This window comes from Colias eurytheme, chromosome 30, assembly GCF_061535395.1.
Source record: "Colias eurytheme isolate Ceu_HAF_F1 chromosome 30, ilColEury1 Martin Lab GWU primary, whole genome shotgun sequence".
Lineage (NCBI taxonomy): Eukaryota > Metazoa > Arthropoda > Insecta > Lepidoptera > Pieridae > Colias > Colias eurytheme.
In genome coordinates, this window is record NC_143009.1 from 4,295,273 (window position 1) to 4,410,927 (window position 115,655).

A 115,655-nucleotide genomic window follows, 5' to 3' on the forward strand; every position below is an offset into this window, starting at 1 on the left:
TAATGCGCAGTCGTTATCTGATCCCAACACTAGAGCACTTAAAAAAAAGTACAACTCCGCCTCCAGGGCCTACAAAAAAGAAATTGCCATGGCGAAGGCTAGTTATATAAATAGACTTGGGCAGAAACTTGCCAAACTTCCATCGGGAACCCGGGCTTTTTGGTCGCTTGCTAAAGCTATTCAAAACAACTTTAGTCGATCCTCATATCCACCTTTGCGCAGAGAAGATGACACTTTGGCTCACTCTGCTAAAGACAAGGCTGACCTCTTGGGCTCTATCTTTGCAGCGAATTCTAACTTGGACGACAAAGACGCCTCACCGCCTTCCATCCCAAAGTGCAATTTCTCGATGCCGGAAATCCGGTTCACACAAAGAGCTGTACGAAAAGCGCTCCTCTCTTTGGACACTTCTAAATCGAGTGGGCTTGATGGCATTTCACCATCTGTACTGAAAACGTGCGCTCCCGAACTTACACCGATTCTGACGCGCCTGTTTCGGCTCTCATACTCAACGCGTATCTTTCCGAATTCGTGGAAGACTGCCTTGGTGCACCCGATCCCAAAAAAAGGCGATAGCACTGATCCAGTAAACTATAGACCTATCGCCATAACCTCCATACTCTCCAAAATAATGGAAAGCATTATTAACTGCCAGCTCCTGGGTTACTTAGAAGAAAACCAGCTACTAAACGATCGCCAGTATGGCTTTCGTCACGGTCGTTCTGCTGGAGACCTTCTCATCTATTTAACCCACAAATGGGCGGAAGCAGTTGAGAGTAAGGGGGAAGCGTTGGCTATAAGTTTGGACATCGCCAAGGCCTTCGATCGGGTTTGGCACAAGGCACTTATCTCCAAACTTCCATCTTACGGACTACCTGGGGGATTGTGCGATTGGGTCGCTAGCTTTCTCAATGGCAGGAGCATCAAGGTCGCTGTCGACGGTTCATGCTCCGCACTTCTGCCGATAAATGCTGGTGTGCCCCAAGGCTGCGTGCTATCTCCAACGCTGTTCCTCCTGCATATCAATGATATGTTGCAAACCAGCAACATACATTGCTATGCGGATGACAGCACTGGAGATGCCAGTTATTCCGGCCATGCAAAATCCTCTAAGGAGACTATAGATGAGTGTCGAACGAGCCTTGTCTCTTCTATTGAGACCTCCTTGGAACAAGTCTCAGAATGGGGTAGACTAAACCTCGTGGAATTCAACCCCAAGAAGACACAGGTCTGCGTGTTCTCGGCAAAAAAGTCTTCCTTTGGCAATGCACCCCGCTTTCAGGGCACTACCCTAAGCATTTCACCCTACATCGGAATCCTTGGCGTTGATATTTCGAGAGACGTCCAATTTCGCGGTCATTTGGAAGAAAAAGCTAAACTGGCTTCTAAAAAGTTGGGTGTGCTCAATAGATCGAGGCAATACTTCGAGCCAAATCACCTTCTGCTGCTATATAAAGCACAGGTGCGACCCCACTTGGAGTATTGCTCTCATCTATGGGCTGGAGCCCCGAACTACCAACTTCTTCCACTTGACCGCATCCAACGTCGAGCGGCTAGAATCATCAACGACCACAGATTGACCGTAAAGCTTGACCCTCTATCGTTAAGAAGGGACTTAGGGTGTCTTTCCATATTTTACCGATTGTATCACGGGGAGTGTTCTGAAGAGCTGTTTGAGCTTATTCCAGCAGCTCAATTCCATCATCGCACAGCCCGCCACAAAAGCCTATACCATCCTCACCACCTGGATGGTTGGCGCAGCACAACGGTGCGTTTCAACCGTAGCTTTCTTCCACGGACATGTAAGATCTGGAATAATCTGCCATCGACTGTCTTTCCGAGGAACTACAACTTGAGTTATTTCAAGAAAAAAGCATATGTGTTTCTTAAAGGCCAAAAGCACACCGCTACCTAATTCACGGTTAGCTCCACCTTTCTCCTTAAGACCGTTTTTATCCCATCCCATTCCCCTCTATGGTAGGCAACACCCATAACGTATGTTATGGACGTCTATGGGCGACGCACTTTGCCATCAACATCGGCCATTGCGTCTGCTCGTTTGCCTTCCAATGCTATAAAAAAAAAAAAAAAAAAAGGTACTTAAAAGTGAAAGTGACGAAGATCGTTTTCGAACGTTGCAACACATGTCAAAGTCATCTGTCAAAAGCTATTTGGCGCGCTTTTGTTAATTTTCGCGCGTTTTTTTACATCACAAAGGTAAGGAGGTTGTAGCTTATGCAATTTTTTGTGAATAATTTTAAAGTTAAATACTATAAATTTAAATTGGCACGTATTGAGATTTCAACACTTTTTTATCAGAAAACAGCATATTATTCAAATGTATTGAGACTTTGCATCATTGTAAAGTTTAAAAATACTTTACGAATACATTACCAACATCATAATGCATTCAACATGTTTTTTTTTTTTGCGAGTTGTGCCCGATTTGTGTCAGCCAGTCTAAATTGTAGGAATTCCAATTTTTTGTGATGCTATTTTACCACATAGTATTTTCTTGTTTGATTTTACGCGAGTATTAAACCCTAGCTGTGCCCCGCGGTTTCACCCGCCTTGCTCCGCTCCTGTTGGTCTTAGCGTGATGATATAAAGCCTATAGCCTTCCTCGATAAATGGATTCTAAGTTCTAACACCGAAATAATTTTACAAATCGGACCAGTAGTTGCTGAGATTAGCGCGTTCAAACAAACAAACTCTTCAGCTTTATAATATGTATTAGTAAGTATAGATAAGTAAATTAAAATAATATTATAAGTAAAAAGTCTCCCCGTAATACCATCACGCACGCTGCAAATCGGCGAAACATCGGGATTATAAAATAATGAATAAATAGCGTTAAAAATCCGTTAAAATCTTTAATTTCTAAATGTTTTACCACATGTTCAATATTTTTAATGTATATAGGTACCTACTCATTTTTATTTATAGATATATGTCCTTATAATACGAGTACCTAAGTATTGTGTATGAGTGCGATGATCAACAATCAAACAGGAATTGCAAAACCAATATTATTTTTGAAATTTTATAACTAACAAGATAGTTCGAATTCGAAAAAAAAGGTTCCTTCTCTACATGAAAAAACTACACACTTAATCACCTATGAAAACTAGATTATTACGATTTTTTTAGAACTTTAAAACGTAAAGAAAATTTTTCTTAAGTATAAATTTTTAAAACTTAGACCAAAATATGTTTATTTATAATTGTACCTACTTGTAGTTCGTTCTAGCAATTGCTTATTCAAGAAATTCTGAAAATTAAAGCTTCCTGAACTAGCAACACTCTGGGTAAACTTTTGTAGAGCCTTACAATTTTTTTTTTATTTTTAAAGCAGAATATCTCTACATTGTTTGTAAATTTTATACAAGTGTTTGCCATCGTTTATCAACTGACTTTAAAAATATTAAAGGCTCAATTCAACTGTATTTTTTTTGTCTTTTACCTCCAAACTTTCGACCAGGTGAACCGATTTTAATGATTCTTTTTTTATTTGAACGCTGGTGTAGCTTGTGTACTCCATTTAATGTCTATTTAGTTCTGACAATATGATAGCGGTTTAGTTTTATTTATTTTTTATTTAATAACTAGCTGTGACCCGTGGTTTCACCCGCACTCCGCTCCTGTTGGGCATAGCGAGATGATTACAGCCTTCAGTCTTCCTCGATAAATGGCCTATCAAACACCGAAAGAATTTTTCAAATCGGACCAATCGTTCCTGAGATTAGCGCGTTCAAACAAACAAACTCTTCAGCTTTATAATGTTAGTATAGATTACAACTTCGTTTTCTTACTTACCTGCCAAGGAAAAGCACCATAAGGAGCTTCACTACCCCCAACAATCTTGCCTCTTCGTAAATTAAAGTCCACAGTCCTAGTACCGCACTGCACTTTTTCCTTCCCAGGCCTCGACACATAATTATTGTTAAAATAACTAGTCGAAAAACTGTTAAAAGCTTTTGATGGTCGCGTCCTATTCCTATAATATTCTATATGATTTACGCGATTCATATAAACATCCGCGAGTGCCAATTCAATCATAAAAAAATATATTAATTGATACATTTTGTTGCACTATTTCAAAAAAATCACGATGTGCATTATTCAACAGTAGATCATTCCGAGCACGTGCTAGCGATGCGACTGCCAAAAGCGGAATGAGTCGTAATACGATTTGTTTTTTTTTTTAATCCCGACAGCGCAAAGGCTGTGATGATGCGTTATACATGTAAGTGGGTCATGCGACAGATCCGAAGATGCATCTATTGTTACGCATAATACTTTCTCGACGCGGTACCCAATTTTGTTTGGCGTTTTCCTTGTGTTGAAAAGAGACCTTTGAGAATCTTGGTACTTAAAAAATTGGTCCTTCGAGGTTTCTGACGGATGATTAAGGTATAATATTATGTTAGTGATGGCTGTAAGAGCTGTTTTGAATGTTTATAAATAAAGACAAAAAAAGAACTAATTATTAGGCGTATAATTTTCATAATAGAACAAATCCATACTAATATTATAAATACGAAAGTAACTCTGTCTGTCTGTCTGTTACTCTATCACGCCTAAACTACTGAACCAATTTTCATGAAATTTGGTATGGAGATATTTTGATACCCGAGAAAGGACAGAGGCTACTTTTTATCCCGGGAAAATGACGCAATCCCGGAAATCCCACGGAAACCTAGTAAATAATAAATTGACATTAAATGTAAAGATGGAAAAAACAAAGTATGGATTGTTCCTTTCAGGTCCATTTTTAGATTCCACTGAACGTAGTTTTGATAATTCTATTTTTCTATGTTCATTTATTTTTTGGAAATTTTTGATGAATAAATTTTATTTTTATTTTTTAACTGTGTTTTATTTCTTTGAGCATAAATCCCAAATACAAATACCGTTTAGATAATTGTATATAATATATCAATGTCAGACAGTATTATCTTTGAATTAAAACACATGCGCATGCGTTGGTATTGTAAATTATGGCATATACATGCAGAACTGAAATATTTTCTGTTAAGGCCAGGTTTAACAAACATATTACGGAGATATACCTATTACCACCGATAATTTAATAGTTACTACGAAAGTATGTACTTGAGAAAGTACAAATCTACTAATACTATAAAACTGGAGAGTTTGATTGTTTGAACGCGCTAATCTCAGGAACTACAGCCCCCCTAGACAAGTGGCTTTCTATTAGCGTAAAGTTCAATAGAATAGATTATGAATGTATGAGATTGACGTTTGATCACGACGACGACGACGATTGATTACGTCAATCTCATACATTCATAATCTATTCTATTGAACTTTACGCTAATAGAAAGCCACTAGTCTAGGGGGGCTGGTCCAATTTGAAAAATTCTTTCGGTGTTAAATAGCCCATTTATCGAGGATGGCTATAGGATATATACCATCACGCTAAGACCAACAGGAGCGGAGCACTACGGGTAAAACCGTGGAACACAGCTAGTAATTAAATAGTTACTACGTAAGTATGTATTTACTTTTAAGAAAGTATAAATTAAAAATGAAACGTACGAAAGCTCTTCTTGTTTTATATACTTGATTTTTTAGGAAAGCTTTACAGGACCTTTTTTTTATAAATAACCGCTTGTCCATAAAAGTGAAGTCCCATGTCCCCAAGTGGGGTAAGGGGCAGATGCATTATACATCTGTTTCGCTGATCGATTTTCTTTAGGGACAAGTAGGTGATCAGCCTTCTGTGTCCTACCCACAGGTCCTACCAGACCGAGACATTTTTTTTTTCTTCGTCTCCACCGGGAATCGAACCCAGGACCCCTCGGTGCTACGCACACGCGTCAACCACTGTACCAAGGAGGCGGTCAACCGCTTGTCCATAATCCACTCTAATCAATAGATAGAGAGATAATCCCTATAAACAATGTTTGCCTAGTTACTTTAGGCAACGTATGACCTGTCTTAAATTTAAGAAAAATGAACAACAGTTTTCCTTATTTATGTAGCTAATCCATACTAATATTATAAATGCGAAAGTAACTCTGTCTGTCTGTCTGTTACTCAATCACGCCTAAACTACTAAACAAATTTTCATAAAATTTGGTATGGAGATATTTTGATAACCGAGAAAGGACATAAGCTACTTTTTATCCCGAGAAAATGACGCTATCCCGGAAATCCCACGGGAACGGGAACTATGCGGGTTTTTCTTTGACTGCGCGGGCGAAGCCGCGGGCGGAAACCTAGTAAGTAATAATTTATTATACATTTAATAAATAAATTTAGTTAAAAAAATCTATCCTATTTTACCCTACATATTTCCCTCTTCTAGTAGGCAACACCTGTAACATCAGTTGCGGTAGTCTATGGGCGGCGCACTTAGCTTACCACCAGGCAAGGCGTCTGTTCGTTTGCCTTCTTATGTTATAAAAAAAAACCCTATACTTTCATATTTATTTATTTATCCATAAAGTTTCACACACCCACCCCCTTAATTAACGCCAACAGTAAACCGCTTGAAACCGGCGCAAACCGCCTCACACCGCCTTAACGTGCGATCCAATTTTTCGCTACATTTGCATATTATCGATAGGTGTAACTTTGACCCATAATATTGTTAAATGTGCAAAGGCCGACGCGTTGTATTACAGTAGTTTAGTAGGAGCGTCAGCAAAAAAATAGATTGTAAAATTACAATTTTAACTGAAACAATCATCACTATGTGATATATCTACTATTATTGCCTTTTCTATTCTAACTGAATCCATACTAATATTATAAATACGAAAGTAACTCTGTCTGTCTGTCTGTTACTCAATCACGCCTTAACTACTGAACCAATTTGCATGAAATTTGGTATGGAGATATTTTGATACCCGAGAAAGGCCATAGGCTACCTTTTATTGCGAAATATGTACCACGGGCGAACCCGGGGCGGACCTCTAGTATCTATTATAAATGTGAAAGTCTGTCTCTTCTTCAAACTTCAACTACTGATAACTGAACCGATTTTAATGAAATTTGATACAAAGATAGCTTGAGACACGAGAAAGGACATGGAATAGTTTAAGATAAAAGACGGGTTGCACTCCGGGAGTGCCGGCAGAAGTGAAAACTTGATTATTAACGTTTTACGCTTTTTCGATCAGGCCACGTGTCCTGAAGCGAGTTTAAGATTTTATACCCAACGCCGCTAAAGAAGTTTTCACTTCAAAGAAAGAAAGAAAGAAAGAAAACAACGTTTGGGGGGCAACGTTACTCGCGTCCGTAGGCTTTAACTCTAGATACCCTACACGTGCTCCCCGGGTAGTGCCAAATGAGTAACCGAATTATACTGGTGGAAGACAATTTGTCCCGGCTAGTCACCACCCATCTGTCAAAGCCATGCCGCCAAACGCTCGTCGTGTTCCGGGATGATGGCAGATGAAGCCCATGTAAAGAAGGGTAAAATAGGTATGAACAGTTGCTCTGCATTGGAGAACCGAATCTGTTGTCCATGTGTTGTTGTCCTGAATATCCTAGTCTTGGAGGGTAGCGGGATCCGAAGAAACGGTTTACCGCTGGCCGACCGCAGGTTGTAGGGGGCCCAAGTATCGAATTAGCCACTCGAGAAAGGCTGCCCCGCCGCCTGTGCATAATCCTGGATTGGCTCCAACGTGCCGACTGGCGATCGGATGAGAGGACCCGTTGGCGATATTCAGGGGGTTTCGGGCGTCCCCGCAGTCTCCAGGCTAGGTTTATTTATGGGCGATTGAATGTGGACATTAGGTGGTTCCATATGCATTGCCTCGTTCAACTTCTATTTTACTCCCCGCCTAATCACTCTCAAAATAAATATGAAAAAGTTACATAAAGGAATACAGAATTCACAGCGGCTGCACTTCCTCTCTCTTCAGGTGCACCTCTCAAATATTCGAGGCTTGCACTCTAATCTCACACCGGTCCACCACCATCTTGAGACTGAAAAGCCGCACCTTCTATTCCTGACAGAGACGCAAATCCGATGTCCAGATGACACGACATATCTCGGGTACCCCGGTTACATACTTGAACATAACTTTCATCCAAAAGCTGGTACCTGTGTATATGTTCGTGAAGACATTTGCACTCTGCGTCTCCGTGACCTCGAGGAACCCAGTTTTTCTGTGCTTTGGATTATGGCAGATACGGGCATGAACAAGATAGTTTATGCTTGTGTATACCGTTCGCACAAAGGAGATCAGGAGACCACACGGCTATTTAATTATCTGAGTGAAGTAGCAGATGTAGTACAACTAAGATATCCGAGCGCTGAACTTGTCTTTCTGGGGGATTTTAATGCCTGCCATGCAGATTGGTTATTCCCGTTCCAGAAGACGGACCATGCTGGGAAAGAGGCCTTTAATTTCGCAACATCCTTCAACCTTTCTCAGCTAGTAGCTGACGCAACTCGTGTACCAGACATCGACGGCCATACTGCCAACTGTCTCGACCTTTTCCTGACGACAGAACCAGACCGTCATGTGGTCGTTGTTTCCGCTCCACTGGGGACATCTGATCACTGTCTGGTAAAGTCCATGTCTTCATACTCCCCTGCAGATCCATCGTTAAAGGGAACAAGGAGAGTATGGCGTTATAACTCAGCGGACTGGGATGAGATGCGGCATTTTTTTGCATCCTATCCTTGGCGACAAGTGTGCTTTTCTACGGCTGACCCATCCAGCTGTGCGGATAATGTTGTTGGTGTGATTCATCAGGCGATGGAATATTTTATACCATTTTCTGATATTCGCATCAACAACAATGCTAGACCGTGGTTCAACGCCCAATGTAAAGCTGCATTGGCTAAAAAGCAAGCAGCTTTCCAAGCCTGGGTCGATGCTCGAATCCGTAAAGCTCACGATATTCGGGAAAAAAAGAAAGCCTTTAACAAAGCTTCGAAAACCTGCAAAAAAATGCAAAAGAAGGCTCGCTTTGCTCATGTGCGGCATATTGGAAGTAAGCTAGTTTCTTACCCCGCAGGAAGTAAAGCCTTCTGGTCCTTGGCCAAAGCTGTCGAGTCAAACTTCTGCCGTCCCACTCTACCTCCGTTGATGAGACCCGATGGTTCTCTGGCTCATAAGGCAAGGGATAAGGCAGATGTTTTTGCCTCATTATTTGCCAACAACTCTCGTCTAAATCCACCTAGTATTGTTCCACCCTCACTACAACATTGTGGCGTTCATATGCCTGACATCCACATCACGAACAAGGAAGTTTTAAGAACATTGCGTCATCTCGATGAGAATAAAGCCAGTGGACCTGACGGGATACCAGCTGTCGTTTTAAAAACTTGTGCTCCAGAATTATCTCCTGTTCTTACACGTCTGTTTCGCCTTTCGTTAACGACTGGAGTTGTTCCTAAAAACTGGAAGCTTGCTAATGTGCAGCCTGTCCCAAAGAAAGGCAGTCGGTCAGACCCCACCAACTACCGACCGATTTCAATAACCTCCATACTCTGTAAGACTATGGAGCGTATATTGAATAATCGGCTCCTCATGCACCTCGAAACCAATGATCTGTTGAATGATCATCAGTATGGTTTCCGCCATAATAGATCTACTGGCGATCTTTTAGTGCACGTGACGCATCTTTTAGGAGAAGCTGTTGAGAAGTACGGGGAGGCACTTGCGGTCTCCTTGGACATTTCTAAAGCGTTCGATAGAGTCTGGCACGATAGCCTTCTAGGCAAGCTCCCTTCTTACGGCATTCCAAGCAACCTTACTACATGGATTGCTGACTTTCTGCGGGACCGGTCGATTCGTGTTGTTGTAGATGGTTCCTCGTCAGAACCAATGTCCATCAATGCCGGCGTTCCGCAGGGGTCCGTTCTCTCGGCAACACTGTTTCTTCTTCATATAAATGACATGATTGCTTCGAATATATTCAGTTATGCAGATGACAGCACTATTGTCGAGAGTTACAAATCCAGTGCCCGCACATCAAAGGCCGAAACTGAATTACTACGGGAGGACATGTTAGAGCGTTTGAACCGAACTCTTCGGGCTGTCTCCGATTGGGGCGATGCCAATCTAGTCGGTTTTAATGCTTCAAAAACCCAGGCGTGCTTATTTTCTTCCAAACGGAGCACCTTCACAAATACTCCGACTTTCCGCGGTGTATCTCTACCAATAACCGACTGCCTGGAGTTGCTTGGTGTTACATTAACGTCCTCACTCAACTTCGGGCAGTTTATCGAATCCAAGGCCCATCTAGCTGCTAAAAAGCTCGGAATCCTTAACAAGGTTAGACAATATTTCACACCAAGGCAGCTTCTTAATCTCTACCAAGCTCAAGTCCGATCCTGTGTTGAATATTGTAGTCACTTGTGGGCAGGCGCAGCTAGATGCCACCTTGGAGCTTTGGATTCGATCGAAAGACGTGCCAAACGTATAATAAACAACCCCTCATTAGTCGAGTCTCGTCTCTTGAGCCTTGAGCATCGTCGTGAGGTGGCATGTCTTTCGGTGTTTTACAGGTTACATTTCGGTGAGTGTGCGTACGGGTTGCACAACCTTATCCCTTCATCTCCATTCCTCAACCGCAATTCGAGACGTGGCGAGGGATTCCATCCTTATGTTGTAGATATCCCTCCTATTAGAACACGTCGCTTCGAGTCATCTTTCTTAATGAAAACGGCTAAGGAATGGAACTCTCTCCCTAGCTCCATATTTCCCGCACAATACAATCTGGACCTTTTCAAATCGAGGGTGAACAGGCTTCTTCTAGGCAGACGTGCATCCAAGTAGACCACATCGCCGCTTCCCATCAGGTGGGATCGTGGTCAAACGTCTGCCTATTCATTATTAGTAAAAAAAAAAAAAAAAAAAAAACATTTATTCCAACACACACAACACACATATAAAATAGCATTGTAAATTTTAAATAATATGTAATAGAAGACATAAATATATGTGTGGTTGCATGCGCTAAAATTAAAATGTAAATAAAAAAATACTCTTGAATTACGAAGTACATAGTTATTTACATCCAATGCGCGAATGCTCATTCCTACCGTTATAATATCGTTCAAAAAGATTTTATGCAATGTTCTAATACCGAACAACACGGATAACGAGTTTGCGTTTACACTAAAAGATCATGAAAGAATGCTCTTGCTCTAGCTCTATGTTCATTTGATCTCAATGCACCGTAAATATTTAAGCTTCATGATTATTATTGTATTGTCACCGATTTTTCATAAGTACACAAAGTTTGAATTAAATCCGCTTGTTTAAATTGGGTCAAAATCGAGTCTATAGTAGCCATTTACATAGAAACAAACATTACATACATGCTTAAGAAAGTGCGTATTAAAAAGAGCAAAGCTGAAACTTTTTTTGCTATCCGTACAATTTTTCAGTCTACGCACTAACATATTTGCAATCATTATCTATCTTGCATCAGATAAATGGTTTTTTAATTGACTAAACCGAAATCTACTAATGATTTTTTTCTAGTAGGTACTCATATTACATAACTACATTATCAACCACAGTCTGTTATCAACCGACATTATGAATTTTTTACAAATTTTCAAAATCGAACGAAATTTAAATGTGACGTTTAGTGTCGCCAGTAATAACTTCCATTTTAAAAGGAAAAATGTATGGGTAATTTCCGAACTTTAACAACATAGAAATTTTATTTTTCCGGTGAAATGATTATGAAAATAACTTTTCAGTATTGGATTTAAAGCCGTATGCCCTATATTTCAATGTCAGTCTTTGATAATTGTTACTAGTAATCAATTATTATTTTGACCTTAACATGATTTTCTATAAAAAAAAACAAGGTTGGCAATACATGTGACTAATTAATTATGAATACTAGAGCGGATTGTCTCGTGATGAAAGATAGCATAAGACTAAGCGTGATATAATGTAACTAGCTGCGCCCCGCGGTTTCACCCGCGTGGCTCCGCTCCTGTGGATCTTATTGTGAGATAATTTTAACAATAGATACAACTAGCTGTGCCCCGCGGTTTCACTGGCATTGCTCCTTTTGGTCTTAGCGTGATAGGTATATCACCTAATATAGCCTATAGCTATCTAACACTGAAAGAATTTTTCAAATTGGACCAGTAGTTCCTGAGAATAGCGCGTATAAACAAACAAACAAACAAACTCTACAGCTGTATAGATAGTTTCGATAATAGAATAACAAGTAACGAAAGGGAATACTAAATTACTTAATCTATTAGCTCAGAATATCTTACATCCATTATAAAATATAAACTTTATTGATCAGCAAGCCAATTTCGTCAGTAAACTTTTCCGGACTAAAAATTTGTACATCGACATTGTGACTACAGATACGTTGGTGGGTTGAAGAAGAATCCGTAAGAGCCTCCGGCTTGTAAATTTGTTAGATTACAATTTAAACCTAATTCTGGAAGAATATAAGAAGTCAGTTTGTTGTAGCAGACGTGCGGTCCAACCAGCTATGTATTTAATATCTTCAAGATACGTGACAAGTAAAGAATCCAATTAAAGGGTTCAAGATTAGTACTTAATAGGTAATTTATAAATTGTGCTTATAGTCTGGCAAATTTTAAAGCAGCAGGAAGTGATATATTTGTACACATAGTGGGTAGAGTGTATTAGCGCTATAACATTGTAATAATAACACGTATATTTGTAACGTAACTACATTCTCGTAAATAAATGTAATTTGAATTTGATAGAAAAGCCTTTTTTACGTTCTTTTACTGTTGGCGCCATAAATTGGACATTTATAATCTGTGGTACTTACAGCGCCACCTGGCAACACTGTTATTCGGGAACTGGGAAGACATCTTTGATTTACATCCATACTATTATAATATTATAAATGCGAAAGTAACTCTGTCTGTCTGTCTGTTACTCAATCACGCCTAAACTACTTAACCAATTTTCATGAAATTTGGTTGGAGATATTTTGATACCCGAGAAAGGACATAGGCTACTTTCTATCCCGGTAAAATGACGAAATCCCGGAAATCCCACGGGAACGGGAACTATGCGGGTTTTTCTTTGACTGCGCGGGCAAAGCCGCGGGCGGAAAGCTAGTATAAATATAATTGAAGAGAAACAACAAGAAGAGTTGAAAAATGAATGATTTAGGACTTTAGTTATTAGCTGAAACATCGATTAAATATTATATTTGTCTTCAGTGATACATGAGTTCAGTTTATCAGAACCATGCTTTGAATAAAAAACGGTATCCTTAAAAAAATCACCTAGGTACATTCTGATCAATAAATTATTAAAATGAATACAAAATCGATCTATTATGAACATAACATTGAATAGCGGTGCTCAAATAATTATAACATTTATGTAGGGTTACGAAAATATTACGAATCGATTTAACTGGAACTGTTATTGTATAAAAGTCAGCGGTGTAACACCTTTGGTTCATTTTTCATATTTTTTTTCTTAAACTGGGACTTTTATATTTTTGATCATCTTAAGTTACTTTTTACAACTGACGCAAAATTAGGAGAAGCTTGACGTCTATACGTCTCTTCGTCCCATCGGAGCTCTCAAACGCACTCAAACCGATTTTGATACAGTTTTTTTTACAATTGATAAATTCCTTGAGGTAGGTCCGTACTTATGTAGTTTATCGCTGTTTGATGAAAAGGGGTTAAAGATGTTATGGTTTTGTGTTTTTCAGGATTTCAACATGTTTTATTTTACGCAATATTCAAATTCTAACATATCTTATTATTACTATAAATGCGAAATTTTTTGATAGCACTTGTCAGTGATGTAGCTTATGTATCAGAATAACACATGAGCTATAGACATTTGTACTCGCTTTTACACGCGGGTTCGTTCACGGATGAAACTGCGCGGCAAAGCTAGTTATATATTTTAAATAACACATATTTTTATAACCACAAAGGTTGGTCACACCTTACCCCATATTGCAAATCAGATAGTAAGTACAGTTAAACATAATGTCAAAGTGTGATTCATGGTATTATAATATTGTAATCATAAGTGTGTCGCATATAAATGACTTGCGGTGAGATGAGTATCAATGATGTTTGAACAATACTGTTGTATGAGGAAAGACTGCAGTGATCTGACAACCATGAAACGAAGTCATGAATTGATCGGTAATAAATATGAATCACTATTCTTTTTGGCCGTCACCGCTTCATATTATTTGACTGACTTCGCCCGCGTTTTCAAAAAGCCCGCATAATTCCCGTTCCCGTGGGATTCCAAGTCGTTCAATCCAATCTTATGAGTGAATCCAAGTTACCCGCATAAGTAGTATTTGCGTGAAAGAGTAACTTACATACATACATATACATACATCCATCCTCTCAAACTTTCGCATTTATAATACATAAGTACTAGCTTTCCGCCCGCGTTTTCAAAGAAAAACCCGCATAATTCCCGTTCCCGTGGGATTTCTGGGATAAAACCTATCCTATATTATGTTAATCCAAGTTATCTTCTATATATTGTGTGCTAAATTTCATTGTAATCGATTCAGTAGTATTTGCGTGAGAGTATCAAACATTGGAGGAGATTTATATATATTAAGATTAAGAAGATATAAATAAGTAACAATAGTTTCTAGAAAAATTCGAAAGACTTGAGATATACAGTCAGATAGTAATTTTCTAAAGAAGAGACAGGTATTTTGTAAAGAGATTAAGATGTGTATTAATAAAAAATATCGACACGTTTTGCGGATTATCGATACGTATCGATATCGATAATAATACAACATAATCACATACATCCATCCTCACAAACTTTCGCATTTATAATATTAGTAGGATAGGATAGGATTTAACACGATCTAAACTAAGCTAGTTAGCCAAAATACGGTACAGTATGTCACAAATGTCAGTGGGTCAGTGATGCGTATTGTTCACACTTGTGTGGGCGTAGTGTCGAGTTTTAATTGTATTAATGAAAAATAGTTTATAATACTAGGCCGTGTTTTGCTTGTTGCTTTGAAGGTATTTGGAGTATCGTTTTTCATAGAAATACCGTCACGTCATGGAGTATGGCGACGGTTTTGTTCTTTGATAAGAAGTTTCACTTCTGACACGTGTGCTCGGCACACACGCTCTTTTTTTGTAGGTAGACGTATAGAAGCAGGATGAGTCCGTTTTGGAGATTGATATTGTCATGACGGGAATTGCTTGGATATTTTACAATAATAAAATAGGTATCTATATGAAATATTAAAATATCCGCTTTTATAAATGCAGTTGTATACACGGTATATAAACCAAAATAGCATTTTTTACCATTTATGTCTGTCTGTATGTTCCAGCTAATCTCTAGAACGACTGGACCAATTTTGACGGGACTTACACTGATAGATAGCCGATGTAATAAGGCTTAACTTAGGCTACTTTTCATTCTGATAAAGGAATACTGAACATTATGATTAAACGTAAAAAAAACTCGTTTAAGCGTGGGAAACCGCGGGACGCAGCTAGTTTTAACTAAGAAAGATGGACACTAATACGACCACTCTCATCTTCTTTTCTTATATATAAAAATGAATCGCAAAATGTGTTGGTAAGCGCATAACTCGAGAACGGCTGAACCGATTTCGATAATTCTTTTTTTATTATATTCCTTGAAGTACGAGGATTGTTCTTATGTAGAGAAAACGTAAACATGTACCACGGGTGAAGCCGGGGCGGACCGCTAGTATACAATAAATAAAACTCAACCATACTTTGGTAAGCGGCATTTTAATTAAAAAAACATACAAAATTAAAATATCACTAGGATGTATCAAATTGTGATGCACTCAATAAGGTACTCTAATCTCATGGTAACATAGTTTATATTACATTAGAGATAAACTACGATAACATGGCGCGCCCCTCCAAATTACTGTTTCAATGTGTGTAGTGACATCCTTACGAAGGAGTTTGTATGTAGTTGTACGTATTCGTCTTTAGTACTTTACGTCCAGATTTGTTGGTCAACTAATCATAAGTTGCCGAGCGCCCAAGACAACGCACGTGTCGTTTATATAGAATACGTCAGTGCAGCGCCATTACTAATAATAATGAGCGATTAGAGCGTGACTAGTCGAGCAACAAATCCGTGGATTTGTTTTTGTTTGACGGCCGTCTCATTACGCACACATGCGTTGTGAATCTTGGTGGTGCATTGTAAATACTTTCACAAATACTTTCAAACGTTTTGAATTTTGGAGGGGCGCGCCATGTTATCGTAGTTTATCTCTACATTATTCCATCACAGCCTTGGTGGCGTTTAGGACATTTTACTTCTGAAGGTAGAATCATATTGGGTGTTAATTATCTATAGAAGAATTTATTTAAAATTATACATGTATGTTTATCAGCCATCTGGTTACCATAACACAAACGAAAGCTTAGTATGGGATCAGATCGTGCCGTGTGTGAAAATTGTCCAGGGGCCTTAGACAAAGTAACAATTAAAAAACGATAACGAAGTTAGAAAAGGCAAAAATGTATGGGATTGACATACGCCGCGTTAGATCACGTGGTCTATCTGGCCCCTGAAATATTTATTTATTTATATTGACTTACATGCAAACATTGATATAGTACAATTTAATATGATTCAAAATATTACATTGTATATTTATTTGATACCGAACTGCGTCAGGAGGGTAATATTTTGAAGTGAAACTTCTTGAATTGAAAAAAGAGCCTGTGTGCCGAGCACACGTGTCAGACGTGAAACTTCTTTCGCAAGATACTTGACGTAACGGTATTGCCATGACGCGATCTTGGAATTTTAATCAAAACGCGCCTTAAGACGTTTCACTTCAAAACTCAAAACATTCATTTTTTATTAAATTTGGACGGAAGTAAAGTGTAATAATCCCGCTTTTGATCAAATATATTGCATTTTTATTATATCCATTCCTGTCTGACTAACGGTCAACATTAAAACAATGCATTTTTAAGTATTTCATGCTTATTAATAATGCAATACGTCTTTCATTTTTATATTGCCTATCATTATGATTCTACCCTCAATTATTACAAATCGATTTTCATACAATTCCTTACAAATATTTCGAAAATTCATTGCTTTAGCAAAAACAGACAAACAAACTGTATATTATTTTATTGTCAAAATTAGTTTGAAACAGTAATACTGTTTTAAAACTACCCACATTCTTGCAATATTTAAAGTAATTAATACATCCAATGATATTATAAGTAAAAATATGTAGAAAGGTAATAAATAATAATATTAGCGGTCTGGGAATGGCACGTCGAAAGGTAGCCAATTAGCCACACTGTATTTCGGTTGTCTCTTTTTCGCTCACGATAGTTGAATCATGCCATCTCACTCTGACGTCTAATCGTGTGTGCGTTAGTGTGCCGTGTTTGACGATCAATATTGTGTTTGTAACATATCTACACCTTTTAGTTAAAATATCATTAAATACATAATTTATATGCAATCAATTAACATCTGTTTGAAGTTTTTAATACACATTGTCATTACTGAATCAATTATACCGTGATTTAAATTTAAATTTAAACCATAATAAACATCACAAATTTTAGTTCAACTATTTCTAGTCAAATCAAGACATAATTTGACTAAATTAAAAAAAATAAACTATTCAGTGTTGAATAAAAGTTTAAATTTTGTTATATATATGCATAGTTACCACTCTAAAGTTATTGTTTTTAATAGTCACATTTTTCGTAATATAATCTATCATTTAGCAATGGTTTAATAACACAGGTAGTATTGTATTAATTAATTATAATTAAATATTGTTTAATGATATCAAAAATTGTCAAATTCTGTATCAAAAAAGGCTTGTAAAACTCATAAACATATTATAATCAAATACTATAGTGCGTTTCACGAGAGAGTTCCCCTGCCGTTATGTTGGCATACCTGACTGTCAAAAACGAAAATATTTTTTTTTTATTCATAAATGACAGAGAAAATATTCCCTTTCTTCCTAGCCTTATCCCGTATCTTACGGGGTCGGCTGCCTAGAAAGGAGAATATTTTCTCTGTCATTTTTGATTAAAAAAAAATATTTTCGATTTTGACATTCAGGTAAGCCAACATAACGGCAGGGGAACTCTTTCGTGAAACGCACTCTACCTTCATGATTGACTCAGTATTTTATGACAATGTGTCAAAAATAATTATATATTATTAAAATCTCAATCACACAGATTATATATCGAACTAGAAGTCAATTAAAATCAAATTTAAAAGCAAAAAAAATAATTACGTCACCAGATTTACTTATATTTTGGCATCAAATGTAAAAATATTCTTGCATCTCAATCCTAAAACAGTAATAAAAAAAATTTATTCGAAGGGCGCGTTCCCACTTTGTCGTGACGACAGATAATCGCGAAGTTTTATATCGTGGCTCATTTAAATTTTATATAGAAACGACACGATCTACTGTCGTCTACGACATTTTTTACAGTGCGACAGATTGTCATGACAGTGGGAACAATAGTCGTGAAAATTGAAACAGTAAAATATTACGACTAAATCGTGACGACAGCTCTATCGTAGCCACGATAAAAATATCGTCTCGTCGTTATCACGTGTTGTGCCAAACGATTTTTTTTAAATAATATTTTTAAAGAAATTCCTGTAACCTTCCACTCAAGAAAAAACCTAGGTTTTCATACCTTTATTATGTCACGAATTTATTATGGTAAGCTAAGGTCTTGCTATATCTAGTTCAATATATAATCTGTTTCCTATTACATTTAATATTATGCAAACTAAAATTGTTCCCACACATACATACATGATCACTTTAAGTTATCACTTTATAAACAGCTTATGTAAAATTAAATGTTCAATTCATGTCAAAAAGTAAAAATTTTCTTTGGGCTTTTGATCGACTACACGCAAATTTACACTTTATTGGGTTAGAATAGAGTTCAAATTGAATCATGTCTAGTAATATTTAATATTTAGTTTTATAGAATTCCAATACTTTTTTATTACTTACTAGCGGTCCGCCCCGGCTTCGCCCGTGGTACATATTTACGTTTTCTCTACGTATAAACCATCCTCGTACTTCAAGGAATATAATAAAAAAAGAATTATCGAAATCGGTTCAGCCGTTCTCGAGTTATGCGCTTACCAACACATTTTGCGATTCATTTTTATATATAAGAAGATAAGAGAAATTTTAGAAAAAATTCAAACTCGAGACGGGATTCGAACCCGCGTTTATATATTAAATATTATGAATAAATCGCGTTTAAAATCCGTATTAAACTCTTAAATTTCTGGTTGAACCTTATTTTATTACCTACGACCTGATGTAGAGAAAAATCAAGTCGTAGATATCACTACATAGTATAAAACAAACTCAATTTCTGTGTCCCCTATGTATGCTTAAATCTTTAAAACTACATACACAACAGATTTTGATGAGGTTTTTTTTAATAGATAGTGATTCAAGAAGGCGGGACAAGGCGGGCGAAGCCGCGGGCGGCAAGCTAATATACCTATATATAATAATATAAGGTACTTGAGAACTTCATAAAATCTTCATTTGAGCTTATCTCTAAAAATGATAATTCGTACGAAAATAGACAAATCAGGATATTAAAGATAAATTAGATCAGTATAATATCATCATGGCACGACCAATTGACATTGGAATTCCATTTTCTATCTATAAACAACACAGATAACACAATATCTCTCTAAAAATATCCGTCTAGACGATCAAAAGCCCAAAAAAATGAAAAAAGCAAGCATATTTACAGATAAAGCTATGCTTGTACCGCCACTTCGTTCTTATCCACACAAACAACTTGAGAGTCCTTTTTAACACTCAAATTCTGTATCGTATCACATATTTCTTCGCTGCCTTCGGTCACTTCACTAAAATCACTTTTATTAACATCTGTATGTTTGAACTGTACGTGTTTCTCTAAACTCGACTTTTGCACACACTTATACGGACAATAGGGACACGTGACTGACTTCTGACGAGGCCTGTACGGTTTGTTCTGAGTTTTAAGATCGATTTTCTCTCCGTCTTTTTCATTGAGATGCCTCTGCTTGTGTTTTGTTAGGTTTGTCTTCTGCACACACCGGTAACTGCACATGTCACAACTGAACGGCTTTTGATCTGTATGTAGGTACATGTGTTTCACTAGATTAGGTTTTTGCACTGTCCTATAGTCGCAGAACGGGCACGCAAACGGTTTGTAACCTGTGTGCGTTCGCTCGTGAACAACTAGGTTGTTCTTTTGAGCACAACGATATTCACAGAATTGACAACGGAACGGTTTCTGTTTCATATGCACTAGGATGTGTTTCGCGACGTTATTCTTTTGACCCGACTTATAATCGCAAAACGTACACGCGTACGGCTTTTCACCCGAGTGCGTACGTTCATGTATTTTCAAAATGGCCGGCGATTGGCACCTGTACGCGCACTGTGAACAACTAAACTTGCCCAGTTTCTCCAAATCACTAACACTTATACCGTTTTCACATGACTTCGTGTGCTGTTTAAGTACCCGCTTCGAGGGAAATATCTCTTTACATTTGAAACAACTGTATTCCCCTTTTATATTCAATGCGGGATCTTCGCTAATTTTATTATTCACACTAGAATCGTTTTCGCTTTTCTCATAGAACTGGTAATTGAATATCTTGTTTTGATCGTTCGGTTTCAAATTCTCCTTTGGCTCTTCGTGTTTTGACATTTCAACTTTCCCGCCTTCTTGTATTTTTTTTAATTCCTCCGCGTACGGACTAGAGTTCTCGTATTGTCTATTCACGACTAGATTCTGCGGATTCTCTCTGACCACGTCGCTGGCTGCGTAATTTTGTATATAATTCGGTTGTCTATGGTACAACTCTAAAGAGTTTAAGGCTTGTATTGGTATGTGGTTATTGTATACTGAGTATAAATGCTCTGGATGGATATTTGTTGTGCTTTGAGACGGCTCCCCTTGAGGTAGTTCACCTGAAATTGCAGAAAAACACAATTATAATAACAAACAGGACAGCAGTAAGATGTTACAATATTATTGTAATATTTTTTAATTTTTGTAGCTTTAAATTATAGCACAACTTTCTTACGATTAAAACTAGATGGCGCTATGTGTTACAAAAATTTTTAGAAGCCCTATTTTTCTCCTTAAATTTCTAGAAGGATATTGAAAGCACGTGAATTTTATAGACATTATAAATTATTATAAATATGTACAGAATACAGAAAGTCAATCTACGGACTACGACATTTAAATATTGTAAATAAGGTTATAAATTACGTCATAAATAGTCATCTTCGAAAACATGATTGTACCTAGTCTAAATCCTCAAAATTTTGTTCATGTGTTCTTTGTCGACTTGTCGACGGTTATTCAAACTCAAACATTTATTTATTCAATTAGACTTCTTCCAGAAACACTTTTGAATCATCATTACATATTTTTAACATTTACCACCGATTCGGAAAGCAGTATCTATGGAGAAGAACCGGCAAGAAACTCCATAGTTGCTCTTATATAAAATTTAAAATTAACGTATTATTTTCCTTGTTATAGTAGAGCCATTTTAATAGGCAACATTTGACAGTTCAACAAAATTCAACAACGTAACCTAGTAACGACGACATAGAATAAAATGATATTTCGTTTTGTTAGAACTGCACATTTGCTTAACTTTTTTCAATTACGATTACATATTTATAATAATAATGACCGATACAAGTAATTTTAGGATTTGATTTTACTGATAAACCATTCTAAACATAATAAACAATTTCTGATTTAAAGAACTGACGTTGCTACAATTTTGTGTCAATAAACCTTTTTTCTTTTTAAATACCAGAGACGTTACTCTAAAAATCGAAATCTGACATCTAGAATCGAATGCATTGATTACTTGGGAATAAAAATCATAATAAATTATTGACATGTGTTTCAAGTTCGATTGACAAATGTTTCAAGTCCGTATCGATTAATTCACTTTAATCGATGTTTTTAAGCAGGTTACCACCCTACGAAGATAACATTGATAGACGTCAAATGTTGCCTATTAAATTGGCTCGACAATAATTAAGTATCAAGTTATTAAACGTTTTTCTATCAAATCCTTTCAAGTATTAATTTGATTCCATGACGTAACTTTAATCGGTCGTAAATTTTCATAGACATAAATTATTCTAAAAATATAGATATAATGTCAAATTAGAAAGGTCACCAGTATGTGCCAGTATACAGGTTTAGAAGATCACAACTTAATTATGAAAATTACATTGAGAATATCATTTTTGGCGCCAATTTTAGGGTTCTTTAAAAAAGTAATTTATTCGTGAACAAAATACGGTTAATTTAAATCCTACTATCTTATCATACTAATATTATAAATGCGAAAGTTTGTGAGGATGGATGTATGAGTATGTGTGTATGTTTGTTACTCTTCACGCAAATACTACTGAACCCATTACAATGAAATTAAGCACACATATAGAGGGTAACTTGGATTGACACATAGGATAGGTTTTATCCCGGAAATCTCACGGGAACTATGCGGGTTTTTCTATGAAAACGCGGGCGAAGCCGCGGGCGGAAAGCTAGTTACCTACGTCTATTTTGAAACAGCATTTGACAGAGTACATCGTGGATACCAAATGCTGATTAAATAGATATTTAACTTTATCTAGATGTTTCATATCTAATGTATAAAAATAACTTTAATAATAATTTGCAAAATTCTTTGTCCAAATATTTTTTATCAACAAAACCTGAAGGGCCCTCAAGCTATTGATATCCATACTAATATTATAAATGCGAAAGTAACTCTGTCTGTCTGCCTGTTACTCAATCACGCCTAAACTACAGAACCAATTTTCATGAAATTTGGTATGGAGATATTTTGATACCCGAGAAAGGACATAGGCTACTTTTTATCCCGGGAAAATGACGCAATCCAGGAAATCCCAGGGGAACGGGAACTATGCGGGTTTTTCTTTGGGCGAAGCCGCGGGCGGAAACCTAGTTTCTTATATTTTATTAGAAGAAAAATGCAACGAATTTGTAAAATTGTCGCAAATATATCAATTAATCGAAGAAAATATATCAATATTGTTGTAAAAACAGATAAAAAAACTTGAAATAGGCAAGAATATACATACAGGATGTGTTATAAAATTATAATATACGTATTTAGGTACCTACCTATATTTAAAAAAAATAGTCTAGCCGCATTTAAAAAATCAAAATAACAGCAAATTTATTTTCACACCAAATTTGTATACCGAGTGTTTATACGATAAAAAAAAAATTACACCTAAAATTATTACCGCTAAAATAAGGAGACTTCCGCTGTAGAAAGACGATTTAATAACAACTTTATAAGGTTACTTTTAAAATAATTAGGCTATAATTATAATGCAATATGGTCGCCCTGTAACTCTCCAATGTAGTTATAAAATGTGAGTTGTGACTCAAAACAATTCGATTGCTCCGTTGCGTAGTGAAAGCCGAACAAACAAACAAACCAACATAAATTTATATATTTTTTTTTACATAAATTATTATTATTTTGATTAAAATAAAGTAGTACTAACTGGCCATAGCTATAATACACACTCTTCTTCTTAAATCAGTCACTTCTATAATTTAACTAATCTATGACAATATTTTCCAACTTTAATCACATTTTTTGATAAAATTAAATAAAAACATGTAACTTCTTACAAAACCGCCCAACGTGTTTTGTCGTGACTGTCAAAGACTAAAAGAATTGGCATATTTTGGCGCATGCGTTCTAGCCCTTTTCAATCGATTTTTTGTTTGAACAAAGTTTTAGGCGGTAAATTCAATACTTTTTTTTCGTAATATATTTAGCATAGAGTTTTACTTATAATTGCGTTGTTCTATGAATTATATCACAATATATATTTTTGAAGTGAAACTTCTTTAGGCGCGTTGAGAGTAAAACTTCAATGTCGCGTCATGGCAATACCTTCACGTCATGGAGTAAGGCGACTTTGGTATCTTTGAATCTTGCCAAATAAGTTTCACTTCTGACACGTGTGCTCGGCGCACAAGCTTTTATCGTTTTATTGACTTTTACTAGCTGCTCCCTATGATTTGAGTCTACGTCACAGGTCACTCCAGATAATACAGGGTGGAATTTTTGTATATGCATACCACTTTAGGAGAAACTACTCTTATTACCGGAAAACTACTTTCATAGATTTCCTAAAATTTCACAAGTTCCTTGATGTTTGAAATATTTATATCTCAGGACATTTTTCACACACGGCACGATCTGATCCCATACTAAGCTTTCGCTTGTGTAATGGAAACCAGATGGCTGATAAACATACATGTATAATTTTAAATAAATACTTTTATAGATAACTAGCGGTCCGCCCCGGCTTCGCCCGTGGTACATATTTACGTTTTCTCTACATAAAAACCATCCTCGTACTTCAAGGAATATAATAAAAAAAGAATTATCGAAATCGGTTCAGCCGTTCTCGAGTTATGCGCTTACCAACACATTTTGCGATTCATTTTTATATATAAGAAGATTAACAGCCAGACATAGAGCAAAGTTTTAAAGATAAAAAAATAGTTTTTATATAAAAATCACCAAAAAGAAAATGGAAAAAATGCACCTGTATACAGGGTGTCCCGCTTTCGGTATACTAAGCGCGAAGGGACTTGTAGTTTTGCATACACTGATCACATAATAAATACTTAAATAACAAAATTACGCGAAAAATTTTTTGCTAAATTTTTCCTTAAAATCCATGTATTCGTCTCTAGCTTCGCGCAGCCGGCATATACCGCTTCGCTAATGTGAGTATTTTGTCTATGAAAACATAATCTTAAACGATAGCTCACATGCGGGTGGCAAAGTTGGGCGGTTTGCTTGTTGGGGGTGTACACATGGAATTTTAAGAATTCCTCTATTTTAAAAAAAAATGCGTCTGGAATTTTATAATTATTTTTTACGTACTCAGCGTATGCAAAACTACAAGTCCCTTTGCGCTTAGTATACCGAAAGTGGGACACCCTGTATATTATCTTTAAATGTCAAATCAATCCAATCAAGATATAAATATAATAAACGATTAATTTGCATAACATAGAAAACATCTAAAGACCACAATGCATATTAATGCATCATTGTTAATATCTTCAAAATATTGCATAAAATTAGATATTCACACATGCATGTAAAAACCCATAGATGTATTACTGTATCCATAAAATATAAGAATGATGTATCAAAAATCAAAATAGCACAAATTATATTATTATTCAAAAGCACTTTTGAATCCTAAAATAGTTATGTCTATGGTGGAAATAATTTATAGTCTAAATTAAAAAAATAAAATTTAAATTTAAATTGATAAAGTTTAAAAACAACATGCTTTAAATTTTAGAAATTATTGTATTGTCATTGATAAGTGTACAAATTATGAATTAAATCCGTCTATCTAAAGTAGGACAAAATCGACTCTAAAGATAGAAAGCAAGAAAGGAGTAATTGGTTGTGCATACAAGCATACAGACATATAGGGTAGGTGCCTAAGCGTTTAGTTAAAGGAATAAGTACAATAGCATAAACATATTCGTGTATGGAGATGTTCAATTAATTTTGTTTTAAAATGTATAAAAAATATACGAAAAATCTACTTGAATAAATAACTATAAAAAAATAAACACCCTGTGTGATGTAATATAGTTCAAAAATGTACATCCAGTGTCATTTACGATTAAAAATTATACAAAAAAAATGTAAATTAAACTTACCATTTATTGTATTTGCATTGACTCCTTGATTCATATTATCATAAAAAACATATGCATCATCATCTTGTTCAGGTTTTATGTAAAATGGCATTGGAAACATGTTATCAGCTTGTTCTGTCATTCTCTGCTCTACCATCGTCGAATTCACCAATCGTTGGTCCAACCTTTGGTCCAGCCGTTGGTCGAGCCGTTGGTCCAACCGTTGGCCCAAGCTTTGTTCAAATCGTTGGGCCAATATCTGATCAATCTTCTGATTGACTGTATAATCTAACCTATCTAACGCGTGCTGGTCCACCCTGGCCAAATTCTGTTCCAACCTTTGTGACAAATGCTGCTTCAGAACATGACTCTCGACATACTGTGTCGGACTCCTCCGTAACTCCTCTTGATTAATTAAAACTTCACTATCTAATTGTCTATTTAAATTCATGTCTATATCATTCAATCCGTGTACATCGTTCCTTAAATTATGACTTAAATCAGCTGTTAAATTTCTATTAATTTCATCGTGGACGTGTTGTAAATGTATATTCTGCACTTCTAAATCATTTAACGGACGGCCGAGATCGATATTCTTATTCAAGCTTTGATTCATTAGTTCTTCATGTCTCAACTGTTCGTTGATAAGATCCAATTCGTTAAGATTCTTGGGTAAATGTGCTGGTATCTCGTTGAAATTCAACGAACGGCTCAGGTGATTAGTTTTGAGCATTAATGTTGACATTTGTCGAGGTGATATTGGTAGTTGGAAGTTATGAACGATTGAGCCAGAGTTTAGGGAAGTTTGCATTGCCAATTGTAATTGTTCCATCGTTATTGCATTGTGGTGATAGTCCGTTGTGTCGATTTGGTGCGATTTTTGTAGCTGTAATAGTAATGTACAAATTAATAAAAGTAAGTAAGATATGGAAATGCAAGGCACTAAAATCAAATGTAGATGTTTAAATATTATGTAACAAGATTATTATAACTATCTATTTTATTAAAACTATTGGCTTTTTTATATGACCTAAACTACAAATTCAGTATAATAATTATCATAAAATATTATTTCTCGTTTTTCCGTAACAGATTTTAGAAAGAATTACGACTAGGACTATCCAAAAAGTAAATTTTATTTCTACTACTGAAATTCTATTTGTTTACTGGCTTTAATTAATTATATGTATAAACTAATACCATTAACCATACTCAAGAATCACTCTATCTATTAAAAATAACCACATCAAAATCTGTATCATAGTTTAAAGATTTAAGCATACATAGTGACGGACAGACAACAATAGTGGCTAGTGTTGCCGAACTATCGATAGTTTGACTATCGATAGTTGACCTTGAAAATAAGTCAGAATATCGATAGCACTATCGATAGTATCGATATTATCGATACTATCGATATTATCGATACTATCGATAGCGTTAATCATGGAATACTATTGATGAACTGCAATAGTATCGATAAAATCGATAGTATTGATTGCCAATAGTTGCTATACTATCGATACTGTCGATAGTATCGATACTATTGCTACTGAATATTGCAACTACAATTGATACTATCGACAGTACTGATACTATCGATAGTTTTGAGCTATCGATAGTAGTAAATTGCTATGTGTCGATAGTATTTACGCTTATAGGACTATCGATACTATCGATAGTATCGACACTATCGATAGTATCGATAGTGCTATCGATACTATTGCTTTTCCCCAACTATCGATAGTTAATCGATAGACTATCGATAGTGGACTATCGAGCGGCAACACTAATAGTGGCTTTGCTATTTAATATTATGTAGTGATTTAATGATAAACAAAGAAGGAGAAGGAAGCTAGAAACGCTAAACAATATTAATGTTGCCCTTAAATTATTTGAAGTAAAATTAATTTTAGATGAAATAATTATTTTGTAACTGTCATATTAAATTGCCTATTGCGCATTTATTTTTAATACTTTAAACAAATAATCTTTTGAACTAACATCTGTATAACTTGTCCGCAATATGGTTAATATAAATTTAACTATTGCTAGAATAACTTGCTTGCGTGCTTAAAATGAAATATTGTCGTATTATGTTTTCACACATTAAAATTAATGCATTAGAAATGCGTTAAGTTTAAATAAAAAATTAAAAGAACAAAAATTTACAATACGCTATTTTTAAGACAAAAAAATGTAAGTTCAAATGTACTTTAAAAGGAAATTTCTAACTAAATTAAGATAATTTTTTTCGCATGGTTACAGTAGTTGCTGAACAAATCAGACAAATTTCTTATCAAAGGCGATAACGGATGTCGGCTAAGTCTGTTACCATGGAAACTTTGCAATTTTTAAAACTATACAAAAAAATAACTTAACACAAAATATATATAAAAACACTTACGTTCTCCATATAAATTTTATAGTTTTCATCTTCTAATAAATTATTGTCTTCTCTTTTAACAAAATCCATTTCAACAAATTTTAAAAAGTTGCCGAAAATGTAAGTTTCTTCATAACGTACGAATTCTAACCTCTAGTTATTTACACTTTTTTAACATAAACCTTGCATACAAGACTAAAGGAAAAAACCAGGGAATTGTAAAAAATATATAATTACATGATTCATGTGTAAAGGTCAAGTTTAGTAAAACGAATAAAACAAAAAGATTTTTGTTCTTTGACGTTATTGAGTGAAAGAAAGGAAGCTGGTCAAAGACAAAACAGAATAACGTCAACGATCGTCGAACATCTGTTGGTGAACAAGGACAAAAGTCATTATTCAACGATAAAAATGTAAAGAGTATAGACCAAGGGCCAAGGCATAGACGCCGAAATGCCGTGGTCCTTTTATTGAAAAAGATTCACCGTTAAATAAATTTTGATCGCTGTGTATGTATAAGATTACTGAAGACGTGTAATTTAGGATGAAATAAGGATTACTCTTAATCTTATGATCTTCCCTCTGGCCCTCTGGAATCTGGATACTGAGAAATAATAATCTAGTCTTGCTTTGTAATTCAGGGTTGCTATAATTAAATTCATAAAAACACGTTTAAATAGAAAATATTTATTTAAAAATTACTAAACTTCTATGAACAATAATAAGTCATACATTATTCATAGTTCTTATTTAAATAACTTCATTTTGAAAAGATTTTGAATTCATATTTATAGTCGACCTACAATCGACATTGTCCAAAGAAAATTCTCGACATTCCGCAATTTTTTGATTTGTGATTTGTCAAAGCAAGTGTCAAAAATTAAAAAATCAAAATTAATGTTTATTTTTGCAGTGCGGCGAATAAGATATTTGAGTTCGAAATATTTATTAGAAATACCAGCAGTTACAAATTCATATCCATTGAATAAGCCTTTGCAAATCAGGTAAATAGTTTTGTCTTTTCATTAATCGCAACGGTTTTGCTTCCTTTAGATTTTTTTATTCTTGTCTGTATATTATCAACTCAGACCAATAATCATGAAAATGTGTTAATTGGGAATGAAAATAAGTTATTATGAAAGAGCAGTATCTTTATATTTAGTAATACTTACAAACGAAGTTATATGTGAAGATTAGGAGATAGGTCACTTCCCGGCCGGTAGAATCTGCTTTCGACTGTAACTAATTTTAAGTTTTACCCGTCCAAATACGTGAAGTAAATATATTGTTGATATTATAATAAGCACGTCTTGATCTGTAGTATCTTAAAATTTACTGTTTATATATCTTATCCAGTAATTATTGTAAATACAATTATACTTGACGAAAACTGTAAAATTTCTAGGAGCCTAACTTCATCAAAGATGTCGAAAACTGCTTTGGTCATTCTGGCTCAGGGTGCCGAAGAAATGGAAACTGTTATCACAGTTGATATGCTCAGGCGAGGGGGTGTAAGTAAATTATTATTTTTGACTTTTTATTAAGCTATTGCATAGCTTCTATCGCGGGCCTTGAGCGCGGCGACCGAATGTAAAAATTCCGTAACAAAATAACCTAACACCCCCACTCTGACCACCAAAGCGCTGATACTTTTTATGCTATGCAATAGCTTTACCGAGGCAGTCTCCGAGTGCCACACGTCTTTTTTTCTCCCACTCATTTAAACAGGAATAGTGTCTTTAAAAATAATTATGGTAGTACATATTTAGGTTTTGAACAGACGCTTATGAAAGCTAAAAACTATAATTATTATCTTGCAGACATTACTTCAGCATTCAATCAATTTATTATTATTTTATAGGATTTTAATGTACAACTTACAAGTGTTATTTGCAAGAGAGTAATATTTTTTTTTTTTAATATATCCCTTGCATTCATAAAACACCACTAGAAGATGAGAAAAGTAGTGGTTCAGTACTTATAATTTAGAGCTAATTACAGTAGGCGCTCAATAATCCGGCGCTCGCCAATCCGGCACGCTCAGTAGTCCGGCACTTCGGGACTCAGACAGCCCGCTCTATAATCCGGCATTTTACATAGCTGAACGCCGGATTACTGAACGAAAACGTCACAAATGATGAACCTAATATGTAATTTTAATACATAAGTAATTAATATTTTAATTAATTTATGTATTTTTTTTATACTTAATAAATTCAACTTACCATTTTAAATATGAAGTCTTATTTCCTATACTAATTCGATAATCCGGTATTTCCGACAATCCGGCATAGAGGAAAAATTGCACGGTGCCGGATTAGCAAGCGCCTACTGTATATATGTTATAGTCAAACCCCTAAACACAATCTCTTCACAGAAGGACTGGTTTATATTAGGTTTGGCAAGTCATCAGGCAATCCTCGAAATACATTTGAATTTCACCCTTTGTCTGAAGTCAGCTGACGTCTTGGGCATAGGCAAATGCAACATAGGCATCGCACGCAGACGCCTCTGCTAGACAACTACTGACGAAAATTATTTAGTAAAAGACTGAAATATTACATGTATTTGGGCTTTGACAAAGTCATTATGCCAGACCTGTGGTTTGACCAGTCCAACCTAAGAGTGCCCGAGCTTCCGGGTTTGACTATAATAGTCTCTTTTTAACTGGTAGTCAGATACGGTACATATTTACAAATATATTTATTGAAAGGGCTACAAACTGAAACAATCAATATTTATTCAATGTGAAGTGTATCATTGACATCACTTTTTTTCACACATCGAAAATATTACCAACATATACAAACTTTTTTCTATACTATGTATCTTTGTCATTCAAAATCTGTGGATGTGTCACCCGCTACTATCGATCCCCTCAATACCGTTAGGATACTCGTAAACACGCTTGCTTGTGTGCGTGAGCCATTCCGGGTTTGACTATAATATAAACATACGTATATTAAGTTATAATACACATTTTCCAGGTAACAGTAACGCTGGCTGGCTTAGACGGTGCCTCCCCAGTGCTCTGCTCTCGACAAGTCACATTGGTACCAGATAAATCGCTTGCCGATGCGTTGGCTGAATCACCGCAGTTTGATGCCGTAAGTTGTTATGTACTTCTATTTTGCCACTCAAACATTTAATAAACTCAAACTCAAACATTTATTTATTCAATTAGACTTCTTCTAGAAGCACTTTTGAAAGAAAGAAAATAAATTTATTGCAAAAAACACACCCAACAACATCACAAAATTTATCTTAAGATTAGCAAACGAATACAGCCTCAGGAAAATGCTGCACAAGAACAGCACTGATTTTCAGGCGGCACCGGCCGTTGAGGTCCACCTTAATATTAATGTCATTACATATTTTTAACATTTACCACCGATTCGGAAAGCAGTATCTTTGGAGAAGAACCGGCAAGAAACTCCAGTTGCTTTTTAAATCATGTCAGTAATAAAAGTAAACAAAGTCCAGTAAATGAAAAAGATTTATTGATTTGTGTACTAATAAAAAGTAGCATATGTGCTAATCCACACTATAAATTATCACATACATTTTTCATGAAAATCAGCTATTTTTGTATGAAAAAGCAACACACATCCATTCTTCCATACATTCTTACAAACTTTCACATGTATAATATACTAGCTTACGGCCCGCGGCTGCGCCCGCTTTGACAAAAACCGCATAAATTATAATATACTAAAACCTCTTGAATCACTTTATCAATTAAAAAAAAACGCATCAAAATCCCTTCCGAAGTAGTATAAGTAGTTTAGGCGTGATTGAGTAACAGACAGACAGACAGAGTTACTTTCGCATTTATAATATTAGTATGGATTTTCAGGTAATTCTGCCCGGCGGTCTGGAAGGGTCTGATCGACTCTCGAAGTCTGATGTTGTCGGCAGTCTGTTGAAGGAACACGAAAAGTCTGGCAAAATTGTTGCTGCTATTTGCGCTGGTTAGTTAATCTTTATGTTAATTTAACCTATCATCCATATATTTATATTGTATAAATATTATATTATTTAGATAATAATAAATAAAAAGAAAATTTAAAATGTACAAAGGAAAGTCTACCTTTTTCATTGATTTTCAGAAGCAGTAGAAGAAATCTTATCTTATTACAAGTCATGTTTTTTATTGTACCTCAAAATGTTTTACTTCAATTATTTTATACTAGCTGTGCTCCGCTCCTGTTAGTCTTAACGTAATGATATATAACCTATAGCCTTCCTCGATAAATGGGCTATCTAACACTGAAAGAATTTTTCAAATCGGACCAGTAGTTGCTGAGATTAGCGCGTTCAAACAAACAAACTCTTCGGCTTTACAATATTATCTTTAATAGAAATAATTATATTAATTTGGCGGGATTGAACCATCTTTTTTTTAATAATAAACATTTTTTTCAGCACCTACCGCATTCGTAGCTCACGGTATTGCCAAAGGAAAGAATATAACTTCATACCCAACAACAAAGGACAAAATTACAAGCGATTATACATATGTGGAGGGGGATAGGGTGGTTGTGGATGGCAACATTGTGACAAGTAGGGTGAGTGTTGCCAGTTTAATGGGGTTTTGCCTATTTTATTGGAGTTTTTTGATGGTAAAAAAAATAGTTTTGTAGCATAGACGCAATTGTTATTTTTGTAAACAGTAATGATTAATGATAATTTATTTATTGAAGCAACCAGGAGTTCTTGTTAGTAACAATAAATTCTAAAAAAAGCTTCGTTAGTATGTCTTAAAATTAATAATACAGTTAAGATAGTGGAATGAATTATAATGAATATTTTTTTAGTTACTGTAATATTCTTGTGAAAAAGATTACACTTTTATAATCACTTTTTTAACCGACTTCAAAAAAGGAGGTGGTTGTCAATTCGTATATATATTTTTTGGTTATGAAGTGTCATTAGTAATGGTCAAAACTGTAAAAATTCTTAACTAAGGGAGACTCATACATATATTTCAAATTCAAACTTTAAATGCAAAATAACTTTAAAATCACAGACAAAGTTATAAATATAATCTATTTTTTTTATTTCTAGGGTCCAGGTACTGCCTACTGGTTTGGTCTAACACTAATCGAACTGCTGACTGGAAAAGAAAAAGCGGCGCAAGTTGAAAAAGGCATGATTATCTCTGGATATTAATCGCATCAAAAACGATATAGTAATTTTTGCTGTAAGCAAAAGTGGGAAATAAAATTTCTTAACTGTTTTATGTTGTTTCATTTTGTATTAAATTATGTATTTGTATTATTATTTGGTTGTTTCAGTGTACTTAACGAGCTTTCCGCCAGCGGCTTTGCCCGCGTAGTCAAAGAAAAACCCGCATAGTTCCCGTTCCCATGAGATTTCCGGGATAAAACCTATCCTATGTCGTTCCTCAGGTCTCAAGCTATGACTGACCAATTTTGAGGTAAATCCATGCAGTACTTTTTGAGTTTAGCCCGGACATACATACAGAAAAAAAATCTCAAAACTATTATATTATTTGGCTTCGGTATTCTAATAGATCACGCCCCTATTCTTTTATAAAAATAATCAATGTACAGTTTTGACTTTCCTACGATTTTATTATATGTATAGATTACTTATTTTAACCGATAGATAAGCATTTTAAAGAAATTATCGTCTTTTTACAAATATGTAGGTACCTATAATAATACAATTTTAGTTTTTAGCAGAGATGTAACGGAGCTTCGATTCCGGTTCCGTTAAGTCGGAACTTCCGATTATTATTACACTTTCGGTTCCGACTTCGGTTCCGATACTTTTGTATCGGATGTTAATCGGAGGTCGAACGAAACAAAGCGGTCGGCGCGCGACGGCCTGTGCCGAACAGGTTCATACATGTCGCGCGGGGAATCCCCCGACCCCCACTACGTGCACTCTATCATCAATTATTTTTTCACTTGTTAGTTGTTATTATTTGTTACGCCCAAGACACGTTTATAGGTTATAGATAATTGTTTTGATTTTTGCGGCTTATTATCAATGAAAGTGATCTGTTTTTGTGTGGGATAATGAAACCTAAGTCCAGTTGTATTTGGAACTACTTCAATGAAGTTAATTCAGATTCGGCAAAGTGTAAACTGTGTATGAAGACGTATTCAAGAAAGGGAGGTACGACAACGTCCTTAAAAAGTCATTTGAAGTCTGTCCATGCCACTGAATATGAATAATTCATTAAGTCAGAAACTGAAATAAAAGATACTGTACAGCCTTCGACTTCGACGCCCCTTCAGAATGCTAAAAAACAAATGACTTTAAAAGAAACTTTGCTGAAGAATACAAAATGGTGCACTTCTCATGCTAAATCTAAGGAAATTGACAGATTCATTAATTTTATCTTTTGTTCATTTGGAATTATGCCGATTTTTTTTCACAGTTGTTTTTTATTTTATAATAAAAAATAAAAATGAAAAGAATTGACTATAAATCATGTTTTATTTGTCCTTAAACAAACTGACCCTGCCTCCGATTTCGATTCCGATTCCGATAAACCAAATTTGAAAACTCCGATTCCGATTTCGGTTCCGATAAAACTACCTCCGTTACATCCCTGGTTTTTAGTTCTGGCTCATCTACGAAACCGATTTTAATGCGGATTATAACAAACATTCTTTGAATTTATTCAGATTTTTCTTTTAACAAGAACTTGAAACTAACAAAATATTCTTGAATTACCAAATTTTACTATTATATCAAAGATTTATCTATATATAAAAAAATGAAACCCGTTTCGCATTGTCACGGCATCACGTGTGAACGGCTGAACCGATTACGATAATTCTTTTATTATATTCCTTGAAATACGAGGATGGTTCTTATGTTGAGAAAACTATATATGTACCACGGGCGAAACCGGGGCGGACCGCTAGTAAATTTATAAAGAATAGAAAAAAATCGATCACGAGATGGGACTCGAACCCGCATCCTTTATATGAACCACTATAAAGGATGCGGGCTCAACCAATTCCATATCAATGACTAGCTGCTCCGCGCGGTTTCACCCCCGTGGCTCCACCCCTGTTGGTCGTAGCGTGATGATAATATAACCTTCCTCGATAAATGGGCTATATAACACCGAAAGAAATTTTCAAATAGGACCAGTAGTTCCCGAGATTAGCGCGTTCAAACAAACAAACAAACTCTTCAGCTTTATAATATTAGTATAGATTTCCCATCTGACTGACTTCCTATATGAGAGGTAGTAAAACAAACAAAATAATTTATTAAATATCTTTATTAGGAAATAATAAATAAGCGTACAAGATAAATGCATACATGAGAGCAGATTACAGTAAAATATTCATTCACATAAAATTAACACTAAAATACAATAAAAAAGACGTGTGGCACTCGGGGACTGCCGCGGTAAAGCTATTGCATGCTATGCCTTCAAGCCACACCTCCGCGCCCGTCGGAGTAGGGAGCGTGAGGTTTTTCGTTACGGAATTTCTGGATTCGGTCCCCGCGCTCAAGGCCCGCGATAGAAGCTATGCAATAGCTTAATAATATAAGTAAAGAGATTCCGACTTATTGAACAACCTACTCCTTAAAAAGGTGTAGATATGTTACCAACACAACATTAGATCTTCAAACACGGCACACTAACGCACACACGATTAGACGTCAGTGTGAGATGGCATGATTCTACTAACGTGAGCGAAAGAGACAAACTAATTAAATGTGGCTAATTAGCCACATTTCAACGTGCCACTCCCGGAGCGGTAATAACCAAAATCTCTTTGCTTATATTGCTTAAATCCATAAGAATTAAATACTATAATAAAACATACTTTTCTTATTATTATACGGTCTTACTAATAAAATGTTGCCCATTCGCTTTGCAATGAATTAGGTATTGCAATAACCTATCTTGTTTTTATGATTGACGTTTCATGTGAGCAAGAGCAGGACAAAGCTATGGTAGAAAATGGTAGAAATTGATCCATTGTTTAACGTTTTATTAGTAAGGCCGCGCCGTTAGAATCTATAACTATATATTCAGGCGTTCTTTGGGTCTTCAATGCTTCTCTAAAATGTAAATTCTTTGACAATATATCTATCCATTCAATATCTTTACTAATAATATAAAGAGGAACAAAAGATTCCTAATTCTGAATGTTTGTAAAAACCCAATAAAAAATTCCAAAACATAATATTATTACTTACATAAAACATATGAATACTGAATAGCCTCCAGAGATAATACAAATTTTATCCAGAGACTTATAAACTAGACTTTGTGTGAGAAATATAGTTATCTCTTTTACACAAACGCATAATACACTTTCTATCTCAATTATAATTATCATGAATAATGAAGACTGAGATTCAAAAGTACAGTTGTCTCTTTCACACTCGTGCATCGAACATCTTCCGTCTCAATTATTACAAATTAAGACTATCTTTCAAAAGTATGCTTGTCTCTTTTACACTCATACATAATACTAATTATAAAAACCTGTGTTGTCTCCCTCTGTCGGTTAATATAGATAATTTCAAATGTGATAATATCTACGTGTTAAATATATTTATATTGCACTAAGCTAATATAAACATATTTCAAAATGTTATCAATATGAAATAAACATATCCAAAAGTGCTCATTTGGCGATTGTGCTATTATATTTTATACTATAATATCATCTCTATAGACAGAAAATGACTACTACGTAAGTTCTATTCAAGAATAACGTCATATTAGGCATAAATATAATTAAAGTTATTGTAATACCATAGTATAAAGAGAACAGAACAGAACAGAATCTACTATGGGGAGTGCTCTGAGGAATTGTTCCACCTACTACCAGCCGCACAGTTCCACCACCGGACCACACGCCGTAAAAATCTGTTCCATCCGCACCATCTGGATGGTTGGCGCTCCACCACTGTCCGCTTCACCCGCAACTTCCTTCCGCGTACGGTGAAACTGTGGAACGATTTGCCACCTGCGGTGTTTCCGAACAACTACGACATTGGGGCCTTCAAGAAAAGAGCTTATTTGTCCATAAAAGGCCGGCAAAGCACCTGCAAACTTCTAGTGTTGCAAGTGTTTATGGGCGGTGGTGACCACTTACCATCAGGTGGCCCACCTGCCCCTTTGCTTGCTCTGACATAAAAAAAAAAGAACAAGTAAGTAGGTTATTTTCGAACAAAGGTACATAACGCCGTTTGGCCCGTTTGTATGTACGTGGAGGGCTTCGTAATGCCCCCCGTTCATGTACTATCAGATATTATTGAATTCGTTATTGTGACAGATATTTTTGCTTATGTGCCAATAGTAATATATTTATGCTCGTGACTGTACGTACAGTGCCACAAACTTAACTGACCCGGTGGCAAAAACTGGAACTACGTGCCGCCTTTTTGAAATGTCACATTTTCACAGACTTTTCATACGGAATATTTTGTATAAATAAAAAGTTACTTATTAATGTTAATTTACACCATTGGCATACACATTATTTTTATCCTTGCATCCGGGGAAATACTATTTAGCGGCACTAAAATCGACATCAATGACCGTCACCGGGTCAGTTAAGTTTGTGGCACTGTACGCAAGCTTGACGCACGCACACAACGCCGCTCGGTTCCTTCTCAGAGACTGTTCTCGTGAGGGCCGCGCCATTGCTGTGAGCGGTCGGTGTTTGTTTATACAATTATTTAAAACTAACTGTGCCCCGCGGTTTCACCCGCATTGCTACGCTCTTGTTGGTCTTAGCGTGATGATATACATGATAGCCTTATTATATAACCTTCCCCGATAAATGGGTTATCTAACACATGTGAAAACCCTAAACGCCGGGATTCGGCCTACTTGTTCTCTTTATACTATGGTAATATTATATTTATGAGATTCTGATGATAATCATTGAAAGTGTTGTTACATACAAGTTACATTTCTTTAAAACAGCAATTATTACACACATTGGACTTATAAGCAGAGGATGTTTATGAAGGTAGATTAAAAAAAATTGGAGATAGGTAGGTGTTATTTTTACAGTAATTATCATGTCATAAAAGACAATTTTTTCGATTATAATCTATTGGCAAGAAGTTCGTATGATTCTTTAATAGATAAAAAAATAATCAACATATTACCCACATTCATAATTTTCGCGATTTTTGATGTTAAAAGTGCAACTATTTTATAGATGTTACTCATTTTATTATTATTCAAATGTATACAATTTGATAAATAAATAATTAGGTATATAATAATTCATTTAGACTATAAGAAACAGGACTCTGCAAATGTTCAATGGCCAGATATAATCAGTAAATAATCATTTTTAAGTATCTTTTTCAATAAATATTTACAATAAAAAAAATTGGTTGTTTGTAAAGTAGGTTTACGATCGAGATGTTTACGTGATAACGTCTTATTGGTGGCAGCGCTCGAGATGAGACGGGAGATCGGTCCGTCTATCTCTCGTTATACCTGCGATCGCGCTCGTGAGGTTTTGGTGTGACACAAGTTTCTGAACATGTCACCCGACTAAAACGATTTTAAAAACGTTATCACGTTAAAAAATCTAACACACACATTATCATAGATAACTAAAAACACTCAGATCTTGATAAAACTATAATGACACATGAAAAGCACCAGCTTTCAACAAAAAAAAAGTATTACAAAAAATTGTTCGAAATAATAAAAAGTGAGGTATACATAAAAACAACTTAAATTTAAAATCTCCTATTTTAAAGTAAAATATAAAAAGTCTCATTTCCTATCGTTTTTCGAGTGTTCGTTCAGATTCAAACTTATTTCATATCAAAAGTCTTATTTCATTAAATATTTATTTTTATATTCAAAATTCTAATAAATGAGAAAATTTTAAAGCAAGAACAAATTCTATTCCCGCCTTGTGATCGAACTTTTTTTTAATTCTCACCTTACTAGTTATTCATATCAAAACCACAGATAAAAAATACTAAGCTAAAAAAGAATATAAAAAACGTAGTCTCATTTCATCTTTGAGTTAGTTCAGATGCAAACTAAAAAAAACTTATATAATATTGAAGTCTTATAAGTTTTTAAAACATTGATAAAATTTACTTGAATAGCGTTAGTTTCTATTGTTTTTTACCAGTTATCCAAAAAGTCGTACCCTGTCTTTGGCAAAGCTGAATCTGTTAAGGTTTCCGTTGAATGAAAGTCCGTACCAGACGATGCCTGACTGGAGAGTAGGCCACGGTTTTCTTCTGATAGATCTGAAAATAATATTTATTTATATTAAAATTATGTACACTAAGTGGAAATACGTATTTTTGCTCATGGATGATAAACCGCAGCACAGTGAGTTTGACACAATAAAACTAAGGAGAGCAAAGAAATAATTTAATCTCAGCATTTAAGAGCTAAGTAAATTTCCATAAGTAATTTCTGTAGCTTATATGCTTTTCTGATGTATAGGCTAAATCACTGCCAAGTATCATCAAAATCCCATCAGTGCTAGAGTATATATAGAGTAACAAACATATATACATACTGGTGGTCCGCCCCGGCTTCGCCCGTGGTACCTACATGTTTAAACTATCCTATCTCTCAAGTTGGATCGAACTGCACATGGTGTGCGAATTTTATTATAATCGGTTTAGTGGTTTAGGAGTCCATTGAGGACAAACATTGTGACACGAGATTTATATATATTAAGATGTACATCCTCACAAACTTTACATTTATAATATGAGAAAGACTAGCAGGATAAGAAATCTTGTTTCAAACTGTCATCATGTAATAATGTTTATTCAAATAATATTATGTATCCTTTATCTAACACTGAGTAATGTTTAGACAATGACTGCATTCTAATTAGGAGTGATTCATAGAATAACAATAGGGACATCATGCTATAAGATTACACCAAGTGATATGGGATTTGTTATGCTAATATCTTACTTCTTACTAATATTAGTTTGTGAGGATGTGTGTGTGTTCGTTACTCTTTCACGCAAATACTACTGAACCGATTACAATGAAATTTAGCACACATATAGAGGGTAAATTGGTTTAACATAGGATAGGTTTCATCCCAGAAATCTCACGGGAACTATAACTATGCGGGTTTTTCTTTCAAATCGCGGACGAAGCCGCAGGCGGTTATAATAAATAAATAAATACAAATATTTTTTTCAGGACAATTTTCACACACGGCACGATCTGATCCTATACTAAGCTTTTGCTTGCGTTAAGGAAACCAGATGGCTGATAAACATACATATAATATAATTTTAAATAAATACTTATATATAGGAAACATCCCTCCACACAAACTTTTGCATGCAATATTATGATAGGATTTTATCAATTATGTAATGTATAATTTATATTAAATACCTTCTAATATTAAAATCAAGTACTTAATGTACCCAACTAATGATTTAATTTTAATTATATAATTTGTTTTATAAACTAATATGTATAAAGAGAAAACATTTATATTTTTGTATGTATGTTTGCAATGTTTTGACACAAATACTTATTATTTCGCCACTAGAAAGATACATCTTTACCGAGTAACATAGGCTATTTTTTCATCTATAGTTAGCAATGAAATCTGTGGTTTGTATAATTAACTAGCTGTGCCCCGTGGATTTACCCGCATCACTCCTATATATAGCTTATCCTATATATAACACCGAAAGATTTTTCAAATCGGACCAGTAGTTCCTGAGATTAGCACATTCAAACAAACTGTAAATGAAAACTTACCACTACTAGACTTAACAACGCTGCTCTGATAGTCCTTTTCGTATTTCACATTCTGCGGACTCTTATAATTCGTACGGAAGAAATTATCTGAGGATGCTACAATCTGTGCTGGTCCTGTAGACACCAAACACTCTAGTTCTTCATCTTTCTGTTTAAAATTACCCATAAACTTGCTGATAAAACTCGTAGGCGACACCACTTCTCTATTCGAGTCTTTATACGTGCTTTTTAAAACATCGTGAGACTTTAACGCGTTTTTAAGTTCGTTTACAACTTTCGAATGGGATAACGCCAGTTCTGACATGACCGGAGGGGGTGAAGAACATTGGACGTCTTTGTTCTTGCGGTTTTCGGCGAAAATACATAAGTTGAGTTGACTCTTCGTTTGGTATAGAAACGGCGCGGAGTATTCATCTCTATATGAACCGTTCTCATCCTGTATTATCTTCAAGCCTTGTTCACGGCAAAAGAAAGACATCAAGTCGTCTTTGTGAACTGGTGGATCGTTGATATCGAAATCTAATGTATCGAGCAATGCATATTTTAATGCAATATCCGGTTTGATAATGGATTCGTTTATTATTTCCGCCTGAAACGGTAATTATTAATGAATTCGTAGTACAACCAATACGCAACATATAGTTAGTTACGCATTATAAATTTTTTGTACATATTTTGCGGCGTTATATATTAATATGATTTACATTTTAATTCATGGATTATATAAAGTGAAACCGATGTTTAACTCTGTATTTACAATTGTAATATAACAAACATAGTTATTTTTAATTATACGCATACCAAAGGTACAAAAAAATACAGACCTTTTCCTTTTCGGAAAGCGAGTCCCAAATGATTTCATAGGAATTCCGTGTTTCAACTATATCCTCATGAATTTTAGCTGCAATAGGATTGAGTGTACTGAAATATTCTTCCGCTAATGCACTAAGCGCCATAGTTCTAATTATAACACCGAATCTTGTTGGAAATATCAGTCCATCACATTTAAACCATTTGCTAATTACATACAAATAATAAATGCTATGAAATATATTTCAATTTTAGGTATAAACACAACACACTACTATATTCAAGTTTATCACAAACACAATGTTTTAAAATAAAAAATTATTGACAGACCGCAAGAATGACGACTGAGTGCCGCCAATCGTCATTCCGCATTCGTCTGTCATAATACTCAACTCTGTGCTCAACTCTGTGATGTGAGTCTGTGGATGGTCTGTGGTCATTCTTTTCTCATGAATAATACGATGTGACTAAAATCGTAATTATTCATCATATTTCACGCTAGGTACTTACATAAATGCGGTTCTTTTATATAATATAATATATGTAAAAACATATTTCAACAATACCTCATATGTATTTTCTCAACCACAGAAATGCTACGAAATACAGAATTATAGTCGTAATCATTATAAATACACATAATATATAGACGCAATAATGATGATAATATTTAATGATGTTTGAACATTTAAAAGACTATTATTTATTTGATTAATTTAAGTATTTTAATTGCTTTCATTCGGATGCATGTTGCATGGAACTTTTGTTTATGAACGATCTGTCAAAACAGATGTTTTTTTCTGTGGAATCTGTCATCTGTGGTCAGGCTACAATTTTGTAGCAAAAGCTCTCGTTTTCTATTGAGATTTTGTGTTTTTGTGATTATGTCAAAATGTTATTTGTGTATTTCTGTTCAGTTATGTTTTCTAGTAGTGTGAGAGCTGGGAAATCGAAACAAAGCACGTAAACCGTGCGCCTTTAAACATGTTGCATAATAATCAATTCGGACCGAACGATGTTAGTGGTCAAACAAATTTGACATCCGAACAGATAAACTTACAAAATAATGTAAATAATCAAAACAAAGCAACACAGCAACTAACGCAATCAATAAACTCAGGTTTTAACATACCAGAATATTCGTACGGATTAAATATGAACGCGGGAATAAGTCACTATCCAAATTTCCAGACGATCGGTCTACCGCAAAACTTTTTGCCACAAAATCCGATGCATTGGCAGAACAACGTGATGCCGATGAATTTGAACGTACAGAACGGGCCCTATGGGATTCCATTTGAGAGAAAGTTTCATAAAGAAACAACGTTTCTTAACGTGCCGCAAGTGACACCAAAATATAAACATGCAGATACAAGCCATATCCACAACTATCAACAATTTAATCATAATTTCGTATTCAACAATCAAGACACACACACATTGGGAAGTTATAATGAGAATAGTGCAAGGAACATGAAAAATATAGACAATTTTAAGCACTATATGGATAATAATTTAGATCTGACGGTAAAATTAAGTCAAAAACGTGATATCGAAAGTAAACATGTAAATGAAACATCTCATTCAGACAATGATATTCTAAAGGACTATTTGCAGAAAAACAAAGATGTAGCTTTAAATCCAAGTAAAGACGCAGTATGTATCAAAACCAACAATATTCTGAACACAAATAAAGACAGTGACAAAATAGAATACAGCGATTTAACATTCAGTGAAGGTTTCTGTATGAAATCGTATAAGGACTCGGATTCTCGAAAACGTAGTTTGGAAAAGACCTTACGGATGCTAGAAATAAGCATAATAAACAGTACTAACTCTCGGCAGAACAGGCCAGAGGAATCAAGTTTGTCCAACCCTACAAATTTTTTAAATACAGATAATAAATGTATAGATAATCCAATAATTGAAAAGACAAATGAAACGGAACAGAGTGAAAACGGAAAAGTATTTGATACAAAAAAATGTGTAAAAAACGAACTGAAGCCTGAAACTATTGATGTTAAAAGAGAAACAATGCCAAATGTAGAAACGGACACAAATCCATTTCAAAGGGACTGTTTCGGTGTGAGAAGTGAAGATGTGTTTAATTGTAATATATTTGACTCGGAAATTGGGCAGAATATCGCTAGAGAGTTGATTAAGAATGGTATGTTGTTTATTTATGGTCTTACCACAAAACAATTTAAACACAGTCTAAGAGCGTATACGCACTATGCGGGTAACCGCTTTGCGGGTAGCCGTCCGGCTGACCGCAAGCACAATTATGTACGTAATATTCATTTCTATGCGCACTGCGATGCGGCTACCGCAGACCGCACAGTGCGCATAGAAATGAATATTACGTACATAATTGTGCTTGCGGTCAGCCGGACGGCTACCCGCAATGCGGCTACCCGCATAGTGCGTATACGCTCTAACTTTAAACCAGGGATCTGTCACTTTTAATAGTTGTCTGTGAAATACGACAAAATCAGATTAAAGAGAACCCGCGCTTAAAGTTAAACCCTGTCTAAAGTTTTTGTGGTAAGACAGTTATTGATTAATTAAAATTATTTTCATATAAAACAGTGATTCTTTGTGTTTGTTCTACAAAATATAAATAACTAATTGTTAATCGTAAAAATACGTATAAGAAATACTGGGAAAGTAAAATGTTTGTTGGTTAGCCTACCTATTTAATAATTTATCTATCTAAAGCTGAAGAGTTTGTTTGTTTGAACGCGCTAATCTCAGGAACTACTGGGCGGATTTGAAAAATTCTTTCAGTGTTAGATAGCCCATTTATCGAGGAAGGCTATAGGCTATATATTCAATCTCTCTCAATCATTACGCTAAGTCCAACAGGAGCGGAGCTACGCGGGTGAAACCGTGAAGCGCTGCTAGTAATAAATATAGCATAGATTAACTATGCATTGAAATAATCTACTAGTTTTGCCTTATATTCTTTCAGGAACAACAGACTCCTATTTCGAATGTCCCTATTGCAGTCTGTTCTTTAACAATCCAAAACGATTCTTGATACACACTAAGTGGCATTCGTTTGGTTTAACAAATGAGAAACGATTTGAGTTGCAACGGGAGAAGGAGGTGAAACGACAGATGAAGAAGGAAGCCAGGTCAATAATATGTTATAGAGAAAAGTTTGTTTGTTTGAATGTGTAAATCTCAGAAACTATGTTATGTAAAATGAAAATTTGGGGGTAGTTGGAAAATATTGCGATAAAAAAATTGAACATTGTATATTATTGATACAATATGTATTGACTGATGTGACTAATGTTTTTATGTTTTTCAATAATCATACCATTTTTTTATGGCATCCCTATCCATATAAAACATATTTTTCGAAAAAATAAGTAATTATATACTGTATAATAACTAAATAATTAACAATGTTGATTTCGATTTCAGAATATTAGAGAAAAAACAACAGACTGAAGTAAAGAAAGTTGAAGAACCGGAGGATTATAGCTGTAAGCTATGTCAGAAAACATTCAATACTTATGGTAGTTTGAAGAACCATAGACAGAAGTGAGTTTTATTTATTTACTAGCTTTACGCCCCCGGCTTCGCCCGCGTTTTCAAAGAAAAACCCGCATAGTTCCCGTTCCCGTGGGATTTCCGGGATAAAACCTATCCTATGTGTTAATCCAAGTTACCAAGTGTGCTAAATTTATTGTAATCGGTTCAGTAGTATTTGCGTGCATGAGTAACAAACATACATACATACACATACACCAGTTTTTCTTTGATAACTGCGTTAAAAACAACCGACTTCAAACTTGCACTTGCAACATTTACAAATACTTAATACAGACAAAAATGCTCATAAAATAAAAACTACTGGGCCTATCCGAATAAAATTTTTATGGGACCAATTCGACACCATCCCGCATCGAATAAAAAAAGAATCACGTAAATCGGTTCAGAAACCACGGAGTAATCGGTGTACATACATAAAAAAAAAAAAAAAAAAAACATACCGGCCGAATTGATAACCTCCTCCTTTTTTTTGAAGTCGGTTAAAAAAGCGGGTGAAGCGAAAGCTAATTATGTATCAGTTTATCTCAATTTAAATGTACCTATAAGTTGATGTGAATCTTAATTAAATACACGTTTTATTATATCTATATAATATTCCTTGTGTTTATGTTTTTGAGTCAAATAAACGTTTTTTTATGACAGACTATATTATATTTTTTAATTACAGAGTACACCCTACACGGTCGCGTAATTGTAAGGTCTGTGGCAAGAGCGTACTAGGGTGGGTGGCGATGAAGGCACATTTAGTTACACACGACGGGGCAGACAGCGGGTTTCATTGCCCCGAGTGCCCCAAGAGGTTTAAACACGCGCATTCGCTTGCAAAACACCGGGATACGCATAAGGTAATTAAAAAAATTGGGGGTAGTTGGAAAAATAGGAAAAATTTAGTTTCAGGTTTCAGATAATGTTGGAAAATAAAATGGAAAAAATTGGAAATTTGGTTGTCATAAGTACCTACTTATCATGTGTTTTAGACACATTAGTTTGAGGCACAAAAGAATGTGAGCAGTTGGGAAAAAGTTGGAAAAAATCGGGTTGTCATAAGTACTTATTTGTTTAAATATGTGGATAGTTTGAAATAAAAGAGTGTGTGTGCCGAGCACACGTGCCAGAAGTGAAACTTCTTTGGCAAGATACAATGATACCAAAAGCGTCGCCTTACTCCATGACGTGGCATTATTGCCATGACGCGACCATCAAATTTTACTTTAATATAGTACATCAATGACTAAGAATAGTAATTTTTCTACAATTTCAGGAGAAAACGCAAGCCTGCTCTCAATGCCCTAAAAAGTTCGGCTCCACAACACTACTAAACATACATATGAAGACGCACGAGCGCATGCTGCGAGGCGCTACGTTCCGTTGCACGTACTGCGGGAAGGGGTACTTCGAGTCGTTCAGTTTGGCGGTGAGTAGCAAAAAAAAAAAAAATCGCAAAAAAAATCTAAAAAAAGTTACAAAATATTGAAAAAAAAAATTTTTTTTGGTAAGCAACTTTTGGAGCGGTCAGTATATGGATGGGTTAGCATAGATATCTGTATAGTACAGCAAATAAAAAGAAACGCAAAAAAAACTTGGGTTAAGCAACTTTTGGCGCGGTCAGTATACGGATGGGTTCCCGGTTAGGAATCTCGAAGTTAAGTAACTTGCAACGTGGTCACAATGTGGATGGGTTCCCTGTAAAGTATCTCAAAGTTAAGCAACTTGCAGCATGGTCAGTATGTGGATGGGTCCGCGGAGAGATGATTTCAGTACAACCACAAATAAAATAATAAAGCAAAAAAAATATAAAATCTTAGGTTAAGCGACTTTTGACGCGTACAGTATATGGATGGGTGTGCGAATAGATCGATAAAGTATCGATGGGTTTAAGGTGTTCACGTTCTTGAGTTTAAGTAGCGAAGATGTAACTAACTCGACTTTTAATTAATTATAAAATAAATAAATATGTACATTGTACACGAAGTAATAAAAAATAAACATATAAAATATATTTTGCAGGCGCACGAGCGAACGCACAGAAACGAAAAGCCATTCCAATGTGATATTTGCAGTACGAGATTTGGGACCAACTCGAGTTTGAAGAGGCATTTGAAAGTGGTAAGTCAATCTCTTCTCTCTTATATTATATATTATACTAGCTGCGCTTCGCGGTTTTACCCGCATTGCTCCGCTCCTGTTGGTCTTAGCGTGATGATGTATAGCCTATAGCCTTCCTCGATTAATGGGCTATCTAACACCGAAAGAATTTTTCAAATCGGACCAGTAGTTCCCGAGATTAGCGTGTTCAAACAAACAAACAAACTCTTCAGCTTTATAATATTAGTATAGATTGACTTTTATGTTACAGTCACACAGCACGAACAAGCCATTCGTCTGTTCGACATGTCACAGATCGTTCATGTCTGAAGCTATAAGGGATAGACACGAACTCCGTTACCATGGCAACCCGGAGGATTTCAAATATCCCTGCAACATGTGTCCGTCTAAATACTTCGAGTTGAAAGATTTGAAGAAACATTTGTACAAAGTTCATCCGAAAGTTAAGAGAAAGAAGCATTCGGATAGTGATTATTCTGATGAATAAATGTAAATTGAGTTTTAATTGTGTACGGTTAAAGTGTAATTTAGTTTGATTGGTTTTGTCGAACTGACAGGAATTAGTGTCGAACTGACGGAAATTTGATTGTTGAACTGACAGAAAGTTCGTTAAAGTTTAAATCACAAGTCAGTTTACAAACTGACTTAAATTGTAGGGTCGTTGACCTTTTCCCAAATATTAATTGTATTGTCCAAAATGTAGAAATATTTTGAATTTTTTTTTAACTAAGCATAAGCTTCCATTTCCGTTATTACTTTGACACATGTGAATTAAACTTGTTTAAAATCAGCTTTAAAATTTTGTTAAAGTATACCTTTCAAATGTCACATCTAAACAGAAATATTATTGTAAATATGTATAGAAATTAAGGGAAATTTATTGTAAAAATTGTGTTAAAATCATGGACGTATAAAAAAAGACGGACGCCGTATTACGAACAAACAACGTGAAGCCACCATAGTAAGCTAGCGATCGTGTAAAGACAATAAACACGCACACACTCTCACCATAGTAAGCTAGTCGGCCGCCATTAGGTCGTGAACTACCGACTGATTAACTGCGTCACTGTTTCACAAAAAATATTTAAAATGCCGTCTTGCGTGGTTAAATGGTGTCGCAACAGTACAATTTTAAATAACAAAACACAAGGGATTACATTCCACAGGGAAGCAAGTTATTTCTTTTATGTTTTAATGACAAAATTATTACGGCAAAATTTATAGAAAAAAATACAGCCGCCATTGTCATCAGGACAGCTGTTGCCATGGCAACATGGCACACACACATGGATGTTTCGCCGCCATTACTAGGCTTCACTCAATGTTTAGGCGATATACCGTCCGTCTTTTTTTATACGTCCATGGTTAAAATGTATATTTTATAAACACAACTTTTTTATTTCTTAATTTATCCGTTGCCATGACAACCTTTGACTTTTAATTACAATGAAAAAAGGGTAAGTGAAAAAAGTAATAAATATCATATCTATTTATTTCACACTGTTTTGTTCAAATGATGTAAAAAAAAATATTTTAATTAACAATTAAAATTTTCTAAAAAATCTCTAAAAAATTTAGGAATCATAAAAAGAAAATTATTTATTTTGTTCCGTATTGACGTTTTAAAGGGCCGTAATTTTGACGCCAAAAACTAAAAATATATCGATTCGTATTGTAGATACAAAAAAAATAATTATGTATATACATATGAATTAAGAATTTATTGTAAATTTTATTTTGTTTATATAAAATTATTTTGTTTATAGATGTATAAAATGGACACAAAAATTCCCTATTGGACCTGTCTGCCTCACAAGTATTAAAATTATGATCCCTTAAAATACGTCACGTAATCATTTTTTAAGTGAAATTTCTTTAGGCGCGTTGAGAGTAAAATTTCAAGGGCGTAATGGCAATACCGTCACGTCTTGGAGTAAGGCGACAATTTTGGTATCTTGATTCTTATCAAAGAAGTTTCACTTCTGACACGTGTGCTCGGCACACACGCTCTTTTTTACTCAAAAATAATTTAACAAAAATTAATGGTAGAAAAACTACAGAATATAACGAAGTAGTCCATCTTGTACATTTATAGCATATAGATTTTTTTATTGTAATTATTTTGTCTGGAGCTAAAAGGGGCAAAATATTTATTATATTTTTGTAAATACATGAAAAGAAAATATTTTTTTTAACTAACATATTTGGCATAGTATTTTTATTAGCACGGCGTAGAATTAGTGTGACCATATAGAAAAATTGGAAAATTTAAAAAATCCTTTATTTTATGTAATCATAAAAATAAACTTTATTTAGCCCCTTTTAGCTTCACACTGAAAGGAAAGTGTTACCTAAGATTTGTATATTATTTGAATAATTATTAAAACGTTCTTTTTTTTCTTTGTTATATGTTAAAATCTTCCTTTATACCATTGTTATCGAAATTTAAATAAACAGATGTGAATTTAAAAATATAAGTATTTTTTTTTATTTAGAAAAAAAGGGCAGAATTTATTTTATTGAAATATTTACCTACTTTTCAATCTTGAAAATTATCTTTATCTTCATATCATTAAAGTTAAATATTATTATTATGTAACAATATAATTATTTTTCAACTATTTGCCAATTGCCATGCTAGATATTGCAATTATTGTCTTCTATAATATTTTGGCGCGAAAGTTTTCTTTCCAAATGTCAATGTCGAATGTCAATGTGTTCTTTTTTGAAGTGAAACTTCTTTATCGGGGTTGGAAAAAAATTTAGTGTAACATTTTTTCGTTACGCGTGACATTTTTCCGTTACGCGCCATCTTTTTCTTATCCCTACCACGCGTGATTCGACGTATTTCTGTAAAGTTGCATATAGTAAATTATATTTTGAAAAATAAGGTCATAAAGAAGTTTCACTTCTTACGTGTGTACACTAGTACACGCACACATTTTTTTACTCCAGCCTATATTATTATTGCACAATTCATACATTTTGTAAATAGGTTAAATATATAAATATAGCTGGATTCTAAATAGTTGAATACATAGATAATTCCAGAGTATTGTTATTATAAATAAGGTATTTAATGATTTTTACTATTTCTACGATATTATTAAATTAAGGGATCTATTACCAAATTGTTGTAAATATGTGGATGTCATAGAATTTTGTTCCAATAAATTTTATTGAATCTTTATATTGTGTTTATTTTTAATAGCCAACTTCGTCCTTCGCCGTGATGTTATATTTTTAAAACAAATACATAAAAATACTTTAAAACTGATTACCTACCTATAGTAATATCTATTAGGTTATTATTTTTTATTATAGACTAACTTTGCCGCCGATGGGCTTCCCTCATAAAATAATAATCATGGTCGAAGCTGCGCAAATACAATTCAACATGAATTCAACAGTCTAATATAATTAGTAATTTTTATGAATGTAACATTTTTAAGGTAGCGCCATCTATATTTTTAAAGCGTACCTATTATTTACTTCAATAGGAAAACGATATGTTAAAATATATTATGCATGTCATTTTAAAAATGTGGTTTAGTGTTCCTTAACTACTTTTGGATCAACTATGATTTTTTTGGAGTCATTTGCTTTAATAGGATAGCAAGATGTACAAGCTTTGATAATAGTTTTAAATAATAATTTGGAAAATCCAAAAGTGCACGCCTCATAATTTTTTTTTAATAAATATTTATTAATTATTATTTTTGTTTATTTAATAACAATTAAACCACATCGAATCAGACCCTGAAAAATGAAAGGGTTCTATTCCTGAGCATACTCAAGCGTAAGAGAAAAAAAAAGACTCGATTAGTAAAGTATTTCGGTCGCTATCGTGTTAACAAGAAAAAGGATCCGCACATACAGACACACGGACGTCCAAGACAGAAATTTTTTAAACTGTTTTTTAACTAGTTTAAATAACAAAAATGACATCAAAAATATCATGAACGTTAAAAATAGTGTTTTTTCTTAATATGTGTGTGTATGTATTATCTTACAAGTGCAATGTATGATACATAAAGACATTTTAAGTTTGAAAAATCAGATTCTTTGCGCGAAGTGACAGTAGTACCCACCTCAACGCTTCGCTTATGAGGCGTGCAAAAATGCGGTATTATATTCTGTTGATCATTTACTTTTTTTGCCTGTGATATTTTACTAAATCAGGTGATCAGTTATACATATGCCATCTATAATATTATAGTAGGAATAGAATAGGATAGGATTAGTAGGTAAATAAAACAAAACATAAAATTTAATAACTTTATTAATGTAATGTAAAACTTATTACTATAATCACAGATAATAACTTCACATTGAAGTTCTAAGAATAAAATCGTTTTTTACAACATTCTCTCCATATTGGAGATTTTTCACTGAACAAATATTACTATGTAAAAAAATCACAATAAATTACAATACAGTTAACAGTAAGTATAATGTCGTGGAAAAATTTGTGTTTTGAGAGGGCTAATTTAATTTTTCTTAACGAAAAATTAAAAAAAATATATGTACAAACATTGGTATAGGTAAACCAGAATCTGATGGCAAATAGGGAAATCAAAATTTTGAGTGTGCAACCCTAGGGAAAATGGACTGAACGATCTTGATACTGCTTACTTTTTATTTTGACCTCAATATCATTAGTCACATTACATAAGTGGATAATATTGTACTTAATAATGAGATATCCACGAAATATTATGTAGGCACTTATTACATATACATATTATTTTTATATTTATTTATTTATTTATTTATTTATTTAGACATACCAACAGAGTACACATAAAAATTATAACAATTAGATCTTAACAACTAACGAATATTAATGTGATGTATACACCAATTACAGGTATGCACAAGAAAACTTAAACATATAATTACGTTACTGTTATTTTAAGTGCTTAAATAAATTTAACTACAAAAATAAAATAAATAAATCGTTAAACATTTTTTTTTACTGAATTTTTGTACCAAACAAGAATTTAGTAATTTTTTTGCGAAAAACTATAGCTATAACTATTATTTATATAGGTAATACATATTATTATTTATTTATACATACCTATATTTGTATATATCATTATGCCATGTGAAAATATGGATTTTAATGATAATCATCTGGATTAAAACTCGATTGTTTATAAAATATATTATATGATACGATGTTTTATAAAATAAAACAAAAATAAAATTTAAAAATCATAAGTGAAACTTTTATTACATCGTCTCAAACTTTTTGGTCTGTGTAGCGCATGTCGCGTGTATCGCGGCTGCCGAGTAGGTATACCTACTCGGCAGCCGACCGACACGCGACATGCGCTACACAAAGCAGTGTTCGGAACCGTTCGAACAGTTTCACTTTTACCGTGGTTTCATAAAATCACACAACATTTTTTTCGTTTTTCGTATTAACACATTATAAAATTGACTTGGACTGCTTGGACTTGACAAATAGCCGTATTGTAAGCGCCTGTAATAAGTTTCCATAAAATTATATTTTAATCAACAAACAATAGTATAGTTAAGTACCTACTTATAATATTTTTTATTTAAAGTATCAAAACGGGTAAGTCCAATTTAGCAATAAAATCTTTCACGCGCTTTAAAACTGAAAATTGTGATGTGTTTGATCCTTCTTCATCGAATGTTTTTCTATAGACATTGTAAACAACACCTATTGCTTGTGATCGCAGTGGTTTTATCGATATTTCGAAGATTTTGAAGACAAAATCCTAAAAATTAATCATCAACACAAATAATTTGACAACCAATTTGATAGTTGTCAAATGAAGTTGCCACATGAAAATCTTTTATTTTTGAAATATAAATATGCCATCAGATTCTGGTAGACCTATACAGATAAAAATTGAAATTCTTATATATACAGGGTGTCCCAAAAAGTAGTGATGAACGGAAGCTGGGAGGTAGAGGACCTAAAGGGCTATCCGAATCACCCCCATGTATGTTATGCGATTTTTCGTATTTTCGGAGTTATGACGTTTTTTTCAATTTTTCACCTATCGCCGAGTACGGTGATATTTTCACTCATGGTGACGTCAATTATTGCGGAAGGTGCTTGATTTTTTTTGTGTGCTAAGCTGAAAGATAGGCCAATTCAGTATGGTAACATTTACTATCGTTAGATCTTTGAATGGAATAAAAAAAAGAATTAAAATGCCAAGAAAGATAAAATTACCCAGTATGTTCTCCACTTCAAGGGCCCGTAAAAAAATAAAATCACATAAAAAAAGTTTTCCATTTGGCTTTTAAAAACTTGCTCTATCTATCAGGTAGCTACCCTGAAAATTTCATTTTATTATTCAGAAGGCTTCAATCGAAAAATTGAAATCTAAATGAGGTAAGTGCAAAAATTGAATTAACATGATGATTAATAAAAACAAATTAAAACCAATAACAAGGTGTTTAATTACCAGAAATTTTTAAAATGACCCCGCTATTGCTCAGTGCAAGTGCGACATCACCGTAAAAAGTTGTCTTTTAAATGTCTGAATGCCCTTTTATCATTTTTAATGGTTTCTTCTGCTACTATGAATTTCCAGGTTATTTCTCTCTCGTCTTTGTAGTATCCCCACGGAAAAAAATCAATAGGGTTTATGTCCGGGGACCGTCGAGGCCAGGCTAAAGGGCAAAGATACCCTGAAAGATGGATTGGTCGTTGCAGCCTGCGCATGCGCTGGTGACGCCTGCCTTAAAGCCTGGCCTGCGCGGTCCCTCGACCTAAACCCCATTGATTTGTTTCAATGGGGATACTAAAAAGACCTCGGCTACTTGAGAGAATGCTACAATTTGGACGAAATAACCCGGAAATTCATAGTAGCAGAAGAAACCATTAAAAATGATAAAAGGGCATTCAGACATTTAAAAGACAACTTTTTACGGTGATGTCGCACTTGCATTGAGCAACAGCGGGGTTATTTTAAAAATTTCTGGTAATTAAACACCTATTTATGGGTTTTAATTTGGTTTTAATGATCATCATGTTAATAAAATTTTTGCACTTACCACATTTAGATTTCAATTTTTCGATTGAAGCCTTCTGAATAATAAAATGAAATTTTTAGGGTAGCTACCTGATAGATAGAGCAAGTTTTTAAAAGCCAAATGGAAAACTTTTTTTATGTGATTTTATTTTTTTATGGGCCCTTGAAGTTGTGAACATACTGGGTAATTTTATCTTTCTTGGCATTTAATTCTTTTTTTATTCCATTCGAAGATCTAACGATAGTAAATGTTACCATACTGAATTGGCCTATCTTTCAGCTTACCACACAAAAAAAAATCAAGCATCTAGCGCAATAAGTCACGTCACCATAAATAAAAATCTCATCGTACTCAGCGATAGATGAAAAATTGAAAAAAATGTCATAACTCCGAAAATACGAAAAATCGCATAACATACATGGGGGTGATTCGGATAGCTCTCTAGGTCCTCTACCTCCCAGCTTCCGTTCATCACTACTTTTTGGGACACCCTGTATATCCTAAAGAGATTCCTTGTGCATAATGACAGTTACATAATTACACGGATCTTTTGGCACTTGATGTCGTCTTTATTCAAGCAAAAAGTCGGCTTTTTGGCGCCAGTTTCTCTGTCAGTTTGACATTTTTCATTTTTTTTTATTTGTTGTTCTGAGATTTTATTTATTACTAATTGTACTAAACTTATATCTATTTTTATACTAGGATAAGTCCCCCGGCGCCTGTTGTTGCAACAGATCCCAGTAAATGCCTCTTTTTTTAACTAGTTCGTCGTGCGATCCGCTTTCCGCTACCACTCCTGTAAAATGAGATTTTATTTAGAAATTAAACTTTTTAAAGGATTTTAAACGCGATTTATTCATCACGACACTTCACATTATACTATTGACTTTAAACTACCATGAACCAAAGGTCGTGGGTTCGATTCCCAGGGCAAATATTTGTGTGATGAACATAGATGTTTGCTCTGTGTCTGGGTTAATCTTCTTCTTCTTCTTATATATAAAAATGAATCGCAAAATGTGTTGGTAAGCGCATAACTCGAGAACGGGTGGACCGATTTCGATAATTCTTTTTTTATTATATTCCTTGAAGTACGAGGATGGTTTTTATGTAGAGAAAACGTTAATATGTACCACGGGCGAAGCCGGGGCGGACCGCTAGTTTTATATAAAAATGAATCGCAAAATGTGTTGGTAAGCGCATAACTCGAGAACGGCTGAACCGTTTTCGATAATTCTTTTTTTATTATATTCCTGGAAGTACGAGGATGGTTTTTATGTAGAGAAAACGTAAATATGTACCACGAGCGGACCGCTAGTTATCTATACAGGGTTACTTGTAAAACACCAGCAACCTTGCAGGACAAGATAGCTAACATCATTAGTAACAACATTAATTGTTCTACGACTTTTCAAATAAAACCCGCATAGTCCCCGTTCCCGTGGGATCCTATGTGAATCCGAGTTACCCTCTATATGTGTGCTAAATTTCATTGTAATCGGTTCAGTAGTATTTGCGTGAAAGAGTAACAAACATACATACATACACGTACATCAATCCTCACAAACTTTCGCATCTATACTCATTTTTAATATTTTCATTAATTTACCAATATCGGTTCTTACTAATTAATGTGTCTATTTATTTAATCTATACTTTACCTCTATCAATAACATAAATAAGGTGTGCATGTCTGACAGTAGCAAGTCGGTGTGCGATGATGACGGTCGTTCGTCCGAGGGATGCTTTTTCTAATGCCGCTTGTACTACCTGTCAATATTTATTTATTAATTATTTATTTATTTATAATTAAAACAGTATACAATTACATTATTTATAGCATACTAGCTTTCCGCCCGCGGCATCGCCCGCGCAGACAAAGAAAAACCCGCATAGTTCCCGTTCCCGTGGGATTTCTGGGATAAAACCTTTTCTCTGGTATCAGAATATCTCTATACCAAATTTCATGCAAATTGGTTCAGTAGTTAAGGCGTGATTGAGTAACAGACAGACAGACAAAGTTACTTTCGCATTTATAATATGTATTAGTATGGATTACCTAAATAAATTATATTACATTATATGAACAAAAAATATAATCAAATTAGTTAACAATAACTGATTGTTATTTACAAATTATAATTTGATTTTATCGTATTTTATAATTTATGTAATGTGCTATATAATAATAAGTATTATAATATAACTATTTATAATTATTTTATAATTCAAAATGAGACAAAAAAGACATACAATTATTTTAATTTAAAATAATAATTATTCAATTATAATAAAATTATACATATAGGACAGGGGTTCTCAAACTTTGCGCCGTAGAAAGTAAAGGGCGCCGTGAGTCGATCTGCTTATATACGCGAGTACGTTTTTTGAGCGCTCGAATCGGTACGAAACATAGCGTCGTAAAATGACATACAATTATTACATAATATTGTAGTGTTAATTTATTTCATACATAGTCAGTTTGTTTAAGTTTTTTTATTGATTAAGTTTTCGTGTAAAGTTTTAGCGTGAGTCAATACTGCGTTAGGTTAAGCCTGTACAGGTAATTGGTGTAATGATAAATAAATAAAACAAGATTTTTTTGCTACGACGATAAGTACCTACTTACGTCGTGCGTATCGCTTTATTCGTGTTTAATTTTTATTTTTAAATTGGTGTTTTTAATTTTGTTCTTCTCTGACTAATATAATTTGTATTGTAGGTATCTATATCCTTTCTCTAGTTTCCTTTTTCAAATAGTTAGGTTGGGTGGGGAGGGCGCCGTGACAACAAAACTAAACATGGAACTGCGCTGCGAGCTGAAAAAGATTGGGAACCCCTGATATAGGACGTCATTTTGTTTTTTTGAATGGAAATATGGGTTGGCGTGTTGTAGCCCTGTGTGTATGTGTACCTGCTCAGCAGCAGCGTCTAGCGCGGAGGTGGCCTCGTCCAGCAGCAGCACGCGCGGCTCCCGCAGCAGCGCGTGTTGTAGCCCTGTGTGTATGTGTACCTGCTCAGCAGCAGCGTCTAGCGCGGAGGTGGCCTCGTCCAGCAGCAGCACGCGCGGCTCCCGCAGCAGCGCGTGTTGTAGCCCTGTGTGTATGTGTACCTGCTCAGCAGCAGCGTCTAGCGCGGAGGTGGCCTCGTCCAGCAGCAGCACGCGCGGCTCCCGCAGCAGCGCGTGTTGTAGCCCTGTGTGTATGTGTACCTGCTCAGCAGCAGCGTCTAGCGCGGAGGTGGCCTCGTCCAGCAGCAGCACGCGCGGCTCCCGCAGCAGCGCGTGTTGTAGCCCTGTGTGTATGTGTACCTGCTCAGCAGCAGCGTCTAGCGCGGAGGTGGCCTCGTCCAGCAGCAGCACGCGCGGCTCCCGCAGCAGCGCGTGTTGTAGCCCTGTGTGTATGTGTACCTGCTCAGCAGCAGCGTCTAGCGCGGAGGTGGCCTCGTCCAGCAGCAGCACGCGCGGCTCCCGCAGCAGCGCGTGTTGTAGCCCTGTGTGTATGTGTACCTGCTCAGCAGCAGCGTCTAGCGCGGAGGTGGCCTCGTCCAGCAGCAGCACGCGCGGCTCCCGCAGCAGCGCGTGTTGTAGCCCTGTGTGTATGTGTACCTGCTCAGCAGCAGCGTCTAGCGCGGAGGTGGCCTCGTCCAGCAGCAGCACGCGCGGCTCCCGCAGCAGCGCGTGTTGTAGCCCTGTGTGTATGTGTACCTGCTCAGCAGCAGCGTCTAGCGCGGAGGTGGCCTCGTCCAGCAGCAGCACGCGCGGCTCCCGCAGCAGCGCGTGTTGTAGCCCTGTGTGTATGTGTACCTGCTCAGCAGCAGCGTCTAGCGCGGAGGTGGCCTCGTCCAGCAGCAGCACGCGCGGCTCCCGCAGCAGCGCCCGCGCGAGGGCGAGGCGCTGCCGCTGGCCGCCCGACAGCGACGCGCTGCCCGACCCGAGCACTGAGTCGTAGCCCTGTACCATATAACAATAAATATAAAAAAAGTTTTGAGTGGTGTCAAGGGACACCCGGATTGAACGAAGTTAGTAAAATAGCTGACTCGCTTTCTATGAGAGAGAGAGAGAGAGAGAGAGACAGACAGAGAAACACGCGTTGCGCACCACACGGCGTGCGTGTCAAAAAGTGTCGTGACAACTTTTCGTGAGAATTTTTCCCGTCTAGCCCCCTTTCACAACGCGCGATAAGGAACTTCGTTCCAATAATACACTTTATTCAGCACCAAGTTAATACGTAATACGAGTGAATGAGTGAGTGGATGAGTGAGTGAGTGAGTGAGTGGATGAGTAAGTGAATGAGTGAGTGGGTGAATGAGTGAGTGAGTGAGAGAGTGAATGAATGAGTGCGTGAGTGAGTGAGTGAGTTAATGAGTGAGTGAATGAGTGGGTGGATGAGTGAATGAATGAATGAGTGAGTGAGTGAGTGAATGAATGAGTGGAATATTTGAATGAATAAAACTCACCATAGGTAAACTAGCAATGAACGCATGTACGTTCGCTTTTGTAGCAGCATCCACTATTTCCTGCATATCGACCGTTCTACTGTTATCTCCATACGCGATATTATCACGAATGCTTCTCTCGAAAACTGTTGGTTCCTGTTGAACCAAGCCGAATTGGCTGCGAAGTCGTTTGAGCGTGAGCTGCTTGCTGATGTCACGGGAATCTAGGGTCTAGAAATGATTTTGGAATTTATAAAGAAAGAAAAATAGATTGATTTCCCACTGGAAACATTTCAAATTCAAGTTGGAAAAAGTAAATAAAATACTATTAAGTTTTGATAGTGCAAGTCACAAAAAACACGTAGGATATAGGAAAAGTATTAGATGGAGTTGACCGAAAAGAACTAGATTGAAAAAAAAAGTATAAGTGCGATTAACGCAAGAATAAAAATCTTTAATTTCTAAATGCAACTTACCACAGACCCGCTCAACGGGTCATAGCTTCTTAGCAACAAATGCATAATCGTAGACTTCCCACTCCCCGAGGGCCCTACAAGGGCCACAGTTTGTCCCGCCGGTATGGAGAGGTTGAGGCCCCGAAGGACTTGCACTTGGGGCCTCGTGGGGTACGAGAAATGGACGTCAGAGAAGGTTATGTTGCCGGTTGATACCTGGTAAATATGAACGTTATTAGGTTTACACTTTACACATATTTTAATTCAGTTATTTATTTTTAAAGTGAAACTTTTATTACATCGTCTCAAACTTTTTGGTCTGTTTGGCGCATGTCGCGTGACGGTCGAACCGTACGATAATTATCGTACAAATACGATAATTATCGTACAAATACGATAATTTTGTGCCTAAGTTTCACTTTTACCGTGGTGTCATAAAACCACACAACATTTTTGTGGATATTTTTGAATGAATGACTGAATATTTTAAAATGTAAATTTTAACAGAAAAGTAATACATACGTATGTAAATTATAAGGCAAGGCACAAAAAATGAAAAATTACAATTTTCGTATATTTGTGTACATTTTTGATCGTATGAATGGTAATTTAACAGAAACACAAAGAATCATATATGATTGTTGCAAAAATAGAAGAATAAGTTCTATGCAATTTACACTAATAAATGATTGTTTTGCTCAAAAACAACTAAATCGATTTGATTTTTGTACTAGCTAATTATGTATAGCTAATTAGCTAAAGTATAAATATTAAATAAAAAAAAACATTTACCCATTCCTCATCTTCACACATATCTCTCACTTTAGGGCTCCTATTCAGGGCCCTAATTACTCGGGCCCCAGCGCGTTTTGCAGCTGTAAAGTTCGGTGCAAAGGATAGGGACTCTGCCAACATCCACGCTCCGTAAATTAGGGCCTCTGAGACTCTGTAAGTTGAGTGAGTTTGTTTTGAGTGGGAAAGTTGAGTTGAGTGAATTGTAAACATTGAATGAAATGAATTAATGAAAAATATTTTTTATATTGTATTACGAAAACACATGATTAAAAGGCATAAAATATTATTAGATAAGAAAAATTTTAATATATTTTCTCAAAATTTCTGATAAGTATTAAATTAAAAGTTGATCTGTTTCAGTTTGGTTAACTTAACTAAAGTAGTAACGTTTAATTTTTTTTCAGTTATTGTATTCTGTGTATTGTGTTTCGTGTAAGTGCTGTAATATTATGCAGTGTTTTGTTATGTATTTTAGTGTTAAACGTGTAAGTGTAGTGTGAAATAATACTCACAAAATAGCATATTCATAGTGCAACCCCTCTCTCGCGATCAACCATCCCCCGGCTGCCAAAGACAGCGCATACCCCGCGGTTGGCGCGCACAAGCACAGCCCGTACACCGGGCCGCGCGCCCAGCGGGGCCGGCGGGACGCTAGCGATAGTGCGTAGCGGTCGAGGAACGACTGTTCCGCGCCTATAGCATACGAGATAATCTATACTATGTTTGTTTGAACGCGCTAATCTCAGGTTCGATTTGAAAATAATGTGTGCGTGTACTAGTGTACACACGTAAGAAGTGAAACTTCTTTATGACCTTATTTACACACGTAAGAAGTGAAATTTCTTTATGACCTTATTTTTCAAAGAATAATTTACTATATGCAACTTTACAGAAATACGTCGAATCACGCGTGGTAGGGATAAGGAAAAGATGGCGCGTAACGGAAAAAGTCACGCGTAACGAAAAAATGTTACACTAAATTTTTTTCCAACCCCGATAAAGAAGTTTCACTTCAATTATTTCGGTGTTAGATAGCCCATTTATCGAGGAAGGCTATAGGCTATAAACATTTGTGTATCCATAGAATAGGCTTATACATAGAACGTTATTAATTGTACTTGAATAATTTGTTTGTTATATTGTTGTATAAGCTGTTTGGAAACTAATAAAATAAAATAAAAATAAAATTACGCTAAGACTAACATGAGCGGAGCCACGCGGGTGAAACCGCGAAGCGCAGCTAGTAAATAAATATTTCGGGACAATTTTCACACACGGCACGATCTGATCCCATACTAAGCTTTCGATTGTGTTATGGAAACCAGATGACTGATAAACATACATACATATATAATTCTAAATAAATACGTAGTATATTATTATTAGTCTGTGTCGATACGAAAGATTACGATTATGCGATACGAGATAAAATAGTAAAAAAAAATCCGTTATAAAAAAGTTTCACTTCAAAAATCTCATCAAAAACATACAGACACACAGACAGTTTTATACTATATTAATATACATACCTAAGCTATGTACAGTTCGTACGTTCATAACAGCTTCTGTAGCAAGTCGGGTCGCTTGTTCCAATTCCTCTTGTTCCCTTATTTCTGATTTCTTATTTATATAGCCTTCTAGACATATCGCTCCGATTACCTAAAAAACAACATAATAATATATAGAAAGTTTATAAATAAGTTTAAAAGTGTACTAAAAGAAGCAAAAAGAGTTTCAAATATTTTGTTATACAAAAGAGGGGTTAAATTATGCTCAAAGTACGAAGATTTTATTTTTTACTAAAAATAAATGAATTTCAAAAGTAATTGCAAGAATTACTGAATAAAAGAAATTCGTATCAATAGTGTGCTTCTGAACGAATGAGTGAATGAATGAAATTACAACCATAAGCTAACTAAAAAATGAAATAACAGAAATGGTAAAAATATTTGTTTCGTGTTTTACAATATATTTACGTCTGCTCTATATAAATGCGAAAGTTTGTGAGGATGTGTATGTGTATATGTTTGTAACTCTTTCACACAAATACTACTGAACCGATTACAATAGATTTAGCACACATATAGAGGCCCTCTATCCAAGTTACCCTCTATTAGAGGGTAACTTGGATTAACAAATAGGATAGGTTTTATCCCGGAAATCCCACGGGAACGGGAACTAAGCGGGTAAAGCTAGTCTACACTATCTACACTAATATTATAAAGAGGAAACCTTTGTTTGTTTGATTGTAATGAATAGGCTCATAAACTACTGGACCGATTTTAAAAATTCTTTCGCCATTCGAAACCTACATTATCCACGAGTAATATAGGATATTATTATATTATAATGTAGGCTTAGTAATGTTTATAGTTTTATCCCGGAAATTCCACGGGTACGGGAACTATGCGAGTTTTTCTTTGAAACCGCGGGCGGAGCCGCCGGCGGAAAGCTAGTCATAAATAAAGGTGTATTAAGTGAATGAGTGAATGAATGAATAATTTAATAACCATTGACTAACTTTTACAATAGGAAAAAAAAGTTTATTTTTTAAACACATAATAAAAAATTAAATATACTTACACAAGGCACACTTATTAAACTGATGAGCGTCATTTTCCAAGAATAGAACATGGCGAGTCCTACTCCTAGCACCATAGTACTTATTCCTTGTAGTACTGTTCCTAAACGTGTTCCTACAAAATGATGATATAAATGAGCACACGTGTCAGAAGTGAAACTTCTTTGGCAAAGATAAATTTTTAAAAAGTAGAAATTCGATCACAAGCCGGGATTCAAAACCGCCTCTTCCGTCTTCTTAAAAGTATATAATTTTATAAAGCATTTGAATACCATATTAAATTCAAGATACCAAAATCGTCGCCTTACTCCATGACGTGACTGGAAAGCCATGACGCGACCTTGAAATTTTACTCTCAACGCGCCTGAAGAAGTTTAACCTCAATAATTTGAAATTGTTAAAAAAAATCTTACTTTTTGAAAATCCTTTTTTTAACATTTTGCCTTATTTGTAATAATTAATATGTTTGTATTAAACAAACAAAATTTTTTTGATATTTTTTTCATCATATTTTTTTGTTCATAATAATATTGTGTTCATATAAAATATAAAAAAAATTGGTTGTCTGTAAAGTCGGTTTACTGACGATAGTTGAACGTGACAACGTCCGATTGTGCTTCTTTGTCGCTCGTTCCGCGCTCTCGCTTGCACTTCAAGCCTCACATGGAACGCCTCAGAGCGAGGTAACGCCGCATGAGTCATGTTTTTTCGTGCGTGCAGCCGGCTCTATCGAATTATAAGACGTTGTCACGTCAAAAATAAAAATTTATCATACCTGTAGCGCCCTGTACAGCAGCACAGTCTGTGGCCAATCTCGCACACAACGCGCCAACTGAATTATAAGCTTCGTCGAACCAGCCTTGTTCCTGTTATATTATAATTATAATCATTAATAATCTATACTAATATTATAAAGAGGAAAGGTTTGTAATTATGTATGTATGTATGTATGGTTTTCACGCATAAACTACTGGACCGATTTCAAAAATTATTTCGCCATTAGAAAGCTGCATCTTCACTGAGCAACATAGGCTATATTGCATTTTCAAAAAATTAGAGATCCTTACAAAAAATGCAATAATGTAACCCAAGGTGTAAAAAATTCCTTAATAAAAATTCTGTCATCGCGTGCGCTGCGGAATCTTTTCCTTGAAGTACGAGGGTGGTTTTTATGAAAAAAAACCTAAGCATGTAGGTACCACGGGCGAAGCCGGGGCGGACCGCCAGTATATATATATTTTAATTACTTATTACTCAATCATATAAATAAACGTTAAACATGCGTTAAACCTTTTAAAGAATAAAAATAAAAAATAGATATAGTTAACAGTATTGTGTCTTGGGTATCATTACTTATTAGTGAAAAGCGATGTCTTCCAGGCAACTGAGGCAAATTTTTTATTAAAATTAGGTAATAGTTGTTCGAACAGAATTTTTTCTAAATAAAAATATTTCGAGCACCTGATATTTTCTTTACATTTTTTTATCTTGTCTCGTTGGTCATTCTATAAATATGTATACAGTTTGAATATTTTAAAAAGTTAGATTTAATAAAATTTAATATTATTTAAATTCATAACTTAAAATTTAAAGTTATGAATTTAAAGGTAATTAGTGCATGTAAGTTTTTTCTATCGGTGTCGTTTTTATTTCGTTTGTTGCGTGTATGTTTGTTTATGTGTATCTGTATCTATGTCTCTTTCTATCTCTATGTGTGTGTGTATATCTCACCTGTCGCAAATAATTCGCAAAGGTGGCAACCCTCAATCTGTCCGTCAGTTTAGCCCCCGCTGTGCCAAGCAGCCAGCCCTGTAGGAACGTCACTAGACCGCTCAGGGCTGCCGCTCCGGCGAATAAACCGGCGTATAGTTGGGATTGTGCGAGTATTGCGTCACGGTCTGGCCATGAAAACATCTGGAGAAATTAAATTAATTAGTATTCGTGACTATTTCATAGTCCGTAACTCATACTTCGTAATTCGTAACTCATACTTCTTAATTAGTAACTCAAATTTCGTAATTCGTAACTCATACTTCGTAATTCGTGATTGGTAATTTGTAATACGTAATTTGTAATAAGTAATACTACATACATCATTATATAACACACCAAACCAATTTTCATACAATAGGTATACCTATTTGTTAACAACCTTTTACACGAAAGAGTAAAAAACTTTCAAACTTTTACTTTTACAATATTCTTAGGATTAGGATAAGGAAAAAGTTGATTATTAGGAACAGGATTAGGACTAGAATTACGATTAGGGATAGGAATTAGGATGAGGATTACATAAAAGTATGAGGTTTTATATGCATTATTATTAAAATTAAATTTATTTTTTATATTTTTTTACCATTAATAATTAATATAAAACGAAACTTACCCCATACAACTTTGAGAACAGCAAAGCAAATATCGGCATAGTAGCACCAATCAATAAGGACGCTATTCCTCCGCCCAAGAGTAAAGGCCATTCTTCTTTATTCAACATTAGAAGTTGTAAAGCAGACACATCTTCTTCTTTCTCTCCTTCGATCTCTTGCTATAAAAAAGAGAAGAATATCTTTTTTTGCGGTATATAAATAAATTTTTTTGTTGTACACGTGGATAAGTTAAACTAAAAAAAACCAAAGCGGTTTTGTTTCTTTTCCTAGTAAAAAGATATAATTACTTGTGACAAATAGGTAACTAGTTAGAAATTATTAAAAAAAATTACCGTTTTCAATATCGATGCTGACTGAAAGTTAATCAGCTATGCAGTAAGTAATATAATAATTTATTTGGAACAACATGTTAAATATTGATGTTCAAATAACAATATTCATACAATGGATACAATTATATTCCATCAATACATGAGTCAGTACCTTCAAAAAAAGTTAAATACGAAGATACCTATTTCCTTTTAACCGACAGATAAGCTAAGAAGTTTCATCTTCTCCATAGATACAGCTTTCCGAATCGGTGGTAAATGTTAAAAATGTGTAATGACGATTCAAAAGTGCTTCTAGAAGAAGTCTAATTGAATATGAAATGAAATAAATGGTTGAGTTTGAATAAGTAAATAATATAAAAAAAACTTACAATTTGCGGAACGACATCTGGTGGTGAATTGTGGAGTGACGTCATTGATCCCATGCGACGGCTTCCGCGGATAAAACTGTCTCGATTAAATGATTCTGGAAATATAATTACATATTGTTATAATAAAAACATTTATTTATTCATCAAGAGTGAATTAAAAGCGCTTTTCAATCGTCTAAATATAGAAAATAATAATTATTAATTTACGATACACTTTACATTTACATACGCTAGGAATTCCTAGTAAAAGTAATAAATAACCTATGAATCGCGTCGTGTTAATATTAAAAAAAAAATTATAGGTAATTTATAAATAAAAATCATTATTTTTTTTCGTAATTTCCTACGTTTAATAAGAGTTTGTTAAAATATTAAAATTAGTAGTTTGTAAGATAAATTGTAAAGTTAAGTATATGGCTTAAAAATTCAACAGAAATACATTTATATATGCATCACTAAAACATTTCAGTTTATTTTTCTATAGTTTTAGTACAAGTATCGTTAATCGTAATTATCAAGTTTTAATTTGAGTTAAAGTTTGAGTTTGAGTTCGAGTTCAAGTTTGAGTTATACTTTAAGTTAGTGTTAAATTTGAATTTGAGTTCAACTTTTGAGTTGAACATTGAATTTGACTTATGGTTTAAGTTTGAGTTAAACTTTGAGTTAGAGTTTGAGTTAAACTTCGAGTTACCTTTCCGTGACAGCATACTACTATTACGCCTTACTCGAGTGAGTTTCACTGGGACATCATCGTTTGCAGATTCTTCCTGCATTGTAACTATACTCCTGTAAAAATAAATCAAATCAAATATTAAATCAAATCAAATCAAATTTTAATTATATTTGAAAGCTTTCTGTTTTTTACTCCTGTAAAACCAAATCAAATTTTAAATAAAATCGAATTCTGATTATATTTATACATTTTACTTCAAGACTACAACAAACTATTTTGTATAAATTATAGGTCAATTTGAAAAATTATAATTTATGTGGGTAATCATTTTAATAAAATGGCAAGCTACGGTAAATTTAAATATTTTCATTATGATTTTATGTTATAGATATGTATATGTATTTTAAAGCTGAAGAGTTTGTTTGTTTATCTGGTCCGATTTGAAAAATTCTTTCGGTGTTAGATAGCCCATTTATAGAGGAAGGCTATAGGCTATATATCATCACGCTAAGACAAACAGGAGCGGAGCACTGCCGGGAAAACCGCAAAGCACAGCTAGTTTATAATACACTAGTAGTTCCCGAGATTAGCGCGTTCAAACAAACAAACAAACTCTTCAGCTTTATAATATTAGTATAGATAAGTAGGATTAGTTATTACCTATTTGTCAAGTCGTTTTGTACTAATTTCCAGTAAGCACCCTTCTTTTCTAACAGTTGAGAATGTGTGCCCTGCTCGAGAACCGAACCTTGGTCTACGTATACTATACGAGACGCGTTTACTATTGTTGATAGTCTGTGAAAAAATAGAACAAATAGGGTATAAATAAGAGCGTGTGTGCACACGTGTCAGAAGTGAAACTTCTTTGGCAAGATTCAAAGATACCAAAATCGTCACTTTACTCCATGACGTGACGGTATTGCCATGACCGTGAATTTTACTCCCAACGCGCCTAAAGAAGTTTCACTTAAAAAACGTAAGACAAGATTTTATATTTTTACTAAAAATAAAATTTTGCTTACCGATGAGACACTACTAGCGTGGTTCGTCCTTTACTTGCAGCGTCTAAGGCTAATTGCACCTAAAACAAGGAATTAAAAAAAAATAAGATGTCATACAGCGCCATCTTGTTTTTAAATTCTAAACTATAAAGAGTAAGAAACAGTTCATTAAATTTTTCAAATAGGTAAGAATTAGATAAACACGCCATGTTTTCCTATTCCTAAGTTTTAGTTTAAATTAGCTGACACTGAATACAAAAATTACGCAAAAGTGAAAATCGCTTATAAGCGATTTCTTGCAGGTTACCTTGCTATAAACAAATAAAAAAATTGTATCTTTTTCAGAGTACGGTGAAACGCAGTTTCGATTTGATTTTCATCTATTTATTTTCTATTCTTTAAAAAATTAAAAACATTTTAATGCTAAAACCTACAAAAAAAAATAATTCTCCTAACTTTACCTGTTTCTCCGAAGCTGGGTCCAACGCAGATGTCGGTTCGTCCAACAATAAAATAGCGGGTTTTCTTAATAAAGCTCTAGCTATAGCAACCCTTTGTTTTTGTCCGCCAGATAATTGAGCCCCACCCTCGCCTATTGTTGTGTCGTAGCCCTGCAATATTATTTTATTAATACTTAGTTGCTAATACCATATTTTTTAAATACTTAATTAAAATTGCACTAACTACTGATGTTTGTAGAGGTCACCGGACTTTGGGTGAAGTAAAAAAATCGTAAAATAGAAAAAATATACAGGGTGTAATGGTTAAGTTAAGTGTGCACAAGCGATTATTCCGTAACTCTTGCAGATATCGAAAAACTTTAAACTGATATTGAAAGAACTTAACCTAATGAATAAAATGGCCATAATAAATTTTTAAAAATAAAACGAGAAATATCCAAAAATGGTTACATTAAACGCTCCCATACAATTTATTTCCCATACATTTTGTATTCATAGCAGATTTTCGAAGTGATGACTTCATTGTGTAATACAATGAGGAGCTCTATCTATAGTTTCCAAATAAATCTCCCTTCAAATTTGCGAAGTAATTAAGTAAAGCAGAAAACCAAAAAAAAGAAAGTAAAAGCTAAAATCTTTCATATGAAATGTACATGGGATATTCATATCTCATACTAAATGTATGGGAGGATTTAAAGTTATTTTTTTAAGATATTTCTCGTTTTTTTTTTTTTAAATTATTATGGCCATTTTACTCATTTAGGCTATGTACTTTCCATATCAGTTTAAAGTTTTTTGATATCTGTAATAGTTACGGAATAATCGCCTGTGCACACTTAACGATTACACCCTGTATGTAATACATCTACATTAAGAACAAAAAAAATCAACTAAGTTTTACTGGTCATTGCTAATTCCATAAATTCTACATATTAAATTCTTTATTTACCTATAATACAAACACAACAAAAATATAATTATCGAAATCACAGGTAACGGATAAAATATTTTTTTTTTTATATTTATGTGATTCATCATTGACATTTATATTGGCCACATGGTAATGTTTAAGTATCATAACTATAAAAATTTAAATATGTAACTCAAACGAAACTTACCTCTTTAATAATCATAAAAAAAACCTTTCTCGATTCTTAAAAAATCTGATTTATAAAGAAAACATCCAATGTTATAAAATAATAAAATACTTACATTAATAAGTTTGCTTATAAACGTGTGTGCGTGCGCAGTTTTAGCCGCTTGTATAATATCTTGCTCACTAGCGCCATCTACTCCTAGCGTGATGTTGTCACGTATTGTGCCACTGAATAGCACTGGCTCTTGGCCTACTACACCTGTTAATTAATTTATATATTTAATAATTTATGAATAAATTAAGACGAAAGACGCAGTATCTAATCATTAATTAAATAATATGACATGGTAAGACGAAATAAGAGTTAATTAATATTAATTAATTAATTTAATACGAAACGGTAAGACGAAGGATGGATTTTCTAAATTATTTTAATTTTTTATTTTATTTTATATGTTATGAAATAATATAAATTAGTTAGAACTCACAAAAGAAAGCTAAGGAAAAGAAGAATACTCCTCATATTCCCTTTTCCTAAAATACAAACATTTTCTAAGCAATACTTTTGAATAGTTAACACTTAGTTGTAAATCCTATACCTATTTCTATCATTTAAAACGTCTAATCCAACAACCGACTACCAACATTTTAAATTTCTACAAAAAAACCACCAAATACGAATTCTAAAGTGGCACTAATTATATTCCTACCATTGAAATTAGTCCTAAATTCTACATATTACTACTAAAACTTACCAATACTAGTCCTAAAGTGGTGTAAATTCAATTCCTTCAAGTTATTTCCATCCACAGTGACATTCCCATCATCGGGTTCATATGCTCTTAGCAATAATTGTAATAATGTCGATTTGCCACTGCCAGAACTGCCTACAAGAGCTACTGTTTCACCCGCGTTTATGCGTAGTGTTAGTCCTCGGAGTACCTGGTTTTTATAATATTTTGTATTACTTAGAAAAATTTATAATTAGGAATGGCTTTTAAAATAATTTGTATTATTTAGGAAAATTTGTAATTTGGTATGAATTATGTATGACAATTTAATTGAATATATTAATTAGGAAATCTTATCGTAAAGACTTGTATAAAAAAATTTTCTGTGATTTTTTTAAGGTTGTGTGTTACGAAATAATTTCAAAGTTATAAGAAATTTTTATGTAAATTCGTCTTTTTGAACCTGTCACAAATTACTGTTGTAAAGTTGTAAACTAGAATTTTGTAAAAACATTAATATTAATATAAACGAGAAAAAAATACCTAAAAAATCATGTGTAGTAAAAAATAAACAAAGCAAGTATGAAAACTATATCATTTTTGTATGAAAACATGGTTTAAAAATTACCTTAACATCCGGTCTCGACGGATAATTGAAATACAAGTTCTCAAACACGATATTGCCCTTAAACTTCTCCGGTTTGATTCCAGAGTCTTCTAGAGCGTTTATTTTCGACTTTTTCTCCAATATTTTAAAGAGGGATTTAGCTGCACCTCTTGCTGTTGAGAATATTTCCAAGTGTGGATTGCACATGGCAATGTTTTGTGCTGCTGCGAAACAGCAGAATAGTACCTAGAATGTTTTTGTGGTCAGAATATTGTTTGAAATAAGATTAATGGTTTGGTGTGGTGTATATTATGTTATACATGGTCACTAAATTGACGCACTATCAACAACTTAACTCACAATTATATTAACGAACTATAAATAATTAGACTCACAAGTCACAATCGCCTGTTAGAAGTTCGTCGTAAATACGAGATAAAACATTCATTGAAATGAATACCTTATTACGTGACAGTAATGATAAAAGTCTATTGTATATGTTCATTTAAACAGTAATAGACGCGTTGTTTTAGTTTAGGTATTTTATGAGCATGATTGTGAGTCTAGGTGTTTATTGTACGTTAGTAGCTGCCTACTGAATTAGGTACCCTTTTTGCGATGTATGTTATTAATTATTATCATGTTGATGATTACATATTTCTTTGTATTTCGCTTTCTTTGTATTTCAAAATTAAATCATGTTATACATACATATATTTAATTTTGAAATACTGGAATTGTAAATAGAAAGCTTTCACACCAAAAGGGGACACCATTTGTTGGCAAAACGAATTTGTTACTATAAACAGAGATTTCAAAAGACTAGAAACCAGATTTTGGAAAAGTGTCAGTGTATGGGTTCAAGTTAAGTATGCGTGTGAATAAATGTTCATGTCGTGTTATAAAATAATACAATTCAATTGAATAAAAATGAGTTGCCAATTGTGTTGCTAAGCAAAAATCTCGAGAACGGATCGACCGATTCGGCTAAATTTTAAACGTTTTTGTTAAGGCACAAGGAAGGTTCTTTTTGAGAGAAAACACGAAAAAGTGGTAATGGAACGTTTGCTGGGGCACTTAAAATAAAAAATCACTCGACACGACCGCGTTGGCCGTTGAGGCTGTACGTGAGCAGCCAACCGAGTGCGTTAGTGTCAATTTGTTAGTGTCAATGTGTTAGTGTCAATGTGTTAGTGTCAGTGCTAGTGTACTGCTAGCTACACTCACCGACACCATCACGCCCGGGTGGTACGCCATGCGCTCGGGCGGCAGGTCCATGTCGCGCACGCAGAGCGCGGCGCCGTACGCGAACACGACCGCGTTGAGGCTGTACGTGAGCAGCCAACCGAGCCCTGAGCCAGTGGCTGCCCACGCACAGCGACGGTAAGCGGCTTTACTAGCCCCAATGAGCGAGTGTTTGTAGCTATAATTACATATTGAACCATTTGAAATGCCTGCTATAAATCAAGGTACAAAAAATAATGTCGAAAAATTGATATTTTCATGGAAATTATGTATATCATGTGGTAAAAAGTAGTCGATGTCAATGTAGCCTCCCAACTCCCTCGAGACACAAAAATCATATTATTATTAACATCCGTTGCGATATGAGAACAACAAACAGAGCAAACGCACTTTCGCATTTATAAGATTAGTTGGGTTATAATTTTAACTGTCGATTAGTTGCATTGCCTGTCAGTTAAAATTACAGAACATGGTATGCGGGTTTGCTCGCGCCAGTGAGGGACTGTTTGTAACTGGAAATAAATATTATACCTTGTGCAATACCAGTTATAAATCAAGGTACAAAAAATTGTCTTGGAAAAAGGATCTTTCCATGTAAACGATGCGGTAAAAAGTAGCCGATGCAATTCTAGCCTTCCAAAAAAAAATCTTGCCGTTAAATCGCTCCGATGCAAGTTGAAAGAAAATGCAAACGAACAAACACACTGTTTAAACATAACTATCAACCTATTCCTATTTAGTAAAATTATTATCATCTGTTTTTCACTATATTCCTCACCTATTTTCAAATCAAAACTTACCTCTCAACCTCCTTCCCCTCCCCACCATAAGCACGAACTGTACGTATAGCAGCGAGTGCTTGTTCAACCACTCGACCAGCTGTACCGTATGACGTCACTTCCTCTGACGAACAACGCGTTTGGTACTGGAATAGATGGTACGTAGATTTTCATATTACATGGAACTAAATGCTTAACCTACTTGCACTACACATTCAATATTTTATTCCTACCTCTTACGTGCACTACAAAGTCAAATTATTCCTACTTCCTACAGTGCAAAGTCAATTTATTCCTACCTTCTACTTGCACTAAAAAATTAATTTATTCCTAACTCCTAATTGCAATACAAAGTAAATTTATTCCTACCTCCTACTTGCAATACAAAGTAAATTTATTCCTACCTCCTACTTGCTCTACAAAGAAAATTCATTCTTACCTTCTACTTGCACGTAACGTAAATTTATTGACGTGTATGTTTTCATTGTGTTTGTTTTATATTCTGTTTGCTATTATATCTTTTCTGTTTTCTTTCCACTCAAAATTTTATGTATATTATTCTGTGTGTCATGCCGTTATAATATTTTTTTTCTTTCTGTTAAAACCTACCTTTGCAACAGTAGCGGTGACAACCAAGGCTAGCGGTACCACTGCCAACCCGGCCAACGTTAGCTGCCAACCATACACCATGGCCACTGTTGACGAGTTGACAACATTGCCAACTAGATAACTTATCATTGCTACATGTTGGCCAACACCAGCGCGGAGCTTTTCTGTGTCCCTGGGAAAGGGGTCAAAATAAAAACATAGATAAATTTTCACGATTTATATTATTATGAATTTACCATTTCAACATCTATTTTTCCAATGCTATACTATAATAATAATTTGCCGCTTGTACTATTTATACCACAAATTCAGTTTATACAGTTGAGAATATCGATTTGCTAATTGATTGATCATAATAACCAAAAAAAAAGACGGGTTGCACTCCGGGAGTGCCGGTAGAAGTGAAAACTTGATTATTAACGTTCAGCATGTTTGATATTTTGGAATGGTATCCGTCTTACCTACGCATGGAATATAAGGGCTTAAAAAAAAAAAAACATCCGTCTTACGCTTTTTCGATCAGGCCACGTGTCCTGACGCGAGTTTAAGATTTTATACCCAACGCCGCTAAAGAAGTTTTCACTTCAAAATTTAATGCTTGTTATGAAGTTTGTACTGCTGCATATAGGTATTTACAGTAATCCAAAATTAATAATGCACATACAGATCTTCGCATAATGTCGTATTTCCGTATACACCCGAATCATTGAATCGTAAGAGCCCTAAACAATGCACTTGCAGTTTACACCCTGTTCAAAAGAAATAGAAGTCAATTTGCGGTCATATACAATCAAAAACAATTCGGGCGGAAGGTGACGCTAGCCTGTCAGTATAAAATCCGTCAGTCGTCTTTATACAGGGTGTAATCGTTAAGTGTGCACAAGCGATTATTCCGTAACTATTGCAGATATCAAAAAACTTTAAACTGATATCGAAAGTACTTAACCTAATGAGTAAAATGGCCATAATAAATTTTTAAAAATAAAACGAGAAATAACCAAAAATGTTACATTAAACGCTCCCATACAATTTATTTCCCATACATTTTGTATTCATAGTAGATTTTCGAAGTGACGTCCTTATTGTGCAATACAATGAGGAGGTCTATTTACAGTTTCTAAATGAACTTCCCTCCAAATTTGCGAAGTAATTAAAGCAGAAAACCAAAAAAAAACAAAAAAAAAAGCTAAAATCTTTCATATTAAATGTATAGGTTGATCCAAAAGTAATGATAATTGGGTATTTCCTGTGCACATAAAAATATAAAATAAATGTTTTATGCTTGCTCATGTAATCACTAAGTTATCACAAAAAAATTATATCTACAGGCCACGTTTCCAAGTATTAACATTAATTTTAATGTGAACAGTGCGAGCCAGAATGTTTCCCGACGAAAAGAAGAAACAACGATTCGACATTTAGAGGGTGAATTTCTAAATTTTTAATGAGATCAGGATAATTTTTTGTCACGATTTGTGACCATGGGCGTTACCTGGGTTCACCATGTTTATGCTGAAACCAAGAAACAATCAATGGCCTGGATGCGAGCTTCCAAAGTGACGGTGAAGATTTTCAAAGTGAAAATTAGTGGGATAGATTAAATTATTATTACTGTAAGTACAAAGAATGATTCTGATTCTGTTTCAATAAATAAATAAATAAAGCCGTAGTTTTTTGGGACGCTGAAGAAATGTGGAATATTTTAAGAAGGTAGCCACTACTACACAGGGCTCTTACTACACAGACCAAATTAAAAGATTGCGGGTAGGTTAGTAAGAAAAAGAGACATGGCAAACTTCGGTCTTGAATGTTGGTTCACCAAGACAACGCACCAGATCACAAAGCGTCAGTTGCGATGGCTGCCAATCAAAAATCGGCATTGAAAATGCTTAAACACCCACCCTGTTTGTAAGATCTAGCTCCTAATTAATTCTATCTCTTACCTCGGCACAAGAAACACCGTCGATACAAGAAATTTTAAGACGACAGCGAAGTGATGGCCGATTTTGAGGGGTTTTTGTAGATGAAGTTAAAGTTTTTTTTTTCTAAGTTAATGAAAAAAAATATCGAAGTATATTATCTAGTTAGAAGACTATCTAGAGAAATACATAATTATTTTAACTGTAATGACCTTGTTTAATATTGATTATCATTACTTTTGGATCAACCCATGTACATGGGATATTCATATCTCATACTAAATGTATGGGAGGGTTTAAAGTTAATTTTTTAGATATTTCTCGTATTATTTTTAAAAATTTATTATGGCCATTTTACTCATTAGGTTAAGTACTTTCGATATCAGTTTAAAGTTTTTTGATATCTGTAATAGTTACGGAATAATCACCTGTGCACACTTAACGATTACACCCTGTATATTGGTGGTGACTGCACGTGTTCTCTCTGAGTTGAATTATATAGAGCTGCTATTACATACCTTTCTTGGTTTTGTTTTTAAAGGTGAATTTTTCGATGAAATGATTATTTACACAGGTGATAGCAGTAGGGAAATTGAAAATGAAGAAGAGCATAATGGAAGTTCCGATGTATCTACAATGTCAGAAATAAAGAAAATCCCTTATTCTGATTGTTTTATTTTAATTTTTTTGTAATTTTCATAATATTGTGGAATGATCAGTACTGTAAATACTTTTGAACTGAGATTTTAATGATTAGATTTCTACAATATATAAACCTGTGTTTGAAAACCATATTTTATACAATATAAACCTTGTGTTATTTTAACCGTATTTTTTTCCATTACACCATTCTTCTATACACTTTAAAAGTACTACAAAATTTTCCAATTAGAATATCAAAGTGTTAAATTAATTTAAAGTGTAGTGTAAATTTCATATATTTATAAGTAAAATGGAAGTACATTTGTAAAATGGAGTACATCTGCCAACAAACTGTTTTACAGTTTGGCAGAGTTACTATGTTATTATGTATACGTGTCTTTTGTTCTGAAATGAAAAATAAATAAATAAATTATATCAATCCAACAAAGATATATTTGCAATCACGGGTTTATCCTCGCTATTTACATAAGATATTATCGAAATAAAATCGTTACTTACAAATCAATATTAATCTCTTTTAGCACAAAACACATAATTTTACTAAATTATGCATGAAGAAAATGCATTTAACCACTCTATATACATATCGTCTTCGGAAGCTCCGGGAATATGACAGTTGCCGAACAGTGACGAAGATTTCTATGCGCATTATTACTGTAATTACAATTAGGTAGGTTTGTACCGATTAGTAGAAAGCGGTACAAAAGATATACTACGCAGTACAAAGAGATACAATTAAGAATGAATATAATTTATTTGACAATAATTAAACATCTTTTTATAGTTGCCAGAGCTGTAAAATACTATACTACATTGAAATAGAAATACATATCACATTTTCAACGGTATAATTTTAAAAGAGTAACAACGTTCTTGCCGGTTCTTCTCCATAGATACTGCTTTCCAAATCGGTGGTAAATGGTAAAACTATGTTAAGCCGATTCAAAAGTGCTTCCAGAAATTAAATTGAATAAAAAAGCGTGTGTGCCGAGCACAAGTGTCAGAAGTAAAACTTCTTTGACAAGATTCAAAGATTCCAAATCGTCGCCTTCCATGACGTTGCCTTGAAATTTTACTCTCAAGAAGTTTCACTTCAATAAATGTTTGAGTTATAAAGGGGGTATAAAATTTGAAACAGATAAAATAGATTCAGTTTACTTACTCAGTAATAGTTGTAGCAAAATTCATTGACGTGTTTGTGTCAAAGAAAGCTGTTTCCTGACTTAACACTGAGCGTAACAGTCGCCATCGTATTCTTGTTATCTGGAAGATAAATATAATAAATCGCTTGCTGATAATGTCCTTGATAGCCTATTTGACAGTTCTTGATGTAAATATTCATACATTATCTGTGGTTTAACTGACAGATAAACTAAATCTATACATATAATAAATCTGTAGAAGGGTCAATTCTGTACATTGAAAATATTGAAAAAAAAATATAGCAAGGGGTGTTACTGGATCGATACCAAACCTACATATGTGATTAAAAAAAGTTTTGTCTGTCTGTCTGTATGTTCAGGCATCACGTGAAAACTAATAGTTCGATTTCGATGAAACTTGGTATAATTATACCTTATTATCCTGGGCATAAAATAGGATACTTTTTATCCTAGAAAAATACGTAGAAAAAAATAAATCTTAATATTTCCGCGCCGACGGAGTCGCGGGCGGAAGCTAGTTTATAATAAAAAAATGATGAATAAATTCAATAACAGCAATACAAAACTTTATTTAATCAACTTTTTCTTCTATTTCTGAAGAACAATTTCGAAAAAAGTTTACTATAGGTCTACCAGAATCTGATGGCATATTTATATTTAAGAAATAAAAGATTTTTATGTGGCAACTTATTTGACAACTATCAAATTGGATGTCAAATTATTTGTCTTTTTTGCAGTTGATGAATAATTTTTAGGATTTTGTCTAAAAAATCTTCGAAAATGTCGAAAAAGCCGCTGCGATCACAAGCAAGAGGTGTTGTTTATAATGCGTATAGAAAAACATTCGATGAAGAAGGGTCAAACACATGACAATTGCAATTTTGAAGATTTTATTGGTAAATTGGACTTACCCGTTTTGATACTATAAATTAAAAAATATTATATGTAGGTAATTATAATATTGTTTGTTGATTAGAATATAATTTTATGAAAACTTATTACAGGAGTTTCCAATACGGCTATTCGTCAAGTCCAAGCTGTCCAAGTCAATTTTATAATGTGTGTCTGTTAATACTTACGAAAATAAACATAATTTTATTTTATTTTTATTTTATTTTATAAAAAATTATAAGCAGTTTTGATCTACATTATCATTATATCGATATTTTCACATGGCATACTGGTAATGAATATACAAATATAGGTATGTGTAAATAATATTATGTAATTACCTGTATAAAAGTAATTTGTATAATTGTATATTATACTCATTATTACTCATTATTACTCATTATTAAGTACAGTATTGTCCACTTATGTAATGTGAGTAATGATATTGAGGACAAAATAAAAAATAAGCAGTATCAAGATCGTTCAGTCCATTTTCCCTAGGGTTGCACACTCAAAATTTTGATTTCCCTAATTGCCATCAGATTCTGGTTTACCTATATGACAAATTATTCAATAGAAGTTAGGAGGCAGATAGCTATACATAATATAAGAAACTGCAGAGATTCTTGCCAGCTCTAATTTGTTCAAACTTTTCGAAGCTATAGTAAATAATAACCTAAATATTATGATACAAAATTATCGAATACAAAATTAATGTTATTTTTTAGTTTTGACTTTATTACCAGGTAGGCGGATCATTTTCAAATACAAATCGTTTTTAGGTAAACTAGAAAAGAATGTTTTATTTTTTCATGCTGAGCTTATAGCCATGTTATACCCCCTATTTTCAAAATACTAACCATTCTCACAGCAGCCCAATTAGCCAAACTGACAGCTGTCGCCGCGAACAACAATTGAGCCGCCATGATGGCAACACTCGCGAGTGCGAAAGAGACAGAGTCATCGACCAATGCGTCCATGTGGAGTGTTCTGTTGCTGTCGTATCTAGAAGGATTATAGAATAGAATAGAGTAGAAAACACGAATCATTGTGTAAATAAGAATATTTCATTGATGGAAAAAATATAGTGCACATGATTTGCATTTGCGTTTGTTCTCTACTACTAGAAAAATAGGTAGATATAAACATTGTAGTAAACATAATATGAATATTTATTTCTAAATGTATTTATGAGATTTGTCATTTGTGTATTCAGAAAAAAAAAATGTGTACGTGTACTAGTGTACACAAGTAAGAAGTGAAACTTCTTTATGACCTTATTTTTCAAAAAATAATTTACTATATGCAACTTAACAGAAATACGTCGAATCACGCGTGGTAGGGATAAGAAAAAGATGGCGCGTAACGGAAAAATGTCACGCGTAACGAAAAAATGTTACACTAAATTTTTTTCCAACCCCGATAAAGAAGTTTCACTTCAAAAAATGTGCAATTTAATGACTTGCCTAGTTCACAAGCTTACAACAAAAAAATGAGTACCAATTCGGCCGGTAAAAACTCACAATCAAAGACTATTATTACTATCTTTCAACACAAATACTCACAACTTATTAGCTCCTCCAAAAATCGTCAAGATCATTCTACTAGACGGCGGATCTTTCGCATTATTCCTCTGCACGAATAGTGCTGTTAATTCACCATATATCAATACAGCAGCTACCATTCCACTAGAACATATGAAGCCGGAGATAGCCGCGAGGAGAGTAGCCAGCTTCTCGGGGAGGGTTGCGTACCGCCACTGCAAAATTAGATTTGAACAATTTAAACAATTATTTATTTAACAGCATAATATATATTAAAAAAAGATTTGGAATTTCCCTGTTAAGTTTTTATACTTAATATTATAAAGCTGAGGATTTTTTTTGTTTGAACGCGCTAATCTCAGGTACTACTGGTCCAATTTGAAAAATTATTTCGGTGTTAGATAGCCCATTTATCGAGGAAGGCTATATACGCTTTAATCATCACGTTAAGACCAACAGGAGCGTAGTCACGCGGGTGAAACCGCGGAGCGCAGCTAGTTAGCTAGTACATATCTTATTATTATCTTTGAAAAAGTAGCAATATTATCCTTGTAAAATAAGCTTTTATAGCTTACACGTGTACAATAACCTCTTTTAAAATAATTGGTTAAACTGTAAGCATGATGAATAGTTTCCATAAACCACACATGATTACATGATATATACCCATAAACAGTTTAATTGGCGATAATTGGCTAGAATCAGATTTTATTACTTATACTACGCAGTGAGAATACTGGAAAAATCTAGTGATTAAAAATAAAACCGGCCAAGTGCGAGTCGGACTCTCGTACGAAGAGTTCCGTACTATGGGTATGGTACCCCCCTTAATATACAATATTTTTAATTTTTAGTATTGCACGCCTCATAAGCGAATTGTTAAGGTGGGTACTACTGTCACTTCGCGCAAAACATCTGATTTTTCAAACTTAAAATGTCTTTATGTATCATACACTGCACTTGTTTGTTGTTATAGCGGCAAGGGAAATACATCATTTGTGAAAATTTCAGCTTTCTAGCTATCACGGTTTATGAGATACAGCCTGGAGACACAGACAACGAAGTCTCAGTAATAGGGTCCCGTAACCCGTTTTACCGTTTCGGTACGGAACCCTAAAAAACGTCTGACCATATATGACTCAAGAATGGATGAATGTGTTATTGTTTGGTTAGTTGGATTTGTTTGCATGGATTTGTATAATATTATAATATCATTGTTTATTAAGCTATTATAAATAATAATTTGTAGTACATAGTAACAAGAACTAATTCTATGATTTTTATAAATCGATATGTATAATGTATTTTAGCTAATAAAAGGGCTATATACTACAACCAAGTATGAATGAAAAAATCAATGAGAGTTAAATAAACATTCGAGTTTCATTTTGAGTTTCGTTATTTTTGAAGTGAAATTTCTTTAGGCGGGTTGAGAGTAAAATTTCATGGCAATGCCGTTACCTCATGGAGTAAGGCGATGATTTTGGTATCTTTGAATCTTACCAAAGAAGTTTTACTTCTGACACGTGTGCTCGACACACACAGATTGAATACATCAATGAGAGTTAAATAAATGTTTGATTTTAATTTTGAGTTCGTTTATTTTTAACCTGTCAAATTCGCACTAAACGTCTTACGTCACGTTTAAACTGGTCACTGGTCAGTAACAGGAAATTATAATTTTTTGTACCAATCATATTGGTATTTGTTATAATTATGGCCTTTGACCGCGACCGGTTGTAGAATCTCAAATACGTCATGTGGTCAAAAATCTTTTAACTACGTTTTTCATACAGGTTTGATTGTATTTTAGTAAAGTAATTATTTGATGTGCTATCATGACGATTTTAAATAGGTGAACAAGTAAAATAAGTAAACATAATATACCTATTATACCTAGCTACTTGGTAAATCATGATAGTTATGCTTCAAAAAATATTAATCTATACTAATATTATCACAGACATATATTAATATATGTCTGTGAATATTATAAAGCTGAAGAGTTTGTTTGTTTGTTTGAATCTCGGGAACTACTTGTCCGATTTGAAAAAAGACAACCCGCACTACGGGAGTGCCGGCAGAAGTGAAAAGTTGATTATTAACGTTCAGCATGTTTGATATTTTGGAATGGTATCCGTCTTACGCATGGAATATAAGGGCTAAAAAAAAAAAAACATCCTCTGTGGTCTTACTCTCTCTGTTCTTCGATCAGGCCACGTGTCCTGAGTCCTGACGCGAGTTTAAGATTTTATACCCAACGCCGCTAAAGAAGTTTTCACTTCAAAAATTCTTTCGGTGTTAGATAGCCCATTTATCGAGGAAGGCTATAGTTACGATTTACGCTTAGACCAACAGGAGCGGAGCAATGCGGGTGAAACCGCGGAGCACAGCTAGTTTTGAATAAAATAATCGGTGTCAACGTGGTTTCAACAGAACAATAAAAATAATTATTAATAATGATGTTTTATTATAATTATTAATTACAATATTTCATTTGAAAAAAAATATATAAAGTATTATAAAAACAATTACATTTTTTACAATAAAGCCATTTGTACAATTTTGTTGAAAATTACCTATTTATGAGTAGGTATATATTTTCCATTCGACGTGTTTTATTACAATACTCATATACATATTTGACCGCCTCCTTGGTAGTGGTACAGAGGTAGACGCATGAGCGTAACACCGAGGGGTCCTGGGTTCGATTCCCGCTGGAGACGAAGAAAAAAAAAACGTGTGACACTCGGGGACTGCCGCGGTAAAGCTATTACATAGCATGCCTTCAAGCCACACCTCCGTGCAGGTCGGAGTGGCGAGCGTGAGGTTTTTTCGTTACGGAATTTCTGGATTCGGTCCCCGCGCTCAAGGCCCGCGATAGAAGCTATACAAGAGCTTAAAAAATGTCTCGGTCTGGCAGGACACAGAAGGCTGATCACCTACTTGTCCATAAAGAAAATCGATCAGTGAAGATGCATTTTTACATCTGCCCCTTACCCCACTACGGGGACAAGCGACTTCACTTTTTTACACATACAATATTTACTTATTGGTAATTCTTCAAGAATAATTATTATTTTTTATACTTTACTAGCGGTCCGCCCCGGCTTCGCCCGTGGTACCTACATGTTTGTTTAAACTATCGTATCCACAGATCGTATCTCTCAAGTTGGTTCGAACTGCATATGGTGTGCGAATTTTATTATAATCGGTTAAGTGGTTTAAGAGTCCATTGAGGAGTGAGGACAAACATTGTGACACGAGATTTATATATATGTATTAAGAAGATAGAATCAAGAGTTGGCAATATTGTAATTATCTTTTTTTACATTTTACTATTACCATGGGCATGGACCAATATAATAAATATCAAGTACATATATTGGTCCATGCTATTACATAATATACCTAATACTATCCGTGGTTTTACATAGCCATAGATTATAATATTATACTACTAGCGGTCCGCCCCGGCTTCGCCCGTGGTACATGTTTACGTTTTCTCTACATAAGAACCATCCTCGTACTTCAAGGAATATAATAAAAAAAGAATTATCGAAATCGGTTCAGCCGTTCTCGAGTTATGCGCTTACCAACACATTTTGCGATTCATTTTTATGTATAAGAAGATAAGCAGACGAAGAGCAGACGAGTTAAATGCTCGAATTTTGATATGTTCCAATATTTGCTAAAACGTTAAAAATATAATAAATGTCAGTTGTAGGACATACATCTATACTAATATTATAAAGCTGAAGAGTTTGTTTGTTTGTTTGTTTGAACGCACTAATCTCGGGAACTACTGGTCCGATTTGAAAAAGTTCTTTCAGTGATAGAGATTGGAGAGCACATTTATCGACGAAGGTTATAGGCTATATTTTATCACGCTACGGGCAACAGGAGTGGAGCCACGGGGGTGAAACCGCGTGGAGCAGCTAGTAAAATATAAGTTATATCTTGAGCAGAAAGCTGTATTTATTTAAATTTATTAGAGCTAGTTTCTATATTATTATATCGTAAAATAATAATTTGCTCATAATTTTATGCATTTATTCAATCAATTCATTTAGTATTTAAAATTTTTCAACGACACTTACAAGCTTTATGACATAATAGCTCTTTGCACGCGGTTTCACCCGCTTTGTCTAACCTAATAAATGTTATACCTTCCTCGAAAACCAATTAAAAAACCCCATCGAAATCTGTTGTGCATTTTTTTTGTATTTTTCAACGACACTTAAATCAAATTTTAATACAAGCTTTATGATATACTAGCTTTCCGCCCACTGCTTCACCTGCTTTGACTAAAACCTAATAAATTTTATACTAATAGTTCTAAATCTTTTCTCGAGAACCATTCTATCTATTAAAAAAAAACATTCAAATCTGTTACGCAATTTTAAAGATCTAAGCATACAGACACACAGGCGGAAAGATGCGGAAAGCGACTTTGTTTTATACATACTACTTAAGTAATATGTAGTGAAGAGCCTACCTATAATTATATTATACGTATTATGTAGTTATGTATACTAGGCATAACACTGAAACATTAACCGCATTTTTCAAAGTTGGTTAATCACGATTCTTCGAAGCTTGCAGTTATGACGTCAATGCAACGGTCAATAACATATCTTGAAAACCGGTTCAAAAGTGTGTCTATATTTTACCGGTTTTTTTGCAAATAAAGAAAGTCATGTGACCATGTTTCCGTTTCATTGAGTACTTTTTTAGTGATATAATTTATTCATATATTGTTTCTATAAACAAATGTTCGATTTATCTTATTGGGGTAACGCATGTTAAAACATTAATTAATGAATATTTAAAAGTATTTTACTTGTTTGTATAATTAATTCGTAAGTTTTTACGAATCACATATTAACTAAAATAAAACCTTCGGAGCCCAAAATACGTATATCACCAGACGGAAAAAACCAGCTTTACAATAAAAAAGAATCATCAGAATCGTCTATGCGAAATTTATGAGATTAACAAACTTATAAATATTAAATACAGACGAATTAAGAACCATTTTGTTTAAGTCGGTTAAAAACGTTCGATCTTTTCTGGATAAAATTAGGCAATTGGACATTTTCTATTATAATTTTTTAGCATGTTTATAAACTAGATACTCAATTATATAATACGGGTTTTTTGATATTTAATTTGAATGTTTAATATTATCACTTTTACATAAAAATGCTCAAATGTTATTCGGATAGTCTATATATTTAAGCGAATGGTAATAATGAATTATGTAAAAGTCTATATATCTGTCTGGTATGCTATAAGTAATTTATACGAATTATAATAGTGAACCTATGTAAAAGCGTGTATCTATACTAATATTATAAAGAGGAAAAGTTTGTATGTATAATGTAATATGTATGTATGTATGGTTTTCACGCATAAACTACTGGACCGATTTTGATGAAATTTGGTACAGATAATCTTTAGACCCTGAGAAAGAACATAGGCTACCTTTTATTACGAAATATGTACCACGGGCGAAGCCGGGGCGGACCACCAGTTTATTATATGTATGTTGGCTTTCATAGCTAACTACAGTATCGATTTTAAATGAAAGGATAGAGTGAAAATTAAAATTTGTCCTAAAATTATTTTTGTATAAATCTCGCATTTTTTTATTATTAGGTAATATCGTAAATTAATATATGTACTATATTTTACAATATAATATATATGTATTTGCGGCTGGTGTCCCACAACACATTAAATTCTCTAAAGGGCCTCTGTGTGTTGGACCTGTGTCCCCACGTAAGCCTTCCAAAGGACCGGGTATCTTCCTTCTGGTGGTACCCGTGTATTATGGAGAGATACATAGTATCATAAGTTTTTTTAAGGTGTAAAAATATTTGCATTAATAATTTTAAATATTCCTAAATAAATGACGTCATGGTAACCCTAAGGTATGAACTGGTAAGATTTTCTGGGAACCGGGGAACTTTGAGATCGGTTAAAATATACCTAATATATTTATGACATGCAAAACGGCTTTTTATATTTCGATGCGATTTCACTGTTGCGTTAGCAAAAGTGTTTCGTATCAGTTATCTTAATCTTAATACATCTTATATATAAAATTCTCGTGTCACAATGTTAGTCTGCATACTCCTCCGAAACGGGTGGACCGATTCTCATGAAATTTTCTGTGCATATCGGGTAAGTCTGAGAATCGGCCAACATCTTTTTTTCATATGTACCACGTGCGAAGCCGGGGCGGACCGCTAGTATACATATATAAATCTCGTGTCACAATGTTTGTCCTCAATGGACTCCTAAACCAAGTAACCGATTATAATAAAATGTGCAGTTCGATCCAACTTGAGATATAGGATAGTTTAAACATGTAGGTACCACGGGCGAAGCCGGGGCGGACCGCTAGTAGTTATATAATAATTACATAAAACATAGTAGGTAGGCATATATTATAATGGCAAATTATTGACTTACAAACATAAAAATGTCTGTTTTCAGGTGTTTAAATAAATACAATATTAAACATACATTTGTATACATATAAACAATATTATTACCAACATTATTACATACTAATATTATAAATGTGAAAGTTACTCTGTCTGTCTGTCTGTTACTCAATCACGCCTAAACTACTGAACCAATTTTCATGAAATTTGGTATAGAGATATTTTGATACCCGAGAAAGGACATAGGCTACGTTTACCCCAGGACATAGGATAGGTTTTATCCTGGAAATCCCCCGGGAACGGGAACTATGCGGGTTTTTCTTTGACTGCGCGGGAGAAGCCGCGGGTGGAAAGCTAGTACATATATAAACAATATTATTACCAAGATTATTACATTATACCTACATTTGTTGCGTCACTGGCCCTGAATACGTTCAAGTTTAAGGTTATCTTAAAAATATAATAAAAGCTCATTAAACACAGAGAGATATTTATTTATTTACGTACCTCATAGAGTCCCGAACTATTTGACCATTTTTTAAAATATTTTAAGAACTAGATTGAGCGTCTGTAATAGCACAGACTAATAATAATATACCTACTACGTGTATACACTATCACTACATGTCGCTTTCGCTGTCCCTATGTCCCTTTGTATGCTTAAATCTTTGAAACTACGCAACGGATTTTGATGCGGTTTTTTTTAATAGATAAAGTGATTCAAGAGGAAGGTTTGAGTATATAATTTATTAGGTTTTAGACAAAGCTAGTACATATAAAATACTAACTAGTTAACACACGCAACTTTGTCTACTCTTATAAAGAATATTTTCCCGCTTTTGCAATATTTTTCGTTACTGCTCTACTTTACGATTCTTTACCTTTTAGGGCTGATTTTTCCTTTAATCCTTGGTTAAAACTTATTCGTCGAATAATGTAAGAAACTACCATTTAAAAAACGTATTCTAATTGCCCGTATTTGACAGCTTACGTGACTTTTTAATATTATCATGTATATAATACTTTATTGGACGGATAAGTTTTATCCAAGCATTGAAAAATCGGCCCTTAGTCTAATCGTGGTGTTTTATGATATATTATATCGACTATCAAACACAAAAAAAAAACAATTTCAACTATTTGTTCCTTCAATTAAACCTCTTCTGCTTTACTTGAAGTAGTTTTTATGTTATAGATATAGATAGTAAAAACTAATCTATACTAATATTATAAAGCTGAAGAGTTTGTTTGTTTGAACGCGCTAATCTCAGGAACTACTGGTCCGATTTGATAAATTCTTTCAGTGTTAGATAGCCGATTTATCGAGGAAGGCTATATTATATCATCTCGCTAAGACCAACAGGAGCGAAGTAGTGCGGATAAAACCGCGGAGCACAACTAGTAATAGTATATAATTATAGATTTACTATACCAACGTATAAGCAAGAGAAAGTATTGACGCAAATCATTTGAAACTTGAGATAGTCTGAGCTGATTTAATGGCAGGGAATTCCAAACAGAAACATCGTTGGCTTTCCCAGTAGATGAAACTTTGTGAAACTTTTTATTTAAAAGCGAGTGAAACCGAGCTTTTCGATTAGTATCTACTTATAATAATCTATACTTACTATACAAGTATTATAAAGTTCAAGAGTATGTTTGGTTGGTTAAACGCGCTCATCCCAGGGACTACTGGTCCGATTTGAAAAATTCTTTCGGTGTTTAGATAGCCCATTCATCGAGGAAGGCTATAGGCTATATTATATCATCCAGAGGAGCGGAGGCACGCGGGTGAAACCGCGGAGCGCAGCTAGGGATATTATAGGGTGTCCCACCGTTGGTATGCAAATATAAACTTAATATAAAATTCCAGACGCATTTTTTTTAAAATAGATGATTTCTTAAAATGTGTACCTACACCCATAACAAGCAACAACCCGCCCAACTTTGCTACCAGCACGTGAGCTATCGTTTAAGATTATGTTTTCATAGACAAAATACTCATATTAGAGAAGCGGTATATGCCGGCTGCGCGAAGTTAGAGAAGAAAACATGGATTTTCAGGAAAAATTTAACAAAAAATTTTTGACGTAATTTTATTGTTTAAGTATTTTTTACGTTATCAGTGCATGCAAAACTACAAGTCCCTTCGCGCTTAGTACACCGATAGTGAGGCACCCTGTATAATATAATAACACGAAAAACTACTGAACTATTTCAAAATTTATTTCATAAGTAGATAATTATTAGTGTTGTTACTTGTAGGTTGTGTACACAATTTATTATTTGTTATTTAAACAGGTTTGATTAGGTTGAGCTGTAACTAATTTGATATCTTTTACAAGACGTTGAATTAATTGTTTAAAAAATAATGGATAAACCATTTTTTTTGTATTAGATTAAGAACTGGTTTTCACCTCTGATAATATTCCTGATAGCCTGTTTAACCCTTTTTTACGTATTTTCATTCACAATTTCAATATCTTTTTAATTTATATTTAAATTATTTGTAATTTAACACGACTTCGCCACGATAGTGTTTTAAACCTATTTTAAATGACCCTTTTAGTATAAACAATTTTGATTAACTACATGATTACTTCATGAATTTTAATTCATGTATTTGTTACGTCTTAACTCTTATCGTACTATCATTCAAATTAAAATTCAAGAACTTTTTTACTCCTTTTGTATAAGTATACATGGAAATTATTTACCATCGGTTCGGAAAGCAGTTTCTACAGAGAAGAGCTGGCAAGACGATAATTGTTATGTAGTAGGTAGTATTTGTCGTAGTTATCTTTGGTTATGTAGTTAGCATGTTCAATTATATTATTACACTAGCGGTCCGCCCCGGCTTCGCCCGTGGTACATGTTTACGTTTTCTCTACATAAGAAACATCCTCGTACTTCAAGGAATATAATAAAAAAAGAATTATCGAAATCGGTTCAGCTATTCTCGAGTTATGCGCTTACCAACACATTTTGCGATTCATTTTTATATATAAGATGTAGTGCATAATGCGTAGGCATGCTAGAACTCTTTGATATTATACATACATTCTGGGAGTCGAAAATTTAAGCATCTCGATCTGAATTTTGCTAGTATGTGTAATGTGTATGGTAACTATGTGTAGCCGAGCGGTACGGGGACACCACATTCTGATATGCTAAGACTTAAGAGCCAACAAACGAGTGAGAATTCAAAATTAGGTTTTCCTATTATCTATTGCTGTCGCGCTATGCCTCAAGCCTCCACCGTAGAGCGCGACAGGGACTACTGCAGCTCGGGCCGAAAATACATAGGAAAATTACGCGAATTCGACGTTCCGTAGTCCCCTATTTCCTCCTCCAATACTGAACCGATTTAATTACTTTTTTTCATAAATTAGTAGAGAAAAGTATAGGCTATGTTCCTAAGTTTTGCTTTTTTTATATAATGTTTAAAAATTAGTTTTATGGAAGACGGAACATAACGGAAAATCTGTCCTATTTCGTACGTTTTGAAAGATTCATATCTTTTTTAATGACAAAAAAGAAAACGTAGGAACATGGCTAAAGTTACCATAGATTAATAGTAAAAAATATATTGCTCTAGTGGCACAATCCAGGGAGGAAACAGGGGACTACCTTTGTATGGAAAAACGACTCTTTTGTTTGCTCATAAATAAATATGATTCACATACCTAATTATAATAAGCACATACGAACAACACATATTTTGAGATTTCCCGCCAATAAAAATTTCCGCATAATATAGAGTTATTATTTCTTTGTCCCACTTAGTAGTGTAAACCGCTTGACGCATGAGATGTTTCGTTAAATACAGTTTAAATACGTACATATTTTTGTTTTACTTTAAGCGCGTCACACACGGTGAAGATACTATAATATTTTATCTTAAGATACTGTAATATTTTATGTTACAGTATCTTAAGGTATGGACCGGTACCAGCGTTCTGACCATCATTTTTCTTTTTGTCATTGCGTACTAAGACCGCCATCCTGCTGTTACAAATGACCCACAAAATTGAAAGGGATAAAAAAACATACAGGCGTCATTCAACGTCATATTTTCTTGTTACAAGTTAATGGTCATAGTGCAATCTCCAGTGTATTAGATATAAGCTTCTTGGTGACAACTGACACTCGCTATATCAAAATTAAAAAAAAATTGAGGCTATTTGCCGCCAAAAGGCCGCCAAATTAACTTTTTTTCGTAGTATTGGCTTTTTTTACGTTGCCAGTGCGTTGTTAAAGTTTTTTTTTTTTAATAAGTATTAAGTTACGATAATAATATAACTACTTAGGTAATATATTACTGAATAGTGAATTATAATTAAAGTTTTCACTAAATTGTTGTACCCTACTGTTTATTATTTTATTAACAATTACTTGTTTTTATTTTAATATAACATTTTTAAAGTGAAACTTTTATTACATCGTCTCAAACTTTTTGGTATGTGTAGCGCATGTCGCGTGTATCGCGGCTGCCGAGTAGGTATACCTACTCGGCAGTCGACCGACACGCGACATGCGCTACACAAAGCAGTGTTCGGAACCGTTCGAACAGTTTCACTTTTACCGTGGTTTCATAAAACCACACAACATTTTTTTTAATATAACATTTGTTGAATAATTTTGAATTAGTCACGGATATAATTCCTGTATTTATGCGTAATTAGTAATTTATAGTAATTACCGTTACTGTGACGAAAGTAGATAAAAAATTATGCGTTATAATATTGTTTTTACTTTTTTATTATGATTTTTTGAAGTATATCTCTACGGTTATTGTTAAACTTTAGTTTGATTAATTAAAACTATGTATAATAATAATTAGGTTCCGGTGTGAACGTCAACCAGTAAACACCTGTCACTGTTGCTCTTAATTAAACAAAGAATACTTACGATCTTTTCCACGTAAATTAATTAACAAGTAATCTCAAGATTGTTATCATCGATCAGCGCGCGAAAAGAAATTATAGTGGACCTGTGAAGTGCATAATTATAAAATATTTCGCCAACTTCATCAACAACAAAGGTTAGGAATTCTGTCAATTAAGAAATGTCAAATCAAATTGTGAACATAGACAATTAGAGCTAACTTTGCCATCTCCAAACCAGTGTTGCCAACTCTAAACAAGTGTTGCCAACTTCAAATTAGTGTTGCCAACCCAAAAATATAAAAACCTAATATGGATAATATGGAGACATTCTTTGAACGCATGAAGATAGAAATGACTAAACAGACTGAAGACATAATTTCGAGAATGGATGAAAAGTTAGCCCCACTATCACGCGAAGTCGAAGATTTAAAGTTAGAAAACAAAGAACTGAAGGAAAAAATTACTATATTAGGAAAAAACCGAAGACATAACAATTTAATTTTATATGGACTAGAAGAATCTGAAGAATCTACTATGGAACTTTTGCAAGCGACAACAAAAAAAATTACCACTGATTTAAAGATTTCTTTGGATATTAAAGACATTAATGAAATACGTCGAATTGGTAAAAAAATAAACAGCAACGGTAGGGCCAGACCAGTACTTATATCACTCCTTAACAGTTGGAAAAAAGGAGAAATATTAAAAAATAAGAAGAAATTTAAAAACGCCTATGTCTCTGAAGATTACCCTAAGGAAGTTCAAATTAAAAGAAAAGAATTAAGAGAGAAAATGCTAGAAGAAAGAAAGAAGGGGAATTTTGCGGTGCTAGACTACGACAAATTAGTTATAAAAGAAAGACCACTAAATAACGAGAAACGTAAACGAGACTTATCAATAACACCTGAAACTTCGCAGCAACCACGGAAACAACATGCACCCTCTAAAAACTGCAGAGCAAACGCCTTTGATTTGATGAGGGGTAGAAGCAGCTCTCTCTCCTCCATAAACAAATCTAATGATCAAAGACAATGACATACACACATCAGCCACCGGAACGAGACAACAGCCAAACTTAAACGCAACAAAATAAATAAAGAAATATTCCCCAAGCCGATTGGTCCTCGAGGGGAATCAGACCACTACCCTCCACTGAAAAATTTTCTAACTAAACACAATGATTACAATACAGAAACGAAGACAAACAGTAAAAACACTATAAAAATTGGAACATACAATGTAAGATCCCTTTCATCCACCGAGAGATATCTCCAACTAATTTACGCACTTGAAAATATAGATTTTGATATACTAGGACTATCTGAAGTGAAAAGACTTGGTTGTAATATAGAAGAGTATCAAGATTATATTTTATGTTACATTGGCGAAACGAAAGGCCTTCATGGCGTTGGATTTCTGCTTAATAAAAAATATAAAGGAAATATACACAATTTCACTGGAATCTCCGAAAGAGTAGCTTTGTTACAGCTAAAGTTAGAACAGTTTACAATATCTATAATTCAGGCATATGCTCCTACGGAGACATCCAAGGAGGAAGAAGTCCAAACATTCTACAACGACATGGAGAAAGCACACCTTCTTGCTGGAGAGAATCTCATAGTAATGGGAGACTTTAACGCAAAAATCGGTCATCCTAAGCCAGAAGAAAGTCTGTGCATGGGAAGATATGGCTATGGGCAACGTAATAAAAGGGGACAACAACTAATAGATTATGCCATTGAACACCAACTATTCATCATGAACACATTCTTCAAGAAAAAAGCAAAGAGAAAATGGACATGGATGGCACCTAATCAAAAAGTTAAAAATGAAATCGATTTTATTATGACCAACCAACCCCATACGATCAGCAATATCGATGTTCTCAATCAAGTCAGCTTCTCTTCTGACCACAGATTATTAAGGGCAACAATTACCATGTGTCTAAAAACGAAAAGCAGGAGAAACTTCAAAAACATTATTAAAAGTCCTAAAACAGAAAACGAAATAGAATTATACAAAAACCGCCTGAGAGACAACCTAAAAGACACACATATTAAACTTTCAGAAAATGTCCAAATATATTACGATTTATTGGAGAAACACATAAAAAGCAGCTTGTACAGTAACCCTATTCAAAAGAAACAAAATAGAATACTTACGGAACATACCCTACAACTAATTAAAAAACGCTCTGAATTAATACATACTAAAAATAAAACCAAACAACAGAAAACAGAACTTACTCAACTATTTAAAACTACGAATAAATCAATCAAATTAGACTATAATAAACATAGAGAAGAAATTATATCAAGGAATCTAAATACATATAGAAGTGCTAAGAGAGCTTATAAAGAATTGACCCTACAAAAGAAATGGATACAGAAACTGCAATACCAAACATGCGAAACAAAGACAAGAAAGGACGTGATAGACCATGCGACAGAATTTTACAGAGAGCTATATAGCAAAAAGGAAAACGAGACAAAATACAAAAAATACAGTAGTGCGGACAACAATAAACACTCAATTGAACCAATAAGAGAAGAAGAAGTATACTCACAAATAAAAAAGCTTAAGAACGAGAAGAGCCCTGGACCAGACGGGTTGACGAACGAATCTCTTAAATTAGGAGCCCCCATTTTACTTAAACACTTAACACAACTCTTCAATATGATACTTGACACCGAAACAGTACCGGAACAATGGTGTTCATCTGACATAATTTTGATATATAAAAAGGGGAATCCACTGGAAATAACTAACTATAGACCAATTAGCTTACTAGCGAGTATATATAAACTCTTTTCTTCTATCATACTAAAACGAATTTCTAAAAAAATTAACGACACACAACCAGTAGAACAGGCGGGCTTTTGTTCAGGTTTTAGTACAATCGACCATATCCATACTGTGGAACAACTAATTGAAAAATATGAAGAATATAATAAGCCTCTGTACTTAGCCTGCATTGACTATAGTAAAGCTTTCGACAGTATTAGCCATAATTCAATTTGGAACGCACTAAAATCATCAAACGTGGATGATAAATACATAAATATTATAAAATGCATTTACTCCAACAGTACAAGTAAAGTAAAACTAGAAAAAAGAGGTGATCCTATTAGAATAGAAAGGGGAGTCAGACAAGGCGACCCTTTGTCGCCTAAACTTTTCATAGCCGTGTTGGAAAGCATATTTACTAACCTACAGTGGGCAAAATACGGCATTAGAGTTGACGGAAGATATCTGAATCATCTCAGGTTCGCAGATGACATCATCGTGTTCTCTGAAACGGCCAAACAACTAGAAGACATGCTGCGGGAGCTAGATCAAGAAAGTGGTAAAGTAGGCCTACTACTAAATAGAAGTAAAACTAAAATCCTTACCAATAGCTTTAAAACACCTATCATCATAAATGGAGGCAGTATAGAATATGTCAATAATTATATATATCTAGGAAAACAAATATCATTCAGTAGAACTAATAACGAAGAAGAGGTAGAGAGAAGAATAAATATTACATGGAAAAAGTTTTGGTCACATAAAGAAATACTCAAAGGGAACTATAGTATGAAGATAAAGAGAACTATAATGGATACCTGTATCTTACCTAGCCTACTATATGGATGCCAAACATGGACCTACACAAGCAAAATTAAGCAAAGAATAAGTACAACACAAAGGGCAATGGAAAGAAGTATCCTAAACATAAATATCAAAAACAAAATAACAAATGAAACAATACGACAAAAAACAAAAATTGTAGACGCACTAACACACGCGTTGAAGCTTAAGTGGCAATGGGCAGGTCACATCTCTCGTTATACAGACAAAAGGTGGTCATGGCTAACGACCAAATGGAAAGGACCAGTATTGGGGAAAAGAAAAGTTGGACGTCCACTCAAAAGGTGGGCTGATGATGTTATAGAGATTGCGGGAAAGAATTGGATAAATAAGGGAATAGATAGAAACTTGTGGAAGAAAATGGAGGAGACCTTTACTCTAACGAGATCCATACCTCATTAAATAAGTAAATCATACTAACATTAACTAACTAGAATAACAACATACTAACAATACTAATAATCATTTGAAATGTAAATTTGAGAGATATGGAATAAATAAGGTTTTATTATTATTATTATAATAATAATTCATTTCATTCATTCATTCATTTATATTTATATGTACGTTTTTATTGTTTAAACTTATGTAAACAGTGTGATAAAACAAAATTATAATTTTTATTACAAGTAAGTAGGTACAGACTACAGTACTAGGTTTTTTGTTACATTTTAATTAAGTGTTTTAAATACCTACTTACGAAAGAAGTGGCTTTCCCACTTTTTTGACGTATTGGTAGTTAGTATAAAATCACTAACTACGTAAGTATGTACCATAGAAATCTAAATAACAATTAACAAGACACATAGAAGGGCTATAATGTCATAATTCGTATGAAAACCGCTGTCGCCAAAATCAACACATTCAAACCGAAAGCTAAACAGTACACACAAGTAAACTATGCCTTTTATTGGACAGCTTGATTTTAGTGAAAACTAACTATCTATTAAATTAAGCTTTTGAATATGTATCCTAACGCACGAATTTACGGTTTATTTTAGAATAACATCCCTAAGTATATGAGACTTTTTGCTCCAATACGAACAAACGTGATAATAAGAATGGTCGACTGTGTCATTCATTGTTATTTCGATTACTATGGTGACACTCGTAATACTTGTAAATATTCTATAATTTTAAGGAAAAACGGCATTATTTCTAAAAAAATATATTTTCCGATGAAATATTATTCCTTTATAAGTAAGTATAATTACAACTTGTGGAAGAATTTCCGCAATGGGAATTGCTAAAACACACCATGTATACACTCATACGTCTCCAGAGCAACTGAACAGTGACGAATGCACTGGTGATGTGCAAATCACCTGAGTGGCGACAAGGTCACGCACGCTTACGACTTCTAGTGTGTATGTACCTATAGTATAAAACAAAGTCGCTTTCTCTGTCCCTATACCCTAGCTTTGTATGCTCAAATTTTTAAAAATACGCAACGGACTTTGATGCGCTTTTTTTTTTAATAGATAGAGTGATTCTCGACGAAGGTTTTAGTATATAACTAGCTTTCAGCCCGCGGCTTCGCCCGCGTTTTCAAAGAAAAACCCGCATAGTTCGCGTTCCCGTGGGATTACCGGGATAAAGCCTATCGTATGTGTTAATCCAAGTTACCCTCTATATGTGTGCTAAATTTAATTGTAATCGGTTCAGTAGTATTAGTTTGAAAGTGTAACAAACGTACATACACATACATCCATCCTCACAAACTTTCGCATTTATAATGTTAGTACCTAGGATTTATGGTTTTAGACAAAGCGGGCGAATAGAATAATACCTACTAACATATAAAAACAAATAATCTCTATATATGTATATGATTTCTCGACGATTCTTAACAATATATATATTGACAAAAAGGTAATAAAGAAGATGAATAGAATTCCATACATCTAAGATTGACATAATTTTATTGTTATAAATATTTATTATCTGTAACCGCAGCGATATTGGATTTTCTATGGATTTTCTATACTAATATTATAAAAAAGTCTTATATTTTTATATACGTTTTTATAAACGATATTTTTGTAAGTAGGTACATCGAGACAAGCGGTGTTTTTCTATGTCTATAAGTATCTTCTTTATATCCCTACAGCCTTACTAAAGAATAATGTAGGTACCTAGCTTTCCATTGGTGAAAACTTTTAAAATATATTTAACAGTTCTTGGAAACGAGCAAAAGAAAATCTTTTTTTTTTACAATACATAAAATATCTAAACAATATAATATGCAATTGTATTAAAACTGAGTTAGTTTGATAAAAATACTCATAAGCATTGTAATTCTTCTTCAATTATATTTATTTGAAAACAATATTAAACAAATACATAAGACATTATTCTTCATTATAAATTATAGAAGGTTATAAGATAATTTTCAATACCATGGGAACCTGCCATTATTTTTTAAGTTAATTGTTTTCAGATATCAACTTCCGTGCGTCCGTATTTGCGAACCTCGAAAACTAATTGTACACGTATGAATTTTTTAAAGTATTGCATATATATTATATACTAGTTAACCGCCTCCTTAGTACAGTGGTTGACGCGTGAGCGTAGAACCGAGGGGTCGGGTTCGATTCCCGATGGAGACGAAGGAAAAAAAATGTCTCGGTCTGGCAGGACACAGAAGGCTGATCACCTACTTTTCCTTAAAGAAAATCGATCAGTGAAACAGATATATGCATAATGCATGTGTCCCTTACCCCACTTGGGGACATGGGACTTCACTTCACTACATAGTATAAAACAAAGTCGCTTTCTCTGTCCCTATGTCCCTTTGTATGCTTAAATCTTTAAAACTACGCAACGGATTTGGATGCGGTTTTTTTTAATAGATAGAGTGATTCAAGAGGAAGGTTTTAGTATATAATTTATTGGATTTTAGACAAAGCGGGCGAAGCCGCGGGCGGTAAGCTAGTTTTATATCTTTTATATATAAAATTCTCGTGTCACAACTCACAATGTTAGTCTGCATACTCCTCCGAAACGGGTGGACCGATTCTCATGAAATTTTCTGTGCATATCGGGTAAGTCTGAGAATCGGCCAACATCTATTTTTCATATGTACCACGGGCGAAGCCGGGGCGGACCGCTAGTACTAGTTCGCGGGCTGCGAACTATTTCATAATGTATACTATACAATTAATTATGTAAGGAGGAAACAAGTAATTTCTCGTGTTTTCCTGTGGGATTCCCAGTACGATGTGATTCTGAGATTCATAAACATATATGTGATTAAAACACACACATGGGTTTGCCACATTTATCATGATTTTAATTTATTTAAATTATAATAGTATCTATTACCTATATAAATCCATACTAATATTATAAATGCGAAAGTAACTCTGTCTGTCTGTCTGTTACTCAATCACGCCTAAACTACTGAACCGATTTTCATGTTTGGTATGGAGATATTTTGATACCCGAGAAAGGACATAGGCTACTTTCTATCCCGGGAAAATGACGCAATCCCGGAATCCCACGGGAACGGGAACTGCGCGGGCGAAGCTGCGGGCGGAAACCTAGTAGTATATAAAGTAGAGTATGAAAATATTGCATTTGAAAGGGCAAATTAATGAAAATAACTTTACTATTTCAATATATGAAATGTTGTCCGTCTGTCTGCCTGTCTCTCTGTCTTGACCCTATCGCAATCAAAACGTACGGCCGTATAGGCTGCTAATTTTTGCAAATTTAGAGTATTTTCGACATTCACAAAGGAATCAAAATATACACTCTACAGGGTACTTCCACATACCTAACGGTGTTCACGCCACAGTCTATGAATTTGGTAAAAAGCAACCACTTGTATCACAGATAAAGAAAAAATTACTAAAAGTAAAATTTAAAGTTACAACATAATTATAAAATAGATTTGTTCGGAGCCCTCGATGCGCGAGTCCGACTCGCACTTGGCCGGTTTATTTATATAAATCTCATTCCCATGTATTTTGGCTACGCAGGCGACGCCGCGAGATAAAGCTAGTTTTTCATATATACGTAATACCCTGTCACATATTTAATTGAGATATGACAATTGCAATTTTCATACCGTATGACCTTAATTATCAATTGTCATGTCTTATAATAGTAACGAAAAACAAAGATTCCAATTAGAGACAAAAACTGTGTAGCCAAATTAAATGTAAAATATTGTGAATACTTTATTCGTCATCATATTTTTTGTTTGTTTGTTTACCTTTATGTTTGTTGTATTTCTATTCGGATTTGGATTTTGGATGCATTTTCTATAAATGTTAATTATTTTTGATTGATTTCGATAGATTTTGAACTAAATAATATTATAGTTATTTAAACAGTAATACCATGGACTAATACCTACATCTATATTCTATAGAGTTCAAAAAAGTTTCCGTATAAACAAAGACAGAACTTTTCCTCCTATACCTAATCCATACTAATATTATAAATGCGAAAGTAACTCTGTCTGTCTGTCTATTACTCAATCGCGCCTTAACTACTGAACCAATATGCATGAAATTTGGTATAGAGATATTTTGATACCCGAGAAAGGAAAAGGCTACTTTTTACCCCGGGACATAGGATAGGTTTTATCCCGGAAATCCCACGGGAACGGGAACTATGTGGGTTTTTCTTTGACTGCGCGGGTGAAGCCGCGGGAGGAAAATAAATGGACGTAAATTAAATAGGTAAATAGTTTGTTACTTTACCATAGAATGAAGTAACATTCTTATGGTCAATTAATTAATTTCTTAGAAACTTTACTATAGTAAATAATTATATATTCTTGTACATCTTAATTAAATAAATACCTTATATAGTATACTTAAGCGGAAAGATAGGCTGATGCAACGTATTTAGAAGATAATTCCTTCATCCTACTCAACTCAAACTCAAACATTTATTTATTCAGTTAGACTTCTTCTAGAAGCACTTTCGAATCGTCATTAGATATTTTTAACATTTACCACCGATTCGGAAAGCAGTATCTATGGAGAAGAACCGGCAAGAAACTCCTACATATTATTTTCACTAGATTACAATTTATCAAATTACTAGCTTTCCACCCGCGGCATCGCTCGCGCAGTCAAAGAAAAACCCGCATAGTTCCCGTTCCCGTGGGATTTCCGGGATAAAACCTATCCTATGTCCTTTCTCGGGTATCAAAATATCTCTATACCAAATTTCATGCAAATTGGTTCAGTAGTTAAGGCGTGATTGAGTAACAGACAGACAGACAGACAGAGTTACTTTCGCATTTATAATATTAGCATGGACTAATAAATGATATTAGTATGGATATACTGCAGAAACCTTCGAAGTCTGTGACATAGGTCTGACAGAAAAGAAGATAGGTACCTACTTTGTTTTATACTATGTTATTATGTAGATATCTATAGAGAAGAACCGGCAAGAAACTCCATAGTTGCTCTACTATTTTCTTCTATTTTCATTACTACCTACCATTGCTATAACAAAAAAAAGACGTGTGTCACTCGGGGACTGCCGCGGTAAAGCAATTGCATGCTATGCCTTCAAGCCACACCTCCGAGCCCGTCGGAGTGGCGAGCGTGAGGTTTTTTCGTTACGGAATTTCTCGATTCTGTCCCCGCGCTCAAGGCCCGCGATAGAAGCTATGCAATAGCTTAAAACCCAAACAGATTTAAAACCAGATTACATCACATATTTTAAGATCTTACTCATACGGACAATTATTTAATTGCCATACGACACATTCAATGAAGTAAAATTATTAGAATCACGAGAGGAAATAACAATTGTGACAAATCACTTGTTTATCAACTATGTTTTTATTCAATTTTATTGCATTTATAACACTAATAGTCCGGGATACATCGCCCATTTTTGCAAGTGATTACTATCAAGCTAATTTTTCGTGAGTAGCTTTATTTTGATGAGATGCCCAATAATTTCATGTACAAAACTCTCGATTGTGGTAGCTTACAGAGGTAACAAGGATAAAAATTTTTGATTTGACGGTTCTCAAATATTTATTACGCAATTTGTAGGACAATATGTCTGTTGAATTATATAAGTATTAAATAAGTGAAAATAAAAAAATCTGCTGGTTAGTAATCATTTATGAAGACTTCGTTATCGATACACATTGGAAAGGGGGACTCTTTGATCAAACCATAGATTTTGTAGGACAAATATTTTTTCGAATAATTTAGATAATTATCTTGAGATTGAACAAAAAAAAACATTCAGTTAGTAATTAATATTTGAGAACCATCAAATCAAAATATTTTATCCTTGTTTCCTCTGGTAGCTACCACAATCGAGAGTTTCGTACATGAAATTATTGGGCATCTCATCAAAATAAAGCTACTCACGAAAAATTAGCTTGATAGTAATCACTTGCAAAAATGGGCGATGTATCCCGGACTATAATATCTTCAATAAATGCAACATTAGTAGATCCTACTAATATTATAAATATGCGAAAGTTTGTGAGGATGGATGTATATGTATGTATGTTTGTTACTCTTTCACGAAAAAAACTACTGAACCAATTACAATGAAATTAAGCACACATATAGAGGGTAACTTGGTTTAATATATAGGATAGATATTATCCCGAAAAGCCCACGGGAACGGGAACTATGCGGGTTTTTCTTTGAAAACGCGAAGCGGCGGGCGGAAAGCTTACAATACCATAATACATAATTAACCATGGCTGGTTATTGCGATCATAATATGAATTTACTGGTAATAAGAAGTCATAATATGGCCCCTGGATATATGTACATTGTACATAACTTCGTCTTCTCCCTTCGTATTATCTTCTTCTTATATATAAAAATGAATCGCAAAATGTGTTGGTAAGCGCATAACTCGAGAACGGCTGAACCGATTTCGATCATTCTTTTTTTATTATATTCCTTGAAGTACGAGGATGGTTTTTATGTAGAGAAAACGTAAATATTATGTACCACGGGCGAAGCCGGGGCGGACCGCTAGTTTATATATAAAAATGAATCGCAAAATGTGTTGGTAAGCGCATAACTCGAGAACGGCTGAACCGATTTCGATAATTCTTTTTTTATTATATTCCTTGAAGTACCAGGGTGGTTCTTATGTAGAGAAAACATAAATATGTACCACGGGCGAAGCCGGAGCGGACCGCTAGTTTAACATAAAAGTATAGTTATATGTAGTAACTAATATATTTTCACTCCTAGATAAGCCTGTATAATTTAAACTACATATAATATTTGAAATAATATTTCACAAAAATTTATTGATAAATAGAAAGCGCGGGTTCTTTTTTCTTATCCAGGGCAAATCGCGCGGTTATTTTTTTTTAAATTTGATTTTCATATTGCCAGCACAGGTTCAAATCATCTTTTCGAAGGCGGTTAAAACAAAACACTTGTATGATAATCACTACATATCACTACACTATAAAACAAAGTCGCTTTCTCTGTCCCTATGTCCCTATGTATGCTTCAATGTTTAAAACTACGCAACGGATTTTGATGCGTTTTTTTTAAATAAATAGATTGATTCAGGAGGACCGAGGAAGGTTTTGTATATAATTTATTAGGTTTTAAGACAACGCGGGCGTAGCCGCGGGCGGTAAGCTAGTAGATACATATTGCATTTTCCTAATATGGATATAATGATATAATACTAGAGGAAAACCATGTAAAATAAATAACAATGATTCATACATCACAGGCAATTAATTGCTATTTTACACCTTTTTATGAATGATATTATCAACGTTTAAAAATAATTATACACATAACGGAAAATTATGAATGTATGTATTATTAAAAACAAAAAATCTACGAGAACTTTTCATGACGTAGCGCGCGTAGGTATAATTAGGCGCCAAAAAATATTTCATTTTCTTTAAATACATTTACTTAGTAGATATTATTATGACGAATGTGTATGAACGAGCTAATTAATGCCGGGCAGGAAAAGGAAAAATTTATAAAAATATTGTTATTTTTTTATTGGTTTGATAGGAAACTTTTCAAAAAAATGGAAAAATCTCCCGTTCTGGCGAACTTTTATTGTAATAATAATTTCATCAGTTTATGAAGCGGGGCTTTTTATAATCTAAGTTTAGGTATCCAACATATTTTTTTTCTGTTACGCTTAGTCTCCGTCACAGTTTAAAAAAAAATTAACTTAAGCCAAAATCATATCTGCATTTCTTAGGATTATGAAATAAAGTTAGATGAGTAAAAAACCTGCCAATTTATACATAAAAATAATAGTTTGGGATGATTGCTTCAAACTTGAAACAGCATTAAAAAAAACGCAAGGAAACGAGACCTGTTTTTTGACATTATGATCGCAGTTTTATAAAATCTGTTTGAAACAATTTGAAATTAAGATGACTTGGTTCTTTTATCATATTTTTATTATGTAGGTTATAGAATACTAGTGTCATGCGGTTTCACACGTGGACAAAAATAGTCTATCTACAATTCTACATATTTTAATTTCATCCAAATCGGTCCTATGGTTTAGCCGTGAAAGCGAAACAGACATACCTACCTACAGACATTCGTAAATCGTAATATTCGCTATATTTGTAAGAAAAAAGGATCTGTTATTTTTAAAGTGCAAAAATATTTTATGATCACAGGAAAATAACAATATCAATAAAGACATGTAACTAGTTATGATGTTTGTTTCATCGTTCAAGTTTTATTTTTTATTTGTTTATTTAGCTTTAGCTTTGATGTTATAAACAGAAAATGTATGAATATGTAGAAAATGTATTTTAAATATAGCTATACATATACATAAGCACGTGGGTTAACTGTAGTAATCTATTCCTAACAAATATAAAAATACCCCGGGTAAAAATATTTCTTATTTTTTTAAGTTTTTTTTTCATAAAAACCTTGTCCTGACAATAAAGTACGTACACAGTTGCCTGGCAGTGATAAGGCCGCCCTTTGTGCTTTTTTCATCTTATTTTTGTATCCTTTATGTATATTTTGTTTCTTGCACAATAAAGTGTTAAATAAATAAATAAATAAATACACATAAAATAAATATTTAGGTATCCTATTTGTTGAAGTCGTTTTGAAGTTATGCGCGGAGAAAAATTTCGGTGAAGCATTTTTATTTAAATATAGATTCAGACTGAACAATGAACATAATATTAGTTATAATGATATAAAAAACAATTATTTTAATTGAGTTGAATTAAATAATGCAATGCGTTAAGTGTTTTGTTAAAATTTTGATATTTTATAATCTTTGTTGCTTTTGAAGTGTTTAGAAAATCATAATAGAATATTTTTCCCCCTAGCATGATGAAAAATAATAATGTAAACACTTAATATTTTAAAATTTCCACTAACAATTAATTTTTGAAGTGAAAACTTCTTTAGCTGCGTTGGGTATAAAATCTTAAACTCGCGTCAGGACACGTGGCCTGATCGAAAAAGTGTAAGACGGATTTTTTTTTAGCCCTTATATTGCATGCGTAAGACGGATACCATTCCAAAATATCAAACATGCTGAACGTTAATAATCAAGTTTTCACTTCTGCCGGCACTCCCGGAGTGCAACCCGTCTTTTTTTAATAGTAATATGTACCTATATAAAAATGCCTTTTTTAAATAAATAGGGTCATTTCGCCTATTCGTGTCCACTTAGTGCAGTTGGAAAGTTTGAAGGAGAAATTAAAAATGTTCCAGTACAAATTTCAACGCAAAATTTATGTAACGTGTTCATTACATAGTCTATTTTAAAATTTACTTTCAATTGTGTTCGAAATATCATGTGGTTTTTATTTATCTGGACAAACAGCATAGGCAGGATAGGCTGTGCGCAGGCAATTTTTGTATTTGGTCACGGACGAATTCTACCTATACCCGTGGCCCCGTCGTTGATGCGGCTTGACGGAACACAGTGGGGTTTTGGTCGGTAGGAATCCGACATAACCCACGGCCCTTTCCCCGGAGGCCGTGGGTATCTATGCAAGATTTCCCCACTAAAAAAAAAAGGCAATTTTTGTATTTGTGTGCATGTCTCTGATACATTGAGGTATAATCGGAAATTTTTCTTATAAAAATAATTTTTCTTAAAAGCGTACTTATTTCGTGAATTTTATAAGAGCTGATATCCGCAAAATGGACGCGAATAGGCACTAGGACGCGAATAGGCGAAATGACCCTACATGGATATTTTTTCATTTTTATTAATTTTACAGCGACAACTACGATATTACATACGAAATTAAATTTAAATTACAATTTATCAATAGTTACGTAGAATACTTGAAAAAAATAAAAAATATTACATACCAAATCAAGAAATCCAATATTGTCATCATCCTTTTTAACACCCATATCATAAGCTTGACCTTTGTGATTCACAAATCTTTTGCTTTGACCTTTCATTATTATTAAAAAAAATAAAACTGTCACAAAATTTTCGCGCGCGAAACTGTCATCGACGCGGGCTTTTTGCTCGCGCGCTTGCGCTGTACTGCCCACAGACTATAATGGACCTAACAGTAAAAACTTGTATTTCCTGAGGTTAAATAAACTTTATACACAATAAAGGGAAACCCCTTGGGTGCGTAATTTCTTGTAAATGTAAATTTTTGGCGTCTCTAGTTTATTGTAACTACGTTCCCTATATATTTTAGACCAACATTTTTATGCGACGTGATTCACAATACGGGCGGCATTTTAAATTCTGTGACCGGTTTAGATTTTTAATTTGATGATACGAGATGCCGGTTTTTTAATAATAATTTGAAATGTTATGATATTGTTTCAAAGAATTTTTGTTTCATAACTATTAAAATACATAAGTATAAATACTTTAACCTCCTGGGGCCTGCGGTCATATATATATATTACATAAACAATAAAAAAATATTTCAACGCCATCTTTAGCTTATATGCGGGAATAAGAGCGAGCGCCCACGAGCAACTTAGTTGCCCGGCAACTATTTTGTCTCTGTCGCTGTCTCCTCGCAAAGTTTTGAACGATGCGCTCACGAAAGCGACAGCAACGCAACTTTTTCTTTAAAATTTTCTTCATTTATCAACATGGTTTTAGAAGAGACGGTTGTGGTCTGTGCTCTTGTCCCGCATAGTTCCCATTCCCGTGAGATTTCCGGGATAAAACCTATCCTATGTGTTAATCCAAGTTATCCTCTATATGTGTGCTAAATTTCATTGTAATCGGTTCAGTAGTTTATGCGTGAAAACTGAAAAACCATTTTATAATATTAGTATAGATATGTAATTGTAATTGAAAAAAGTTCAGTAAATGTGCAGTTCCAACAAAACGAAATAACATATTTTTTATGGCGTCGTTACTAGATTACGTTGCTGAATTTTGTTGAACTGTCAATGTTGCCTATTAAAATGGCTCTACTATAGACAGAAAAACTACTAATAATAAAAATAACTTCATTAAAAACAATATTATTACTTAATTATTATTAATTTATTACATAGGTTTGAAGTCGGTGCCAAGCACTAAGCACTTAGTAAAGCCCGTGCACCGACATCAAACCTTTGTAGTAAATAACACATCTAGGTAAATAATATGTAGTAATTAATAATATCAAATCTTTTTTATTTTTTACTTTTCCGTCTTTGAGGTCAGTTGTTTTTAACGAAGTTATTTTTATTTAATATTTTTTAGTGTATTTTTCAACACGAATCAAACGAGCCCAAACTCGATAAAGCTGAGACAATATATTATTACTAAGCCACCTTCCGATTCCATCATCAAATCAGCTCTATGTCATAATAATGTTTCATCAGTCAAGTATTTCTGCAACCGCAATAGTAATTTTGTAAGATAAATCATAAACTTGTGAAAAATATGAATGTTTTCTTTTATGTCATACTGGTAAGACATTTGGTCTCAATTCTTGCCAAATTGGTGTTTGTTACAAGGGCCCCATGACATTATTTAGTTTATGTTACAGATTTTATTATAATTTTCAAGGATTATAAGATACTGAGATCTACCAACACCTGGATGAGTCAAATATTGACCTATATGATGGACCTATGGAGTTTCTTGCCGGTTTTTCTCCATAGATACTGCTTTCCGAATCAGTGGTGAATGTAAATACTGTTATGACGATTCAAAAGTGCTTTTAGAAGAAGTCTAATTGAATAAATAAATGTTTGAGATGAAGATAATCCCTCAAATGATACCGATGAAGCCGCACAAATACCAGAAAATGATTCTTCTTCCATTCGTCCAATGAGTATGAGTTATGTCAGAACAGAATCGTCACTATGTATGTCATCTTCAGTTGTTGGCAGACCATCTCGGGGACGCACATGACGTGGACCAAGCATTAGAGGAGGCTGACCGAGAAGATAGATTAGAAATAAGACCTAGGGGTGGACGTGATAATATAAATACACCGCCGCGCCGGTGCAAATTACTTGAACTGGTCGTTTTTCACCCTTAAAAATACCTATCTTTGAACCAAGGTACAAAAAATAGACACAGAAAAATGGATAGAATAAAAAACATTTAGATTCAAGTTTAAAAATATATAATAACTAAAAAAACATGTAGTTTTTCTTCATTTTCATAAACTTATTACACTTGGAACTGGGACCCCCTGTAATACATACATGACATAAAGAAAATCCAAGTTTTCCACGAAAGATTTTTTTTACCATTTTTTTTAATATCTATAATTGTATTAGAACAGATACAGCTAATTTTTATTAAAAAACAAAGAGAAAAAAATCCTGGGTCTCAGGAGGTTAAAGTAAAATGAATGTTCAAAAGGTGGAAACTCAATATGTAAAAAATTAAATAAGTTTATTTACCTTGTTTATACAATGAATTATGAAATGTAAAAAAAAATAGTCGTTCTGTTTTTAAACTATTTACGTACAAAACGAAGGAAATGGAATTCTGAGTATTCTAATTTTAAATCTAACAAAAAATTGTCTGTACAAACAACTTGAAATAAATTTAGTCTTACGCGCGATCTTTCCATTCCCTTTTTTCACAAAGAATATTTTAACAAAAACTCTTTAATTAAAGGCAGAGGAATAAATAAGGAAAATAACATTTATTATAGCATAATATATAGATATACACAAGAAATAATAATTAATTTTATTTATTTAAAAAATGTATGTAAATACTTACGTGTAAGTGCGGTTAATTATTATTTTTGTCACAGATAACAAATATAATGTTATCATACCGCTAATGTTCTGCTATTTTAAGTTATATGAAATAAAAAATTAAGAAAATTCGGTATCTATTTAAATTATAATTACATATTTTATCATGATGAAAAATTATTATTTTTTGTGCTTTGTGGGAAAATTACAGAAAAAACCGATTACAATGAAATTTGGTATGTAGGTAGCTGAAGACCCAGAATAAGACATAGGCAATAAGACATAATTTTATCCCAGAAATCCAACTGCATAGGAACGGGAACTATGCGGGTTTTTCTTTGAAAACGCGGGCAAAGCCGCGGGTGGATAATTTATCAAATAGATACCTACCCGTGGTTAGATAAACGCAATCAAGCAAAAAAAAACCAATTCTTCAGCTTTATAACATTGACAATTGACATCAAAACTACTAATATAAATCACTACATACCGTCAAATGTGGCTACTTGACCTTTACTTGGCAACTTGACCACACCTTCCGTTTAACAACAAAATATCAAATTTTGTAGAATTGAAAGCAAATTGACCTAACGTATCGATGTTGGTAGGTTTTTAAAATATTAATTGGCAACATATTTTAATTTTAAAGCGGTAACGCTGTTGGTTCTCGCAATATAACGTATCGAAGTGTGACTGTGACTAAGGATCTTTTGCCGGTGTCAGTATTATTATGTTTGTAGAGCTTAAACTGCACATCTCAGGTGAGTACAGTTTTGATATGTTGTGTAATAAACCCTAGAGATTGATTTTACAGTGGGAACTATCCAACTTTAGGCTCATCTGTCGAAATATTTGCTTGGGCATTGATGCCTCAGGTTAGGTCAAGTTGCCATTGACCGCTGCGTGGCAACTTGACCTACGCCTAGGGTTGACACAAAAAATAACGTGACTGCATTTTTTCCTTTTTTATCTGTTTCGAGTTTTGCATAGTAAAATCAATAAATTTGCTGCAAATTTCGGACAATCCAGATACTTATACTCTCTTTGATGACAACGATTTAGCATATTTCTAATGAAAAATAAATGTTTCCTTACCTATTAATAAATACCTATAAGTATTAAGTAATATACATATACATATGTATTAAATTTAGTTTAATAAATAAATAGTTCATTAAAATTTGTGTCTTGTTTGTGACAACCCTATCCGACATGTAATGCTTTGTATGAAATCATTACAAATCCCGTGGCAACTTGACCAGGTAGCCAGAGCCTAACAGTTTATTGTAAAGCTTCGGGCTGCAATATTTAAAAAGTCGAAGAATTAAAAAGTAATAGCAACTTAGCCTAAAACAAGAATGTTAAGCATCTACCTATGAAAACTGATGTGCAAGGTCAAGATACCACATCAGTGTCAACTTGACCTGTATTACGTTTATTTGTAAATAATGTCAGATTCAATATATTTTAAAGAAATACCTAGTAAAAGTGAATGATGAAATCATTCATGACATGAACAAATCATAAAATGTTAATAAAAGTTTAATATAAATAAGTTAGCTAAGAAAAAGTAAAAAAATGTGGTCAAGTAGCCACATTTGACCGGTACCTAAGTAGTATAAAACAAAGTCGCTTTCTCTGTCCCTATGTCCCTTTGTATGCTTAAATCTTTAAAACTACGCAACGGATTTTGATGCGGTTTTTTTAATAGATAGAGTGATTCAAGAGGAAGGTTTTAGTATATAATTTATTATGTTTTAGACAAAGCGGGCGAAGCCGCGGGCGGTAAGCTAGTAATAAATAAATTCAAAAGTTTTGGTGTCGTGATAGAAATATAAATATGGAATGGAATCTATTGACGTATTATATTTTGTAATGTTTGAGATTAGAGAAAACCAATCACGAAAGCCGAAATCTAAACCTATTATTTAATAAATGTGTTATTTCACTTTCACATTTAAATTCCAAATTATTAACATAATAAATATTATATAATAATAGAGAAAGTACCATTTTCTCATGTCTATTTTTAGGAGACATATTAGTTATCTCCAAAAAAATTTAATTTATGTTCTCAGATTATAAGACAAAACATTCATAATATGAATTAATATTATAAGTATTATTAGTTTACATAGTAATTAATTACTTAATTTATTGTTATAAGTTAACTATAAGTTAAAAATAATTTGGAAAATCCAAAAGTGCACGCCTCATAATTTTTTTTTAATAAATATTTATTAATTATTATTTTTGTTTATTTAATAACAATTAAACCACATCGAATCAGACCCTGAAAAATGAAAGGGTTCTATTCCTGAGCATACTCAAGCGTAAGAGAAAAAAAAAGACTCGATTAGTAAAGTATTTCGGTCGCTATCGTGTTAACAAGAAAAAGGATCCGCACATACAGACACACGGACGTCCAAGACAGAAATTTTTTAAACTGTTTTTTAACTAGTTTAAATAACAAAAATGACATCAAAAATATCATGAACGTTAAAAATAGTGTTTTTTCTTAATATGTGTGTGTATGTATTATCTTACAAGTGCAATGTATGATACATAAAGACATTTTAAGTTTGAAAAATCAGATGTTTTGCGCGAAGTGACAGTAGTACCCACCTCAACGCTTCGCTTATGAGGCGTGCAATATATGAATAAGTAACTAGCGGTCCGCCCTGGCTTCGCCCGTGGTACATACAGGGTGTCCCACTGTTGGTATACTAAGCTCAAAGGAGGTTATAGACTATAGTTTTGCATACGTTGAGTACGTAAAAAATACTTATAAAATTCCAGACGCTTTTTTTTTCAAATAGATGAATTCTTAAAACTCTATGTGTACACCCATAACAAGCAACCCGCCCAACTTTGCCACCAGCAGGTGAGCTATCGTTTAAGATTATGTTTTCATAGACAAAATGCTCACATTAGAGAAGCGGTATATGCCGGCTGCGCGAAGCTAGAGAAGAAAACATGGATTTTCAGAAAAAATTTACAAGTTCCTTCGCGCTTAGTATACTAATAGTGGGACACCCTGTATATTTACGTTTTCTCTCCATAAGAGCCGTCCTCGTACTTCAAGGAATATAATAAAAAAAGAATTATCGAAATCGGTCCACCCGTAAACGCGTGATGCCGTGACCAAGGAAAACGGGTTTCATTTTTATATAGGTACTAGCGGTCCGCCCCGGCTTCGCCCGTGGTATATATTTACGTTTTCTCTCTATAAGAGCCGTCCTCGTACTTCAAGGAATATAATAAAAAAAAGAATTATCAAAATCGGTCCACCCCTTAACGCGTGATGCCGTGACCAAGGACAACGGGTTTCATTTTTTTATATTTAAGTACCTATATAGATTAACTAGCTGCGCTCCACGGTTTCACCCGCGCGACTCCGCTCCTGTTGGTCTTAGCGTGATCATAATTATATAGCCTATAGCCTTCCTCGATGAATGGGCTATCTAACACCGAAAGAATTTTTCAAATCGGACCAGTAGTTCCTGAGATTAGCGCGTTCAAACAAACAAACTCTTCATCTTTATAATACACTAGCTGTTGCCCGCAGCTTCGCTTGCGTGGAAAAGATAAATTTTCATGGTATAAGTTTTCATCCCCTATTTTACCCCTTTAGAGGATGAATTTTCTAAAATCCTTTCTTAGAGGACGCCTACGTTATGACATCTACCTGCATGCCAAATTTCAGCCCGATACGTCCAGTGGTTTGGGCTGTGCGTTGATAGATCACTATATCAGTCACCTTTGAGTTTTATATATATAGATATTAGTATAGATTAGTAAAGGTAGAAGGTACTATTATTTTTTAACCGTTCCTAAAACGATTAATAGCCCAGTGAAATTAGGTAAAAAAAGGGGTCAACCTCGGAATGAAAGATAATAAGCTGGAAATTGGTAAAAACCTTTGTTTTGTTACCCTAAATATTGTCTCAAAAGTCACAAATGATATCGTGTCCGCGTCTTAAGATATTGAAGGTCAAAGGTCACAAAAAACGATTTTTCGCGAATATCTCGGTTCCTATTGCTTAAATGATATTTTCACTTATTATGAAAGTTGTAGAGTATAAAATTCTCTACAACTTTTGTCTTAACTTTTTTTTTATACGATCAACCGTTTTTGAGGTAGAGCGCGAAGAGTGCGCAGCGTACAGTCATATATGAGCTAATGCAGGGTCAAGCGTGAGTTACGGTTATCAGTACGTTGTATAAAGTCAATTATTGACAAAAAAATTATAATTATTAAGCAATGCCCATTATTTCTGTACTTATTCTTAATTATTTATATTTAATTATTCAACTATAGTATATTATTAATTCTGGATTATCTATTTTAGTTATATTTTAAAATAAAAAGACAGTAAGGAAATATATTTTAGATATACCTTTCATCATTTAATTATTATTATTAAATATTTTATTATTCATCATTAATTAATATGGCATGTTATACATTTATTAAAATGTGAGTTTAAATATTAAAATACTAAATAAACCTGTACAATTGTCAACACTTCCACCAACAAGTGTAGCAGCCCGTCAACATATCAATCGTGTCTACTACCAGATTCAAACGTGGCTAGGGAAGAACTTAGAACCTCAAGAATGGGGCTGGAAGCTTGAAAATGAAATCCTGGAGCCCATAACAACGTTATTACCTCCAGCACCAGCCGAACTACTAAACACAATATTTTGCAATTGCAAAAATGGTTGTGGTTCCCGCTGTGGATGCAGAAAATCAGGGCTACTATGTTCTTTAGCTTGTGGCCAGTGCAATGGACAAGCTTGCCTCAACGTTCCACTATATCCAAGTAATCCCGATGAAGAAAGCACATACGATCCTGAAATTCTAGAAGGTTTGGAAATGAATATGACCGATAATGAGGATGATGACAATGAATTGAATATTTTAGACCGACAACAATAAGAAGACGACGAAGAAGAAGATAACTAGCTTCCATTCGCAATTTCATTCGATTCACAAATTATTTTAATATTTAAACTCACATCTTAATAAATGTATAACATGCCATATTAATTAATGATGAATAATAATATATTTAATAATAATAATTAAATGATGAAAGGTATATCTAAAATATATTTCCTTACTGTCTTTTTATTTTAAAATATAATTAAAATAGATAATCCAGAATTAATAATATACTATAGTTGAATAATTAAATATAAATAATTAAGAATAAGTACAGAAATAATGGGCATTGCTTAATAATTATAATTTTTTTGTCAATAATTGACTTTATACAACGTACTGATAACCGTAACTCACGCTTGACCCTGCATTAGCTCATATATTATGACTGTACGCTGCGCACTCTTCGCGCTCTACCTCAAAAACGGTTGATCGTATAAAAAAAAAGTTTAGACAAAAGTTGTAGAGAATTTTATACTCTACAACTTTTATAATAGGTAAAAATATCATTTAAGCAATAGGAACCGAGATATTCGTGAAAAATCGTTTTTTGTGACCTTTGACCTTCAATATCTTAAGACGCGGACACGATATCATTTGTGACTTTTGAGACAATATTTAGGGTAACAAAACAAAGGTTTTTACCAATTTCCAGCTTATTATCTTTCATTCCGAGGTGAAACCCCTAATATGACTGGGCTATAAGGCCTTCCTCCTAATAATATTTATTGGTCTGCCTTCGTATCGTATTATTTTAAATAAATTTAAAGTTTATTCACTCACAAATCAATGTCATAGATACCTTTAATGGTATTTGATAATTAAATAAACACAGAAATATACTTCCGCGCGCGGCATCAGTTTCTCTGAAAACGCATTCTTTGTCTTTTCAACTATTTTTATTCTAATAAATTTATCGAAATGACTCATTTGACGTAACTCTTGACATTGGGGTTTCTGTCAAATTACATTCGCAAGGAATAAAATAAACAAGCTTTGTATGAACAATTTAATTGATTTTTTCTAAGTAATATTATATCTATACGTCATAGTATAAGCACACGTTCGAAATGGCTCACGCACACAAACAAGCATGTTTACGAGAATCGTAAGGGTGTGGTAAGGGTATTCATAAATTTGTGCGATTCTCGTAAACACGCTTGTTTGTGTGCGTGAGCCATTTCGAACGTTTGTATGAAGTTTCCCTACTGGTTGTATCTGACATCTGTATATTGTGGTATAAGCGTCTGATAAAATAGTAGGTACCTAGGTAACCATACATTTTTCCACATCACTACATAGTAGGTATAAAACAAAGTCGCTTTTTCTGTCCCTATCATAGAGATCTAGAGAGATACCAATCGCTTGCGCTGAGTACGAAACCGTGTCTCATAAAAAATTTACGCACACAACTGCAGTAAACAAAATCAAAACAATACTTCGCGTTGTGTGCGTGTCATCACACAAAAATATGAGAGCGACTATTCGTTCGCACACTAGATTGTAAGTGACGTACGTACCTATACAGCACCGCTACAGTTTGTTCTCTTTTTGTACATATTGCTGCGACACCGGCCCCGCCCCCTAACCATATCTCCCTTTAGTTTCTGTGATCTGTGGTCCCTATGTCCCTATGTCCTAATGTATGCTTAAATCTTTAAAACTACGCAACGGATTTTGATGCGGTTTTTCGTAATAGATAGAGTGATTCAAGAGGAAGGTTTTAGTATATAATTTATTAGGTTTTAGACAAAGCAGGCGAAGCCGCGGACGGAAAGCTAGTATTTTAATAAATGGTTATTGTTATGCTCCGTTTCTATAAATATGTAAATTATGTAATGAAATGAGTTGATGTGTCTGACTAGTATACATATATCTGTGGTCCTGTGGATGGGTCATGTTTAAAGACATGAAAGATATTTCCGAAGAGGCTATTTGTAAATAATTAACGAGAGAAAGGTAAGTATTTAAAATCGTAAAAATAGCGTATAACCTACTTACTGCATATTTCCTTGAAAATCCACGAAGTAAAAACTTTAGTAGTCCACTCGAGCGAAGACGCGGGAGGATGGCTAGGGGATGTGGATATACACGGTACATAAACATATTATGTATAAAATAGTTAGGTACTAACTACCTAAAAAAGTCATAAAAATGGGTTTAGTGGTTTCGGTTTAGTTTAGCTACAAACACTGTGGCACGAAAATCTTGTTAACATAGGTACAGATTATGGAAAAATTTGTCGCCTTATTTTTATGAAAAAAAAAACTAAACGAAAATAACAAAGTTTTCCTAAACACCAAAAGAAAACACGGTTCGTATTTATCAACCTAGTTAGCTACGCCCACAAAGCACTTGTTTTTTCCAAAACTTTCGACCTTGAAAAGTTTAGGACAAACAAAATATGAATAATTGTGTGGTTAAAATAACAAAAATAACTATGTAGTTATATTATTGTATATTTACTGCAATTATTTAATTGAATTTCTATAAAATAAGTACGTAAGTTTAAAACATAATTACCTCTACTTAGTTACCTACCTTGAATCGTTTACATAAAAATTATAAATAAATAAGTAAATCATTTATTTGCAAGTAAACATGGTATACATAGGTGTTAAGAATAAGATACATTATTTCAGCATGTTTAACCGTTATTCAACGGCATGCAAATACATGTATTTAAAATGTATTTGCATGCCGTTGAATAACGGCTAAACATATTTTACTAATACATCTTCTTATATATATAAAAATGAATCGTAAAATGTGTTGGTAAGCGCATAACTCGAGAACGGCTGAACCGATTTCGATAATTCTTTTTTTAATATATTCCTTGAAGTACGAGGATGGTTTTTATGTAGAGAAAACGTAAATATGTACCACGGGCGAAGCCGGGGCGGACCGCTAGTATATATATAAAAATGAATCGTAAAATGTGTTGGTAAGCGCATAACTCGAGAACGGCTGAACCGATTTCGATAATTCTTTTTTTAATATATTCCTTGAAGTACGAGGATGGTTTTTATGTAGAGAAAACGTAAATATGTACCACGGGCGAAGCCGGGGCGGACCGCTAGTTTTATATAAAAAGAAAAAAGTTGAGTAAGTACTGTATAATAATTTCATTTATTTATTCAGAACATCAAAGGTCCACTTGTTAGTATTATTTCTTAATTACCTACTATCTTAGTTTACATTGTTTTTATACAGTTTACATTTACATTAATTTAAATATTAGGTAGGTACCTATCATTTTTCAATATTTTACCATTTATAATTAGTCATTTTATTTTTATTAATATAAGATGTGTGTACTGTGTACTTGCTCACAATGGTGCAAGTACACACAATCGAATCTGTCTGCAATCATTGGCAATCATTTTAAGAGCGCTATTGGTATCTACTGCCCCGCACCCGGCGCACCAGAGATGTACAAACATCTCTTC

The 115,655-nt window shown here is 34.0% G+C and overlaps 6 protein-coding genes and 1 long non-coding RNA gene across 8 annotated transcripts in view; 3 read left to right on the forward strand and 4 right to left on the reverse strand.

Moving 5' to 3' along the window:
* The window catches only part of LOC149895795 (trypsin-like), a 9,845-nt gene extending 5,687 nt beyond the window's left edge, over positions 1-4,158 (reverse strand). The window contains exon 1 of the mRNA XM_090118670.1: positions 3,817-4,158. Within this exon, the coding sequence (XP_089974796.1) occupies positions 3,817-4,083 (267 nt within the window). The 5' untranslated portion in view covers positions 4,084-4,158. The remainder of the gene's footprint in view (positions 1-3,816) is intronic.
* A 15,237-nt stretch (positions 4,159-19,395) lies between these two features.
* Positions 19,396-28,514, reverse strand: LOC149895796 (uncharacterized). The gene is made up of 3 exons (XM_090118615.1): positions 28,185-28,514; positions 25,799-26,663; positions 19,396-20,985 (listed from the first exon to the last, which is right to left on the reverse strand). The coding sequence occupies exons 1-3, from the start codon at positions 28,251-28,253 to the stop codon at positions 19,778-19,780; spliced, it is 2,142 nt and encodes a 713-aa protein (XP_089974741.1). The 5' UTR covers positions 28,254-28,514; the 3' UTR covers positions 19,396-19,777.
* A 324-nt stretch (positions 28,515-28,838) lies between these two features.
* LOC149895797 (protein dj-1beta-like) lies at positions 28,839-33,402 on the forward strand. Of its 2 annotated transcripts, XM_090118530.1 has the most exons (7): positions 28,839-28,888; positions 29,077-29,167; positions 29,569-29,674; positions 31,151-31,270; positions 32,020-32,134; positions 32,589-32,731; positions 33,231-33,402. In XM_090118530.1, coding segments are annotated over exons 1-7 (681 nt in total). In that variant the 5' UTR covers positions 28,839-28,887; the 3' UTR covers positions 33,336-33,402. The 2 variants fall into 2 exon arrangements, with proteins under 2 accessions (XP_089974656.1, XP_089974655.1); XM_090118529.1 differs by lacking the exon at positions 28,839-28,888 and having other exon boundaries at positions 28,994-29,167.
* Positions 33,403-35,415: 2,013 nt separating this feature from the next.
* On the reverse strand, positions 35,416-42,081 carry LOC149895798 (uncharacterized). The gene is made up of 3 exons (XM_090118601.1): positions 41,739-42,081; positions 40,915-41,503; positions 35,416-39,413 (listed from the first exon to the last, which is right to left on the reverse strand). The coding sequence occupies exons 1-3, from the start codon at positions 41,868-41,870 to the stop codon at positions 39,286-39,288; spliced, it is 849 nt and encodes a 282-aa protein (XP_089974727.1). The 5' UTR covers positions 41,871-42,081; the 3' UTR covers positions 35,416-39,285.
* Positions 42,082-42,522: 441 nt separating this feature from the next.
* On the forward strand, positions 42,523-48,289 carry LOC149895799 (uncharacterized). Its single transcript, XM_090118613.1, has 7 exons — positions 42,523-43,891; positions 44,696-44,861; positions 45,157-45,276; positions 45,956-46,133; positions 46,550-46,702; positions 47,296-47,394; positions 47,645-48,289. Exons 1-7 carry the CDS (start codon positions 42,709-42,711, stop codon positions 47,879-47,881), a joined length of 2,136 nt encoding a protein of 711 aa, XP_089974739.1. The 5' UTR covers positions 42,523-42,708; the 3' UTR covers positions 47,882-48,289.
* Positions 48,290-50,006: 1,717 nt separating this feature from the next.
* On the forward strand, positions 50,007-50,584 carry LOC149895800 (uncharacterized). The gene is made up of 2 exons (XR_016458415.1): positions 50,007-50,389; positions 50,424-50,584. It is a non-coding gene; the product is annotated as an uncharacterized LOC149895800 (long non-coding RNA).
* A 4,387-nt stretch (positions 50,585-54,971) lies between these two features.
* Positions 54,972-104,608, reverse strand: LOC149895801 (multidrug resistance protein homolog 49-like). Its single transcript, XM_090118603.1, has 27 exons — positions 104,436-104,608; positions 79,176-79,369; positions 78,471-78,615; positions 76,719-76,819; positions 72,975-73,146; positions 72,387-72,511; positions 71,569-71,764; positions 70,363-70,587; positions 69,759-69,945; positions 69,120-69,262; positions 67,908-68,057; positions 67,468-67,526; positions 67,106-67,240; positions 66,464-66,558; positions 65,773-65,867; positions 65,072-65,230; positions 64,417-64,599; positions 63,461-63,551; positions 62,688-62,800; positions 61,634-61,763; positions 60,617-60,797; positions 60,102-60,255; positions 59,331-59,525; positions 58,876-59,085; positions 57,332-58,369; positions 56,079-56,187; positions 54,972-55,213 (listed from the first exon to the last, which is right to left on the reverse strand). Exons 1-27 carry the CDS (start codon positions 104,529-104,531, stop codon positions 55,116-55,118), a joined length of 4,779 nt encoding a protein of 1,592 aa, XP_089974729.1. The 5' UTR covers positions 104,532-104,608; the 3' UTR covers positions 54,972-55,115.
* Between the last annotated feature and the right edge of the window lie 11,047 nt (positions 104,609-115,655).

Excerpts from the sequence above, each read along its gene's own strand:
- LOC149895801 (XM_090118603.1), bottom strand. The coding sequence starts at position 104,531 with ATGAAAGGTCAAAGCAAAAGATTTGTGAATCACAAAGGTCAAGCTTAT. Across the intron at positions 63,552-64,416 it reads TTGCGAATTATTTGCGACAG|GAACAAGGCTGGTTCGACGA; the intron begins GTGAGATATACA and ends ATAATATAACAG. Across the intron at positions 60,798-61,633 it reads ACGAACTGTACATAGCTTAG|GCGCGGAACAGTCGTTCCTC; the intron begins GTATGTATATTA and ends CGTATGCTATAG.
- LOC149895799 (XM_090118613.1), top strand. The coding sequence starts at position 42,709 with ATGTTGCATAATAATCAATTCGGACCGAACGATGTTAGTGGTCAAACA. Across the intron at positions 46,703-47,295 it reads TCGAGTCGTTCAGTTTGGCG|GCGCACGAGCGAACGCACAG; the intron begins GTGAGTAGCAAA and ends TATATTTTGCAG. Across the intron at positions 47,395-47,644 it reads TGAAGAGGCATTTGAAAGTG|TCACACAGCACGAACAAGCC; the intron begins GTAAGTCAATCT and ends TTTATGTTACAG.
- LOC149895796 (XM_090118615.1), bottom strand. The coding sequence starts at position 28,253 with ATGGATTTTGTTAAAAGAGAAGACAATAATTTATTAGAAGATGAAAAC. Across the intron at positions 26,664-28,184 it reads ATAAAATTTATATGGAGAAC|CTACAAAAATCGCACCAAAT; the intron begins GTAAGTGTTTTT and ends TTACTATTACAG. Across the intron at positions 20,986-25,798 it reads CAATGCAAATACAATAAATG|GTGAACTACCTCAAGGGGAG; the intron begins GTAAGTTTAATT and ends CTGCAATTTCAG.
- LOC149895797 (XM_090118529.1), top strand. The coding sequence starts at position 29,061 with ATGTTTATTTTTGCAGTGCGGCGAATAAGATATTTGAGTTCGAAATAT. Across the intron at positions 29,168-29,568 it reads AATAAGCCTTTGCAAATCAG|GAGCCTAACTTCATCAAAGA; the intron begins GTAAATAGTTTT and ends TAAAATTTCTAG. Across the intron at positions 32,135-32,588 it reads TGTTGCTGCTATTTGCGCTG|CACCTACCGCATTCGTAGCT; the intron begins GTTAGTTAATCT and ends CATTTTTTTCAG.
- LOC149895798 (XM_090118601.1), bottom strand. The coding sequence starts at position 41,870 with ATGGCGCTTAGTGCATTAGCGGAAGAATATTTCAGTACACTCAATCCT. Across the intron at positions 41,504-41,738 it reads CGCTTTCCGAAAAGGAAAAG|GCGGAAATAATAAACGAATC; the intron begins GTCTGTATTTTT and ends TTACCGTTTCAG. Across the intron at positions 39,414-40,914 it reads CGTTGTTAAGTCTAGTAGTG|ATCTATCAGAAGAAAACCGT; the intron begins GTAAGTTTTCAT and ends TATTATTTTCAG.